The sequence below is a fragment of the Bufo bufo genome, chromosome 1, assembly GCF_905171765.1.
Source record: "Bufo bufo chromosome 1, aBufBuf1.1, whole genome shotgun sequence".
Lineage (NCBI taxonomy): Eukaryota > Metazoa > Chordata > Amphibia > Anura > Bufonidae > Bufo > Bufo bufo.
Window position 1 is genome coordinate 194,606,297 of NC_053389.1, and position 144,179 is coordinate 194,750,475.

The window sequence follows — 144,179 nt, forward strand, 5'->3', positions numbered from 1 at the left end:
CTTAAGGAAAGCCAGGGTTTAGGCACGTGATCGGCGTACGGGTGAAAAACCCGTCTAGGGACGTCAGGGCAGTCAGGTGCCAGCCTCAAGGTGAGTTAGGGGTCACCATCTTTCCCTCTCCCTTAGACAGGGCCTTCCCTTTTCCCTCCCTTTGCGTCACGTATTGATCAGCACGCCGGTCGTGATAGCACAAGTACACAGCGGAGCAGTGTGGCAGAGAGAGTAAACCGCCATGTACTGACAGAGCGCTACCTAGTCCTGGTGGTCAGGGATGAGGACTGTGTTTCCCAAGGATCATTTTCTACTGGGAAATACAGGGCACAGTATAATACACTAGAATCTATATAATATAAAGATATTAGCCCTACCCCCAAATAATAATACAATTAGGTGGTCATGACCACAATCTGCATATTTTTCCTGCTCATGCCAGGTATAAAATAGGATGGCGTGGGTAGGGAAAGGGATACAGTTATGGCCATGTAGTTATTGGATACCACAGCCATACATTGACTGGATAACACCGCCATACCGTGAGAGGATAAAAGAGTATAAGAGGGCACAGTATAGGGAATGACTAGGGGCACTGCACAGGGTGTGGTAAGATGGTACAATGCAGGGTATTAGGGGGCACAGTACAGGGTGAGGGGCACAGTACGGGGTGGGGGGCACAGTCACATGACCCTGTGACATTAGAAGGTCCTTATGGTGAACGTGGTTCATACCCCACCATAATGAGAGGCAGAGGAGTGAGACAGGGGTGTGATTATGTGGCTAGAGATAAAAAAAAATTACTGTTGGCCAGTACAGGCCCCAAAAATTAGCCAATAGGCATTCACCTGACAGCAAAGAACTTTGGATTCTGTGGCTGGAGGTACAGTAGGCGGTCACAGGATAAATATGTAACTGTTGGCCAGCACAGGCCCCAAAAATTAGCCAATAGGTATTCACCTGACAGCAAAGAACTTTGGATTCTGTGGCTGGAGGTACATTAGGCGGTCACAGGATAAATATGTAACTGTCGGCCAGTACAGGTCCCAAAAATTAGCCAATAGGTATTGACCTGACAGCAAAGAACTTTGGATTCTGTGGCTGAAGGTATATTAGGCAGTCACAGGATAAATATTTAACTGTCGGCCAGTACAGGCCCCAAAAATTAGGCATTCACCTGACAGAAAAGGCCTTTTATGCCGCTGTATATACATAAGGCAAGGACCATTCTTTGTTCTGGGTGATGGCGGATATGTGTGGGCTGGCATGAGGAAATTCAATAACACGTGGTCATCACAGATGTTGAATTCCTCCAAGATCCATGCCTCATTCATTTTTTAAAATGTAAGGTAGTCCACACTGTCGTGAGCTATGCGAGTGCGCTTATCGGTCATGATCCTCCCTGCTGCGCTGAACGTCCTTTCGGACAGGACACTCGACCAGGGGCAAGCCAAGAGTTCCATGGCAAATTGTGCCAGCTCTGGCCACAGTTCAAGCCTGTACAACCAGTATTCAAGGGGTTCCTCGCTTCTAGGAGCGTTCACATCGGCTGCCTGTCGGTCTAGGCGTTCCCTGAGGCTGGATCCGTAGGGCGGCTGTCGATGGGTTGGCTGCAAGAATGATCTCATATCCGAAGTGACCAACACATCTTCAAACCGCCCTCTTTTTGCAGGCGCAATAGGATTGGTACCCGCACCTGTTTTGCTGTTGGTGGAAATTCCTCTGCCAGTGCCCGCAACAGCAGAATGCAGCATCTCTCGCAGCAAGGCCTGGAAATGCAACACACTGACAGCCCTCTGTGATGCTCCTAACATGTCCACCATTTTGTGTTTGTACCGGGGGTCTAAGTACGTTGCCACCCAGAACAGGTCCTTGACCTTTATGCTTTTGATACGGGGGTCCCTCTTCAAACACTGAAGAATGAAGACCCCCATTTGCACTAAATTGGAAGTGGTGGGGCACCCTAGATCCTGCTCATCACCCAGCCACGGATAACACCAGGAATCCGGGAAAAGTTTAAAGCCTGCTCTTCTTGCTCCTCCTCCTCCTCCCCCCAGCCACCATCCTCCACTGACTCCTCTTTAGACTCCTGCTGACTTGTCTCAGATGGAGTAGCCCCCCTAGGAATTCATTCAGCATTGCGACTTCCTCATCTTCCAGCTCCTGCTCCTCGACGGCTTGATCAATGACACAAAGCAACACACCTCTGGTCAATGGCGGTCGATATTCGGTAATCAGTCCTTCCGTGCAGCAAAAGTGGGGGATGTAGCACCAGACGCGTTTCGGGGTCCCAATGTTCACCCCTTCCTCCACTGAGTGCTCTGTCTATACTTATCATTTGTTCCCTTTTTCTTAATCGAGTGAGTGTTCTCGATTTGACGGGTGCACCTATCTGGTGGCCGGGTTTTCCTAGTGCGACATTTATATTGTATACTAAGATCTAAAATGGCCAGAAATTTTCCTGGCCTGCTGCAAGACGTCCTGGACCCTGGGGTATTGGGCAACGAATCGCTGCACGACTAAGTTCAGGACGTGTGCCATGCACAGCATGTGTGTCATTTTGCCCTGTTTCAGCGCTCTCAGCAGATTGGCACCGTTGTGGCACATTACCTTACCAACTGTCAAATTGAGCGGGGTTAGCAACTGATTGGCCTGTGACCGCAGAGCTGAAAGTAGTGCAGGACTGCTGTGGCTCTTGGCTTCTAGGCACAACAGCCGCAGCACAGCATGGCAACGTCTCACCTGGCACTTCGAATAGGTTCTGGGGAGCTTGGGGGGTGCAGTGGAAGAGGCGGTAGCAGTGGGAAAAGAGGAGTCAGCCGAGGAGAAGATGTAGGAAGGAGGAGGAGAAGAAGAGGCGGGCCTGCATGCAATCCGTGACGATAACACCAAATCCACACGGTTGCGACGGTTACATGCTCGACAGCTGTCAGTAGGTTCACCCAGTGGGCAGTAAAAGTTATGTACCTTCCCTACCCGTGTTTGCTAGACCACGTGTCTGTGGTCAGATGTATCTTGGCACCGACACTGTGTGCCAGAGATATATTAACTTGCCGCTGAACATATAGTTCAGGGATGCCCTTCTGGGAGAAATATTTCCTTCCGGAGACCTTCCATTGTTGTGTGCCAATAGCCACAAATTTTCTAAAGGCCTACGAGTCCACCAATTTATATGGCAGTAGATGGCGGGCTAGCAGTTCCGACAAGCTAGCGGTCAACCGTTGGGCAAGAAGATTATCCAGCGTCATCATTTTTCGAACATTTGGGCCACGGAAGCCTGCCTTGTGCCAAATGAACGCGACGATGGCATGGTGGAAGGTGGAGTGAAGGACAAATGGGAGGAGAGAGGAAAAGGAGAAGAAGCAGGACGTGGAGCGCCGGGAGTGTGGCTTTGTGGGTTCTGATGGCGTTTCTCCCACTGGGCTCGGAGATAGGAGACCAGGTGCCTTCTTAAGGCGGTCGTCCCTAAGTGAGTGTTGGGCTTACTGCACAGGCTGCAGATGGCAACACTATTATCAGCAGCTGACACGTTACAAAAAAAGCCCATGTGCCGGCGTCCTGGGAGTGCAAGATGTGACCTTGCATGGTGGATGGCTCGCTCCAGATACATTTGAAGTCTGCTTTTTGCCTCCTGTGCACTGCGAGTTCTGCCTGCTTCTCCTCCTTCTCCTCCCTATCTGCTGCTCTGTCTCTCCCTCTGAACTCCCCTCCTCTTCCTCTCTTGTGGGCACCCACGTGACGTCCATCGACACGTCATCATCGTCATCTTCACCACCACTGACATTAGAGATCTCGGAGTAGGCAGCAACAGCGGGGACCATCCTCCTTGGGCTGAACTGGGTACTGTCGTCAGACCGCTGGGTGGCGGCCGTTGCTAGTTCCTCTTCTCCATCCGATGACGAGAATGGGTGCACATCGGTAAGGTCTGGGAATGGATACGAAAATAATTCCTCTGACTCGAGTGGAGGGGCTATAGTGGTGGTGGTGGTGTCTTTGGGTGTGCACACAGCAGAGAGTGAGAAGGGTGCAAATACAGAGGATGAGGAGTGTGTAAAAGCGGAAGACTGTGTGAGCCACTCAACCAACACTGGTGTGCCCTTTGAAGTTATCTCATGCGCTTTCTCCAACTTCCCACTTAGGCCCCGGCCTGGTGCACCTGCCCAACCCCACCATCCCGAAGGAACGGTCTGCCTCTTCCTCTGCCTGTCATTTTCTAAATGACGATTTGCCTAAGTCCGTAGAGAAGAGCAATATTTGTGGAAGCAGGTATATCGCGCCCCTCAATCAGTATTTTGTGGAAGCAGGTGTATCGCAGCCCTCAATTATTATTTGGTGGAAGAAGGTATATAGCAATAGCACCCCTCAATCAGTATTTTGTGGAAGAAGGTATATAGCACCCCTCGATCAGTATTTGGCGGAAACAGCTATATAGCACCCCTCAATCAGTATTTTGTGGAAGAAGGTATATAGCACCCCTCAATCAGTATTTTAGCGGAAACAGGTATATGGCACCCCTCAATCAGTATTTTGTGGAAGCAGGTGTATCGCAGCCCTCAATCAGTATTTAGTGGCAGAAGGTATATAGCAATAGCACCCCTCAATCAGTATTTAGTGGAAGATATATGGCACCCCTCAATCAGTATTTGGCGGAAACAGGTATATAGCACACCTTAATCAGTATTTTGTGGAAGCAGGTGTATCGCAGCCCTCAATCAGCATTTGAGGGCAGAAGGTATATAACAAAAGCCCCCCTCAATCAGTATTTTGTGGAAGAAAGTATATGGCACCCCTCAATCAGTATTTGGCAGAAACAGGTATATGGCACCCCTCAATCAGTATTTTGTGGAAGCAGGTGTATCGCAGCCCTCAATCAGTATTTGGTGGAATAAGGTATATAGCAATAGCACCCCTCAATCAGTATTTAGTGGAAGAAGGTATATGGCACCCCTCAATCAGTATTTGGCGGAAACAGGTATATAGCACTCCTCAATCAGTATTTGGTGGAAACAGGTATATGGCACCCCTCAATCAGTATTTGGTGGAAGAAGGTATATAACAATAGCACCCCTCAATCATAATTTTGTGGAAGAAGGTGTATAGCACCCCTCAATCAGTATTTGGCAGAAACTGGTATATAGCACCCCTCAATCAGGATTTTGTGGAAACAGGTATATGGCACCCCTTGATCAGTATTTTGTGGAAGCAGGTGTATCGCAGCCCTCAATCAGTATTTGGTGGAAGAAGGTATATAGCAATAGCACCCCTCAATCAGTATTTTGTGGAAGAAGGTATATGGCACCCCTCAATCAGTATTTGGCGGAAACAGGTATATAGCACTCCTCAATCAGTATTTGGTGGAAACAGGTATATGGCACCCCTCAATCAGTATTTTGTGGAAGCAGGTGTATCGCAGCCCTCAATCAGTATTTTGTGGAAGCAGGTGTATCGCAGCCCTCAATCAGTATTTGGTGGAAGAAGGTATATAGCAATAGCACCCCTTAATCAGTATTTTGTGGAAGAAGGTATATGGCACCCCTCAATCAGTATTTGGCAGAAACAGGTATATAGCACCCCTCAATCAGTATTTGGCGGAAACCGGTATATAGCACCCCTCAATCAGTAATTGCCGGAAACAGGTATATGGTACCCCTTGATCAGTATTTTGTGGAAGCAGGTGTATCGCAGTCCTCAATCAGTATTTGGTGGAAGAATGTATATAGCAATAGCACCCCTCAATCTGTATTTTGTGGAAGAAGGTATATGCCACCCCTCAATCAGTATTTGGCGGAAACAGGTATATAGCACCCCTCAATCAGTATTTGGCAGAAACAGGTATATGGCACCTCTTGATCAGTATTTGGTGGAAGCAGGTGTATCGCAGTCCTCAATCAGTATTTGGTGGAAGAAGGTATATAGCAATAGCACCCCTCAATAAGTATTTAGTGTAAGAAGGTAAATGGCACCCCTCAATCAGTATTTGGCGGAAAACAGGTATATAGCACCCCTCAATCAGTATTTGGCGGAAACAGGTATATGGCACCCCTCAATCAGTATGTTGTGGAAGCAGGTGTATCGCAGCCCTCAATCAGTAAGTATTTGGTGGAAGAAGATATTTAGCAATAGCACCCCTCAATCAGTATTTTGTGGCAGGCGCAGCACTATGAAGTGCCTTTTGTGCTGTGGCATTAGAAGAATTTAGATATCTCTGACTTTTAGTCTAACCTGACTGTCTAGACAAAAAAATCACAGAAAAAAACTAAGATAAAAACATCCTGCACGGTATGATATACAAATGTGCGGATGTCCCTGGCCATATTATTGAAGAAAATCACAGAAATAAGATAATAATGCACTTAGTAAAGTAGATGCAAGCATTATATATGGACAAAGTCCTCACTCTGATATGATAATATCTGAGACACTCAGCAAATATATTTTGATCAAAACACATCTGAGCCCGCCTACCAAGCGCCAAGGTGGTCTCAGGTCAGGTGGGTCCTACGCTAAACCTACCTAAGCCATTGGCCTTCTATGTTCAGGAGCGCAGACGCCGCACATATGGTGTGCTGCTCCTAGTCACCTCCATGTGCATCAAGCAACCAATGGGAGGAGGAGCAAGCACCCCCATATGTACCACCTAATCAAGGCGCTCTATTGGATAGGAAGGGCAAAAGTGCAGAGGAATGCTACTCCCAAGATAAAATAGGTGTGCATTCACACTTGAAGGTGCCACTCCCTCAAGCAAACACTACTGCTTGCTCCTCCTCCCATTGGTTGCTTGATGCACATGGAGGTGACTAGGAGCAGCACACCATATGTGCGGCATCTGCGCTCCTGAACATAGAAGCCCAATGGCTTAGGTAGGTTTAGCGTAGGACCCGCCTGACCTGAGACCACCTTGGCGCTTGGTAGGTGGGCTCAGATGTGTTTTGATCAAAATATATTGGCTAAGTGTCTCAGATATTATCATATCAGAGTGTGGACTTTGTCCATATATAATGCTTGCATCTACTTTACTAAGTGCATTATTATCTTATTTCTGTGATTTTCTTCAATAACCTGACTGTCTATTACTCTGTAATTCCTCTACCGCCATTCTATTGAAACAATAGGTTTAAAGAGCACACCAAATGCTTGAAATAACTTCTTTATTAACTTCAACTTTTCTTCATATAACACTGCCGTCTCCGTAGCAGATAGTCCATGTACAAAACACGTGTTGAATAAAGTATCACAAAATGGGGGTATGCATAAGATGGTGGTTCAACTGTTCAATCTTGTCATTCAACATAAAATGGTGGATATATTTCTCTCTTGAGTATCTGTACTCTCACTTTAAGTTATTTAAGCACTTTATGATCTCTCTGAGAGGTATATCTGAGGTCTAACTAATAGTTCACTTGCTGAATTTGGTCACAATTTGCAGTATGCAGATAGCAGTAACTATTTGCAGATTGGTTGAGTATGATCTGGTATGATTGTATGCAATTTGGATTGCAATATGGAATTTGAATTTGGATTGTGAACTTTGTAGTTTGCAATTAGTGGAACTCTAAGTAAACACATACTGTATATAACTAGTTCAGTATACAGTACTAATCACTATATTAACAGTATATCTGTAAAGCATAAATCAAGGCAACTGGACTGTAGATTTCTTGAAAACATTTCACTCGTTCTTCCAATGAGCTTTCTCAATTCTGAGCGACTGTACAAGAATTCTCTGGGAATAAATATGTAACTGAATCAACATCTGGTAATTATACCAGAATTGAGTCACTCAGAATTGAGAAAGCTCGTTGGAAGAACGAGTGAAACGTTTTAAAGAAATCTACAGTAAGTCCAGTTGCCTTGATTTATGCTTTACAGATATACCATGACCTGGATAAATGAGAACCTTCACAGACATATATTAACAGTAGGAACATTATATAACTGTTTTAAATACCTATTTTGGCCTCTCTGTTTCTATAAAACCCAGCTCTTAGTGGAGTGAATGTCTGTTCAGCTTCTCTCCTCTGGTGTAATGATTCTAGCAGCTCCTGCTAGGGGAATTTCCCACACAGGCTATGTGTGAGGCTGGCTGTGATTGGTCAAAACTCTTGCTGTGTGTGAGGCTAGCTGTGATTGGTCGAGACTCCTGCCTATCAACAACAGTTTAACTCTATGCTTTCTGTTGTTTCTGCTGTGTCATTGAGCTTACCTTACATTATATAATGAATCTTAAAGGCATATTATCTTTTCTGCTTCTGTGAATACAATATATATAACAGTTATATGACATCCAAACATAAAGTCACTGTAAATAACTCTGCTTTTGTCTTTAACACACAAACATAGGAACTGTATTAAGGTTATAGGCAGGTTTATCTGTATAAACATATAAGCTATATTAGCAACCTAGGACAGGTCTTAGCTGGCCAGCTACACTCCCACCAAAATTACCTATAATTCTATGTTCTTAGTGGTAGGTCTTGAACATGAATTTGAGGAATTTCCCATCAGGTTCTCAACTTCAAAGTGTCTTTTTTCACTCTCAAGTAGAACAACTAACTTCTGTATAGGACGTTCCAACTTGAGTGGAGTAGTGAGACGTTTTCCCTTTTTGTCAAGTTTTGAGTTTCCTATTTGTAACAACACTCTTGTTACTAGTTTATCTTCATCCTTTTGAACTTCTAGAACTTTAGCCAATTTTTATTGACTTCTAGGTAAATCTTCTTCTTTCACTAACACTATGTCACCAACTTGGACATTTCTTCTGGATTTTTTCCATTTACTTCTTAGCACCAGATTGGCTAAGTACTCTTTTCTCCATCTATTCTAAAACTGTTCTGATAGATATTGAACTCTTCGCCATTTCCTTTTAGCATATACACTCACCTAAAGAATTATTAGGAACACCTGTTCTATTTCTCATTAATGCAATTATCTAGTCAACCAATCACATGGCAGTTGCTTCAATGCATTTAGGGGTGTGGTCCTGGTCAAGACAATCTCCTGAACTCCAAACTGAATGTCAGAAGGGGAAAGAAAGGTGATTTAAGCAATTTTGAGCGTGGCATGGTTGTTGGTGCCAGACGGGCCAGTCTGAGTATTTCACAATCTGCTCAGTTACTGGGATTTTCACGCACAACCATTTCTAGGGTTTACAAAGAATGGTGTGAAAAGGGAAAAACATCCAGTATGCGGCAGTCCTGTGGGCAAAAATGCATTGTGGATGCTAGAGGTCAGAGGAGAATGGGCCGACTGATTCAAGCTGATAGAAGAGCAACGTTGACTGAAATAACCACTCGTTACAACCGAGGTATGCAGCAAAGCATTTGTGAAGCCACAACACGCACAACCTTGAGGCGGATGGGCTACAACAGCAGAAGACCCCACCGGGTACCATTCATCTCCACTACAAATAGGAAAAAGAGGCTACAATTTGCACGAGCTCACCAAAATTCGGACTGTTGAAGACTGGAAAAATGTTGCCTGGTCTGATGAGTCCAGATTTCTGTTGAGACATTCAAATGGTAGAGTCTGAATTTGGCGTAAACAGAATGAGAACATGTATCCATCCTCTGATGGCTACTTCCAGCAGGATAATGCACCATGTCACAAAGCTCGAATCATTTCAAATTGGTTTCTTGAACATGACAATGAGTTCACTGTACTAAAATGTCCCCCACAGTCACCAGATCTCAACCCAATAGAGCATCTTTGGGATGTGGTGGAATGGGAGCTTCGTGCCCTGGATGTGCATCCCTCAAATCTCCATCAACTGCAAGATGCTATCCTATCAATATGGGCCAACATTTCTAAAGAATGCTATCAGCACCTTGTTGAATCAATGCCACGTAGAATTAAGGCAGTTCTGAAGGCAAAAGGGGGTCCAACACCGTATTAGTATGGTGTTCCTAATAATTCTTTAGGTGAGTGTATATCCTCTTTGGTGAACTTGCCAGGTGGTGGCTGTATGTAATCAGATTTAAGGTGAAGTAGATGGTTGGGAGTTAAAGGGTCCAAACTTGTTGGATCGTGGATGTTATCAACTGTAACTGGACGACTGTTAATAATAGACATTACTTCATAGAATATGGTCCTAAGTGAAGTATCATCTATTCTTCCGACGTTCTTTTTCAACACTGAACTTAATACATTTCTTACAGTTCTGATTTGTCTTTCCCAAACTCCTCCTGTTTGGCTTGCATGTGGAGCATTCATATGAAAATTACACCGTTTCTCTAACAAATACTCAGTTAATTTTTCTTTATCGATCTCTTTTAGGGCTTTCTTCAATTCATTCTTCGCTCTGACAAAATTAGATCCTTGGTCAGATCTAAGCTCTCTGACAGTACCTCTAATGGCTATGAAACATCTTAAGGTATTGATAAATGCGTCAGTTGACATATCTTCTAACATTTCCAGGTGAATTGCTCTGGAACTTAGACATGTAAATATTAGTCCATATCTCTTGTAATCCTTGCGGTTCTGTTTGGTGATGAATGGGCTAAAACAATCCATTCTGCTATAAAGAAAGGGTGGTGATGGTTTTACACGATCTGCCTGTAAATCTGCCATTCTTTGTTGTTCAAATTCTTTTATTAGTAAGAGCCAATATAAGAGCAGTACAATGAAAACAGCCCGATTACAAATCGAGGCTGTGTACAGTAGTTGTATACATTCAGACGATCACATTTAATGTACGCAAATACATTTTAGAGAAATGGATGCGAAAATTAAACTCGTGATCCCAGCTTCCATTGTAAAGGTATCACAAAATCCCAGTTACGGGTGGAGAGATATAGAAAGCTCCAACTTATACTACACAACAAAAGTAAACAAACAAAGACAAGACCACATAAGGAAAGGAGGGAAAAAGGAAGGGATTCCCTGACAATACAAGTAGAGGTTTAATGAGCAATGTGGAGTAATTCCCAAGTTGCACAGACCGTAGGTGGAATACTCCCTAGTAAATGCGCAACTATTGGTGCAGGCAAAGAAAGTGGAATTCTGCATGGAAGATGTAGTCTCCCTAGGAACTGGCAACATCTCTATTTAGCCACGTGATAAAATCAGGAGATCCCTTGAACAGGATCCAAGGAGTCCACATTTTTAAAAACTTAGTGGAGTTACCCATGTCCTCCGCCCAGAGCTCCTCCATTCTGTAGATTTTTTCAAAAGTGATAAGCCAGTCCCTAGGGAGAGGGGGGGAAGTGGATTTCCAGAATCTAGGGATAACCAGGCGTGCCGCTTGAACAAAGAATCTCAGGAGACCCTTTTTCAGAGCGGAGATTGAGCTAGGAAACATGGAAAGCAAAGCGCCCTCAGGGGTCCATCTGGAGGAGCTACCGCTGACCATGTCATACAGATCATTAATAGCTTCCCAAAAAGGAGTGATTTTGCTGCAGAACCACCAGATATGGGACATGTTGCCCTCCTCGCGACCACATCTCCAGCAAGAGCTAGGGCAGGAAGGAAAGAAAGAATGCAGTAGGACCGGGGTCCTATACCATCTGGACATAATGTTTAAAGAGGACCTTTCACCCGAATAAAGTATCTAAACTGACTATATAGACGTGTAGAGCGGCGCCCAGGGATCTCCCTGCACTTACTGTTATCCCCGGGCGCCGCTCCGTTCTCCGGTTATAGCCTCCGGTATGTTCGTAGTTAGGCTCCACCCAGGGGAACCTGCCGGCGTCTCTTTCTCCTATGCTGTAGCGCTGGCCAATCGCAGCGCTCAGCTAATAGCCAGGCTATGAGCTGAGCGCTGTGTTGTGCATTTTCATAAGTGTACAATGTATCTGATGATATATTCAATATGGATGATCATTGCCTTTAACAATATGTGATCAGCATGAACGTGGAAAAAACCAAGATGGGTTCATAGCAAGTTCAATGTGTTAAAAGTGAATATATAGAGAAGACTATACTTTTATTATTGTTTAGAGACATGGATTTATCTACACTGGTTTCTCTAAACTTGTCTGTCTGAGGAACAATGGGTGTTTCATGGCTAAACCATGATCTGATAAGAGACGTCCATAAAACACATCTGGTGTGGAACAGATATCTATCATATATTCACATATAGATATATATATATTCCTGTGTGCATTCATTTAGCGTTTGAACTTGTTAATGATTCATATATACTATGTGATATTGATGTATTATAACCAAATATTATTAATGTATCTTTATATGTCTGTATCTCACTGAGAGGATATATTCTAGTGGATATAGAGAATGTTTAAGTTGAATTTTCTTAAATAGGGTTTATTTTAGAGGAGCTGATGTTATTTCAAACATCATTACTCAATCGCTGAGACAGTTAAGATACACAATCCAGGAAAAACCATTATACTCTTATCTGCCCCATAAATTCAGGGATTAGGGAAACTTCTGATACCGCCAGTCAGTCTGAGCAAAGTGTCAGAAAGAGTCCCTCCTAATTGATTTAAGGTGGGAAAGGTCAAAGTTTTAGTGGTATAATAAAGCAATATAATATGTTAATTCTTAAAATATTTAAAATTGTTATATGATACAACAGTGCCATCAAGTGGTAGATGGGCAGAAGTTTCTAAGGAATGTCAATTAAATGACATCATCCCCATGTTTAACATACGTCACACCCACCTTATCTAATTGGAAATCCCTAATACAAGAGGGGATGGGCATAGATAAGGATTGGAATATCTGATCCAGTTTTGGGAGATCAGGACACACTTCACACACTTCACAAAAGAAAAACTTCACAAGGACTTCTTCACAAGGACTTCACAAAGATTCATTCATCAGCATCACTTCACACGTCAGAAACATACCACAGGACGGGACATATCTAAATCTTGGAAAGCTGGGTCCATTCTAAAAGCTCTTTATCCCAAAGCCAGGGGTAATGTATGATCTATTTCATTTGCAGTAATTATAAATCGCTCCAATTGGCATATAGTTGAGACCCCATTATTAGTGGGTCAATAGTGTTAAAACAATAATTTTATGGGAAATTTTAATGAACGTGCACATCATTAGAATTCCTGTAATATTGCTATCAGAGTGGAATCTCTGATCGGATTTTATTATCCGTAGTTAGGCCAATGGGCGTATTTATAAGGTGTCTCTTACTGCCATATTCTTTGATTGAGCATAAGGGATTTTCCACAGATTCATTTCTATTGTTTTGTTGTTGTTGTTGTTACATTATAATATTTTGATAATCAGTATACTAATTGGTAATAATTTGATAATAATTTGAATAACATTATATTGTACTTGGTGTACTAAATTAGGTGAGCCCGGCGTAAATGGCGGAGCATCATCTTGTGTTCAATTTTGATATTATCCTTGTATTCATTTGTATGCCATTTTTACTGCATGTATTTATTTGTAATAAATTATATTTTATATAATTAATTGCACCCTGTTTCATTATCTGCACAAATTAACTTTAGATCTCATCAATAAAAGAACTGGCGTTTAAATGTTTAATTTTTAATTTTTCATATTTCATAAAAATATGAAATCATAATTTTTATGATTTCATATCTTATATGAAATAAATACCCGACATATTTTGGAGGTCCCACCGAGATTGATTGAGATATTTCTATAACCAATTTGTGCAATTAGTGAAAATATTCCTTAATCCTTATTGGCAAGTCAAATTGTTGTTGTTATTGATTATTGATCAAAATCATGAGTGTAACAGGCAGCGACCCAGATAATGGCCAGGTTTTAGCAGATAGTCCATCTGACCCAGGAAAGATAATCCCTAAGGTTATCAAATATGTTTATTCCTGTTTGAAGTTAGATAAAAATATAGATGAATGGACTAATGAGCTACTGGAAAGAGCCTATGAAGAATGTGGAGATATATGGAAGTTAGGTGGCATGGTTGATAGATACCTGACATATATGGATTTGGCAAATGATAATACCAAGAGGGACCAACACCTCTTAAGTGCATTGCCACCTGTTTTGTATGCATTGTTGGCGGTCAGTACCCTTTCCAAAGATAGGTATGAATCTATAATGGCTACAAAAAAATATGTATTCAAGATAGAATCAGAACTACAATCCGCAGAAGCGAAGATCAAAGACTTAGAGTACAACCTTAGTCACAGCCATGATGCATACCAAAAGGCAAAAAGTGAGTTAGAGGATTTATATCTCCAGTATTCCAAAATTAAACAGGCAGATGGATCAGCCCATAATATAGTCAATGCTGAAAGGGATCCATCTAACGCTGTGGGATATCCTGACCCTCCATGTCTTACTCCCTACTATCCAGACATGCCATCACATGCTCTTAAAGCAGACCCCATCCAAGATACTCAGCAACCTGAAAGTGTTGGCATGATTACACGGGAGGCATTCACCCAATTGAGTCGGGCATTCCAAAATGCAATCGCCTTACTAGATGCCAATAACATGGAAGCCCCTAGAAGTTCCTCTCCACATGTTCCCCTGAGAAGAGATGTTAGGGTTAAATCACCTGTGCCGTATAAGTCTCATGAAAGTTGTGAAAGTGCATGTGAGTTTGACAGTGGTGTGGGGAAGCATGTGACTTATTCCTTGCCACAGGATCACAGGCGACCAACATATGCTGAGGTGGTTTCTAGGAATAAAAATTCCCAATATTCAGATAAGGATCAGAGCTCCTCCAGCATAATTAAGTTTTTGAATACCACAGTATCCAAATTTTCCAAGAAAGGTTCTTCTCAGATAGGCAATCACTTGGAACTGTATGAATCCACTATGGATTCTTTAAAATTATACTCTGATGCTGACAGGATCAGATTCCTTCCATGGGCATTTGATGATAAGTATCGTCATTACTTTACCTCATTTGGGGAGAGAGGCATTCAAGATTGGCCAAGTGTTTTGCATGAGGTTAAATTGGAATTCGGACCGTACCGAACCACCACTGCTGCAAAACGGGACATATATAGCCTTACGTGTAGACCCAATCAGAGTCCCCGTGAATTCCTCTCTGTCCTCAAAAATGCCTATAAGTTGGCATATAGATCCCCAAAATGGGAATCCGAAGAATTCAAACAGTTATTCTATGACGCTATGCCAACCCAGATCAAATTGAACTTAGCCAGAGATCTGGATATTGATGCCCCCTTGGATTGGTTGGTGACGGCTGCCACCACGCTGTATAATATCAGTGAGTGCCATGCAACAGAGGAGAGAAGGTTTAAAAAATCCCCAGAGCAAAAGGTATCTGAAGCTAAGGTAAACCCTAGCTTGGGATTTGAAAGCCAGCCACGAAGGTTCCCTCAGTCTACAGGACCTGCTCAACAAGCCCAGCAACAACAGGTAGGACCGCCCAAACAGACCAAACCCCAAAATACTAATGGATAAGAGGGGAATAATTCAGGTAATGGGAGGTCTAACTACCGTCCCTATTACAATAGGGGCCCCCAGGGATACGGGCCCTATAACTATAGGAATTATCAGGGTTACAGGCGCTGGGATAATAGACCCAGACAACAGAGGGAAGATAGGCAGGAATCCTCAAATTCACCCAGGAGTAGGTCACCTACCGATAACCAGGGTGCCCAGCAAAGCCAATATGTGCCCAGACCAAACAGGTTTGATCAGCTGGCAGAACAAGTGGCCCAGTTGAGTGATATTGTGAGAAAGTTGTCCCAGGTATCTCCAGGAAAACAGCCTGAGCCTTTTTTAGGGGCAACTCCAGGTCCCAGCTCAACATCATAAAACAAATTGTGCCGGGTCAGAACCCAGGCCACTGTAAGGATATTAAGTTGATTGTGGTAGAATCTGATGTGATTCATAATTCAATATTTCCTTGCAGTACCTCTGACCCTGAAATTAGGGCCAGGGGGGAAATGTCTAATATGTCATTTGTCTTGCAGTCTAATGATGTCAATTCATATGACCAGATGTCTGTTCCAGTGTGTAATCCCATCGTTCCAGCATCTAGCCGTGAGCCAGCTGTGACTTGTGGTGTCACACAGCTTGTCCCAAAGGGGGGGCTGACGCTGCTCCTCCAGCTTGTCCTTGGAGACTCAGGAATGCAGAGGTCACGGAGCTGCAAAGAGGTCAACCTCTCAGACAGCAGATGGGTAAACATCCTAACTTTCTCTGTGATTTGTTGCAGGTGGATGGCCGATACTTTGTGGAGATATATCTCCAAAATGAACTTATCGGACCAATCAAAGGATTAATAGACACTGGATCACAAGCCACCATTTTATCTATCAGTTATTTCCAAAAGATTTTGAATTTAACATCAAAGAAGCCACGATTAAGGTCATTTGATGGATCTTTGATAAGTGTAGGTGGAGATGCCTTACAGGTAAAAGGAACATCCTGGTTGACATTTAAGATTGGCAAGAAAACAATTAGACATCCCACATTGATTGTGGATCTTCCATATGATCGGATGATCATAGGAATCAATTTATTAAAAAGATTGAGTCCCATAATTGATTTCATTAATGAAGCAGTATGGACTCAGGTGAAGGCCCCCATTGCCTATGAATACTCTTGCAACACACAAGCACAACGCAGTTGTCATGTGATTGAAGAGAAACCTAGCTCTATTGAAGTGCATTTCAGGAACAATCAAACACCGGAGGTCACAATCCTGAAGAATGGTAAGCCCGAGGAAGATGTTAATGGTGCCGCTCACATCATTACCATCCAGAGGGATAAAATCAAAAAGGTAACTCTGGATGATGATATATTAACCATTTCTCTTGAAAGGGGTAATCACGAAGTCGCGGACCTGACAAGGCACATTCAATCGATGGTACGGATTAAAAGGGTCAATGACAATTTATTGATTCCCGTACAGGTAAACAATATAGCCCGGGTGAAATTTGCCAAGTTGGATTTGAAATCCGAAGCAAGTTACATAAGCCTAGGACTCTTGAAACAGATCACCAATCCTAAAATGATTAAAAGTTTCTCTCCACAGGACCAATGGGTTCATGATCTGGATGGAGATTCCCAAAGTCATAATGTGGTTGCAAGATGCGTTTTGTCTATCTCCATAGGAAATAAAACTACGGAGCACGTTTTCATCGTGATAAATGAACCACGGTATCAAATGCATATAGGTAATGACCTTCTGCACCGATTTGCCGTACAGATTGACCTGGTAAATAACACCTTATGGTCCAGATTGCCGGGAAACCCAGAGGGATTCCAGGATGTAGAACAAGCCTTACGATGGGGACAACAGATGCCCTATGCCGTAAGTATCATGGTTGCTGAGAAAGATGAAATTCCTGAAGGATGCAAACCATTTCTTCTACCCATTAAAATAAAGAAGGGACAGAAGCTGAAGAACACAGACGCGTTGATCTGTTTATCCAACAGAATACAGCAACTCGGCCTAAAGGTAAAGCCTACTCCCCTGATCAATATCCATCAGGATCCGTTACATATGGTAATTCATAACATGGTTTCCCATAGCATATCCCTACAAAAGGACACCGTAATTGGTTTGGCTATGGATTCGGAATACTACACATTTGGATTCCAAAATGATGTTATTGGAATAATTCCTGATGAATACCTGACAGAGGAACAAACAGTAGAACAACATTTTTCCTCAACCCCTGAGGGGTTATTTAACATCCACTCTGTTTATCCTTTCAGCTCTGAAGAAGGTACATGCCACATCGAAGAATCATCATTGGTTTTCAACCATGAGATCGATGAAAAAGAGTATGAATCGTACCAGCAAGGAAAGGATAAGGTATGCTACACCCAGAACGATTTAACTAGTGAGCTTGAAGAAGCTTACGAGTTAAGTCAGCCTGAGATTTTCCCAGAATTTCAGGAGCGGGTGGAAGAACAAATCTCCATGGCTGATGCATGCTCCGACGAGTCAAAGCGTCAACGGCTAAAGGAGCTCTTCACAGAGTTCCAGGAGATGTTCGCCAAGGATTCTTATGACTGTGGGGAAACAGACCTACACGTTACAAGAATCCAGACAGATCCCGATGCACCCCCTGTTTTTGTCAAACAGTACCGACTTCCACTGGCGGCTTACGAGTCACTATCGGAAATCATCAAAAACTTGGAGAAGAGGGGTATCATCCGTCCAGTACACAGTTCATTCAATCATCCGATACTTGGAGTCCTCAAACCTAACGGTCAATTTCGTCTCTGCTCGGACCTAAGACAGTTGAACAAACGTGTTTATATGTCCGGATGGCCCGTGCCATACATTGACCAGTGTTTGGCACAAATACAAGGATCCAAAATCTTCACTTCCCTTGACTGTGCACAAGGATATTGGACGATTAAGGTAGATGAAAGGGATCAGTACAAACTGGCCTTTACATTTGGCAAACGACAGTATGCATGGACCCGACTGCCCTTCGGGTACATAAATGCAGGCCATGAGTTTGCAGTGTTCATGCATAAGGCAATGCCTGATGCCACTGAACGAGGTACCTTATCCTATGTGGATGACATCCTGATAAAAAGTACAACTTTTGAGGAACATATTCAGGAGTTGAGGCATGTACTAACCCAGCTGAGGAAAGCAGGTGTAAAACTTTCTTTGCAAAAGGCTCAATGGTGCCGGACCAAGGTTAATTTCCTAGGTCATGAAGTCACTGCGGATGGAATTAACCCACAGAAAAAGAAGGTGGAAGCAGTGACCAAGACAAAATCTCCTACAAATCTCAAAGAGTTGAGATCATTCCTGGGCATGATGAACTACTCACGTAAGTTCATAGATAATTATGCCGAAATTACAAAACCTCTTTTACAGTTGCTAAGGAAAGGAGTAAAATGGGAATGGAGTGAGCGTCATGAGCAAGCTGTAACCGAGCTCAAGGCCAAACTTATCCAGGCTCCGTGCCTTGCTTATCCAGAAGGGGGAAAACCTTTCTTCGTGGAAACAGGTTTCACTGATAAAAGCATAAGTGCAGTTCTTTTCCAAAAACAGGAAAACCGAAACAAGATCATCGCCTATGCCAGCAAGTCCTTGTCACCGGTTGAGGTAAAATTCAATGATTGTGAGAAAGCATTATTGTCAACTGTGTGGGCTTTGCAATATTTTAGGAGTTTCATCCAAGGCGAAAGGATCATTGTGGAGACCGCACATCAGCCACTGCAATACTTGCAGAGTGATCGTATAAGAGATGGAAACTTGTCAAACAGCAGGATAACCGCCTGGACAATGTCCTTAATGGGATGGCCATTGGAAATCAGGTACAAACAAAATAATAAAAACCCAGTTGCTCAAGGATTAGCAGAACTCCATGACTGTACCCATACGGAACGTAAAAGTGAGTCAACGGAAAATGATTTCCTGGATGAACAATCATCATCACCATATAAATCTTATGAAGAGGAATATTGCAAATCGTTACCATGTGTGTACGTAGATGGCTGCTCCTTCCATGTCGATGAAGGATCCGAACGTACATTGGTTGCAGGTATTGGAGTCGTATGGAATAATACATTCCTGGATGTATCCGTTAGATACAAAATTGGTTCCAAAAGCAGCCAAGTTGCAGAACTTACTGCTGTGTACAAAGCCGTACAAATGGCTATCGAATATGATGTTAAGGAATTTGTAATCATCACAGATTCTGACTATATTCGTAACAGCTTTGTGGAGTACTTTCCCGGATGGAAAAGGTCCGACTGGATGAGAAGTAATAACAAGCCAGTAAAGCATGGTAAGATGTTTTGTAAAATTGATGAGATGGTTACCGCCCACAGTCTTACTATTTATTGGAAGAAGGTAAGAGGTCATTCAAAATATCCAGGCATGGATAAAGAGGGGAATGACCTAGCGGATTCCCTTGCCAAGCAAGCAGCCATTGATGGAGAAGTCTTTGACGTTGATGACCTCATGGGAACTATCCAAGTGGATGCTATGACAAGGAGTCAGGCCCAAAAGGGAGCTGAAGCCAATGTGGCGCAGTGGAGTCAAAATTCCCCTAGTGAGGATCTCATTGCAAGCCAAAAGGGGGATCCAATTATTGGTCTCTTTTATAAGCACATTGAGGATCCACACAACTTCCCCATAACCACGGAAGACTGTGTGGGTAAGGAGGAGTTACGAATTTTGATGAAAGGTAAGTCCCAATTCTCATTACAGGATGGACTGCTGGTAAAAACCTCTAAGAATGGTATCACGCAATGGGTAGTACCTGCAGCATACCGAGGCCTGATGTTACAACATGCACATGATGCCCCAACAGCTGGTCATCGAGGTGAGAAAATAACGTACGAGTTACTACGGGATTACGCTTACTGGCCACATATGCTGCAAGATGTGCGAACATATTGTCAGGGATGTCTAATCTGCCCTCAATTCCAGCCACAAGGACCCACTCATCGGGCACCATTGATGAAAAGGGGGATGTCCATGCCATGGTCAGACATCCAAATTGACTTCATTGGACCAGTAACAACCTCATCAAGAGGCAACAAGTATATGTTAACCGTAACTTGCCTGTTCACCAAATGGGTGGAATGTTTGCCGTGCAAAACATGCAGTTCAAGCGTATGTGCATCTCTGCTCATTAACCATGTATTTTCTAGATTTGGTCTTCCCCAGCGCATCGAATCCGATCGTGGAAGTCACTTCACCAGTGAGGTGATGACAAAGATGTGGGAAATCCTGGGGATAAAGAGGAAGCTACACATAGCTTATCGACCAGCTTCTAGTGGTGGAGTAGAACGTTACAACCAGTCCATTGTGAACATCCTGAAAAAGTTTGTCAATGAATCTGGTAAAGACTGGGATGTCAAGTTGCCTTTGGTGCTTATGGCCATCAGAGCCACCCCAAGCACAGCAACTAAACTTTCTCCCTTCGAGATGATCACGGGAAGGAAGATGGTGTTACCCCAGCATTTACTTTGCAGGACAACAGACCATAACTTGATCAATGCTACAACGTCGCATCAGTATGTGGAAAATTTACGCAAGCACCTTCAGCATGCTTTTGCGTTCGCCCAGAAGAATATAGAGAAAGCCGCCATGAGTGCTAAGACATACTATGATCTGAAGACTACACAGAAGGAGTATCAAATTTCCGATCAGGTGTATCTCTATAACTTCGCTCGGGATCAAGTGAAGGAGAGAAAATTTCTACCTTCCTGGAAAGGTCCCTATGTCATCACTGACAAGTTATCTCCAGTGGTCTACAAGATCAAAATCCCTAAGGGGGATGAGTTTATTGAAAAATGGGTGCACATTAATCAGCTACGTGTTTGTCATCCTAGTGCACGACTTCGAGAGATTGAAGGAGTTGGATGAAAAGAGGTGAAAAGACTTTATGGTTCCAGCTAAAGACGGAAATAAGGATTGGTATCGTATAAACGGAAAAGCGTTATCTGTTATTCTACATCTTTAACGCATACTAACCCATCCTGATGTATGTTTCCTTTGTAACAAAATGTCTCCTAACTCACCTCTGAAACCAGAACTTACTCTGTCCAAGAAAAGAACTTATGCCAATCAGAGGTATATGGTATTAGTAACTCTTTTCTTGCAGGATAAAGTTAAAAAAAATGTATATACTCATTTGTGTCATACAATATTTTGTAGGCGTAAGATGTCATCAAAGATGATTGCCATTATCTACGTCGTCCTGATCTTGGGGAAGGAGTTCCATGCTGAGCCGATTGCTGTGCCAGGTCCTTCGTCGGGGATCATGCTACAAGATACAGCGGGGTTCATCTTGACGAACAAGAGGATATTATCCCAGAAGGTCTACATCAGCCTGGATCCACGCGTTTTCGTCTAAAGACAATTCAACGTATCCAAGATCCAGTCATCGGAAATCCAAGCCTGGTACCAGATGCACATCGGATATTCCCAAGGACGGATTACACAAATCCTGGAGCAAGCAAGGAAAACCTTGACCGGAGAACAGTTTTCTACAGACCAAAGCGATTCATGTTTTTGCGATCATAGCCGCCATAATCTTTGGCATAGGGGGCGCTGTTATTACTACCGGTGTGACAGTTGCCGATTCCATCTCTATCAAGATATTGGAACTTGAAGTTGGTTCATTGAAAATGAACCTATTAAACATTCATGTGGAGATGGAGAATCAAAACAAACCTTTATCGAACTTATATCCCGTTTTGCAGGATCTATGGGATGGTTGAGTTTGTTGACCATCCAAGTCATGCGTTAGATAAGGTTCTCCAGAAGAACTTTAGTCAAGCTCTGGTTGGAACATTATAAGCCAAGTCTACGCATCGAAGAAGATATATGAAAAGCCCTTTTAAACATTCCAAATACATTCACATTTTATGGAATATTTTGGAATGAAGGGGGATTTGTTGTGCATTTTCATAAGTGTACAATGTATCTGATGATATTATATTCAATATGGATGATCATTGCCTTTAACAACATGTGATCAGCATGAACCTGGAAAAAACCAAGATGGGTTCATAGCAAGTTCAATGTGTTAAAAGTGAATATATAGAGAAGACTATACTTTTATTATTGTTTAGAGACATGGATTTATCTACACTGGTTTCTCTAAACTTGTCTGTCTGAGGAACAATGGGTGTTTCATGGCTAAACCATGATCTGATAAGAGACGTCCATAAAACACATCTGGTGTGGAACAGATATCTATCATATATTCACATATAGATATATATATATTCCTGTGTGCATTCATTTAGCGTTTGAACTTGTTAATGATTCATATATACTATGTGATATTGATGTATTATAACCAAATATTATTAATGTATCTTTATATGTCTGTATCTCACTGAGAGGATATATTCTAGTGGATATAGAGAATGTTTAAGTTGAATTTTCTTAAATAGGGTTTATTTTAGAGGAGCTGATGTTATTTCAAACATCATTACTCAATCGCTGAGACAGTTAAGATACACAATCCAGGAAAAAACATTATACTCTTATCTGCCCCATAAATTCAGGGATTAGGGAAACTTCTGATACCGCCAGTCAGTCTGAGCAAAGTGTCAGAAAGAGTCCCTCCTAATTGATTTAAGGTGGGAAAGGTCAAAGTTTTAGTGGTATAATAAAGCAATATAATATGTTAATTCTTAAAATATTTAAAATTGTTATATGATACAACAGTGCCATCAAGTGGTAGATGGGCAGAAGTTTCTAAGGAATGTCAATTAAATGACATCATCCCCATGTTTAACATACGTCACACCCACCTTATCTAATTGGAAATCCCTAATACAAGAGGGGATGGGCATAGATAAGGATTGGAATATCTGATCCAGTTTTGGGAGATCAGGACACACTTCACACACTTCACAAAAGAAAAACTTCACAAGGACTTCTTCACAAGGACTTCACAAAGATTCATTCATCAGCATCACTTCACACGTCAGGAACATACCACAGGACGGGACATATCTAAATCTTGGAAAGCTGGGTCCATTCTAAAAGCTCTTTATCCCAAAGCCAGGGGTAATGTATGATCTATTTCATTTGCAGTAATTATAAATCGCTCCAATTGGCATATAGTTGAGACCCCATTATTAGTGGGTCAATAGTGTTAAAACAATAATTTTATGGGAAATTTTAATGAACGTGCACATCATTAGAATTCCTGTAATATTGCTATCAGAGTGGAATCTCTGATCGGATTTTATTATCCGTAGTTAGGCCAACGGGCGTATTTATAAGGTGTCTCTTACTGCCATATTCTTTGATTGAGCATAAGGGATTTTCCACAGATTCATTTCTATTGTTTTGTTGTTGTTGTTACATTATAATATTTTGATAATCAGTATGCTAATTGGTAATAATTTGATAATAATTTGAATAACATTATATTGTACTTGGTGTACTAAATTAAGTGAGCCCGGCGTAAACGGCGGAGCATCATCTTGTGGTCAATTTTGATATTATCCTTGTATTCATTTGTATGCCATTTTTACTGCATGTATTTATTTGTAATAAATTATATTTTATATAATTAATTGCACCCTGTTTCATTATCTGCACAAATTAACTTTAGATCTCATCAATAAAAGAACTGGCGTTTATATGTCCGCCAATTTAATTTTTAATTTGAAATTTTTCATATTTCATAAAAATCTTTTTTATGATTTCATATCTTATATGAAATAAATACCCGACAGCTGCGATTGGCCAGCGCTACAGCATAGGAGAAGGAGACCGCGGCAGGTTCCCCTGGGTGGAGCCTAACTACGAACATACCGGAGGCTATAACCGGAGAACGGAGCGGCGCCCGGGGATAACAGTAAGTGCAGGGAGATCCCTGGGCGCCGCTCTACACGTCTATATAGTCAGTTTAGATACTTTATTCGGGTGAAAGGTCTTCTTTAAATTCTTCTCCTGGAGTCCACAGCTTATAGATGACTTATGAGATAACTCGAATGCCTTCTCCCATAGGTCAGAAGGAAAAGATTTCCCTAATTCTCTTTCCCAAACCCTTACAAAGGGTAAGTCAGAGATGGTATCATATTTCCCCTGGAGTAGCCCGTAAATCTGCCATTCTTTGTTCTTCGGTAGGTCTACGTGCCTTTCTGCAGACTACACATTTACTTAAATACTTTGCTATAACTTTGCTTCCTTTCACTATCCAGTAACCACCTTCTCTCAAACAGCTTTGGGTAAAGCTTCTTCCTTGATGCAAGGATTTGTTGTGGTAGTGATCAATAATCAATCTTGTGAAGGTAGAGTTTTTGGGTAGAATTGCTGGATGCTTCACTCTGCTAGGTAACGATGCATTTTCCAATCTCCCTCCCACCTTCAGTATACCATCCAGCAGAACAAGATTAAGCTTGTACAATGGGTGGTTGTTTGGAAGCCTTTTAGGTTCTTGACTAAGTCTCTTCAACTCTTCACTGTAGAATCTCTGTTGAATGAGACTTATGACTGTTTCTTCAGCTTTTATTCTTTCTTCTACATTCAACAATTCCTTCTTTCTGATTTTCTTTGCCAAACATTGAATTCGAGCTACTACATTTATGACCGTATTCAATTTTGAACATCTGGCTAGTCTTTCAAGTATGTCATCTTGACACTTGGCAGCAGTGCACAATGTTTGTACGACTTCTGTATCACCCATAGACAATTCTGTGTAACCTTTACTGGGCGTGATTTCCTTTTCCCAAAGGAACTCTGGGACTGTGAACCAATTAGAATTTTTCAATTCTGTTACATTCAGGCCTCTTGAAGCATGATCTGCTGAGTTATGCTTTGTGTCAATGTTCTGGATTTGTTATTTCTAAAATTTTCTCAACTGTGTTGGTGACAAAGATATGGAATCTTCGAGCTTCGTTGTTTATGTATCCTAGGACAACTTGTGATTCTGTGCAAAAATATTCTTCATCTTTTTTTAATTCCAATTCTTCTCTCAGAAACTTGCTTACTGATGCTGAAACTACAGCTGCTGTCAGTTCAAGTCTTGTCTGAATACTGGTAGGTGCAACTCTGGCCTTTCCCATAACCAGGGAACAGTGTATCTTTTTCTTCTATCACTCTGATGTAGGAGCACTGACCATAACCATAACTACTGGCATCTGAAAAGTGATGAAGTTCTATTTTCTTGTACTTTCCGAAATCATGAGTTACAAAACATCTGGGTATCCGAACCTCTCTCAAGTTTTGCAGGTCTCTTATCCAACTCTCCGACCTTGGCCTCAAATTTTCAGGTATGGGCTCATCCCATCCCAACTTCTGTCTGCATAATTCTTGTAGTATTTCTTTTGCTCTGAGAATTACTGGGGCTAAGAATCGCAATGGATCAAAATATAGAAGCCACTGCGGAAATAATGGTACATCTAGTTGCAATTTTCTCTTGAATAGATACTTCAAAGAAGAACTTGTCATTCTCTACATTCCATCCCAATCCAAGTACGTTCTGGACTGGAAGATGATCATAATTGAGATCTACATTCTTCATTGATGATGCACGTTCAGAGTCACGGATGGATTCCAGTACCTCTCTGTTGTTTGAGATGAATTTATGAAGGCGCAGGTTTCCTCTTGCACATAACTCTTGGCTTTCTTTCACTAGTTTGATTGCAGATTCTGTGGACTCTAGACTTATGAGAGCATCGTCTACATAAAAGTTTTTCTTCAGAAAATTTGCTGCTGATGGGCAATCCTTTTCATTCTGATTGGCCAGGTACTTCATGCCATAATTGACGCAACCTGGAGACGATGCTGCTTCAAACAAGTGTACTTTCATTCTGTATTCTGCTGGCTCTGTATCTGTATCTCCAACCTCCCACCATAGAAACCTCAGGAAGTCTCTATCTTCATTCTTCACATGAAACTGGTGAAACATCTATTCAACGTCACACATGAACGCTACAGGATACTTTCTGAATCTACAGAGTACTCCAGGCAGAGTGTTTGCAAGATCTGGTCCTTTTATTAGATGATCATTCAATGCAACACTATCGTACTTTGCTGAGCAATCAAATACTACTCTAATCTTATCTGGTTTCTTTGAGTGGTAAACACCTTGATGTGGGATATACCACACTTCTTCTTCTTTAGGTTGATTATTAACTTTCTCTGCATGTCCTTCGCGGATGCCTTCCATGAATTTCAAATGATCATTCTTGAGTTTGGGATATCTTCCCATCCTGTTCTTCAAACATTTAATCTTGCTAGGGCAAGATTTCTGTTATTTGGCAGATGAGGTCGCTCTCTAAAGGGTAAGGGTATTTCAAGATCACCTTGTTGATTCTGCTGAATACTTTCTTCTAGAGTGCGTACAAACTTTATGTCTTCTTGGGATACACTCTTTTCTTTAGAACTTATGGCTGCAAAGTCGGATTCAAGGATCTTGATTACTTTTGCTGGACTTACAGTTGGTAACTCTTGGACAGATATTCGATGACACAATCCTGTCACCTGTCTTGAGTTTGCGATCTGCTGTTTTCCTCAAACAACACCCCATCCTAGATCAGTTTGAACAGCGTAGGGTTCATCCTTTACTCCTGTGATTATCTTTCATGGTACCAAGACTTCGGGACAATCGTAGCCTATCAACAGTCCAACACCAAACTCCTTCAGCGGGGACATTTCATGAGATATGATATATAGGTGCTCCCATTTATTGGCTGTTTCACAGGTAGGTATGCGATCTTGATCTAGAGGTATATTGTCTTTTGTATAAGCTGGAGGTAGATCTAATGTGAAGTTTGAATGAAGTCCTCTAACTCTCAGTCCTTTGACCCTTTGACTGTTCACTAATGTGTCTCTCCCCGTCATTGTGGTGAGTTTGAGCTTCACTGGTTCTGTAGCCACTTGTAATTTCTTGCAGATTCCTTGATCAATGAAGGTGACATCACTCTGGACATCCAGTAGTGCATAGGTGTATACCTTCTTGCTCCTCCTTTTAGGATTTGAAATGCAAACTGGTACAACCATTGATGTGCCGTTGCTTTCTCCTTTCCTCACTCTGCAAGAGAATACCGATACTTTCTTTCCTTCCTCAGTATCTTTAGGTATTGAGGATTTATCTTTCTTTGGACGTTCTTCATGTAGTGGTGTAGGATGGTGTCCTTTGCAAATGCTGCATGTGGCCTTTTTCTTACACTCCTTAGTAACATGGCCTTTTCTTGTTGGCACTTGTGTATGGAGTGGTTCTCTCCACAGAACATACACTTGAAGGTAGTCTGAATATTTGTCGGTTCTGTCTTTTTACTTATCCCAGTACTGACTTTGAACTTGCTCTTGTAGGTATCTGGACCTTTAGCTGCTGCATTGGTTGCAAAGCTAGTTGCTCTTGCATGTCTTATCTCTCTTGCAGACCTTTCTTCTAAGGATTTTAAAACGTAAGATGATGTTACTGGATTACATGCTATCCGTGCTTCCTCATTGATGAACTCAGAGAACTCTTTAAAACTTGGGAAATTCTTACCTAGATCTAACTGTTTAGTCACATAGCGATTCCATCTAGAAGCCACTTCTTCAGGTAGCTTAGTTAGCATCCTGTGGTTTTCTAGATAATCGTTCAGTACTTCTAGTCCTCGTACATGTGGGATGGCATTTCTGCATGCTTGCAGGAAGAAATAATACTTTTGGAGTTTAAAGTATTCTTTAGGACCTATTTTAGGCCAGTTAGTCAGTTTCTCTGTAAAGGCTCTTTGTACTAAGAAAGGATGACCATATCTTGCATTCAATTTTTCCCAAGCTTGCTGGTAGGCTTCTTCGTCATTTCCTGTAGAGATAGAGGGTAAATCCACACGCCTTTTTCCTAACACTGGACTAGGCCTCTTAAGGATAATGACTTATTTCCTCACTAAGTGCTGGAGATTTCCTTCCATTCTCCTGGGAGTATGTAGGAAAGTAGGAGTCTGTTTCTTCACTTAGTACAGATTTGAACCTATGACTACTCTGATTCATATCCCCTTCGTGTACTCTGAGTCTGGCTTCTATGATCTTAACTTCTTTTTGCTTTTGCAGACTTTTCAATTCAGCTTCCATTTGATGGTGCTGTGCCTCCATTTCAGCTTCCATTTGATGGTGCTGTGTCTCCATTTCAGATTCCATCTGATGGCGCTGTGCCTCCATTTCAGCTTCCATCTGATGGCATTGTACATCTTTTTCAGCTTCCTTTTCAGCCATCAGTTGGCGCTGCGCCTCTTTGGCAGCTTCCATTTCAACTTCTGCTCTCTTGACAGCTAGTTGTTCAGCTAATTCCTTTCTTTTGGCTGAAGTATTTGAGGACTCTGATATATGGGTGGCACTTCTGCTAGCGAAGGAAGTCACATTTGAGATTGTGGTACTACCTAAGGATTTAGCATAGTCTCTCATAAAAAGTTTGTTCATTCTACTTCTTGCTTTAACTTCATCATAATTAGCTGCAGATTAAAAGTTCTCTCATGAGCTTTACAAAATCTTTAGTGACTGCAGTACATGTGTCCATGTTCCCTACAATATCCTGGGAAGGTGTTTTAAACGACCGCAGGTTGACATATGCTGCCATAAGCTCTGATTCAGATTCTTCTACTGTCTCTACCATATCACTCAAGTTCCCTTTTATACTTTCTTGCTTTAGCTTTTTACAAATGTCTTTAATGTATGATTTCAATGTATCATACATTCTGGTGAACTTTTTTCCTTTAAATGCTGCTTCTTGCTCCAAATTTTCCAGCATCTTTGAGGTCGGTTTTGTGGCACGTGATGAAGGTCTTAGTTCATCTGCTTGGGCTATATTTGTTTGAGGCAAGACTAATGCTGCATCAGACTCTTCTACCTCAGACAGGTTCCCTTGCTCTTCAACTTCTTCTCTATCCATCTATCTTTGTATCCTCTAACAGTGGCATGGTAATACTAGGCAATAAAAAATAAAAACATTTCTTTTGCCACATCTGCGGCAGAGAAAAGGAACTTGGCAGCAGTACAGGATCCCGCGCGCTGGACGGGCAAATACCAGCAAGACTATCTACAGTTGTTGTGGCTCATCACAACAACAAATGGTAAGCGCTTCTTATATATAGTGCGATTCAACTGTTATACAGCCACACACACACGAGGTGCAGCCTCCTATCTCCTATTTTCTTTTATATGTTAATACTAGGCTCAGACATTTGACTTTAAATACTATCACAATCAATACAAATAGTAAGATGCCGTTCACTTTAAATGCAATACTGACAAATGCAGAAATAAGTGACTTTCACTTTAAATGCAATACTGACAAAATGCAGAAATAAATGACTTTCACTTTAAATACTTTAGAGTCCATATACTACAAACTGTCCTTTGTTTTTTACTTTCAAGTCTCTTATTTCTGAACAAAAAAATATCTCTTTATACCAAAGCCTATATGCAATGATAAGTAATAAAAGGAAAGCTCTGACCTTATTCAGAAGAGCAGGAACAAATGTCAGTCTTAAAGGAGATGTCTTTTCTTTTTTCTTTTTTTTTCCATATTTTTTTCTTTCTTTATTACATTTTTTTCTTTTAAGCAATCATACATACATATATTAAATCTTTTCTGGTACAATTATGTAAATAAACATTTCTTTTACAATGAAAGTATCATGGTTACAGACCAATGTGTTAACATATGATCATCCATGCATTTTTCGTTCTTGTGCATCTTTATCCAGAACTATTAGAAAAACTTCAATAAACAAACAATACACGCTGTTTTTCAGAGTGCTTTCCTAACAATCAACGTCCATCTAATTGTTTGGTGTGAAAGATAAAAGATAATGCTTTCTTTTTTTTGTTTTTTTGTTAAATTAATTGACTAATTTGTAAACATTGAATGCCATGGATCCGATGTTCCCAGTTTCAAGAACCATTCAGTGTGTTGCAAGGGACTTACCGTTGCCAGAATTTCCTTTTTTGGGGGGAAGGCAGACATATATGGCCTCCATTTTCCAAAGAAGGACTTGTTAGCTTTGATTTATAATACTCTGTTTCTATTCGTTCTAACATCAGACATCTCGTGGTCATTCGCATTGTCTCTTTTGTTGATGGAATTTCTGAGCGTAACCAATAATTTAATAAGCTTCTTTTTGCTGGAATACTGGTGGGATTTTGACCTTATGCGCCTCACTCTTTGTATGGAATAATAAGATCAGTGGATCTAGTGGGATTTTTATCTGGCTTCTGGTTTCAATCATGGTTAAAAGATTGTGCCAGAAGTCCTTGACTTTAGGACAGGACCATAGACCATGGGTTATATCTGTGTTAGGTGTCTGACATTTAGGGCAGCGAGTTATCCTGCCATCTCTATTTAATGAAAGATCTCTAGGAGAATGGAAACCATATATCGCTCTATGAAGTATTTTAAATTGTGTCTCCCTCTAAACATGTTTTCAGATCAGAGCCCAGCCCTCTAGTAATTGATCTGGAATGATCAGGGATGAGAATTCTTTATGCCAAGATTTAAAAAAACCTGAGTCTCCTTTTTTAGACTTAAGCTCCCTAATAGAACTATAAATGGACGCAAAAAAGCTAGCTTTTCCCACCAATTTTAAAGGGATTGATGGCGAATTCTTTCGATAGGTCTCTCACTCTAGGCCTTAAGAATGACATGAGGTGTTGGTAAGCCAGGAAGTGAGAGCTTGGGATTTGATATGTAGTTTGAATTTCCTGACAGGTGAAATATCTCTTCTCCAATTGATTCCACATATGCCGAACTTATATTATACCCCACCCTGGCCACTGTATAAATTGTTTGTTTATCGAATGGGCTTTGAATTCTGGATGCTTCCATAGTGTCATTCGTTTAGATAGCAATGCTGGATGATCGTATAACTTCCTGATTGCTTTCCATGTTGCTAATGTGTCGCGTAGTAGAACGATAAGCTTAATTTTCCTAGGCAATAAGGAGTATTTTGTATGTAGAATGGCATTAAGGCTCCAAGGGCTAGCCAATTCCATTTCAATGGGTAAGACCGAAGTGGGAAGTCCCTTGTAATCAATCCAGGCAGTGCCTCATTAAACTTGCTAAATTATATTGTCTAATATCTGGAAATCCGATACCCCCTCTGTTTTTGGGCCTAGATAGAGTGACAAGGTATATTCTAGGTCTCTTGGACTTCCAAATAAATGAGCGGAAAACTTTTAAAAACATTTGTACATCTGTATGTTTCAGTAGAATTGGCAGGGTTTGCATTGGATATAACAGTTTACTAAAACTCATAATTTTCAATAGATGACAGCGACACATGAACGATATGGGCAAGTTTAACCATGATTTGAGTTCGGCCGTGATTTTCTTGAATAGTGGAGGGAAGTTCAAGGATTATAGGGATTCTGGGGCTTTGCCAATTTTTATCCCTAAGTATTTTATTGCGTGTGGTGCAATGGTGACTGGGGTATCGTGTAATTGGATTTTTCGTAGGGTTTGGGACAGAGATAAATCCAGTATTTCGCATTTTGTCATGTTTACTTTGAAGCCAGATATCGGCTCGAACTTTGAGAGAAGTTCAAAAACTGCTGGAAGTTTTTTTGTGTGGATGCGACAAGAATATTAGCAGATCATCTGCAAATAAAGCATGTTTGAGAGAGTGGTTTCCTATGCTGACTCTTTTTATAAGATCAGAAATTATTATTGCTCTTGAAAGTGGTTCCATGGCTAAGTTGAAAAGTAGAGGCGAGAGGGGGCAGCCTTGCCTAGTACCCTTTTGTAACTCAATGGGTTGTGAAAGGTGACCTGTTATAGAGATTCTAGCCAACGGGGAAGTGTAAAGAGATGAGATGTATGTTCGGAAGTATACAGTGAAACCCATGCCATCCAGCACCTCATTTAACCATGTCCAGCTAACGTTATCGAAGGCTTTCTCAGCATCGATGGTGAGTATAGCTGAGCATGGGTGTGAATGTGGATATATCTTTATAGCAACCAAGACTGCTAGTACTTTTCTTATGTTGTACACTGTTGATTTACTCTTGACAAAGCCTGTCTGATGACTGGATATAAGTTTAGGCAGAAAAGTGGACAACTTGTCAGCTAGAATCTTTGAGAGGTATTTGAGATCATTATCAATTAGGGATATCGAACGGTAAGATGATGGTAGTGTGCTGACTTTGCCTGGCTTTGGTAGAACCTTAATTTAGGCTGTATTCATATCTGGGGGTATTGGTTGTCCATGCATAATTTGATTATAAAGAAGTGTGAGAATCGGCGAAATCTTAGAGGATAGCAACTTGTAAAATTCATTTGTGTAACCATCTGGACCTGGAGCCTTGACATTTTTTGATTGCCTAATTCCTCTCTGGACTTCGTCCTCTGTGATGGGATGGTTTAACATTGCTAAATCTTCTGCAGAAACGCGTGACAACATAAGGGAGTTTAACCACGTCTTCCCCAAATTGAATTTACCATAAAATTCTTCTCTTTGTTTATACTAACTCTCATATTCTGCTTTCGTTGTCATCCATTTCTGCCTCGTTGAGTTGGATGGGAGTGTTTGGAACTGATTGTAGGCATCTCTCAGTGCATCAGTCAAATTCTTGCACTTTGACATTGATTTTTTCTTTTTAACCCTCTAGTGTAAGCTATTATTTTCCCCTCTCATAACTGACTTTCCCGCTCTCGAGATTAGTTGAGGGTCACAGTTGAGGGAGTTGGAGTCCCAATAGTCGACCCACTAGTGATTTAATATTTCAGCAAAGGTTTCATTCTGAGCTAAATCTGACTGGAATCTCCAGAGGAAGTCCAGACCTCTTGGGATAGATTCTAGAAGATCCATTATTACCGGAGAGTGGTCAGAAATAACTAATTCTCCTATGTCAACCAAGACTGTATTTTGCAGAGTACAATCTGACACTAAAAAATATTCAAGTCTAGACCATGAATCGTGAGCAGCTGAAAAATGGGTGTACTCCCTTCCCTCCGGGTAAAATCAACGCCAAGGGTCGTGTAGACCCAGACTTGACACTGATTTCGCCATTATTTTGTCTTTGTCTCTGTCTCTTTTTTTGTTTGTTCTCTTCCTTTATCCCCCCTTCATCCCCCCCTTCATACCCGACAGGAATTACCCTGCCATTCCCTGTGCATTCTATAGTAATATAGGATAACATATACTCCACCATGTATAATGTTTCAGAATTCACGTCCCTGATTTAGCTTTGAGTCTTTTCTTTGCTCCTTGGGTGCTTGATCTACCTCCTTTCCCGGTGCAGTTAATGGTCGAATGGTCCCCGATGTAGATCTGCGCTGACTACTTTCACGTGGCCAATGTTCTCCCAACAAGTGGACTCCATCTTGAAGCGCTGTCTTGGCCTCTTGCGAGAAGTGATAGGTGCTGTAGGAACCGTCTGTGGAGTAAATCCGCAGTATGGCGGGGTACAGTAGCGCAAATTTTACTTATGAGCGGTAGAGATCAGAGCAAATGCTAGAGAATTCCTTTCTCTTTTTGGACACTGCTGCAGAGAAGTCTTCGAAGAGCAATATTCGGTGACCCCGGATCTCCAGTGGTGTATGCAGCCTTTTGTAGGCTCTGAGAATGGCGGCCTTGGAGAAATCCAGGTACCAGGTAATTACTTGTCTAGATCGTTGCTTAAGCGTTTGGTGAGAAGTAGAGTCCGACATATCATGGGTGCTGTGTAAGCGATGGTGGACCGAGTCTATGTGTTCTCTCCACTCTGCACATGAAGGGTAAGTTTAGCGCTTTGGGGATATCCTGCTCACACATAAGCGCTAGGTCTTGCAGCGGGATTGATTCAGGTAAACCCACTACCCTTACATTGTTTTGACGGGAGCGGTTCTCTAAATCACCTAGCTTGTCGCTCATTCTTTTGTTTTCCCTGGTCAGGGTGTCATTAATAGCTTGAAGGCGGGAATGTTCATCTTCCAGCCTGCTTATCCTCTCTTCAACCTTGCTGAGGAGGCAACCATGGTCGGCTAATTCCTGCTGTAAATTAGACAATGAGTCCGATACTGTAGTCGTCAGGGATTCTTGAAGCTCAGGAAGTATTCTGGCCGCAACTTCCAGTGCTAGCCTTTTATAATCCACTTTTATTTCTTCATGGAAGTCATCTCCATCAGCCGAGTGTTTGTCAGGAGGTGTATGAGACATAGCCTCAGGCTCTGTAGGGGGGGACGGGGTCCGCCATATTGGATGACAGTGAGGTTGTTCTCGTCGTCTTCTGCTGGTTCTTTTGTTGCGTTTTGCTCCCCATGTGAACAATATACCGGTCCATATGACTTGGTACCTGTGATGGCTGTTGTTATGCCCAGTACTTGAATTATATCAAGACTGGTATGTCAAGGAGCAGAAGGTCTTTAGAGCCTACGATGCAGAGCTCTAGTAAGCATGGCCGCTCATGCTGGCACCGGAAAAGGAAGTTGATGTGTCTTTTCTTGATAATGCGATGCTCTGCGATGACTTGCGATGCTCTGTGCAGACTTGCAATGTTTAAAGTGATATGGCTGGAAAATCCTCTCACAGACCGATAAATTCGTTCATAAAGTTTTTATCGCATGGCCATGCTTAATGTGATTATCGGTTCTTCGAAAGCATCAGTATGCAGCACCAGACGCGTTTCAAGGTCTTGCTGACCTCTTCCTCAGTGGTTATACTCTATATGCTTAGACCCCATTATTTATACTCTAATTGTTAGTAAGTAAATCCTGGAACAGCGGATCTTAAAAGAGGACAGATTTGATCCATTGCGATTTAAATGCGTCTTTAATGCGTTTTTTTCCCCCCCCAATGAGTTTTTATAGCCAAGACTGCTGATTTAGAGTTATAATTCATTTCCATATCTCAAAAATGTTTAATAGTTTAAAAAATGAAAAAATTTATTAAAAACAACGACAGATATACACTCACCTAATGAATTATTAGGAACACCTGTTCTATTTCTCATTAATGCAATTATCTAGTCAACCAATCACATGGCAGTTGCTTCAATGCATTTAGGGGTGTGGTCCTGGTGAAGACAATCTCTGAACTCCAAACTGAATGTCAGAATGGGAAAGAAAGGTGATTTAAGCAATTTTGAGCGTGGCATGGTTGTTGCCAGACGGGCCGGTCTGAGTATTTCACAATCTGCTCAGTTACTGGGATTTTCACGCACAACCATTTCTAGGGTTTATAAAGAATGGTGTGAAAAGGGAAAAACATCCAGTATGCGGCAGTCCTGTGGGCAAAAATGCCTTGTGGATGCTAGAGGTCAGAGGAGAATGGGCCGACTGATTCAAGCTGATAGAAGAGCAATGTTGACTGATATAACCACTTGTTACAACCGAGGTATGCAGCAAAGCATTTGTGAAGCCACAACACGCACAACCTTGAGGCGGATGGGCTACAACAGCAGAAGACCCCACCGGGTACCACTCATCTCCACTACAAATAGGAAAAAGAGGCTACAATTTGCACGACTTACCAAAATTGGACTGTTGAAGACTGGAAAAACGTTGCCTGGACTACTGATGAGTCTCGATTTCTGTTGAGACATTCAAATGGTAGAGTCCGAATTTGGCGTAAACAGAATGAGAACATGTATCCATCCTCTGATGGCTACTTCCAGCAGGATAATGCACCATGTCACAAAGCTCGAATCATTTCAAATTGGTTTCTTGAACATGACAATGAGTTCACTGTACTAAAATGGCCCCCACAGTCACCAGATCTCAACCCAATAGAGCATCTTTGGGATGTGGTGGAATGGGAGCTTCGTGCCCTGGATGTGCATCCCTCAAATCTCCATCAACTGCAAGATGCTATCCTATCAATATGGGCCAACATTTCTAAAGAATGCTATCAGCACCTTGTTGAATCAATGCCACGTAGAATTAAGGCAGTTCTGAAGGCAAAAGGGGGTCCAACACCGTATTAGTATGGTGTTCCTAATAATTCTTTAGGTGAGTGTATATAAATATAAATATAAAAATAAAGTGCAAATATACGAACATGGGGGTATAGAATCTCTATTGAGTGGCTTAAAAGACAATCAGCTTGTGGGATACTTTGAAAATATCTTTCTCGATGTATTAGAATGGGGGCCCGTCTCCAAAGGGACGTCGCAGTGCCAATAAAATACCAGATCTGCGATCTCCCGTCGGAGACGGGCGCCCATCCCCCACTCACAAAAAGCCAAAGATCTCTAATTCGGCTTTGAGGCCTGCTGGAAGTAAACTACCAAATTCATAAATTCTTCTAGACTCAATCCTAGACATTCTGTGGATGTGATCGCCACACCTCCAGTGCCGATCTACCTTCTCCAGTGCCGCAAATGTCAATTTGGTGGGATCTTTGTTGTGGACCTCCCTGAAATGTCTCGACAGAGAATGTTTGTCGAACCCATTCTTAATTTTAGTCATGTGCTCAGATATTCTTGTTTTTAATGGTCGTTTGGTACGTCCAATATACTTCTTCTGACAAGGGCACTGGATGATGTAGATGACACTGGAGGAGTTGCAGGATAGGCTGTCCCTAATCTTCCAGGAAAATGAATTCTGTGTGGATGACACTTCTAACGTTCTTCTAGGAAATACTGTATTTTTGCAGCCAGTGCACCTGCCACACCTAAAGAAACCATTCATGTTTGTCCCACTTTGGAATATAGAAGTTTTTTTAACTTTTTTTGTTGTTTGATAGAAGGAGCTATCTTAAGGCCTAGATTAGGCACTTTCGTAAAGGGAACCAAAGGTGACCTAGGTAATTAGTGTCCTATTGTTTTTTCATCTAATATGTAATGCCAATGTTGTTTCAAAATATGTTGGACTTTCTTGTAGTGTGCATTAAATGGTAGGATGACTCTCAGTTCTGTTTCTTTTTGTATTGTATTTTTATTTTTATCCGAAGAATCGGAAAAAAAGGACTGTCTTTGTAGTCTTTTAACCCGATCGAGTGCACTATTAACAATTTCCTTGGGATATTCCTTATTTAAAAATTGATCTTTCATTTTTGTAGACTCTTCTTCAAATTTACTGTTTTCAGTACAGTTCCTTTTAATCCGGTGGAATTGTCCAACCGGAATATTAATTATGTGGTATATCACCCAAGGGTGATGTAATACAGAAAGCGCTGGAATACACAATCAAAGCAACTAATCCTTAAATGTGGTAATATCAGTCAGTGCTAGCCAAAGTAACTTGGCGGCTGGCTCCGAAATTCAGTGTTTGGATGATCGGTTTGTATAATTATTAATATCTAGACATATGAGAAACAAGACTGGTATTAGTAGTAATGTTATTGTAACTACCTTGTTGTTCATCCAGAATGGACCTTTAATTGATGGTCTGATGTGGCATTCACGGTGGGTTGGTTGCCTCGAATAAATGTTCTTCTGATGATACTGTTCCTTTAAATCGCGGCGTCCTCCTCGCTCACCTACCAGCAGCAGCGCGGCCCCGGCCGGAAGCGCGCGCAGCGCGAGGGAGCTTGTTGGTGTGTTGCCCGGGAAACCGCTTGTGGTGACGTCACCGTTCAGAGTATAGGGGCCTCCGTAGGACAAAAAGCTACCTACGCGTTTCGGGGCCTATCGGGCTCCTTCGACGAAGGATTAGTTGCTTTGATTGTGTATTCCAGCGCTTTCTGTCTTACATCACCCTTAGGTGATATACCACATTTTCTATATCTATCTAAGGAGAACAATAGCCCCTTACCAGATAGCAAGCAGCGGGATCTTCCTAGCAGGATAGATCTACACATCAGAACAAAAGGAGCGCAGGGGTGGCCTTTTACCTTCTCTTTACCGGAATATTAATTAGCCACCTCGGGAGGTGGCAGCTAGAAAAAAGTATAAAGCTATTTTTGGACGTTGGTTTCTGGAAGGTGCTGCAGACGTATTTTCTGTCCTGTCTAGAGATTTGTAAATCCAAAAATTCTGTGTGCGTCTTATTAACATTCGGTGTAAAGGCCAAGTTCCGTGTATTGTTATTCATTTCTTTCAAAAACTCCCACAATTTGTCCTCTGTGCCTCTCCAGATGAATATTACATCGTCAATATAATGCCGCCATAGGGCCAGGTCCGCCTCCAGCCTGGTCCCCATGGTGGTGCCCCGTTTCTGGAGAAAAAATTCCCCCTCAAAGAAAAATAATTGTGGTTTAAAATATAACCTATACCTTCAACTAAAAAGTTAATATGTAATAAATCCAATTAACCATCTTGTATCAAATGGGATTTGATCGCCTCCATCTATTGTCGATGGTCAATCCAGTGTCCCCATAATCCAGTCAGATTGGATTTCTAGACTCTCTAGATAGCGACTCAAGTAGATAATACTATATAGGATTCGATAAAACATACAAACCTACGGAATAAATCTACCAAATTCCCAAGAAACGAAATTAGCTATGAAATAGCCACATTTCAAAAGAGTGTTAAAAGTGATCTACAGAAAATAAAGGATGGGCACACCCATAAAAATAATTTAAATAATAGAGAAATACAGGCTATTTTTTTTTTTATTATTGTATATTTATTAAAGAGTATATAAATGACAATGCACATTTACAATAGATTCATGCACAATAGTACAAGGTAAAAAATGAAACATGTAAAGCATCCCATTCATGTTGATTGAGCATGTATAACACTCGATAATATGCGATGATGGAAAATGAAAAACCGAGCAGTAATATAACAATAAAGTGAACTAAGAGAAACTGTGTCTATCTTTATTCAGTCCAAGATAGGACTACTGAGCAGCAAATCCTAGAAGCAATAAGACAGCGCTGGCCAACCTGTGGCTCTCCAGCTGTTGTAAAACTACAACTCCCACCATGCTTTGCTGTAGGCTGATAACTGTAGGCAGTCTGGGCATGCTGGGAGTTGTAGTTTTGCAACAGCTGGAGAGCCTCAGGTTGGCCATCCCTGCAATAAGACATCAAGTAGTAGTTAAGGTGTCTTAGAGGTCCGAGAGCCCAGAGCTTCTCAATAAGTAATGCTTCATCAAACTAATATCCAAAAGACAAGACAAATAAGAAGACAATGACACAAGGGGGGGGGACACATCTTTCTCACAAGGTCGTTAAGGTTGCCTCGTGGCCCAGTAGTTATCCCACAGGTCCCATATGGCGTTAAAGAGTACAATTTTGTCCTGAAACATAGCCGTGGAGTATTCCATTGTTCGGACCTCCATCACCCTAGCATACAAATCAGAAATCCGTGGTGGATCAGGGCTTTTCCAAGATCGGGAGATTAAACAACGGGCTGCTGTTAGTATTAATAGTAATAACTTAAGTGAGTGTTTTTTAACTTGAATGGGGACCACATTAAGCAGGAAGGACATAGGGTCAGGTCGGATTTCCAGTGCAAAAATATCACTCAAGGAGGGTGCCTACTCCAGTCCAATAGGGGCGTATTTTGGGGCAGTCCCAGAAAATATGAGGCAATGTACCCCTATGCAACCCACACCTCCAGCAATCTCTCGGGACTACTGGGTTCATTCTATGGAGGAGGTCAGGAGTGTGGTACCAGTACATTAAAATTTTATATTGGTTCTCCTGGTGTAGTACCGACAGAAGATTTCGCCTCCTTCCCTAGGTACTCCTCCCACCGTACCATGTAGGTGTGCCTTTAAACCAGATCAGGGAAGGGAGTCAGCAATATGGAGTAGATCTCAGAAATTAGACCCTTCGCATGTACTCCTTCCCTGCAAAGGCGTTCAAAGGGAGTCGGGAGGGAGACTGTGACCCCTGAAAAAATGGACTGTGCAAAGTGACTGATCTGGATATAAAAGTAATTGGAGGAGGAGGGGTGTGGAGGGTAGAAAACGGCATGAGGTCCCTAGTGAAGGGGTCCACAATATCTGCAAACCGAAACACTCCCCGCTGAAACCATGGTCTCGTCGTGAACGTGGTAAGACTAATAAGGAGCATAGGGTGATACAAAAAGGAGGTCATAGCAGATTGGCTAGAAACTAGAGGGAACCTACCACTACACAGTTGCCATATGAGTCTAGTGTAAGCCATGGGCCCTAAAAGGTCCCTAACTGGTAGGGTCTTGTGAGAACCGGACCATAGCATACAGTTAGGATGTGTAGGAGCTAGCTAGAGTCTTTCTATCTTCATCCAGACAGAGTACGGATGCAAGGAAGCCCAAGCCGTGACAGAACGTAGTTGGGCCAGCCAGTAATATTTGGACAGATCTGGTACCCCCAGTCCACCCTGACGCTTACTGGATAGAAGGACGTCTCCCCGCCCATATGAATCTAAGGAGGTGAGATTGAATGGACCTCAGAATCTTGAGGGAAACTACAATCCCTCTATGTAACGTCTCAAAAAGATACAGAAGCTTGGGCAAGATCGTCATTTTAGTCGCGCCAATAAGTCCCATGAGAGAGAGTGGGAGAGCGTGCCACTTGTCCAGGAGACCCCTGATTTCTGCATATATGCATGGGAAGTTAGCTTTGTAAAGGTCCCCATATCGGGGCGTAAGGTCAACACCCAGATATTGCAGGGAATCCGTCTTCCAGTGGAAAGGGAAGTTAACTCTAAGAGAGCTCAGTGCCGCCTGAGAAATATTAAGAGGGAGGGCCTCAGTTTTATGAGTGTTGACCCTATACCCCGAGAGCCGACCAAATTCCTGCAAGATAGAGTGGAGCTTTGGTAGGGAAATATGAAGTTTAGTGAGGGTAAGAAGGATGTCGTCTGCATATAGCGATAGATTAAACTCCTTGTCCCTGACCATAATACCTCTGATGTCTGGACATGCCCTGACTTTGGCCGCCAGGGGTTCAATACACATGGCAAATAATAGAAGAGATAGGGGGCACCCCTGTCTCGTCACATTAGCAATGCGTATGGGTCGAGATTGAGCATGAGGTAGTTTGATTGTCGCTGTGGGGGAGGAGTATAGGCTATGAATGGCCCTAACAAAGGCACCAGAAAGGCCAAAAGCCTGCAAGGTAGCAAAAAGGAAAGGCCAACCTAAACGGTCGAACGCCTTTTCTGCGTCTAAACTAAGAAGTAGCGCCTCCTCACCCGAGCGAGATATGACATCTATCAAGTCAATGCTTCTTCGTGTGTTATCGGCCCCCTGACGGCCTGGGACGGCAATGGGCCTGTAATTTTGGCACTCGTGGGGGTCTTTCCCAGGTTTCGGAATCATCGTGAGATAAGAGTGAGACATTGGGGCAGGTACTGCGTTGCCAGCTAGAAAATGATTAAAAAGGGTTACTAAGTGAGGGAATAGTTCGGTCTTGAAAGTCTTATAATATTTATACGAGAACCCATCAGGTCCTGGGGATTTACCCTCAGGTAGGTGGTCCACCACTTCCCCTATCTCTTCCGGTGTTATCGGACTATTAAGGGCGGCAAGATCAGAAGCCGATATGGTAGGGAGGTGACAGGAGGCCAAATATGACTGGAGTGTACTATCTCTAAGCCTCTCATCCGAGGGAAGAGCGGAGGGTAGAATGTACAGGGAAGAGTAGTAGGTCGAGAACCTCTCTGCTATCAGTCTGGGGTCATAGTGGATCGTTCCATCATTCCCTCTAATAGCACTCGGACCCGTTTGGGGATTGCGGTTCTTGAGTTGTCTGGCCAGCAAAGTATAAGGTTTGTTCCCCCAGGCTTAGTAACGCTGTAGTGTGTAAAGTAGTAACTTATTGACACGACCTAAAGCTAGACTCTTCAATTGGGCCCTAGTGTCAACAATTCGTCTCAGTGTGCAGCGTGATGGGTGAGCAGCCATCTTGTCTTCTAGAATTCGCAAACGAGAGGTAAGGGTCTTGACCAAAGCAGTCGAGTCCTTCTTTAGTTTTGAGCTTATTGCAATACAATGTCCCCTCATGACCGCCTTATGTGCTTCCCACAAAGGACGGACATCCCCTACCGATCCCTCATTCAGTTCAAAGTACGTTTTCAGGTGCTCACAGAGTTCCTCCCTAGTAATGGGCTGCTTCAGGAGGGAGTCATTAAGTCTCCAGTGGCTTTGGCGAACATGGCCCGAACCGCTACTAATGTCAACCAGTACAGGAGCATGGTCAGACCAGTTGATTTGGCCCATGTCCGCTCCCTCCAATAACCTGAGGGTCGAAATGGTACCAAAGATATAATCAATATGGGTGTGGGAACCATGTGGGGCAGAGTAAAAGGAGAAGGACCTATCAGTGGGGTAAGTGAGGCACCAGAGGTCGTATAGGGAGTATTTCCGTACCAGGTTACGAAAGTCCCTAGCTAAGCGCTGCTGTGTCGAATGTACTGGTCTGCCCGGTAGCGCCAGGCGATCCATTGATTCAGAAAACACATCATTAAAGTCCCCACCCAAAAGGACCAGGGGCTCTGAAGAGTCCACTCCCTCAACAAAAACCTTGCGGAAGATTCCGCCAAGAAAGCGGTTCTGTGAAGTATTTGGGGCATAGATGTTACATAAGGTAACGGTTTTATCTGCTAAGTGGCCACGGAGAACAATATAATGCCCATGCGGGTCTAGAATTGAGGATTTAATTTTGACACTGTGCAGACACCAAGATGGCAACCCCTGCCCTCCGTTGGCTATGAGTAGCCGAATAAGCAATAGGGTACAGATGAGAGGCAAAACGGAAGGAAGAGCTGCCATTAAAATGTGTCTCTTGTAGGAACACAATGTCCGCTTTAAGGGATTTCAGTTCCAAAAGCAAGAGTTTCCTCTTGGCGTTGGATTTGAACCCTTTGACATTAAAGATTATGCACCGCACCATGAGGGTATGTGATGATATATAATATGTGCAGGGTACAGCTCACCAAGGGAATCCACACGTGTCGGTGACTTTACACTAGTGGAACAACGGACCAAATGCAAGACTGAGGTACACGATCCCCACAGGCAAGAAAGTTCAGGCACCTACAACAGGAGAAAAAACACAAGAGGGGGGGAGAGACAGGACGAGACAACACAAAGTCAGACAAACAGGCAGCAGTAAACAACTATTCCCAGGGATGCAATCCCTGCTAGGGGCAAATAAGAAGCCCCTCTGGGGGTGTAAGTGTCGGAGACCAACAAGTTGAGGTCGGCCAAAGAGCTAACCGCAGGTATCTGCAAAAACAATTAACAACGGGGTGGGCCCTTCAGATAGCCCGCACCGTAATGTAGCAACATGGTATCAACAACTGGCTAAACAGTAATAATCAAGAATAAATATGTAGAGAGGGCTCACCTGTATAATCAAGAGTGGAAAAGGGTGCACCTACCAAGAGGATTCACCCAATCCTCTAAAAGTAATGGTAGAATCAAGGAGAAAAAATGGTAGGGCACACCAATATTAGGTACCACACGGATGATTGATAGACCGATATTTTGTTTTATTAGTGATATACTATTAAATAATCATTCAATAACCATTCATAAAAATGTCATAAAAAATCCATAAAAGCAGTGCTTGAAGTGGGCCGGAACGCGGCGGTACTCAGTACCGCCACTTCCAAAAATTGCCCTGGAGAGTACCAGCACCTCTCCGTGCGCCCAGTACGTGGGTTTCCGGTACCGGAGCGCAGGGCCGGCCTTTGGGGTGTGCGGGCTGTGCGGCCGCACAGGGCGCCATAGTAACAGGGGCGCTGGGCGGCCGACAGCTCGCAATGTAATATGCGGCAGGCGAGGCTGTACTTGTGTTCTCCCCCGAGCGCCCCCTCCATCGCCCCCTCCCCTGTCTGACCTGCCTGCTGCCCCCGCCGCTGCCAATAAGAAGAGAGACGGGAGGAGGAGGGGAGGGGCTGTGGCCACTGCGCCACCAATGAAGATAACTGACCTGAATACAAAAACAGGAGGCGGGTGCCGGAATCAAATAGCCGACAGCCAACCTCTGTGACAGGGAGCTGCGATCAGCTGCAGTTGAGTTAACCCTTCAGGTGCGGTACTGGAGGGGTTAATTGTAGCTGATCGCAGCTCCCTGTCACAGAGGTCGGGTGCCGGCTATTTGATTCCAGCACCCGCCTCCTGTTTTTGTATAAGAAACGTTTGTGGCACAGTGCGCCCCCCCCCCCCCCCCCCAGTATAAGAAACGTTGGTAGGCAGTGCGCCCCCACCCCCCCCTCAGTATAAGAAACGTTTGTGGCACAGTGCGCCCCCCCCCCCCCCCCCAACACCCCAGTATAAGAAACGTTGGTAGGCAGTGCGCTTTCCCCCCCAAACACCCCAGTATAAGAAACATTGGTGGCTCAGTGGGAAGTGCCAGTGAGGGTTAAAAAATAATAAAAATTTTTTAACTCACCTCCTCCAGATGATCGCGTAGCTGCCGTTCTCCTGTTTTCTTCAAGACCTGTGGTGACGTCACTGAGCTCATCACATGACCCATTACCATGGTGATGGATCATGTGATGCTAACAGTGATGTCACCACAGGTCCTTTGACAGGTCATGAAGAAAGAACAGAAGACGATCAATTGGAGGAGGTGAGTTAATTATTATTTTTATTTTTTAACCCTCATTGGCACTGCCCACTGCGCCACCAATGATTATTATATTGAGGGGGGGCGCACTGCGCCACCAATGTTTATTATATTGAGGGGGGGCCCACTGCGCCACCAATGTTTATTATATTGAGGGGGGGCGCACTGCGCCACCAATGTTTATTATACTGGGGTGATGGGGGGGCGCACTGCGCCACCAATGTTTATTATACTGGGGTGTTGGGGGGGCGCACTGCGCCACCAATGTTTATTATACTGGGGTGATGGGGGGGCGCACTGCGCCACCAATGTTTATTATACTGGGGTGTTCGGGGGGCGCACTGCGACACCAATGTTTATTATATTGGGGGGGCGCACTGCGCCAATGTTTATTATATTGGGGGGGGCGCACTGCGCCACCAATGTTTATTATACTGGGGTGATGGGGGGGCGCACTGCGCCACCAATGTTTATTATACTGGGGTGTTGGGGGGGCGCACTGCGCCACCAATGTTTATTATATTGGGGGGGCGCACTGCGCCAATGTTTATTATATTGGGGGGGGCGCACTGCGCCACCAATGTTTATTATACTGGGGTGTTGGGGGGGCGCACTGCGCCACCAATGTTTATTATACTGGAGTGTTGGGAGGGGCGCACTGCGCCACCAATGTTTATTATATTGGGGGGGCGCACTGCGCACAATGACGGGTTAGGGAAATTTCACAGCAGAGTGCGCATGCGCTGGGAGCCTCGCCGGCGGTTAGGGTAGGGAAAAATTATGGGCCAGTGCACAGGTGCGGTGATCGGATGGATGTTCTCAGCAGGACACCGGCCGACACTGCGCATGCGCTGGGAGCCTCACCAGCGGTTAGGGTAGGGAAAAAGCACTGACCCGTACATAATTTTTCCCTTCCCTAACCGCTGGTGAGGCTCCCGGTGCATGCGCAGTGTCGGCCGGTGTCCAGCTGAGAACATCCATCCGATCACTGCGCCTGCGCACTGGCCCATAGTTTTTCCCTACCCTAACCGCCGGCGAGACTCCTGGCGCATGCGCACTCTGCTGTGAAACTTCCCTAACCTGTCATTGTGCGCCTGCGCGGCGCTGCACACCTCCTCACGTCATGTCCGGTGCGACCGGAAGTGACGAAGGTAGGGAAATCTCACGAAGTAGGGAAGTATAACATTACACCGGCCTTTGGGGTGTGCGGGCTGGTAACTACTTGGTTGGATAGTCAGCCAGCCTATGCCATGATGCCAGCAACAAGCAGTGTTTTTTTTTTTTTTTTTTGGGGGGGGGGGGCGCCACAAGGTTAGCTCGCACAGGGCGCCTGGACACCTAAGGCCGGCCCTGCCGGAGCGCAGCGGAGAGCTGGCAGTATCTCCTCCCTAATGTCGTTGGCTGGGCAGCTAGTGGAGGGGGGCGGGTCGTTGCAGAGTACGGCTCAGGCTGGCGCAGGCAGGGAGTTGACCTCACGTTAGGTGACGTCAACTCCTTCCCGCGCGCCTGTGACTGAGGAGCGATCAGTGCGGCGACCAGTGACTGGTCCTCCTTGGAGTCAGGAGTCGGACGGTGCAGCAAAGAACATCGACTTTGCTTTGGAATCCAACTTCTGAAGAGTACTGGTGAGTGACAGGCACCCCCCCTCCCCCCACACACATTAGTTCCTCTCTGTACCAGTACCCCCCCCCCCCCCTGGCAGGGGGGTACTGGTACAGAGAGGAATTAATGTGTGTGATGAGGGGGGGGGGGGGGTCTGATGTGCAGGGGGGTACTGGTACAGAGAGGAACGAATGTGCGATGGTGGGGGGGGGGGGGTACTGGTACATAGAGGAACTAATATATATGTGTCTGATGGGTGGGTCTGATGTGTAGGGGGCCCCTGCACATCAGACCCCCCCATCACACACACATATATATTAGTTCCTCTATGTACCAGGACCCACCCCCCCCCACCACCGCACATTCGTTCCTCTCTGTACCAGTACCCCCCTGCACATCAGACCCCCCCCCCCCCTCATCACACACATTAGTTCCTCTCTTTACCAGAACCCCCCCCCCCCCCCACCACCGCACATTCGTTCCTCTCTGAACCAGTACCCCCCTGCACATCAGACCCCCCCCTCATCACACACACACACACATTAATTCCTCTCTGTACCAGTACCCCCCTGGCAGGGGGGGTACTGGTACAGAGAGGAATTAATGTGTGTGTGTGTGTGATGAGGGGGGGGTCTGATGTGCAGGGGGGTACTGGTTCAGAGAGGAACGAATGTTCGGTGGTGGGGGGGGGGGGGGGGTACTGGTACATAGAGGAACTAATATATATGTGTGTGATGGGGGGTCTGATGTGCAGAGGGGTACTGGTACAGAGAGGCACTAATGTGTGGTGGGGGGGGGGGGGGGTACTGGTAAAGAGAGGAACTAATGTGTGTGATGAGGGGGGGGGGGGTCTGATGTGCAGGGGGGTACTGGTACAGAGAGGAACGAATGTGCGGTGGTGGGGGGGGTACTGTACTGGTACATAGAGGAACTAATATATATGTGTGTGATGGGGGGGGTCTGATGTGCAGGGGGGGGGAGCACCGGCGCCTAATAGAGTACCGGCACCTCTTTTGGCCCACTTAAAGCACTGCATAAAAGATTCATAAAAATACACTCTTAAAAATACAATATAAACATAGTAAATAGTAAAACTATCATAAATAGATCTGCAATAATATATAAATGTATACAGTATTGAATAGATAGCTTCTACACTTTATGCCTAAAAGTTTCGATAGTTCTACTAAATATATACCAAGGTGCGTTAAGGAGGTGAATGCTGTCCTTCCAAATGGGTTAAATAACCCAATCGATGCTCCAATACATGAAGTGAGGAGTAAGTTCGTTATTTAAATAGAGTCTTTTTGTATAGTCACCAATGTCTTTGCGACTGTTGCGACTCAATAGTCGCTATCCGTATTAAAGTGTTACACTGTTGCTGCCTGTTAATAGAGAAGAGCCGAAGCTATTTGTACTCACAGTTTATGATGTAGTGATGTCGGCTTTTACTGCGTCACAGGTGGCGTCCCACGTGTGGTAAGCAGTTATTACACAGGTACCAGCATGTAAAGATGATGCGACTTTCAGGATCCTCAGTGTTCTTATATGGCCGTACTGTGTTGGAGATCAGTCGGTTATTCAGCAGGAGTGGACTTAGCCACAGGGCCGACTCTCCAGACGAACAGGTATCCGGCTTGTCTTTGCTTATTCACAATGGAAAATCACCGATCCTTTGCTTCTTTATTTTCTTTTTCTTTAAGCGCTTTCGGTCCTCCGGTACTGTACTTTATTCCATGGGATAGTTACCAAACGCGTTTCGGAGTTGGCTACGACTTCTTCATCAGTGGCTAAAATCTCCATGGAAATGACTAGCTTTTATATACCTGAACCAGGTGCGGATTAAATTAATCAGCTTGAAATCGGAAGTGACATACATTCCTTCTCAGGTCTAAAGTGCAGATATATCCCTTACTAATTCAATGTGAAACCAATAAAAATAAATTAAATATATAGACTAAGTATATCACTTTCACACTACAAATTATAGTAATACAAGTTTAAAAGATTCACATATGTCTATATAAACACAGATACGCATATAAATACAACCGCAACACCTTCGTAGAATATAATACATTCTTATAAAAGTTATAGCTTTTTATTTCTTATTTAATATTTTTTATTTTTTATTTATTTTATTTTCTATTTTCCATCTTCACTTTGCATATACCAGTCTATTTCATACTATTCGTTCATGCTGGTGAAGATATAGAATAATAGATGCAAATAGTATCAAAATATCAAAAACCGCACAGTATTTGTGCAGTTTGATACTGCAATTTTTTTATGAGTTGCGGTTTTAATGCGTTTTTTGTTTTAACTCAATATTATTTCGATATCAATCATTATCAAGCTTATATAGGCAGTTCAATTCCATAGAATCACTTAAATATAGAACAAATATGTAAAACAAGTATGTTATGTTAAAAATATAAAAATAAAAATATTTTTTATATGTAAATAAAATGCTCAATAGTTATATATATCACTAAAATAGGACAAATAGATATTTTATTAGTAATTTTTCGTAATTTTTCATTCTTTATTTTAATTTATTTGCACGGGGGAGCTTCAACATTTGTGGATATTCAACAAATGTTGAAGCTCCCCCGTGCAAATAAATTAAAATGAAGAATGAAAAATTACTAATAAAATATCTATTTGTCCTATTTTAGTGATATATATAACTATTGAGCATTTTATTTACATATAAAAAATATTTTTATTTTTATATTTTTAACATAACATACTTGTTTTACATATTTGTTCTATATTTAAGTGATTCTATGGAATTGAACTGCCTATATAAGCTTGATAATGATTGATATCGAAATAATATTGAGTTAAAACAAAAAACGCATTAAAACCGCAACTCATAAAAAAATTGCAGTATCAAACTGCACAAATACTGTGCGGTTTTTGATATTTTGATACTATTTGCATCTATTATTCTATATCTTCACCAGCATGAACGAATAGTATGAAATAGACTGGTATATGCAAAGTGAAGATGGAAAATAGAAAATAAAATAAATAAAAAATAAGAAATAAAAAGCTATAACTTTTATAAGAATGTATTATATTCTACGAAGGTGTTGCGGTTGTATTTATATGCGTATCTGTGTTTATATAGACATATGTGAATCTTTTAAACTTGTATTACTATAATTTGTAGTGTGAAAGTGATATACTTAGTCTATATATTTAATTTATTTTTATTGGTTTCACATTGAATTAGTAAGGGATATATCTGCACTTTAGACCTGAGAAGGAATGTATGTCACTTCCGATTTCAAGCTGATTAATTTAATCCGCACCTGGTTCAGGTATATAAAAGCTAGTCATTTCCATGGAGATTTTAGCCACTGATGAAGGAGTCGTAGCCAACTCCGAAACGCGTTTGGTAACTATCCCATGGAATAAAGTACAGTACCGGAGGACCGAAAGTGCTTAAAGAAAAAGAAAATAAAGAAGCAAAGGATCAGTGATTTTCCATTGTGAATAAGCAAAGACAAGCCGGATACCTGTTTGTCTGGAGAGTCGGCCCTGTGGCTAGGTCCACTCCTGCTGAATAACCGACTGATCTCCAACACAGTACGGCCATATAAGAACACCGAGGATCCTGAAAGTCGCATCATCTTTACATGCTGGTACCTGTGTAATAACTGCTTACCACACGTGGGACGCCACCTGTGACGCAGTAAAAGCCGACATCACTACATCATAAACTGTGAGTACAAATAGCTTCGGCTCTTCTCTATTAACAGGCAGCAACAGTGTAACACTTTAATACGGATAGCGACTATTGAGTCGCAACAGTCGCAAAGACATTGGTGACTATACAAAAAGACTCTATTTAAATAACGAACTTACTCCTCACTTCATGTATTGGAGCATCGATTGGGTTATTTAACCCATTTGGAAGGACAGTATTCACCTCCTTAACGCACCTTGGTATATATTTAGTAGAACTATCGAAACTTTTAGGCATAAAGTGTAGAAGCTATCTATTCAATACTGTATACATTTATATATTATTGCAGATCTATTTATGATAGTTTTACTATTTACTATGTTTATATTGTATTTTTAAGAGTGTATTTTTATAAATCTTTTATGGATTTTTTATGACATTTTTATGAATGGTTATTGAATGATTATTTAATAGTATATCACTAATAAAACAAATCATCGGTCTATCAATCATCCGTGTGGTACCTAATATTGGTGTGCCCTACCATTTTTTCTCCTTGATTTTAAACAGTAATAATGTCAGGGTCAAAGACATATATTCCGTCAGGGGGTTTATTGATCTTAAAGACTTAGGGCATCTCATACCTAACTCACCCGGACGATGGTTTCACTACCTCCAATTGCGCAGCTTCACTGGATCTCTGGCACCCGGTTCGCAACTCCAATCCTCCTTATCTGATTTTGAGAAACTATGTCTAGCTGCCTCTGCTCCTGGGCATTCTATATCCCTCATATAGGCCATTCTGAATTCGGGAGAGATCGGGGATGACACGGGGGAGTTCCCTGCTCCGGCTAAGAAAATTATGCAATCATGGGAAACTGACATGGGATACTCTCTTACGCCTGATCAGTGGAAGAGATCTCTTTTATTCACCCATAAATCCTCGGTATCTTGTAAGATTCAGGAACTCAATTATAAGATCTGTTCTAGGTGGTATAGGACCCCGGTTAAGCTTAGCCAGTTTTACCCCTCTGTCCCGGACACATGCTGGAGGTGCCTGAACTCTAGGGGCACCATGATACACATTTGGTGGGACTGTCCAGGAGTAGCCACACTATGGAGTGAAATTTTCACGCTATATGATCATCTTTACAAAACCCATACACCTCCATCTCCCCAGTTGGCTCTTCTCTCAGTTTACCCGGGTAGAATTAATTTGGTCAAGAAAGGCATCCTTAGATTCTTTATCATAGCAATGCGCCAAATCATAACCCGGGTTTGGCGCTCAACAGAAAGCCTTCTCAGAGTTACTTGGGTTGGGGATTTAGATTGTCTGGCTCGCCTGGAGGAGTTGGGTGCCGAAGACCAGGGATCTGGCGTGGCACATTCTAGACAATGGGAAGCCTGGTACCAGTTCCGAGTGTTGGCAAATTTCTCAGGTTGGTTGACCTCAGGTACTATTACTTAATGTTCTCATGTTAGTTTTACTGCTATAAAATCTTGTCTGGATTACTAGTACACTACCTCTCCCCTCCCTTCCTTCCCGCTTCTTCCCCTTGTCCCTCTGTCTTGTCTTACCCCCCCCCCCCCCCCCCCTCTCCATTCATCTTGAATTGATGATTGCTGACTTTATATTTGTATGGAGCTATGATACTTGAATACGTAATTTTCCTGTGATTCATTATGTCTATGCTTACTATGGTTTTCAATAAAAACTAATTGAACCATAAACAGTAATAATGAACAACTTATATGGGGGTCCATCAGAGTCGAACGCCCCAGGGAGTGTGAAGGATTAAGGGCAGAGTTCAGGAAAAGCAAGTCCTCCAGGCCAGTGGCGGTCAGGCAGGAGGTGACCGTGGAGAAGAGGATGCACTTGGGCCAGGTCTTCTTTTCCTGGTTACAGGGGGCCATATGCGTGGTGGCGGGAGCGCTGGGGACTCAAACTCCCAATCAGAAATGTCTGGTATAGGAATTCCGAGCGATTTGCAAAAAGGGTGGAGATCCGAGAAGGAACGGAGAGTCTCTGTTCTTCCGTGATGACGGACCACTAGGGCAAAGGGGAATCCCCAGCGATAGGCAATCTGGCGGTCCCTGAGTGATGTGAGGAGAGGTTGAAGATGTCTCCTTTTCTGAAGTGTGAACCAGGATAGGTCAGGAAACAATTACACAGGAGCGCCATCAAAATCAAAGTTGCGTAGCGATCTCGCCTTAGCCATGATAGCTTCTTTAAGGGTGAAGTCGTGCACACAACAAATTACGTCCCTAGGACGTGCAGCAGAGCATTTGGGCTTGAGTGCTCTGTGAGCTCTGTCCAGCTTGATCTTATGCGATGATGGCTGTCCCAAGATCATATTAAATATGGCTTCCAGTGTGGCAAAGAGGTCCTCATCTCCAGTGGCCTCTGGAAGACACCGTACCCGGATATTATTCTGGCGGCCTCGGTTATCCAAGTCCTCTAAGTGCCGCCCCATGCCCCTTAGTACAGCCGTTTGGGCAGTAATGGATTCATGAAGAGTGGATATATACTGCCTGGTGTCATCATGGGCATTTTCCAGGGAGTCCACCCGGTCCACTACGTGTTTGATATCAGTGCGGACTGCCGCAATCTCAGCTCTGCAGGCTTCTGTAACTTCAGAAATAAGAGCCTGAAAGTCCTCCTATGTAGGAAAACGGCTAAAATAACTTGCCCAGGGCTGCAGGGGTTCAGACAGGGCTGGGGAGTTCATAACAGCAAGTGATGGGGGGCTTGGTGATCCGGCCCATATATCAGAAGGGAGAGGAGAGATGCTGTCCCCTTGATTCAGCAAGGGGAGGCTGGGGACTGCTTACTTTGCCAGGGCTCATGCAGGGGGGCCTTAGGAAGGCTAGGTGCAGGGGCCACAGGGTTAGCATCACGTCCCCTAGTAGGAGCCACAGTACCTCTGCGCGGCGTCTCCCTCTGAGGGGTAAATCCAGGAGTCGCCATGGTGGGATCCCTCCTTTCAGCGGCGGCTGGTATAAACTCCATGGCAGCCAGTGAGAGCCCCCGTTCCGAAGCTCCGTTCCCAGATGCCGGCAGCGAGGATCCGGTCCCTTAGTGAGCACCAGCAGGAGTTTTCAGCGCTGGATTTCGCTCACTGTTCAGAGCGCAGGAGTCAGGCGGGGGAAGGGAGGAATGGCTGGAGGCCCTCTGTGTTTTAGAGCTGCGCGGCGGGAGCGCTGAACCTGAAGCCTGGTCCCAGCACTGTTCGAGGGTCCTGGAAGGTGAGGGGGACCGAGGAGGAAGAGGGGTCTTCCTGGAGGCCAATTTTTCCCCATAGGAGCCGAAACAGGCGTGTAGCTGGCTAGAAAGCTGCGGTGCAGGCAGGAGCTGTTCTTTCAGGCGGCCATCTCAGTCGGCATCCGGACACGCCCCTAAATACAGGCTATTAAACAGCTTCAGAAGCAAGCGAATATCACAATATGCCCGGGGGACAAAGGAGGGGCTGTTGTGATTCTTGACACAGCTTATTATAACAATGAATGTTATAAACAACTGTCTGACAGTAAGACATACTTAAAATTAAAAAAGGATCCTTTGGAGGATTTCCATAGGACTCTGAAGGAATACTGTCAGAAAAGTTTGGATACAAACATATTAATGAAATAAAAATATGATTTTATTTTGGGCACGCAGCAAAGACTTCCCATCTTCTACTGCCTGCCCAAGATTCACAAGGATTTGAAAGAACCTCCCGGCCGCCCTATAATATCAGGGATAGGATCGCTAACGTCCAATCTTTCAAAATACATCGATACTCCTTTACAACCTTTAGTTAAAAAGATGAGTTCCTATATTAGGGACACAACACATATAATACAAACTCTAGAGAGTCTAGAAATCCAATCTGACTGGATTATGGGGACACTGGATATTCAGTCCCTGAACAAGATAGTTCATTGGATTTATTACAAATTTACTTTTTAGTTGAAGGTATAGGTTATATTTTAAACCACAATTATTTTTTCTTTGAGGGGGAATTTTTTCTCCAGAAACGGGGCACCGCCATGGGCACCGCCACTTTGTTCCTGGCTGATTGGGAGCAGACCTTCTTGAGCCCAGGCTGGGGGAGGACCTGGCCCTATGGCGGCGGTATATTGAAGATGTAATATTCATCTGGTGAGGCACAGAGCACAAATTGTGGGAATTTTTGAAAGAAATGAATAACAATACACGGAACTTGGCCTTTACACCGAATGTCAATAAGATGCACACAGAATTTTTGGATTTACAAATCTCTAGACAGGACAGAAAATACATCTGCAGCACCTTCCAGAAACCAACGTCCCAAAATAGCTTTATACTTTTTTCTAGCTGCCACCTCCCGAGGTGGCTAATTAATATTCCGGTTGGACAATTCCACCGGATTAAAAGGAACTGTACTGAAAACAGTAAATTTGAAGAAGAGTCTACAAAAATGAAAGATCAATTTTTAAATAAGGAATATCCAGAGGAAATTGTTAATAGTGCACTAGATCGGGTTAAAAGACTAGAAAGACATTCCTTCTTTTCCGATTCTTCGGATAAAAATAAAAATACAATACAAAAAGAAGCAGAACTGAGAGTCATCCTACCATTTAATGCACACTACAAGAAAGTCCAACATATTTTAAAACAAAATTGGCATTACATATTAGATGACAAAACAATAGGACACTTATTACCTATGGTAAGTCACCTTTGGTTCCCTTTACGAAAGTGCCTAATCTAGGCCTTAAGATAGCTCCTTCTATCAAACAACAAAAAAGTAAAAAACTTCTATGTTCCAAAGTTGGACAACCATGAATGTTTTCTTTAGGTGTGGCAGGTGCACTGGCTGCAAAAATACAGTATTTCCTAGAAGAACGTTAGAAGTGTCATCCACACAGAATTCATTTTCCTGGAAGATTAGGGACAGCCTATCCTGCAACTCCTCCAGTGTCATCTACATCATCCAGTGCCCTTGTCAGAAGCAGTATATTGGATGTACCAAACGACCATTAAAAACAAGAATATCTGAGCACATGACTAAAATTAAGAATGGGTTCGACAAACATTCTCTGTCGAGACATTTCAGGGAGGTCCACAACAAAGATCCCACCAAATTGACATTTGCGGCACTGGAGAAGGTAGATCAGCACTGGAGGGGTGGCAATCACATCCACAGAATGTCTAGGATTGAGTCTAGATGAATTTATGAATTCGGTAGTTTACTTTCAGCAGGCCTCAATGCCGAATTAGAGATCTTTGGCTTTTTGTGAGTTGGGGATGGGCAGATCTGGAATTTTGCTGGCACTGCGGAGACGGGCCCCCATTCTAATACATCGAGAAAGATATCTTCAAAGTATCCCACAAGCTGATTGTCTTTTAAGCCACTCAATAGAGATTCTATACCCCCATGTTCGTATATTTGCACTTTATTTTTATTTTTATATTCATATATATGTGTCGTTGTTTTTAATCTATTTTTTCATTTTTTAATCTATTTTTTTAAATTTCTGAGATATAGAAATGAATTCAAAATTTTTGAGATATAGAAATGAATTATAACTCTAAATCAGCAGTCTTGGCTATAAAAACGCATCTGGGGGGGAAAAAACGCATCAAAGACGCATTTAAATCGCAATGGATCGAATCTGTCCTCTTTTGAGATCCGCTGTTCCAGGATTTACTTATTAACAATTAGAGTATAAATAATGGGGTCTAAGCATATAGAGTATAACCACTGAGGAAGAGGTCAGCAAGACCTCGAAACACGTCTGGTGCTGCATACTGATGCTTTCGAAGAACCGATAATCACATTAAGCATGGCCATGCGATAAAAACTTTATGAACAATTTATTGGTCTGTGAGACGATTTTCCAGCCATATCACATTAAACATCGCGAGAAGAGGTAATGAATGCCCTTGACTTTGCATCCAGGTTCCCGCGAGAACCACACACGGAGCCACATACAGAGGATATCGAACAGCCACATGAGATTCGGACCCCATTCTACTCTACCGATTCGCTGAAAGAGTGCACACAAAAGCGCACATCAACCAGTGTGAAGACTATCCATCATTAGGTGGGGTGAGTGCTCAGTGAGCAAGTTTCCATTATCCGCATGGTATATTTTTAGTGCAGTTACAAACCCTCTTATCTTGAAATTCGATATAGACTGCATGCAAGATGCAAACGCTACACAAGAGCGTTTGCTAGCAGCTGTATATTGTCTGGCACATTAATCCTGGAAAACCCAGCGGCAATACTGTCATATCCATTTGATGCGGTAAATAAAGGGCACCATCTGGAACAACCATTTCTTTCCCTGTAGGAACTTTTTCCTTGCAAAATCAAAGTGAATACAAACATTCCTCCAAAGTGACCATTTTCTGATATTTTATGTATTTTATTTTTATGCATTTTAATGTTGTAATGAAGTGTTAATGCACCTATTAAATTACTGTTTTCCGCGCGATCCACAATGTTTTGAGTGCTTGCCCATCCAGGTCAATTGCATTATTTTGTATCATTTTGAATAGGGTGATTCAACTTCTGGGTTTTAGCACCTATCCACGGCCATTTGGGGTGAGCCACCCTAATGTTTAAATATAGCAATAGCACCCCATAATCAGTATTTTGTGGAAGAAGGTATATGGCACCCCTCAATTAGTATTTTGTGGAAGAAGGTATATGGCACCCCTCATTCAGTATTTGGCAGAAACAGGTATATAGCACCCCTCAATCAGTATTTTGTAGAAGCAGGTGTATCGCAGCCCTCAATCAGTATTTGGTGGAGAAAGGTATATAGCAATAGCACTCCTCAATCAGCAGTGGCGACTCTAGGATCAATATATAGGGGGGGCACAGAAGATACACAGTCAAAAATGGGGGGGCACTAATAATTTTCACCAGCTAATCATACTACTGAAAAATACTAAAGCAGCCGCTTTCCCTGCAGCTACGCCCCTGGCCCCGGGGTAATATAATTAAGGGGTATCAGGGTACATTGGGTGTAATATAACTGAGGAGGGCTATCAGACATTTTAAAGGGGTAATATAGCTTACATTACCCCTGTGATACGTCCCTGATAGGATAGAACTCCTTAGTTATGTTACCCCTGTATAATGCACCCTGATACCCCTTACCGTAGTTATATTATATAACTAAGTGATATCAGGGTACATTACACAGGGGTAATATAACTGAGGGGTATCAGGGTACATTATACAAGGGTAATATAACTGAGGGGTATCAGGGTACATTATACAAGGGTAATATAACTGAGGAGGGCTATCATGGGACATTATACGGGGTAATTTAAGCTATATTACCACTGTATAATGCCTGATAGACCTCCTGAGTTATATTACCCCTGTATAATAATGTACCCTGATACCCCTTAGTTATATGACCCTGCCGGGATCATATAACTAAGGGGTATCCGGGTACATAATTATACAAGGGTAATATAAGTTACTCAGGAGGCCTATCAGGCATTATACGGTGGTAATATAAGTTATATTCCCCCCTGTATAATGTACCCTGATACCCCTTGGTTATATTACCCCCTGTATAATGTACCCTGATTACCCTCAGTTATATAACTGAGGGGTATCAGGGGACATTATGGGTAATATTATAACTAAGGGGTATCAGGGGACATTATACAGGGGTAATGTAAGCTATATTACCACCGTATAATGCCCGATAGGCCTCCTGAGTTATATTACCCCTGTATAATAATGTACCCTGATACCCCTTAGTTATATGACCCCACCGAGATCATATAACTAAGGGGTATCCGGGTACATAATTATACAAGGGTAATATAACTGAGGAGGGCTATCATGGGACATTATACAGGGGTAATGTAAGCTATATTACCACCGTATAATGCCCGATAGGCCTCCTGAGTTATATTACCCATGTATAATAATGTACCCTGATACCCCTTAGTTATATGACCCCGCCGAGATCATATAACTAAGGGGTATCCGGGTACATAATTATACAAGGGTAAAATAACTTAGGAGGCCTATCAGGCATTATACGGTGGTAATATAAGTTATATTACCCCCTGTATAATGTACCCTGATACCCCTTGGTTATATTACCCCCTGTATAATGTACCCTGATTACCCTCAGTTATATAACTGAGGGGTATCAGGGGACATTATGGGTAATATTATAACTAAGGGGTATCAGGGTACATTATACAAGGGTAATATAACTGAGGAGGACTCAGTGCCATCAGGGGAGTGGGGACATTATACAGGGGTCCTTAGTTATATTACCCCTGTATAATGTACCAATTATACCCTAAGTTATAGGGGTAACCGTATCATCCGGGACAGGTTGAGGAGGGGCTGGGTGCAAACCAAGCAGGAGGGAGGGCAGGCCATGAGGCGAGGTACTAGGTAGTGGGGGTATAGGGGTACATACTTTTTTAAAAACTTTTTAGCAGGAGCAGAGAGAACTCAGAACATGAAGGCAAGGCACTCACTGGCAGGTGGCAGCAATTTGCAAAGTCCGTTCGCGCGGTCGGGCAGGCACGCAGCTTTACGTGTTGACGACCGTGACGTCAAGTCGTCAACTCGTCTCTGCGGCTGCCACACTCCCAGCCTGCACCCGCCCTGCACGAGTCCGCTGGGTCCGAATGCCGCCCCCACCACGGCACCACCCCATCTGTCATGTGACTCTCAGACGACGGACTGACTGTATATATCCATCTGTGTGTTCTCTTCTCTGTCAGTGGTGTGTACTTTCTCTAACTTTAATCACTGACACTGAGTCAGTAGTGCGGGCGGCCGGCTCAGCAGCAGCGCAGCAGGCAGCAGCGATTAGCGAATCAGCGCTTGCCCCCCTGTAGCGACGCCACTGTCAATTAGTATTTGGCGGAAACTGGTATATCGCACCCCTCAATCAGTATTTGGCGGAAACAGGTATATAGCATCCCTCAATCAGGATTTTGTGGAAGAAGGTATATCTCAGCCTTTAAGCAGTTTTTTTGGGGGGCAACAGGTATATCACACCCGTTGCAATTAGTTAGTCCAATAGCGTTTGTCCCTCTATCTAGCTGCGGTATCGCAGCAGAACAGCACACAGCTGCTGCACAATACAAATGCACTATAATATAATTTCTATGTTAGAAAGTATATATATAAGTATATCACACCCCTCTATATCACACCTATCAATAGCACACCTATACCATTCCATAAAAGAACTTTTGTGGCTAGCGTTTGGTGTCCCTAACTGTCCCTTTTTCAAAATGCAACCTCTCCCTACACTGGCAAGACACATAATGTAAAACGGCTGCCAGATCGGGTTCTGTTATAGGGTTGGAGGGGTGTCCATGTGCTGAAACATCTCAATTGGCTGTCCTGTCCCACCTGATGGATGTGTCATGGGTCAAAGTTCGGTGCTATGCAAAAAAATATGGCGTGTGCGAATATCGCCATATGTTGACATGTTCGGCAAATCGCGAACAAGCAAAGTTCACCGCAAAACGACTGCCGGGCGAACCGCAAAGCCATCTCTACTCACCAGAGCACAAAGGCCTCTTCAAACAGCTGATCACCAAAGGGTCCTGGGTGTTGGACCCCCACCAATCAGGATAAGATGTATAGGTCATCAGTATTGTACTCCTGGGAAACCCCTTTCAAGGGGTTTTCTGAGAATTTTTAACTGATGACCTATCCTATTACCTGCATGAGCTTACCTGCATGAGCTTACATGAGCTTACATGCGGCAGACATGCTTACATGCGGCAGACCTGGATTCAATATGTCAGACACATGCTTAGAATGACATAAATGAGATTTGATGGAGAATGCAGATTTGTACGAAATCTGAGAGAAAAATACTGTATGCCTCCATGTGAAAGTGCTCATGCAGCGTACTCAAGTTAGGTTTAGAAATGTTCCTGGGTGTTGTAGTGCAATAGACACTAACCTGAGACGGCTGACTCTCTGCAAGGGCAGGTGATGATGAGAAATGTTCGTGACGCCAGTGCCAATTAAACGGTGGCACGCCGTTTGCTGATAGCAGGAATAACTGAGGAACCACGTGATGTTAAAACAGAATTCAAACTTTAGTAGTCATCATTTAGGGACATTGACGGAAGCACAGTTCCTTTGAAGACAGTTGATTTTCAATACAGTTGATGCAGGCAATACAGGGAGTGCAGAATTATTAGGCAAGTTGTATTTTTGAGGATGAATTTTATTATTGAACAACAACCATGTTCTCAATGAACCCAAAAAACTCATTAATATCAAAGCTAAATATTTTTGGAAGTAGTTTTTAGTTTGTTTTTAGTTTTAGCTATTTTAGGGGGATATCTGTGTGTGCAGGTGACTATTACTGTGCATAATTATTAGGCAACTTAACAAAAAACAAATATATACCCATTTCAATTATTTATTTTTACCAGTGAAACCAATATAACATCTCAACATTCACAAATATACATTTCTGACATTCAAAAACAAAACAAAAACAAATCAGTGACCAATATAGCCACCTTTCTTTGCAAGGACACTCAAAAGCCTGCCATCCATGGATTATGTCAGTGTTTTGATCTGTTCACCATCAACATTGCGTGCAGCAGCAACCACAGCCTCCCAGACACTGTTCAGAGAGGTGTACTGTTTTCCCTCCTTGTAAATCTCACATTTGATGATGGACCACAGGTTCTCAATGGGGTTCAGATCAGGTGAACAAGGAGGCCATGTCATTAGATTTTCTTCTTTTATACCCTTTCTTGCCAGCCACGCTGTGGAGTACTTGGACGCGTGTGATGGAGCATTGTCCTGCATGAAAATCATGTTTTTCTTGAAGGATGCAGACTTCTTCCTGTACCACTGCTTGAAGAAGGTGTCTTCCATAAACTGGCAGTAGGACTGGGAGTTGATCTTGACTCCATCCTCAACCCGAAAAGGCCCCACAAGCTCATCTTTGATGATACCAGCCCAAACCAGTACTCCACCTCCACCTTGCTGGCGTCTGAGTCGGACTGGAGCTCTCTGCCCTTTACCAATCCAGCCACGGGCCCATCCATCTGGCCCATCAAGACTCACTCTCATTTCATCAGTCCATAAACCCTTAGAAAAATCAGTCTTGAGATATTTCTTGGTCCAGTCTTGACGTTTCAGCTTGTGTGTCTTGTTCAGTGGTGGTCGTCTTTCAGCCTTTCTTACCTTGGCCATGTCTCTGAGTATTGCACACCTTGTGCTTTTGGGCACTCCAGTGATGGTGCAGCTCTGAAATATGGCCAAACTGGTGGCAAGTGGCATCTTGGCAGCTGCACGCTTGACTTTTCTCAGTTCATGGGCAGTTATTTTGCGCCTTGGTTTTTCCACACGCTTCTTGCGACCCTGTTGACTATTTTGAATGAAACGCTTGATTGTTCGATGATCACGCTTCAGAAGCTTTGCAATTTTAAGAGTGCTGCATCCCTCTGCAAGATATCTCACTATTTTTGACTTTTCTGAGCCTGTCAAGTCCTTCTTTTGACCCATTTTGCCAAAGGAAAGGAAGTTGCCTAATAATTATGCACACCTGATATAGGGTGTTGATGTCATTAGACCACACCCCTTCTCATTACAGAGATGAACATCACCTAATATGCTTAATTAGTAGTAGGCTTTCGAGCCTATACAGCTTGGAGTAAGACAACATGCATAAAGAGGATGATGTGGTCAAAATACTCATTTGCCTAATAATTCTGCACACAGTGTATATATATATATAGCAAGGTGACTTTAGAGTGTTAAACACAGGACTTGCAGTACAGGCAGCTTGCACTCTATTCCTGACTGATCCCGGAACATAGAAACTCTTCTCCAAGGTCCAATGCCCTAGCTCTGGCGTATATCCTTGGTTTTATCTCTATCAAGTACCTCCTCTGTTGTCTTGAGTACCTCTTGCTTTTCTTGACTTGCCTCTGTCTCTCTCTCAGTTTCCTCAGGCTCTAGAAACTTCAGAACTCCTGCTTCTGCGTATATGAATTCAGGAGGGGAACCTTCTCCTTGGATTTGGAACCCGGTTACAGGGACTGCATTACCCTCTCCTAGTCTGCAGGCTTCAGGCCTGGACTTGACTCTGACATTGTCTAATCTCTGGTTAGACTAGACTATCAACCCTAGACTGACTTTCCCTTCCCTGACTGGGCCTTATATAGACTAGGGCTCCCTAGCTCCCTCTAGTGACTAAGAGCTGGAATGACACCCCTAGCAAGCCTGCACATGCAAATTTCACAGTAACAGGGAAGTACATAGCATTACATTACATTACATTTTATAAAGACGACTTATACCAACTTCCCCATAAATAAGGGGGACGACAGCACACAAGTGACCCTTCCGTAGTGACGGGCATTACAGTCCCCGTACACTACATACCCCACTGCTTTAAGCTGAGTACGACCTCGTACTCCATCAGGGCCCGCCCAACTGGAATTTCTACCTGAAACAGAAAAAGAGACATGCAGGCATACATATATGTAATTCATCTGCATTTACATTCATATCAGGTCCAATTGGCAAAGGTGAAGGGTGGTGACAAGGGGCGTCGTTCTCTTCTCTCAGGATAGTGAATGGAACTGGGGCGCTGACCTGGCACAGCGTGACATTAATACCAGGATAGTCCATATGTGCAAATTGTCCTTAATAGAACAGCAAGAAACGGTAAAACAGTATAAAAGTTCTTGGAGGCTCAAAGAACAAATATGAGTCCGTACCCAGGTTACTTTCCTATAAATCACAGAGGCTCTCATGCGGTGGAGTCCATCTCTGGGCACATTTCCTTTAAAAAAGAGTAAGAATCTCAGAGGCTCAGGTTCTTTTGAGTCTATCTCCGGGCACAGTTCCTTGGTATCAAGTTGCACAATATAAAACAAGTGCTGTAATACCCCTGATCAACCTGAAAAGGGGGTTAAGGGTAAAAGGTGCAACAAAGGAACAGGCACAACTTGGCGTGGGATAGCAAAAGCAGGCAGGAGGTCCTGGAAACAAACTTGGCTTTGTTGACTTTAATACTTCAGTGGTTAACACCTACCACTGAGCCGTGGATAAACTGGCAGCAGAAACAAACGACCAAGAAACATAGGACTCCTGTCCTGGAAGGGTTAAGCTTTCAACATCATTCTTTAGCAAAATAAATCAAAGGCCTAGCAGGCTGATTCACAGTGGCATGTCATAATCACCCGGCTCTGCTGGCAAATATGGCCTGTAGTAGTCCTCTACAGGAGGATGTGCCCACATCACGGTGTCAGGGGGCAGCTGCAAGGTGAAGGAGCCCCTGATAGGTATTGGCCCCATAGGCCTAGGGGTAAACACTCTTGTGGACCGTACCGGTCCCGGCATAACTACTGTAGGCTGTAGTGGACTTGGTACCGCCGCCGCAAGCGGTCCGGTGGGCTCTGGGCAGCAATTCACAGCAATAGGGGGTCTTCTTTGGGACCTTGCCGGAGCAACATTAGTAAAAGGTGGTTTACGGGTGGTGACAGGTACCCTTACCTCGTCTCCTTTAGGCGGCGTCTGGATCCTGGCGGTGGCAATCTTGCGCAGCTCCCGCAACTTTTCCTCCAGCCGGACAATCTGGTCACCGATGCTTTCCGTGTCGGAATCGATGTCCTCTGCTGGCGCCGCCGGCGCAGGTACAGTACACGATGCGTCGGACGCGGCCGCTGCAGGCTCCGGTGGCGCATCTGGTCTCCGACCTTTACGGATATTTTCCAGGGTAACGCTGAGTCCTTTTAAATTTTCTAAGTCCTGGATTGTCTTCTCCCGTCGAGGCAGCTCGGGGGAAGGATAGGGGCTCACCCATTTTTCCAACACGGTTGGCTGCCAGAAGACATTAGGCCCAATGAAGGAGCCCCGCTCCTGGAAGGCGTGGTGGGCCTGTTCTGGAGAGCGTTCAGGTTCCCGCTCGCAGCCAGAGTAGTCTTCTTCTGTCTCCCAGTCCTCAGGTTCTCGCTTGGGACGGGTCACAGCAGTCGCATATGGGCCTCTCAGGCTCTCGGCAGGGGTGAACTCCACCTCCTCTCCCTCGCGGAGGCTATGCTGATACGAAGGGAGGTAGTCTCTCTTAACAGATCTCCTGTTGACGTATAAGTCTCTGCCAGTTAGGTAGTCTTGTATGAACCCGTAGCCACGGGTTTTGTCAAAGGACACCACCAACCCCTTTCTCCTTTCCAGGCGGGGTTGGGTACTGGTGTGGCGCTCGTGAATAGTCTTGGTTAATTCCTCATAGTAAATTTTAGTTTTTGTGTTCCTCTTTATAGCAGCCTCCCGGATTTCTGCCATCAATGAGGACCACTTGAAAGAGGGCTGAAAGAAGTCTCTCAAAGAGCCATAATGGAGCTCCGGTTCTTTCCCCAGTGGCGGGCAGGCGGGTCTCTCCGGTCCGGAGAGTAGGCCGGTGGAGCCTCCTCTGGCTCGACACCAACGACATCCGTCTTCAATAGCTCAGGCGCAGACATAGTAGCAGAGCAGTCCTCACTCTCCAACATGCTCATCCTTCTCTGGAGAGCGACAGGGTGGCGCCAATAAGATCAGCCAGATCCTCCCATTGCACTGGGAGGCCGCCCCCCAGGTATTCCAGTATGGGGAAGGCGGAGTCCATGCTGGCAGACATGCAAATGTCCAGATAAGCAGTGGCGCCTGACCTTGAACCTTTTCCCGCTTTTTCATCAAAAAGGCGCCAACTTTTCCCGCATTTTCGGGATGAAGATGACGCAGCAGCAAATTCAGCAAGCTCAGCGGCCATCTTTAGCAAAATCCTCTGTCTATTCACTGACAGCAAGAAGGATGATAAAAAGTCCATAAAAGCACACTCCGGTGTGGCGATTTTCTTCCTCTTGATAGTGCAACACTGCACAGCGCTTTTTGGAGGTTTTAGGGACACTTTGGGTATGTTTTTCAGTCCACAAAGTCCACTTTAATAAAACAGGCAATTTGTCACTTTGGTCACAGGGCAACTGTATAAGGCACAAAGTTCACGCTTCTTGCACTGGAAAGCATGCGCATCCTGTTCGTGACGCCAAAAGAGAGGTGCAGAGTACTCAAGTTAAGTTTAGAAATGTTCCTGGGTGTTGTAGTGCAATAGACACTAACCTGAGACGGCTGACTCTCTGCAAGGGCAGGTGATGATGAGAAATGTTCGTGACGCCAGTGCCAATTAAACGGTGGCACGCCGTTTGCTGATAGCAGGAATAACTGAGGAACCACGTGATGTTAAAACAGAATTCAAACTTTAGTAGTCATCATTTAGGGACATTGACGGAAGCGCAGTTCCTTTGAAGACAGTTGATTTTCAATACAGTTGATGCAGGCAATATATATATATATAGCAAGGTGACTTTAGAGTGTTAAACACAGGACTTGCAGTACAGGCAGCTTGCACTCTATTCCTGACTGATCCCGGAACATAGAAACTCTTCTCCAAGGTCCAATGCCCTAGCTCTGGCGTATATCCTTGGTTTTATCTCTATCAAGTACCTCCTCTGTTGTCTTGAGTTCCTCTTGCTTTTCCTGACTTGCCTCTGTCTCTCTCTCAGTTTCCTCAGGCTCTAGAAACTTCAGAACTCCTGCTTCTGCGTATATGAATTCAGGAGGGGAACCTTCTCCTTGGATTTGGAACCCGGTTACAGGGACTGCATTACCCTCTCCTAGTCTGCAGGCTTCAGGCCTGGACTTGACTCTGACATTGTCTAATCTCTGGTTAGACTAGACTATCAACCTTAGACTGCCTTTCCCTTCCCTGACTGGGCCTTATATAGACTAGGGCTCCCTAGCTCCCTCTAGTGACTAAGAGCTGGAATGACACCCCTAGCAGGCCTGCACATGCAAATTTCACAGTAACAGGGAAGTACACAGCATTACATTACATTACATTTTATAAAGACGACTTATACCAACTTCCCCATAAATAAGGGGGACGACAGCACACAAGTGACCCTTCCGTAGTGACGGGCATTACAGTCCCCGTACACTACACTCACATGAACTTCTTTGGGTGCCTTGCTGCAACCCCATACCTCTGTGTGCATGAAGCCTTAGGGTGCTGTCACACATACGTTTTTACTGGTGTTTTTTCTGCACTTTTGTGGCATTTTTTTATGCATTTTTGTGCAGTTAAAAATGCCAGCTCTAGATTTGAGCTGAGGGTCTATAGGGCGATGTAGGGACCCATATAAAGGATGGGCCACATAAAAACATCACCCTGTTTCCCTTCTGTGGTTTGTACAGGGTAATGCATATCAGGCCTCGTTCATCAGTAAAACTGTCTTTGTTGCCCATAGCAACTGATCAGAGCTCAGATTAAATTTTACCACAGCAGGCCAATTGTACCCATCCATCCCAGTCCAGTGATGCTGTAGGGGAGGCAGTAGTGTTGTGTGCGTGTGTATCCTATATGCCAGACTCTATTCAACAAGTAATTGTAATATCAGAATCCTATGTACGCACATGCTCATTCACAGTAACACAGGCCTGTTTTACTAGTCAACATCCAGACCTTCCCGATGCAGCAACTAGCATTATACGTGGTCTGGTATAGAAGCGGCATGACACAGGATCAGGTTCAGAGAGCCATCTTTGCAGAGGATTAGGAGAAACCCAGGGAAATTTAAATGAAAATTATCCCAGAAGGTGCACATCACCAGAACTGCATGTCAACGTGTAGTCAAATTGCTTCACCTAAAGCCAAACTAAGTGTCAGCTGTGCATGGTAACACAGGTCACATAATTCCTCAAATAGAAATGTTAAATAAGAGACCACACACTTCATTTTTTTGATAAAAATAGGCCGTGTTGCTTTATTCAAGGTTACCCAAATGTAATAAATATTTAATAAATAATCAATAAATAACCATCAATAAACAATTTAAACAATAACCAATAAAATATCGACCAATAAGTCCACCCAGCATAGCTGGGGGACAATATCTCCCTAATAAGAGCAACACGACTATATAAAGGGAGGGTGGGTGGGGCGCTGGTCCAGGTCTTCTTAAAACTGCAGATAGCTAATGTGTCACGATCAGTGTGGGGGAAAAACTCCACACTAAACACAGGAGGGAAGGGGAACAGTAACTGGGCCTGGAAACTAGGGAAGGAACAGGTCACCTCCTAAACAACCCTAATCCGGGCCCTAACTACCTATCAATATGAATAGACTTTCATCGTAGGAATATTCATATGCTGTATACCTAGGCCCTTATATTCCTATAATGCCCTGGAATGAGGTTAGGACCAGAGACAACCCATTCCTCCCCAGATGGACGAATGGAAGTATCTGTCTTAGGCCCAGATACAAACAACAGGGAATATAACAAACACAAAACAAAAGGAAAAGACAAGACTTATCTGAAAGTAGAAAACTGGCAACTCCATAAGCACCACAGAGTACAACCGACCAGCTAGTTAGAAGGCAGGAAGAAAATCTATAACCCGCGGCTACTTATGGGAAAAGTAAATTACCAACAAGCAACACCTGAAGCAAGGGGTGTGGCATTCACCAAAACCTAGACACAAAAAGATCCACAGTGAACTTGTCAATTTAACCCACGAGTTGCCAGTCTCTCCGATCTCCTGGTACCTGCCACGGGAACGTCGTGACATAATGGCAATGTCCTTTCTTTTAAACTGACAGGTTTTCCGCCGCAGAAGACTTCATCCAATCAGCTGATGAACATCTTCCCGCTGCTGGACAACTGGACCAATGGACAGCTGACCCAAGAGAACTTGTTGCCAGGCAGAAGAAGCACCTGAACCACCTAAAACTGGATTTACCTCAGGTAAGCCCTTTAGAAAACAAGGGCGGGGGGGAGAATACCACACAGCACCACATACACCCAAAACAATAAAACCACCAATAAAGGATAATCCAAATCAAGTGACCGTGTCACCATGCGTCCCCCAAGCTATACACTCTGGGGGGCCTTCACATGGTAACACAGGTCACATAATTCCTCAAATAGAAATGTTAAATAAGAGACCACACACTTAATTTTTTGGATAAAAATAGCCCGTGTTGCTTTATTCGGGGTTAGCCAGATTAAATAAATAAATATTTAATAAATAATCCATAAATAAGCATCAATAAATAATTTTACCAATAAAATATAGACCAATAAGTTCACCCTGCATACAGTCATGTGAAAAAATTAGGACACCCTTTGAAAGCATGTGGTTTTTTGTAACATTTTTAATAAATGGTTATTTCATCTCCGTTTCAACAATACAGAGAGATTAAAGTAATCCGACTAAACAAAGAAAACTGAAGAAAAGTCTTTTCAAGATCTTCTGTAAATGTCATTCTACAAAAATGCCTATTCTAACTGAGGAAAAAGATAGGACACCCTTGCCCCTAATAGCGAGTGTTACCTCCTTTGGCTGAAATAACTGCAGTGAGACGGTTCTTGTAGCCATCTACCAGTCTTCGACATCGGTCTGAGGAAATTTTACCCCACTCCTCAATGCAGAACTTTTTCAGCTGTGAGATGTTTGAGGGGTTTCTTGCACGTACAGCCCTTTTCAAGTCACCCCACAGCATCTCAATGGGATTCAAATCTGGACTTTGACTTGGCCATTCCAGGACTCTCCATTTCTTCTTTTTCAGCCAATCTTTGGTTGATTTACTAGTATGTTTTGGGTCATTGTCATGTTGCATGGTCCAGTTCCGCTTCAGCTTTAATTTTCTAACTGATGGTCTCACATGTTCTTCAAGCACCTTCTGATACACAGTAGAATTCATCGTGGATTCTATGATGGTGAGCTGACCAGGTCCTGCTGCAGCAAAGCAGCCCCAAACCATGACACTTCCACCTCCATGCTTCACAGTTGGTATGAGGTTCTTTTCTTGGAATGCTGTGTTTGGTTTACGCCAAACATGTCCTCTGCTGTTGTGTCCAAATAATTCAATTTTGGACTCATCTGTCCAAAGAACATTATTCCAGAAGTCCTGGTCTTTGTCAACTTTATCGCTGGCAAATGTCAGTCTGGCCTCGATGTTTCTCTTGGAAAGCAAAGGTTTCCTCCTTGCACACCTCCCATGCAAGTTAAACTTGTACAGTCTCTTTCTGATTGTAGAGGCATGTACTTCTACATCAACAGTAGCCAGAGCCTGCTGTAGTTCTCGAGATGACACTTTAGGGTTTTTGGATACCTCTTTTAGCATCTTGCGGTCTGCTCTTGGGGTGAACTTGCTGGGGCGACCAGTCCTGGGCATGTTGGCAGTTGTTTTGAAAGCCCTCCACTTGTAGACTATCTTCCGGACAGTGGAATGGCTGATTTCAAAATCTTTTGAGATCTTTTTAAATCCCTTCCCAGACTCATAGGCTGCTACAATCTTTTTTCTGAAGTCCTCTGACAGCTCTTTTGCTCTCACCATGGTGCTCACTCTCACTTCAACAGTCAGGAGCACACCAAACTAAATGTCTGAGGTTTAAATAGGGCAAGCCTCATTCAACATGCAGAGTAACGATCTACTAATTATGTGCACCTGGTGTGATATACCTGTGTGAGATCTGAGCCAATTTAAGAGGGAATACATGTGAGGGTGTCCTATCTTTTTCCTCAGTTAGAATAGGCATTTTTGTAGAATGACATTTACAGAAGATCTTGAAAAGACTTTTCTTCAGTTTTCTTTGTTTAGTTGGATTACTTTAATCTCTCTGTATTGTTGAAACGGAGATGAAATAACCATTTATTAAAAATGTTACAAAAAACCACATGCTTTCAAAGGGTGTCCTAATTTTTTCACATGACTGTAGCTGGACGACAATATCCCACCAGCCATGACTCTACAGAGGCATGGCCACCCCAAACAAGCAACACAGACATCTCTCCAGGGCATTTTGCAAACCTAAATTAAAAATATCCAACCCGACATCCGATAGATGTACATTATCAGATCTATACAATCCATGAACAAAGCCTTCAAGGTCAATATGTCTATAACGAATACCTCCTAGAACTGGCATGAATTTAAACATTTAATCTCTTTCTAATTTTCTCAAATAACCGGCCTTCGTCAGAGGACCAAATCAGCCTCTGCACAATTTCAGAATAAACCAGAACAGTATCTGGAAATGAACACTTTAACAGGGACATGTCTCTTTTCATTTTCCATAACATATCTAAGGTCTTAACCTTACTATGTCATTTCCACCAGCATGAATAATTAGCACGTTCGGTGAAGGCCATTTAAGCACCAACTTCTTAACCTCATTTAAGAGATCCTTCCATTTTAAACCCCTGACCCTAAACCAAAATACTGTATATGGACTTTATTAGACTCGAAGGATAAGTTTGCCGAGTAATTTCTCTACATGGTTCTCTTCTGGGCCCAATAAACAAAGGAATGCCCAATAACCCAAATTATATATTGGACACCTGAAAAACATAAGAATCATTCTACCAATAGATCTTGTCTGGCGTATAATTTAAATCTATTAGAAGACCAACGACCTATCCTTTTAATGATTGAATCCTCCAAACCCACCCCCGCTGCTTTAATAGCTGTACCTATTCGGAATTAATGGGAGGATATCCGAAGATGACTCATTTGCAACACACTTAAACATTTTTTGAGCAAGAAATGAAATTGATATCTTGTTAACCCCTTAATACAAAACGCCATGCATATAAGGCGGGGGAGGCATTGCCAGAATGCATTCCGCCGTACATGCACGGCAGGCTGATCGGGCGGGCCCAAATACTGCAGGGGTCCAGCAGTCCCTGGTAGCCGGGCCCCTGCTGTATCAACCCCTTCTATGCTTCGGTCCGCGCTGACCGCGACATAGAAGGGGTTTGTGTCGGGTGAGGGAGCCCATCAAGTCCTCGCACTGCTGTGGCGGGGACCCAATGGGTGAGAAGGCAGCCCGATGCCGTGCAGAGGCTGCCCAATGCCTTGCACAGTATTGGACCTGCCTTCTATGGGTGCCCAGGAGATCCAGCCTCAGACTGGGTCTCCTAGGCAACCTGTTAGTGTATTACTCTGTGTATTCAAATCCTCACTCGCTGATGCAAAACAGGCCTACTTCTCATCTCTCATATCTTCTCTGGCTCACAGCCCTAAACAACTTTTTAACACTTTTAACTCCCTTCTCCGTCCCCCAGCGCCCCCACCCTTTCCTCTCATCTCAGCTAAGGACTTTGCCAAATACTTCAAACAAAAGATAGTCAACATCAGAGAAAGCTTCAGTACACAGTCCCCACAGACCCTTTACACAACTGCTCGGTCCTCTTCACCTAAAACCTGCTTCTCCACCATTACAGAAGAAAAACTCTCCACTCTACTCTCCAGATCTCATCTGACCACCTGTGCACTTGACCCAATCCCATCCCACCTCATCCCTAACCTCACCACAGTGTTTATCCCAGCCCTAACTCATCTCTTCAACCTATCACTAACCTTACCAAAGTCACCAATGACCTACTAACAGCCAAAACCAAGAAAAAATACTCTGTCCTCCTTCTCCTTGACCTGTCCTCTGCCTTCGACACTGTTGACCACTCCCTTCTGTTGCAGACTCTCTCATCTCTTGGCATCACTGACCTGGCCCTCTCCTGGATCACATCATACCTCACAGACCGTACGTTTAGCATCTCCCACTCCCACACCACCTCCTCGTCTCATTCCCTCTCTGTTGGTGTCCCTCAAGGCTCTGTCCTAGGACCCCTGCTCTTCTCTATCTATACTTTTGGCCTGGGACAGCTCATAGAGTCCCATGGTTTTCAGTATCACTCTTAGGCCTCATGCACACGACCGTTGTGTGCATCCGCGTCCGTTCCGTCATTTTTCACAGTTTAGCGGAGGTCCCATTCATTTCTATGGAGCTGTGAAAAAAAACTGATAGTCCTCCGTTTTTTCTCCGCGTCCGTGATGCGTGATTCCAGTCCGTCAAAAAAATATAACCTGTCCTATTCTTGTCAGTGGAAAATGGAGGACGGACCCATTCAATCAATAGGTCCATCAAAAAAAACAGATGCACAACTGGTATGTCATCCGTGTCCGCGTCCGTGTCCGTTTTTTTCTACAAGACCTTGGTGCAATAAAATTACACTTTTCATTAACCTTCCTTTTTTTTCCCCTGTCAGACAAAAAAAAAGGAGGACACAAGGAAACACAACTGAAGGAAAATCGGACACGGACCACTGAAGCCAAATCACTGACAGTGAAAAAACACTGTCGTGTGCATGAGGCCTTTTGCTGACGACACACAAATCTACCTCTCTGGTCCAGACATCACCACCTTACTATCAAGAATCCCACAATGTCTATCTTCTATATCATCCTTCTTCGCCTTTCGCTTTCTAAAACTCAACATGGATAAAACAGAATTCATCATCTTTCCCCCTTGGAGTGACCTTGGATTCTGCCCTTTCCTTCCGACCGCATATCCAAGCCCTTTCCACCACCTGCCGCCTCCAACTCAAAAAAATCTCCCGCATCCGCGATTTCCTTAACTTTGAATCTGCGAAAATGCTTGTACATGCCCTCATCATCTCCCACCTAGACTACTGCAACACTCTCCTCTGTGGCCTTCCATCTAACACTCTCGCACCCCTCCAATCTATCGTCAACTCTGCTGCCCGACTAATCCACCTCTCACCCTATTACTCCTCTGCCTCTCCCCTCTGCCAATCCCTTCACTGGCTCCCCATTGCCCAGCGAATTCACTTCAAAGTACTAACAAATACATATATGGCCGTCCATAACCTGTCCTCTCACTACATCTCTGAGCTACTTTTCCGATACATCCCCACACGCACTCTCCTCTTATCACCTCTTTCCACAATCGCCTCCAAGATTTCTCCCGTGCATCCACCATACTCTGGAACTCGCTACCCCAAAATATCAGACTCTCACCTACAGTGGAATCCTTCAAAAGAAACCTGAAACCTCACCTCTTCAGACAAGCCTACAACCAGTGACCCTGCTGCCTCTATACCGCCATGACCAGCTTCACCCTCACCTACTGTGTCCTTCTCCCATACCATGCAGATTGTAAGCCCTCACGGGCAGGGCCCATTCTCCTTCTGTACCAGTTTGTAACTCGTCTTTTAATGATTAGTGCAATTGTCTGTAATATGTATGTATACCCCTTTATACCTCTTCTCATATGTACAGCGCTATGGAATGAATGGCGCTTTAATAATAAATAATAATAATAACAGGCAATGCATTACAATACAGATGTATTGCAATGCATTGCAGAGGGGATCAGACCCCCAAGAGTTAAAGTCCCAGAGTGGGACAGAAATAAAGTTTAAAAAAGTAAGAAAATTGTTTTCAATAAAAAAAAAAAAAAGTTTTAAGTGACAAAAAGAAAAAAACGCCCCTTTCCCCTGATTTTATAATAAAAAATTGAAAAAACCCCACACATATTAGGTATCACCGCGTCCGTAATGACCGGTTCTTTAAATATATCACATGATCCACCCCGTCCGATAGACACCATAAAAATAAAAACTGTGTCAAAAAAAGCAATTTTTGTCATCTTACATCACTAACAGTGCAACACCAAGCGATCAAAAAGGCATATGCCCCCAAAAATAGTACAAATCTAACAGTCACCTCATCCCACAAAAAATGAGCCCCTACATAGGACAATCACCCAAAAAAAAAAAAAAAAAATATGTCTCTCAGACTATGGAGACACTAAAACATTTTTTTTGTTTCAAAAATGCTTTTATTGTGTAAAATGTAAAAAAAATATAAAAGTATCCATATTAAGTATCACCACGTATACCCTACCTAAGAGAATCTCCCAAAAAATAAAAAGATTTTGGCTCTTAGACTGGTGACATTAAAACATGATTTTTTTTTGTTTCGAAAATGATATTAGTGTATAAAACTTAAATAAATAAATAAAAAGTATACATATTAGGTATCGCCACGTCCGTAACAACCTTCTCTATAAAAATAAAACATGATTTAACCCCTCGGGTGAACACCGTAAAAAAAAAATTTGTATCAAAAAGCCATTTTGTCACTTTACATCACAAAAAGTGTAATAGCAAGCGTTCAAACAGTCATACGCAACCCAAAATAGTACCAATCAAACCGTCATCTGAAAATAATTAGCCTCTACATAAGACAGTCGCCCAAAAAATAAAAAAAAACTATGGCTTTCAGAATATGGAGACACTAAAAAATCTTTTTTTTCAAAAATGCTTTATTATGTAAAACTGAAACAAACAACCAAAATAAGTAGTCATATTTGGTATTGTCGTGTCCATAACAACCTGCTCTATAAAAATAGCTCATGATCTAACTTTTTAGATGAATATTGTAAACAACTAAAAATTTTAAACAGTGCCAAAACAGCTATTTTTTGTTACCTTGCCTCAAAAATTTGTAATATAGAGCAACCAAAAATCATCTGTACCCTAAAATAGTACCAACAAAACTGCCACCTTATCCCCTAGTTTCCAAAATGGGGTCACTTTTTTGTAGTTTCTACTCTAGGGGTGCATCAATGGGGCTTCAAATGGGACATGGTGTAAAAAAAACAGTCCATCAAAATCTGCCTTCCAAAAACCATATGGCGTTCCTATCCTTCTGTGCCATGCCGTGTGGACATACAGTAGTTTACGACCACATATGGGGTGTTTCTGTAAACTACAGAATCAGGGCAATAAATATGGAGTTTAGTTTGGCTGTTAATCCCTGCTTTGTTAGCGAAAAAAAATATTAAAATGGAAAATCTGCCAAAAAAAGTTCTGAAATTTCATATCCGTTTTCAATTAATTCTTGTGGAACACCTAAAGGGTTAACAAATTTTGTAAAATCAGTTTTGAATACCTTGAGGGTGTAGTTTTTAAAATGGGGTCAGTTTTGTGGATTTTCTACTCTAGGGGTGCATCAGGGTGGCTTCAAATGGGACATGGTGTCAAAAAACCAGTCCATCAAAATATGCATTCTAAAAACCGCATGGTGTTCCTTTCCTTCTGAGCACTGCCATGTGGCCATACAGCAGTTTTTGACCACATCTGTGCAGCATCGCGGCGGCGGTGTATCAGTCTAAATTGCAGCATTCACCCCATAAGACACACTGCCATTTTGCCCCCACTTTTGAGGGGGTGGAATTGCGTCTTATAGGGCGAAAAATACGGTACTTTGCTTTTAACCAGATGTTTAACGACATGCAACAGAAAAAAGCCGAACTGTCCTTTCACATTTTGATGATAAAGTATTAATAGCAAAAACTACTCCTTTATTGTCTGTAAACAGCCGAATTCTCTTCTTTCTGAAATACGAACCCCAGATTACAATTGCCACCAAAACTGGAAAAACCTCCAAAAGAACAATATTAGTAGTATATTTATTCTCCACCCAAAAAGACTCCCAGAACACCCTTTATTGTTCCAAAACAGGGCCGTAGATAAAAAATTTTCCTGGGGGGGTTCAGCTTTCTCAAATTACACTAGTGCGGGGCTGGCAGGCGGCAGTGCAGGAAGCGGAGCACAGGGGTGTGATTAGGGTGTGCCCAGGCACACCCGGCACACCCCGTGCACACGCCTATGCTGCCCAGGGGCGGAATAAGTGCATGATAGGCCCGGGGCTGTCTACCCAACTTGGGCCCCCCCCCCCCCCTCCATTTTAGTTTAGTTTTTTTTTGTATGAAGAGGCTGCGGTGCTTCATGAGCGCCACAGTCTCTTCTTAGGCCATATGACATCTTCAGACTAAAAAAAAATACCCCAAATTGGGTCCTAAACTGAAAAATTTTAAATACATATAATTGTAATAAAAAAGACATAGAGGAAAATACAGCACCACATACCTCTTACATCCAGTGACATCTCCTGTCATGTAGACCTTCTCTTTCCTCTTCTCCTCCATTTGACCCAGACCGCCATGGCAAATTCTTTCAGCCGCATCTCGTCTCTACAGTTTGTAACACAGACACGTTAGATTTCTCAATTTTTCCATCAACCTCCTCATCCTGGTGTCCCCACAGTGTCATCCTGCTGCCACCCCCAATACTGTGCCCGTTGTGCTTCCCAATGCCCCAGGTACTATACTGCTGAAAAAATAGTGACCCTAATAGACATAATTGGGGTAATTTATCAAACTGGTGTAAAGTAGAACTGAATTTCTAAAAGAGCTGTCAAATATGAAAGGTGGAATCTGATTGGATGCTATGGGCAACTAAGCCAGTTCTACTTTACACCAGTTTGATAAATTACCCCAAATGTTCCTATAGTGTCTACAGCAGTTATAATGTCCCCTAGAGACCCCCAGTAATAATAACACCCTATATTGTGCTCCAGGCAATAATCCCTGTATAGTGTCCCCAGAAATAATAGAATTGCCCCTACAGTGCCTCCCCAATAGCAACACCCCCATATAGTAATTTCCACCACACTGCCCCCACATAGTAATCCCACCATAGTAATTTGCCCCCACACAGTAATTTTCCCCAAACTGCCCCCATATAGTAGTTTGCCCCCACACAGTAATTTGCCCCACACTGCCCCCACATAGTAATTTGCCCCCACACTGCCCCACATAGTAATTTGCCCCCACACTGCCCCACATAGTAATTTGCCCCCACACTGGCCCCACATAGTAATTTGCCCCCACATAGCAATTTCCCCACACTGTTTCCACATAGCAATTTCCCCACACTGCCCCCACATAGTAATTTGCCCCCACATAGCAATTTCCCAACACTGTCCCCACATAGAAATTACCCCACACTGTCCCCACATAGCAATTACCCCCACACAATAGTTTCTCCCACACTGCCCCCATATAGAAATTTGCCCCCACATAGTAGTCCCTCCCATAATAATTTTCCCCCACACTGCCCCCACATAGCAATTTTCCCCTACACTGCCCCATCTAGTAATTTGCCCCCACATAGTAGTCCCTCTCATAGTAATTTGCCCCCACATAGTAATTTGTCCCCACATAGTATTCCCTCCCATAATAATTTGGCCCCATACAGCCCCCACATTCCCCCCCCCATCATGTACTCAATTTATCTTCCCTAATATGTCCTCCTGTGTGTCCCCTTCCCCCAAAGTAGGCACATGAAATAAAAAAAATAAAAAATTAACAAAAAATGTAAAGCTAAATACTCACCTATGTCCAGGGCCGGGCGCTAGCTCGCAGAGGAAGGCGGGATGAGTCAGGCGCGTCACAGTGCTGCGTCCCGGCACAGGCGCGCGATGATGTCATCACGCACGCCTGCGCCGGGATTTCACTACCGCATAGGCCTCAGGCCTACAAGGCCTGAAGCCTATGGCGGTGATAAGCGACGGGAGAGGGAGCTATGCGCTCCCGTGCCCCGCCGCAGTTATTCAGTATGTGGGTGTTCGGGTCAGCGGCACGCCTGGGGGGGTTTGAACCCCCCTATCCCCCCCCCCTTATCTACGCCCCTGTTCCAAAAGGCTCCAAAACCACAACTAGCTGCTGCATCAGTAAACAATTGCAACGCATCACAATCTTGAAAATCCTCCTGCCAAACATTTCTGCCATTGAATTTACTCAGAAACTCAAGCCACATAGCCATGTCTTCTTTAAGAGGTCTCGTTAATCTAATATGAGCCTTAAGCGACTGCAAACCTCTTGTAGCAAAATACAACCTTTTTGAAAAAACAAACAAGGGTAAACCGTTTTTTCATTTGCAATAGGAATACCAAACTGACAAGCCATATTAAGAAAACACTGTAATAACTGAGAACACAAACTAGAATCAACAAAACCTATAAACAAAAAAATCATCTAAATAATGTAAAAGGCCACCTTACGGAATATTAACTTGGACAACCCAATGTAAAAACGAGGAAAAAGATTCAAAGTACAAGCATGACTTTGAAAAACCCATAGGGAGGCATTTATCAAAATAAAACTTACCATCAAAACTAAAACCCAAAGAGTTAAAAGCCTGAGGTCCAACTAACAAAAGCCTGTAGGTTGATTTAATATCGGCCATTGCCAGCAAGGCCTCACGGCCAAAATGTCTTAATAAATCTAATACTTGATCAAAAGATACATACTGTAAGAAACAGTAGCCTCCTCCTTAGCAATTTCATCATTAAGTGAATTATCAGCAGGAAATGACAAATAATGAATTAACCTATACTCGCCCGGCTCCTTTTTTGGAACAATGCCCAAAGGTGATACACGGAAATTCACAAAAGGTGGGGAATCAAAGGGGCCTGCAATTCTACCACTATCCAACTCTTTTTTAATCTTAACCCTTACAACATTTGCAAATCTCAATACCGATTTTAAATTATCTGCCATAAAAAAGCCAACACCCTTGAATTCAGGAACAAAAAAACCTTCTGAAAACCCATCAAAAATTAACTTAGCCTTCGCCTGGTCTGGATAGCATTTTAACCAAGGCAGCAGTTCTGTTAACTTTATTGGAGTCCAAGCTTTTTGAAAGCTGCTCCTTAACTGACTGTAATTGAAAATTCCCTTGACCACTCCGTTTAAAGCACCTTGATAAGGAATGAGTGCCCCCACAAAAGGAGCACTCATGCCTATAATGGCAATTGGTTGACCATTTGCATGTATTCTCATTAAAGGCAAAGCAAACTCCCTTTCTCAAACTTTAAGGAGAAGGAGACTGCTTTGGCGGAGCAGTGCTTTGTGGGAGCATTAGATTAATCCACAAGCCAATATCCTTAGCACCCCATTCCAAAGAAGGGTGAACAGACAACTTTTGTCTGAACAGTTCATCATACTGGAACCAAGCAATACCTCCAAAGTTACGGTATGCCTCCAGAATTATGTCCAAGTGCTGAAAAAGACCACAGCATTTACCCGGAAACCTTTCACCTAGCACTGCTGCATAAATACAAAAAGCCTGTAGCCAGTTGTTAAAAGAACGCGGCTGACTACGCTTTCTGCCTTCATCCAGCTTCTCATCTTTTTTGTCATTACTTACAATAAGTTCCCTATTCAGGGGCGTAACGATCGCGGTCGCAGGGGGTGCGACCGGGCCCGGCGGGGGGAGGGGGCCCGCTGTACTAACATGTAATGAAGTGCTGTGACGGGGCTCGGCATGAAGTACAGTGACAATGCCGGGCCCCGTCAGGGCGCTCCATAACATTTTTAATATGAGGCAAGGTGGGGAGGTTTGCACAGAGGGGGGGGAGGAGGAAGAGGGGGGACACGCGCACTCACTCACATACACTCGGCCCGGCAGTTCTTGTCACTGCCGGGCTGTCTCCAGATCATCAGTGAAGCAGGAGCTCTAGCACTCCCTCTGCTGGCCGCACATTGCGCTGCTGGCTGTGGGAGGAGCTCTGAAGGCCCGGGAAGCTGCCTTCAGTACAGCCAGCAGCGCGATGTGACATCAGGGAAGAGGGTAAGTATGTTTTTTTTTTTCCTAACACTGCAGACTGGGGGCAAAGGGGAAGGGGGGATTGATGGGCACAACTAGAATGAGGGGACATAAAAGTGGGCATCTCTACTGAGGGGGCACCTAATCTGCCATAACTACTGTGAGGGGGGCACATATAAAGGCATAACTATGAGGGGGCACATATATCAACTACTGTGAGGGGGGCACATAATCTGGCATAACCACTGTGAGGGGCACATATGTGGGCATATTTAATGTGAGGGGCACATAATCTGGCATAACCACTGTAGGGGGCACATATCTGGTCATAACTACTGTGAGGGGCACATAATCTGGCATAACTACTGTGAGGGGGCACATATCTGGCCATAACTACTGTGAGGGGGAACATATCTGGCCATAACTACTGTGAAGGGGAACATATCTGGCCATATCCACTGTGAGGGGCACATATCTGGGCATAACTACTGTGAGCGGGCACATATCTGGACATAACCACTGTGAGCAGGCACATATCCGGGCATATCCACTGTGAGGGGCACATATCTGGGCATAACTACTGTGAGGGGGCACATATCTGGCATAAATACCGTGAGGGGGCACATATTTGGCAAAACTACTGTTAGGGGGCACATATTTGGCATAACTACTGTGAGGGGCACATATCTGGGCATAACTACTGTGACAGGAACAAAGGTGGGCATAACTGCTGTGAGGGGCCACAAGAAGGACATAACTTTTGTGAAGGGACCACAAGGTGGGCTTAATTTCTGTGAAAAGCCACAAGGTGGGCATTAGTATTGTGAGGGGCCACAATGTGGACATTAGTACTGTGTGGTGGCACTTAGGGGAAATGTCCTAAATTACCCTGCTATACATTGTCATAGCTCAGTCTACCAGGCCAGCACAGCGCCCCCTGCTGGTAGTTTCATAGGGGCAGTCACCATCCCTTCCTTATGTGATTATAATTTCTTTCTCTATCACCACAGGGACCTTGTTCTGGATCCAGCGGACATCACGCCGACGCCAGCGACACCCTGGATGAGTTAGGACCAGATTTTATTAGGACTGGGTGAGTGTAGCCATGCATTGGGCTTAGGGCTCTTTAACACGAGCAGATCCTCTGTCGCTAATCTGCTGTGTGAAAGAGAGCCAAGCCCCATTCTGGACAGCAGAGACACGGAGCAGTAACATGATTGATAATGCTCTTTGCCTCTCTTTGATCGTTTTGCTACAAAATCACGGTGACAACTTTATCTCACTGTGATTTTGTAGTAAAAAGGTCACAGAGAGGCACGGAGCATTATCAATCATGTTACTGCTCAGTGTCTCTGCTGTCCGAAATGGGGCTTGGCCCTCATTCACGCAGCGGACTAGCCGCACGGGAAAGAGCCCTTAGTAAGAAAATCTGCCGCTTCTTTGTAAAAATAGGGGGGGGCTGATCCAAAGTTTGCACTGGGGCCCATAACTCTCTAGTTACGCTACTGTCCCTATTAGAAGGTAATAAAGGCATTAAATTGATAAACTCTAAACGCCAAATGCGCTCCATAATGTTTGGAGGTAAATGAAAACCCAGAGGTGAAACCTCACATGGTAACGCCTCTTTAATGCAGGCTTCAGATACCCCCACACCCCTATCAAGTACAGGCATGCTAGAAACTAATTGATTTTTGCTTAATGCCACTGGTTGGTTAACCCAGACTCCATACGGCGAAGCAATATTCCCTTTCTGAATAAAATCTGAAAAAAGGGAATATAAACCTGAAACAAATTTTTGATTAGACAATAATTTAGACATGGACTGCACATTGAATTTCTCACCACTAGATGGCACCTCCTGTCCAGTATCCGAGGACTAAGGGACTTTCAGAGCTTCAGCTTCCCAGGATATTCACCGCTGACTTCAGGTAAGCTTGATGCAGATGCCGGCATGTTGACTTCTCCCTTGCTGCTTCCGGGTATGCTGTAAATCCATTGCGGGTCAGCTTCAATAATCTAGTCCTCTTCATGCTGTAATACTGAAGCGGCATCCTTGCCGCTTACCGTCGCTGCTGGCCACCGCTGCCCACTGACATCCGATGCTCTCTGAGTTGATTGCCGGTGACGTCTACTTCTGGAGCTCGCTGCTGTCGCCAACTCTTCTACCAGACTCTCCCCAGGTCGGACTCTCCTACTGCCGGCCTCAGGAGGCGGAGTATAAGCACGCCTTGCCCTACGTGCTCTTTTGCTGGGCAGCGCTTCTAACGCCGCCTCCATAAGCAGCTCATTCTCCGACGCTGCTTCCTGTTCCTCCTCCGCTGGTAAGCGATTTTTCTCCAGCAGGGTTTTTACTAAGACTGGTGTTTGAAATGCTAGTCTTTAGTAAATGACCCCAATTTCCTGGTGCCATACTCCCTTTAAGGGTCCATTCACACGTCTGTAGGGTATTGTGGATCCACAAATTGCAGATCCGCAATACATCCGGCCGGCAATTGTGGACAAGAATAGGACATGTTCTATTTTTTTGCGGAGCCACGGCCCAGAAGTTCGGAGCCGAAGCCCGGAAGCTCGCTGCCGCACTCCGGAAATGCGGATGCGGAGAGCACATAGTGTGCTCTCCGCATTCATTCCATCCCCATAGAGAATCAATGGGTCCGCACCCGTTCCGCAATTTGTGGAACGGATGCGGACCCATTATTACGGATGTGTGAATGGAGCCTGACTCTTGCACAACTGACACTCGTTGACATGTTGTGCTGGGATAGTTTTCACATCAATTTCATGGGCTTCTCATAATCTGCTCCTGGATGTCTACAGCAACAGCTGTCTGAACACATGGATGTCCCTTTGAAGGGAACTTGTCACCATGAAAATGCCGTCCATGAATGGTGTTATCACCGATCACAGACTTTACCTCTGGGTGTCTGTAAAACAGCATGCCGGAGCACCGTACATTGCTTTTGCAGCCTGTGAAACTGTAAAAACCCTGGAAATTGCAACTAGTGTAAGATCTACCGATTAATGCATGTTGAGAACTATGACTACTTTGCTTGAGCTTTGTTTGCCAGTAAACAGCTGGGAGTGCCCCAAGGAAAGAAAGGGTGCACCCTTCTATCACTACACTGCTCTTGGGAGTGCCAGAGTGAGGACTGCCACCATGAGTAACTACTACCACCCTTCTTGTTCTTCACTCCTCTTCCTTCCCGGGTCTGTTGCACAACTTCCGGTGACAGAGCTAGCTGTTTTTTTTTCTCCTCAGTAAAATGTATTCAATCTGACATGGTTAAATGCTTTCATTATAATGCTTAGGCAGGGTGCTGATTCTCCTTTAACAGACCGTCCTGTTGGCTACGGATGGATATCTGGTCTAGCTATATTCCCTTGTTAAGAGTTATTGGAAAGTCAGATCTTGACTCACCCTTTTCCAATAGGATATTTGCATATGCGTTTCCAATGAAGCATTGCTGTTTTTGTTGTTTGCTGTCTAGGTTGTTTGTGTGTCGTCTGTCCCCTCCAGGTTCTGAGGGAGCAGGCTGCCCCTATTCCCCTTTTACCATCTCAGGGATTCTAGGGTATTTTCAGCCCAGGCACGAGGACACATTATTCCTACCTTCAAGGTCTGAATGTGGGCTTAGCAGTGTAGGGAGAGAAGTCAGGGATTTGCTAGGAGGTGACCTTTCCCCAGCTTCTCGCCTAGAAACTTGTTTGTTGGTTTATCTGTGTATCTAAGATCCCGTCCGCCGTGACATTATAACCCGCCAATACTTTGACTGTCACTGCTCAGCGGTTTTGTGATGGCGTCAATTGATGTGTTAGTTGACCGCATGCAGAGGCTATCCCTAGAGGTTGCGGAGCTACGTAATTCGGTCACACGGTGTCAGAATGCTCTGGCATCAGGTGCAGGTCAAATTTGTGGGGAGCCTAAAGTCGCTCTTCCTGATAGATTTCCAGGGGGTACGGATGACTTTATCCGTTTTAGAGAGTCATGCAAATTGTATTTTCGGCTGCGTCCATTGTCGTCAGGTGATGAAAGTCAGAGGATAGGTATAATCATTTCTCTGCTTAAAGGGGACGCACAATCCTGGGCCTTTTCTCTGCCGCCCGGTTCTCGGGCCCTCCGGTCAGTGGAAGAATTTTTTAAGGCCCTGGGATTAATCTACGATGACCCAGATCGGGTCTCGATGGCGGAATCGAAATTATGTAATTTATTACAGGGTGAAAATACTGCAGAGGCTTACTGTGTTGAGTTTAGGAGATGGGCTACCGAGTCAGAGTGGAATGATCCCGCTTTACGTAGTCAGTTTTGTCAGGGGTTATCTGAGAGATTGAAAGATGCCCTTGCTTTTCATGAGTACCCAGATTCTTTGGAGAATGCAATGTCTTTGGCAGTACGGTTAGATAGACGTATTAGAGAAAGGTGTAGGGCTCCCTCCGTGCAAGGGATCCCTTCTGTGAGTGGTTTTGTCTCTACTGCTTCCCAGGGTGATGTTACAGGTAACTCTGGGGTAGGGGAGGAACCCATGCAGCTGGGTCAGGTTTCTTTCCATTCTGGTAGTAGAGACTTTAGGAAATTGCACAAACTATGTTACTACTGTGGGAAAAGTGGTCATTTTATTTTTGCTTGTCCTTTTGTTAAACCGCATGTGGAAGAGAAAAATAAAAAAAAAACTTTCCTGACTCTTGGTAGCATGAATGGTGTGGTGGAGCAGGCAGGTATGCAAGCTCCCTGTAATACCCGTTTTCTCCTTCCAGCTATGGTGGCGCTAGACTCAAGAGAATTTTTTGTTGAAGTATTCCTTGACTTATTGACTTTCTTTTTCTTCAAAATCTGGGTCTAAGTACTTGCACTTTAGAAAGAGAGCTTCCAGGTTTTTGCAATTGATTCTTCCCCTCTTTCTCAAAGGAGACTCACTCATATTGCTCATGGTATTCACTTAAGGGTGGGTGATTCACATGTTGAGATTATGTCTTGTTTTGTCATGAAGGATTTGCTAGCTCCTATAGTTTTGGGGTTACCATGGTTGACTAAACATAACCCAATTATAGATTAGCAAGCGAGATCTATCTCTGGTGTGTCCACTACGGCTTTACCTCAGTGTCTCTCAGATTTTGCGGATGTCTTTTCGGAGGGTGGGGCTCAGGAATTGCCCCCTCATTATGACTACGATTGTCCAGTTAATCTCATCCCAGGGGCTAAGTTGCCAAAGTCTCGGCTTTAAAATCTTTCTCAACCCGAAAGAGAGGTCATGTGAAAGTATGTCGCCGAGAGTTTGGCAAAAGGTCATATTAGGCCATCTAAGTCTCCGGTGGCAGTAGGTTTGTTCTTTGTAAAAAAGAAGGATGGATCGCTGAGACCTTGTTTGGATTTCCGGGAATTGAACCGTATTACGGTCCGGGATCCATATCCCCTGCCTTTGATCTCTGCCCTTTTTGATCAGATTGTTGGAGCCAAGGTGTTCTCCAAGTTGGATTTGAGAGGGGCCTACAATCTGATCAGAATCAAGGAGGGGGATGAGTGGAAAACGGCCTTTAATACGCACGAGGGTCATTTTGAGAATCTGGTTATGCCTTTTGGGTTGACGAACGCGCCAGCGGTATTTCAGCGATTCGTCAATGACATTTTCCAGAATCAAGGAGGTTCGTGGTGGTTTACTTGGATGATATTTTAATTTACTCTCCTGATCTGAAGACCCATCAGGATCATGTGAGACAGGTTTTGACGATCCTTCGGGAGAATAAATTATATGCCAAATTGGAGAAATGTGTGTTTTCGGTGCAGGAGCTTTCGTTTTTGGGATATCTGCTTTCTGACTCCGGGCGGTTCTGGGATGGGACCGACCAGAGAATCCGAAAGCTTTGATGCGGTTTTTGGGGTTTACTAATTATTATAGAAAATTTATTTCGAACTATTCTACCATTGTAAGACCTCTCACTGATATGACTAAGAAGGGCGCCGACGTCTCTGTCTGGTTGGATGAGGCATTGCAGGCCTTTTCGGCTATTAAGGAGTGTTTTGCGTCTGCTCCCATTCTGGTGCAGCCCGATGTGTCTCAGCCATTCGTGGTGGAGGTTGATGCATCAGAAGTGGGGGTTGGAGCGGTGCTGTCGCAGGGTTCATCTCCTGGCAAATGGGTCCCGTGTGCTTTTTTCTCCAAGAAGCTCTCGGTCGCCGAGAAGAATTATGATGTTGGAGATAGAGAGTTGCTGGCCATCAAGTTGGCCTTTGAGGAATGGCGTCACTGGTTGGAGGGGGCGTCTCACCCCGTTACAGATCATAAGAATTTGGCTGCAATCTGCCAAGCGTCTGAACCCTAGACAGGCCAGATGGTCATTATTTTTTACCAGGTTCAATTTTGTGGTTACCTTTCGCCCGGGAGTTAAGAACGTCAAGGCAGATGCCTTGTCTCGCAGCTTTCCTGGGGGAGGTGATTCAGAGGATCCTGCTCCGATTTTGGCTGATGGGGTGGTGGTCTCCGCTCTGTACCCCGAATTGGAGATGGAGGTGTTGGGAGCCCAGGAGGGGGCTCCTGGTTCTTGTCCCCCAGGGAGGTTGTTTGTTCCTGAAGGTCTGCGATATAAGGTTTTCAAGGAACATCACGATACTGTCCTTGCTGGACATCCTGGTGGTAAGTCCACCTGTGACCTGGTGTCCCGGAGGTTCTGGTGGCCAGGGTTACGTAAGAGCATTGAGGATTACGTGGCAGCTTGTGAAACCTGTGCTCGGTCAAAGGTTGCTCATACTCGACCGGCTGGTTCACTTCTTCCATTGTCTATTCCGTCTCGTCCTTGGACGCACTTGTCTATGGACTTTATTACGATATGCAGAGTTCCTCCGGGAGAACAGTAATTTTGGTGGTAGTTGACCGTTTCAGTAAAATGGCTCACTTTATATCATTAACTAGTCTGCCTAACGCCAAGACTATTGTGCAGATTTTTGTTGATAATATTGTGAAATTGCATGGTATTCCTTTGGATGTGGTCTCTGATAGGGGCACTCAGTTTGTCTCCAGGTTTTGGAGGGCGTTCTGTTCTCGGCTTGGCATTCAACTTTCGTTCTCTTCGGCTTTTCATACGCAGTCGAATGGACAGACAGAGCGTACTAATCAAAACCTGGAGACCTACTTGAGGTGCTTTGTGGCTGAGAATCAGGAGGACTGGTCCTCATTCTTGTCCCTAGCAGAATTTGCTTTGAATAACCGTAGGCAGGAGTCCACGGGTAAGTCGCCATTTTTTGGCGCATACGGTTTTCATCCTCAGTTTGGTACCTTTTCTGGGACTAGTTCCTCTGGGATGCCAGAGGAGGAGAGATTTTCTTCTGCCTTGTCTTCTATCTGGCGGAGGATCCAAGTGAATTTGGAGAAGATGGGTGAGAGGTATAAGCGAATGGCTGACAAGAGACGTGTGACTGGTCCGGACCTGTGTGTGGGTGATCTGGTGTGGTTGTCTACTAAAAATATTAAACTGAGAGTGCCATATTGGAAACTGGGTCCAAGATTTATTGGTCCGTACAAAATATCTGCGGTGATCAATCCAGTAGCGTTTCGGCTGGATCTTCCGCAGACTTGGAGGATCCATGATGTGTTCCACAGGTCTTTACTGAAAAAATGTGTGAAACCGGTGGAACCATCGCCATTGCCTCCTCCTCCTGTTCTGGTCAATGTAAATTTGGAGTTCGAGATCTCCAGGGGTCTCGACTCTAGAGTTTTTCGGGGTTCCCTTCAGTACCTGGTACACTGGAGAGGATACGGCCCTGAGGAGAGGATGTGGGTTTCCGGCGCTGGATGTCAGTGCCAGCCGACTGGTGAGGGCTTTTCATAGATCCCATCCGGATAAGGTTGGCCCGGGGTGTCCGGAGGTCACCCGTAGAAGGGGGGGTACTATCATGCCCTGCTCTGACTGTGCGGAGGTCGGCCAGAATAGCAGCACGTGTTTAGTTTTTTGTTTTGTTTTGTAGTCGTGCTAGATCCGCCTCCCTTCAGGTGCACTGGATGGGGTCATTGGTTTAAATCTCACTCATTCCCAGTGTTCTGTGCGGGTTATAGAAATCAGTCTGGCCTTGGAAGCAAGGAAGGAAGGATTGTCTGTTCCAGCTCAGATAAGATAAGTTTGGTTTCTGTTTTTGTTGTTTGCTGTCTAGGTTGTTTGTGTGTCGTCTGTCCCCTCCAGGTTCTGAGGTTCTAGGGTATTTTCAGCCCAGGCACGAGGACACATTATTCCTACCTTCAAGGTCTGAATATGGGCTTAGCAGTGTAGGGAGAGAAGTCAGGGATTTGCTAGGAGGTGACCTTTCCCCAGCTTCTCGCCTAGAAACTTGTTTGTTGGTTTATCTGTGTATCTGAGATCCCGTCCGCCGTGACAACTACTTACACACAACAGCGAATAGACTTGTCATAACACTATGCAACTAATAGAGGGCGCTGTTCATGAGTCATGATTCACATGAGTCATGAATCATGTCTCGTGAACAGCGCCCTCTATTAGTTGCATACTGTTATGACAAGACTATTCGCTGAGATCATAATCGCTATATTGCTATATATTCGTTTTTTAGAATATTCGTAATATTCTAAAAAACTAATATAGAGCAATATAGCGAATATTATGTAATAATTATGTAGTAAGTCAGTGATAATATCTGACACTGGAAAAGCTGGGTTCACCCCGTATCACTTCATAGGTATCAATATCCCTAAGAAGAAGCACTACCAGAGGGTTCGCGGTTTCGTGGCAAAGGGTTTCCTGGGCGATAACATGGTCGATAAACTTATACCCACATTCCCCTCCAAACCCTGTTGGTACTTCCTTCACAAGATCCATAAGTCACTGAGCCAACCCCCGGGGCGTCCTATCGTCTCTGGGGTTGGCTCGGTGACTGAGCCTTTATCGAAATACGTTGATTGGCTCCTCAGGCCGCTACTTTCTAGCGCTCCTGCCTATCTCAGGGACACCAATGATTTTTTGTTGTCCCTGGATGAAGTACATTGGCAAGCGGACTACCAATTGGTGTCCTTGGATGTGGAGAGCCTCTACACCCGCATTCCCCATGTTGCGGGTGTGGAGGCGATCCGAGCCATCTTACGGAATGTGGGGAAGAGTGATCTCTTCAGTGATTTCGTCTGTGGGGCCTTAGGCTTCATATTTGCAAACAATGTTTTTAGATTTGGCAATGAATGGTTTAGACAAAAGCTAGGAACGGCAATGGGGACTCCAGTCTCATGCACATTTGCTAATATGTACCTCGCGAGACTGGAAAATAGATTTGTGTTCTCTGTGTTGAATCCCTTTTTGCAGTATCTTAAAGTTTTTTCACGCTTTGTTGACGACGTCTTCATTGTGTGGTCCGGAACTAAGGAACAGTGTGAGGAGTTTGTCCAGTACTTGAATAAGAATGACATGGGAATGAGGTTTACCCTCAATTTTGGGGGGGAAAAGGTTGGAGTTCCTGGATGTGGTTGTCCTGGCGAAGGGCGACGGGTTGGCCACAGAGGGCTTTCGCAAGCCCACGGCGACCAACTCCTTGCTCCGCCACAACAGCTTCCATCCAGAAACAGTTAAGAAATCGCTGCCGTACGGGCAATTTATTAGGTTACGCAGGGTCAACAGTCAGTTAGAGGGTTATCGACGACAGGCGATAGAGCTGAAACAACGATTGATAGCAAGAGGGTATCCAGAAAGAGAGGACATGGAGAGGGTTGAGAGGACTTTCTCTCAGAGAGATTTGTTACAAAAGAGCAATAAAACAAGGAGAAAATTTACGAAAGCATCTGGGACAGACCAAGATGGGTCAAATGTGGGTAGATTTGCCTTCTCCTTTAAGTTCAGCCCAATGGCGGATCAGATTTGTTCCGCCATTTTTAGGAATGGGATTTACTAAAAAGGGACAGTACCCTGAATTAAATAACTGAACAGAAACCTCTAGTTTCCTTCAGGAGAAGCCACACGCTAAGGGATAAGCTTGTTAGGAGTAGATTAGCTCCATTGCGTTCTAGTCAATGGCTAACAATTAACAGACTGGATGGTAATTTTAGATGCGGGAATTGCTCCCAATGTAAGTACAATGCGTGTAAAAAATTCATTGATGTTGCAGGGGTGCACCACAGGGTACTGAGTTTCATTAATTGCAGAAGCATGTTTGTGGTGTATCTCTTAAGTTGTAAATGTGGCCGATTTTATATCGGCAAAACAATTAGATGTTTAAATGAGCGTGTAAGAGAACACCTAAACTCCATAACTACTGGTAAAGGGTGCCCCAGAGTGGTAGAACACTTTAGAAAGGTGCATGGAGGTGACACTAGTTACCTGTCTTTTTCAGGGCTAGAGGTGGTACAGGCCCCGCCGCATGGGGGTGATAGACACCGGCTCCTGTTACAACGGGAGGCCAGGTGGATTCTCCGCACCCAGGCGGCAGAAGAATTGGGCCTTAACGATAGAATCGACCTCAGCATGTTTTTGTAAGCACCTCCGTAACCTACCTGGTTATTATGTATTAATGTTCTGTATATTTATTTTCCTTGTCTGTACAGGGAGTGCAGAATTATTAGGCAAGTTGTATTTTTGAGGATTAATTTTATTATTGAACAACAACCATGTTCTCAATGAACCCAAAAAACTTATTAATATCAAAGCTGAATATTTTTGGAAGTAGTTTTTAGTTTGTTTTTAGTTTTAGCTATTTTAGGGGGATATCTGTGTGTGCAGGTGACTATTACTGTGCATAATTATTAGGCAACTTAACAAAAAACTAATATATACCCATTTCAATTATTTATTTTTACCAGTGAAACCAATATAACATCTCAACATTCACAAATATACATTTCTGACATTCAAAAACAAAACAAAAACAGATCAGTGACCAATATAGCCACCTTTCTTTGCAAGGACACTCAAAAGCCTGCCATCCATGGATTCTGTCAGTGTTTTGATCTGTTCACCATCAACATTGCGTGCAGCAGCAACCACAGCCTCCCAGACACTGTTCAGAGAGGTGTACTGTTTTCCCTCCTTGTAAATCTCACATTTGATGATGGACCACAGGTTCTCAATGGGGTTCAGATCAGGTGAACAAGGAGGCCATGTCATTAGATTTTCTTCTTTTATACCCTTTCTTGCCAGCCACGCTGTGGAGTACTTGGACGCGTGTGATGGAGCATTGTCCTGCATGAAAATCATGTTTTTCTTGAAGGATGCAGACTTCTTCCTGTACCACTGCTTGAAGAAGGTGTCTTCCAGAAACTGGCAGTAGGACTGGGAATTGAGCTTGACTCCATCCTCAACCCGAAAAGGCCCCACAAGCTCATCTTTGATGATACCAGCCCAAACCAGTACTCCACCTCCACCTTGCTGGCGTCTGAGTCGGACTGGAGCTCTCTGCCCTTTACCAATCCAGCCACGGGCCCATCCATCTGGCCCATCAAGACTCACTCTCATTTCATCAGTCCATAAAACCTTAGAAAAATCAGTCTTGAGATATTTCTTGGCCCAGTCTTGACGTTTCAGCTTGTGTGTCTTGTTCAGTGGTGGTCGTCTTTCAGCCTTTCTTACCTTGGCCATGTCTCTGAGTATTGCACACCTTGTGCTTTTGGGCACTCCAGTGATGTTGCAGCTCTGAAATATGGCCAAACTGGTGGCAAGTGGCATCTTGGCAGCTGCACGCTTGACTTTTCTCAGTTCATGGGCAGTTATTTTGCGCCTTGGTTTTTCCACACGCTTCTTGCGACCCTGTTGACTATTTTGAATGAAACGCTTGATTGTTCGATGATCACGCTTCAGAAGCTTTGCAATTTTAAGAGTGCTGCATCCCTCTGCAAGATATCTCACTATTTTTGACTTTTCTGAGCCTGTCAATTCCTTCTTTTGACCCATTTTGCCAAAGGAAAGGAAGTTGCCTAATAAGTATGCACACCTAATATAGGGTGTTGATGTCATTAGACCACACCCCTTCTCATTACAGAGATGCACATCACCTAATATGCTTAATTGGTAGTAGGCTTTCGAGCCTATACAGCTTGGAGTAAGACAACATGCATAAAGAGGATGATGTAGTCAAAATACTCATTTGCCTAATAATTCTGCACGCAGTGTATATACTATTTTGAAAAGCATCAGGGCAGCGTCATTGGTCACCTAGGTGATGCATCGGCTCTGAGCTTAAAGGTGGAGCGCATTTGCGCCCTGACGTAACAGCCTGACGAAGTGCGTTCAGCGCGAAACGGCTGTCGCTTGTTCACCTGTGTGAAGCTCTTGGAGTCCTGCCCGATGCCGTCCTCCGCGATTGTGGAAAAAAGGCATTATTGAAGTACGCTGGTGAGTGCCGCCCGATTTCATTTCTTCATATGGTCTGAATTGTGATATCTCATCTTTGGAGGGCTGAGCACCGCTGACAGTGTTTCTAAGAGACTGAACGGTGATCAATTCCCATGTGCCGTGGCTTGCGGTGGATTCTGAGTGCCGCTCCTCATCTTATTATTGAGTGTTATTGAATATTATGTTAGGACAATCAGAAAACTTTTTGTCGCCCTAATGATATTGATCTAGGTGTGCAGGTCCACCCAAGCCATCCAACAGATACAAAACAACTTTGAGGTTTACTGGTTCTCAGTCAGATGAGAGCTGGTTTGGAATACCTCATAGTGTACAAAACTGCCATTGTAAGGTATGCTGGCTGTTATCTGTCTTATGGATAGATTGATGGCTTGCACATACCTGGTTTTTGGCATATAGCCTTTGTTTTGTTGTCTACTGTTTCGTACATAATAGGAGTCTAAGATGCATCCAGCTATCCTCTTAATGCTGTTATCAAACCATTTTGATGGGGTTTCTATCAACTTCTAACCTTTTTTATAAACCAGACACCCTCTTCTCTTCTGAACAGGGGGTGCCTGGTTGTCTCCCATTGACTACTATTATACTTGGGTGCTTGGCCAAGCACACAAATATAGCAATGTGTTCGGGCTGAACACTTGAATACTTTGGTGCTTGATCATCACTAGAGATGGCCTTGCAGTTCGCCCGGCGGTCGTTTTGTGGTGAACTCTGCCTGTTTGCCGAACATGCGAACATATAGCGATATTTGTGCCCGCCATATTCTTTTACATTGTGAAGAACTTTGACCCATGACACATCCATCAGGTGGTACAGGACAGCCAATTAAGATGTTTCAGCATGTAGACACACCCCCACCCTCGAAAAAAAAAAAAGCTGGCAGACATTTTACATTCAGTCTATTGCCAGTGTAGGGAGAGGTTGCTGTGTGGAGCAGGGCCAGACTGTTAGGGACACCAAACACTAGCTAATAGGGCCACAAAATTCCTTTTAAGGACTGCTATGGTTGTTCTATCAATAGGTGTGACTGAGGGGTGTAATATACTTATAATATACTTTCTAACATAGAAAGTATATTATAGTGCATTTGTTTGCGGTTTAGTTTCGTTACCTCAGCTACAGAGTGACAAACGCTATTGGAACAAATAATTTCTACTGGTGTGATTTACCAGTTGCCCCCCAAAAAAACTGATTGAGGCAGGGGTGTTATATACCAATTATATACTTTCTATATAGTGCATTTAGGTAATGCAGCATTTGTTTGCGGTTTTGCTGCGTTACTGATGTAAGGGCACACAGCAGGGCGCAGAGGAAAAGGAGCGCCGTATGGTTTTTGGAAGGCAGATTTACCTGAACTGGTTTTTAGATGCCATGTCCCATTTGAAGCCCCCCTGATGCACCCTTACAGTAGAAACTTCCAAAAAGTGACCCCACTTTGGAAACTAGGGGATAAGGTGCCAATTTTATTGATACTTTTTTGAAGGAAGAGTTGACGTTTTTATTGGTACATATGATGTTTTGATCATTCATTATTTCACTTTGTGGGGCAAGGTGACCAAAAAATTGGTTGTTTTAGCACAGTTTTTATTTATTTATTTTCACAGCGTTCATCTGAGGGGTTAGGTCATGTGACATTTTTATAGAGCAGATCGTTACGGACGTGGCAATACCTAATATGTATACTTTTTCTTATTTATTTAAGTTTTACGCAATAATAGCATTTTTAAAACCAAAAAAATGATGTTTTAGTGTCTCCATAGTCTGAGAGCTCTTAGCTTTTTTATTTTTTGACCGATTGTCTTAGTTAGGGTGTAATTTTTTGCAGGATGAGGTGACGGTTTAATTGCTACTATTTTGGGGGGCATACACCTTTTTGATTGCTTGGTGTTGCACTTTATGTGGGGTTAGGTCATATGATATTTTTATAGAGCTGCTTTTTACGAATGCAGCGATACCTAATATGTCTACTTTTATTTTATTTATTTCACTTTAACACAATAATAGCTGTTTTGAAGAAAAAAAACATATTTTAGTGTCTCCATTGTCTGAAATCAAAGTAAAAATCAGTCGGCATCCGACTAAAACTTAGTCCGCACGAGAAGGAGATATATCCAGTTTGCATGTAATATATCTCAGCGGACGTTCTCTTCTTATTTCAATATGCTTGTTTTAATTCCATCAACTCAAAGGATATAATATTAGGACGCGTTGCGGCTCATATAGCCTTCATCAGCTGATGAAGGCTATATGAGCCGCAACGTATCCTTATATTATATCCTTTGAGTTGATGGAATTAAAACAAGCATATTGAAATAAGAAGAGAACGTCCGCTGAGATTTATTACATCCATTGTCTGAGAGTCATATATATATTTTTTTTTTGACCGATTGTCTTAGGTAGTGTCTAATTTTTTACAGGATGAGATGACTGTTTGATTGGTACTATTTTGGGGGCATACGTGTTTTTGATCGCTTGGTGTTGCAATTTTTGTGATGTAAGGTGACCAAAAATTGCTTTTTTTGGCCCTGTTTTTTTTTTTGTTACGGACGGGGCAATACCTAATATGTATACTTTTTTTATTTATTTCACTTAAACATAATAATAGCATTTTTGAAACAAAAAATTATGTTTTAATGTCTCCATATTCTAGAGTTATAGTTTTTTTATTTTTTGAAAGATTTTCTTATGTAGGGGCTTGCTTTTTTTTACACCTTTTTTATATTTTTTATGGTGTTTATTGGATGAGGTGTATTATGTGATATATTTATAGAGACAGTCGTTACAGACGTGGCAATACCAAATATGTGTATTTTATTTATCTATTTTTAAATTTTTAACACTTTTCTTACTTAATTGTGAAAAAAAATAATTTGTACATGTGAAACTTTATTATTTTTTTTTAAACACTTTATTGTTTAATTTTGTTTATTTTTTATTTTACACTTTGCATCCCCCATAAGGTCATACAAGACCTCTGGGGGACATTTACCTTCACTTTTTTTTTTTTTTCACCATTGATTTTTCCTGTAACTGGGGCTGACATAGTAGCCCCAGTTACAGGGGAAATACACCCCCCAGAAAGGCTGTACAGCAGAAAACAGTGCTGTACAGCCTCAATTCAGGGCTGATCGAGGTCTGTGGAAGACCCAACAGCTCCTGCACTCATCCGGCCCCGCCAGTCACATTACCACCAGGCCAGGTCAGGAAGCGCATAGCGCTGTGTATATAGTGATCTAGAAGGCAGGGACACCTGGGAACTGTCCCTGCCTTTCTCTCTGGGTTGCCTTGCTGTCACTGACAGCGGGCCCCCTGCTCGGCAGCTGCATGATTAGCGTGCAGCTGCCATCTCTGAATGGATGTTCCAGAACGTCCATTCAGAGATAAACATCCACCCATAGAACGTTTATATCCTATGGGCGGATGTAAAGTGGTTAAGGAGATTCAGAACCCTGCCTAAGCCAGTTCCAAGGCATTGCACTGAACCAGACAGAATCCTACTCTATACTGATGAGGGGCAACCACCTGGAAACAGCTGTCTACAAATGGATATCTGGCTTGGTTATGTTCCCTTGTCAAATTTCAAAGCTTGCTGGAAAGTCAGATCTTGACTCATAATAGGCCACTTCCAATATTTGCGCTGGTGAGATGGTTCTCTTTCTTGGGAAGATACCGGTACCTCTTTTCATTATAATCCAAAAAGGCAAAAAAGCACCATATTCGATGAATTTCCAATGGGTAATATAGTTTGTAGTGTAGGAAATATATTTTCGTGTCTGCCCCTTTCCCAACAAGTTTCCCAATAGCAAAAAGTAGGGGCGGAACGGGAACTAAAAGTGTGCTCATGTTGTAGGCAGGTCCAAGTTGATAGAAGGTCGGACAACACAAGTACCAGCAGTACCGTAGTGCAGAACAAAACACCACCCCAGCAGAACCCGATACCACAGTGCAGTGCAAAATACAGCCCCAGCAGATCCAAATACCACAGTGCAGCGCAAAATAATGCCCCCCGCCCTACAGTATGAAGCTGTATCCTCATCGTCCAGAGGACTGCAATATCATTGAATTCGGGAGAGCACCTGCGGCCCTTGGCCAGGTGCATTACTGCCTGATACTCCTACATTAATTAATGCAGGGAGCATCAGGTTGTTATGTACTTTGCTGATGACTAAGAGCAGGGATTAGGCTACTTTCACACTAGCATTTTAGTTTTTCTGTATTTAGATCCGTCATAGGGGCTCAATACCGGAAAAAAAAACGCTTCAGTTTTTTCCCCATTCATTGTCAATAGGGACAAAACTGAACAGAACGGAATGCTCAAAAATGCATTCTGTTCCGTTTAGTTGCGTTCCCAGACCGGAGAGCAAACCGCAACATGTTGTAGTTTGCTTTCCATCCTGGGATGCGGAGCAAGACGGATCCGGCATGACCCCCAATGCAAGTCAATGGGGACGGATCCATCCTCCATTGACTTTCAATGGAGTTCATGACGGATCCATCTTGGCAATGTTAAAGATAATACAACCAGATCCGTTCATGACCGAGGCAGGGGAGGCATAACGCATCCAGTAAAAACGCTAGTGTGAAAGTAGCCTTAAGTGACCCCCTGTCATGAGTGGACTGGGGACTTAAAGTGGCCATGGGAAAAAATTAAATAAAAGTTGCCCCATGTTGTAGAGATGGGGGGGGGGGCACAACACAAGTAAGCAGGGTTAGCATCAGCATCAGCCCACCGGGAAATTTCCTATTGCCAATCCGCCTATGGCAAAAAGTATGAGAGCATTCATACATTTGGATTGTCATATGTACAGCCAGCCTAAAGGGGTTGTCAGAGTTATGAAAAAAATATATATAGCACTGTAAATCTGATGGGCAGCAATATATAACTGAGCTAAGCAAATTTTAGGTAAAAAAAAATTAAAAATTTCCTAATTTCCCTGGTTCTCTTCTGGCCCTTTGTTTACCTGCAATAACCAGGGCGTCTTTAACAAGGGGCAAAAGGGGCAGCTGTCCCGGACCCAGTTGCTCCTGGGGGGCCCAAGGCAGCTGCCTCTTGAGCCCTGCTAGCCACTGCCCGGGTGTCAGGCTGTCAGATACACAGGGGGTGCTGCCATGCCATGCCTGCTGGCACTCCAGGCAGCGTACTGTGAGAGCTGTGATTCTCTAGGACCTTAGATGACATCATCACCATGTGACCAGTAACCTAGCAATATTACTGGTCACATGGCTATGAGGTCATCAAGGTCCTACCAGGAGTGTTGCAGGAGAAGTTTGCCTTAACTGTGGAGCTTTTTTGTGTGAAGATTACATCAGAAAAAGGTGACAGGGGCTGTTATGCTAATATACTGTAAACTACTGTATAGTGGGGTGCTGTATAGTGTGGGGGCCTGTATACTGTGGGGGGCTGTATACTGTGGGGGGCTGTATACTGTGGGTGCTGTATATTGTGGAGTGCTATACTGCTGTACTGTATAGTGTGGGGGGCTGTATAGTGTGGGGTGCTGTATCGTGTATAGTTTGGGGTTCTGTATATGGTGAGGTGCTATACTGCTCTACTGTATACTGTGAGGTGTTGTATACTGTGGGGTGCTGTATACTGTGGGCTGCTATACTGCTCTACTATATACTGTGGGGTACTGTATAGTGTGGGGTGCTATACTGCATACTGTGTGTTGCTGTAAACTATAGGGTGCTATACTGCATACTGTGGGTTGCTGTATACTATAGGGTGCTATACTGCACACTGTGGGGTGCTGGGGTGCACTGTAACACTAGGGTGAGCCGAGCCCTGGTCTCCTTCCTGCAGAGCGGTGCCCACTTCCAGCCTGAGCCCAGCTGCCCAGAGCACTGATCCTGAGCCACTGGAGTCTTCAGAACTGGAAGTATTTACAGTCATTCACTGTACTCTACCAGATGTGTGGATTTTTTGTGTGTGTGTTGTGGTGGAGGGCGTGATTGCCTGCTAAGGTGTGGGAAGGCGGGATCCAGGGGGCCCAAGTAAATTTTTGCCCAGGGTCCAATCAATATTAAAGACGGCCCTGGCAATAACAACAATCTCTTCCCCTCCCCCTGCTCTGCAAATGGAGTGAATAAGTCTGCCCTGAGTGACATGTCTGCCTGCTGGGATACTCAGCAGCATGTTGTATGTGTAGGAATACAGGTCCCAGCTGTACAATGACACTGCTGATACACACAGGATCTTTCCCCTACCTGTTGTGCAACACTCTGCAGAAATCTTCTGTCAGCTCCTGTGCCCAGCATTTGTCTCCTCACTGCCTGCAGCTACTCAGTAAAGCCTTCAGCCCTGAGTCTGTGCTGCCGAAGGAGTTAAGCATCCAGGGAGAGAGCAATAAGCAGCAGCCGGCAGTGCACTGTGACGTCTTGTGTACAGACTCATATCTGCTCTCTCAGTCTTGTGCACGAATCATTATCAGAGCAGGTAGAGAAGCTGACATCATGTGACCCTCAGTGAAATCTGAGAAAAGAGCAACTACAGATGCAGTAAGTGCATGGTAAAGCTGTTACATTTGATTAGTTACTCGGACAATCCCTTTAAGGCAACTGGGTATATGGGGAGCTAAAGGGGTCATCCATATGCTCTGACAGACCATATGGTCAGTGGTGGCCTTTGTGAGAAAAACCCTTCAGTCAAATACGGTATGCTTTCTACGTCAGTCTTGATATCCCCTGTGCTGCCAGAGGATGCTCCTAATTTATGACAGGGCGCAGTCCGTGCGCCTAAACGCTGGCGCAAATGATGATAAATTTGTCATGGCTAGCCATGCTGCAGTGTCACACCCCCCTTTCAGAAAAGTGGGCGGCGTAAAAAAATGCTATTTGCGACTATTTAAAAAAAAAAGTCTTGTATAGAAAGTCACAAACACAGTTTGCCACTTTTTAATACAATTTTTCTTGCACAAACGAAATGATATGTTCCTTCTAGACTACAAAAAGCTACCCCACAGCTTTTCCAGAAACCTAAGGCTCTTGCATAATGAATGGCTATGGTTCCATATCTCAGACCTTTGGACACTATACATGCTTCTGTATGGCATAAAGCACCACGTTTTCTCCTAGGTACAGCAGGAAAAAAAAATCTCCGTAAGGGTCCTTATACACAAGATTTGGCTTTTTGCTGCTTTTCTTACCTATACAAAATGCCAGAACACGTCGTGTTTTTTGGCACCTATTTTTTTTGCCGTTTTATGGCTGTTTATGTGGCATTTTTGCACATAGTGGGGGAGATTTATCAAGACTGGCGTTAACATACATCAGGCTTGATCTCTCTGTGCCCGAGTGAAATGTGCCAAATTTATTAAGAGGCAGATGCCACCTAATAAATGAGGTGCATCTCTGGCAGTCCATGCATCAGAAATTGAAGTCTACGCCAGCTATGGGTTGGATTATACTTCAGCCATAACTTACACCAGAAACTGGCGTAAATTATAGTAAATCCGTCAGATTGCATAAAGATCCACCACCTCCCATTAAGCCCCCCACCCCCTTTCTGTCCATTTTCGAAAAGTGGTGGGAAGCTTAAAAAGTCGCAAACGATGGTGCACGTATGGGGTGGCATAATATGCAAGTTATTTATGCCACAATAGTGACGTAAATGCCTTAAATGTCCCTCAATGTGCCTTACTGCTAGCATTTTCTTTATGCCATTTTTCTCCTATAGAGAAGCTGCTGTCAAAACACCTGAAAAAAATATGCCAAGCGTAAGACAGACAAAAAAAGCCCCCTAATGTCCTGTGTTTTATATTTCCTTTAGACCTTCAACCAACATCTGGAGCTGGAGTTTTTAATGCAAAAAAAAACCGCATAAAATTAAAAAGTGCAAAAAAAGTCACTAAAAACTATGGCCCTGACTTTTCTGTCATTTTACTTGAAAGACACATTTATCAATAGTCTGTGACAGGCCAAAGTTATTTTTTGCTCCTGCTAAATCAACTTCAGAAATCCAACTGTTTTGTGGTCATTTCTGTGAATTACGTTGTTTTTTTTTTTCTTCAATTATCAAAGGAATTTGTCTCAAAAAATTGTCTGAACTGCACTCCACTCCTGACCTGCTGTAGCTGTGGCCAGTAAAAAAAAGTCCCAATGTGATAGTATGGCATTTGCACAATTTAACAAATAAATCAGCATCTATGTGAGAGCACCCTAGTACAAAAAGAGATGGAGCATGGTCTTTATTGGTACGATTTTACCCCATAAAAGTCCTAGGGTTGTATTTAAAAATATAGCATGTTCCCTGTTCATACCTGTAAAATTTATATAGTTAATGTTATACCAACAAAAAACTGTTAATATGGAATGGGAAAAATGGACAATTCAGAACAATGTGGAAACAACAATGGAACACATTGGCCTCGATTTACTAATGTGTCTGCACCTAAAATCATTCTAAAAAGTGATGCAAATCGGTGCAATTTTGGCACATCTAGGGTTTCTGCATACTTTTCCAACTTGCTTGAAAAGGGGACAGGGCTTTTTGGAAATAGGTGGAGCTTCACAGGTAAGGGGTGTGGCTTACGTTTGCGCCATTGTGCACCACAGTTGTGCCACAATTCTGGTGTACAACAATAGTTGGTGTAGAGTCAGAGAAAAGTCTTTCCCTGCACCAGATGTATCATCCAGCCTAAGCCCCTGTGATAATAAATCTGGTGCAGGTCTAGACGGCCGGTCTAAGCTTACACTGTCAATAGGGTTAGTAAATCTGGGCCAGTATTTATAAAAAGATCCATATTGCTCAATTGCATTTATTTCAAGGCTGTATTAGACAGCTAGATCAGGGAGGGAAGCATTCCTTCCTGGCATTTGCCTGCGTGTCAGCAGAGGAGACTGCTGCTATTACATGCAGCGATCTCCTCCACAGTATAAGGAGGAGCGATCGTTATCCCATAACTCTTCCCTGAACAGCACGATCTGCCGCCGACAAACAATGATTTTTAATCTTGTTAAAATATTTGGATTTCCCGATGATCAAGCGTTTACATGTTTTTCATTTATATTATTATTAATATTGAATTGCAATTTCTGGATGACCTATTCAGGGATGAATGGGGGAAGCGTCATCTTTGCACATTGCACCTGCACTGTACCAGCCTACGTCCCTATCATCATATCCTGTGTCATGTCATGAGCCAATCACAGGGAACAGGCACCGAGACTACACAGAGCCGGTAGCATCACAGCCTCAAACTGCATCCACCGACTGTACCATTCTTCACTGACAGAAGGGGAGAAGCCTCCAAAACCCAAGGCATCACTAAATGTCTGCACAATTACCTTGGAGGTCCAGGTCAGTGAATCGCTTGCATGCTCTGGATTTTATTTAGCCCCTTATCCAACCCCGATCCTTATTTCTAAGTCATGCATCTTGGTTAATAATTGATGGCAGTGGAGAGGCCCAGTGTAACTGCACCCCAGCAGCTGATATACAAGAGGCAAATGAAAGAGCAGAGCTTTCTTAGTGCATATGGCATCCTTTAACCCTTTCTGTCCTCACTGACGCTGTTCCTGGTGCTGGAACCAGACAGGTCAGTCATATGTTGAATGCAGAACCTGATCTGAGTTACGCTCTGGCACTGACAGACAGCTATTCACCCTCGCGGTTATGTGATATGAGATGCCAGTGCTGTACGGATACATAAGAACCTACAGCTTGTTTGCTATGCAAGTACATTATCATTTAAAATATTGTTTTTCTGTAACGACTATCAGGGCATGCTGGGAGTTGTAGTTTCACAAGAGCTGAAGGATCACAGTTTGAAGACTACTGTGATAGCTTAGGCGACTTTCACACTGGAGTTTTGGCTTTCCGTTTGTGAGATCCGTTCAGGGCTCTCACAAGCGGTCCAAAACGGATCAGTTTTGCCCTAATGAATTCTGAATGGATAAGGATCCGCTCAGAATGCATCAGTTTGCCTCCGGATCAGTCTCCATTCCGCTCTGCTTGCAGCGTTTTGCTGTCCGCCTGACGATGCAGAGGCAAACGGTCCTGACACACAATGTAAGTCAATGGGGACGGATCCGTTTTCATTGACACAATGCAAAATGGATCCGGCCCCCATTGACTTTCAATGGTGTTCAAGACGGATCCCTTTTGGCAATGTAAAAGATAATACAAACGGATCCGTTCTGAACTGATGCAGACGGTTGTATTATCTGAACGGATCCGTCTGTGCAGATCCATGACTGATCCGCACCAATCGCGAGTGTGAAAGTAGCCTTATAGTCCACACTATAGTCTTCCACTTTGTATTACTCTAATTGTTGTTAGAAATGGAGTATCACTGTCAAACCAGGTAATGAAATATAGGTTTAATACCACATGGGTGTGTTTAAATGTTTTCTTTAGTTATGTGGAATAAGTTGAGAATGGTTAATAGAAAGAAATGGGAGTTTTCAAAAAGAAACATTCTTTAAAAAAATAAAAAATAATGTTTTAATACTAGTAGCAGTGGATTGAGATATTTCTGTTTTTGGGTTAAAAATTTAGTTGATTTCCATTCTGGAGAAACTGTAAATTAATATTTGTATAATTATTCAGGATTTATGGAGAACTATAATACCAAATGCAACCTATAGACAAGAGGGGCGCTGTTTCTGCAAAGATATACTGCTAGACAGGGCAGATTTATAAGGCAAGTTGCACACTAACGGCGGCGATCCGGGAGGGAACAGCCCGCCAGATCGCTCTGCATTCCGGCAAATATGCCAAGAATTTGCCAGCAGAGGTCCGCTACGTGGTATGATGATTCTCGGCATATTTGCCGGAATGCAGACAGATCTCCGCCAGTCCCCATTATAATGAATGGGGCCAGGCAGAGGTGTACATACCTCCTGCCATGCAGATGCAGCCTGCCGGATTGCTGCCGCTATTGTGCGACTAGCTTAAGTGGCTGACCTGTTGCATGTGACCTGTGTTGGTCCCATGTTCATACACTCACCTAAAGAATTATTAGGAACACCTGTTCTATTTCTCATTAATGCAATTATCTAGTCAACCAATCACATGGCAGTTGCTGCAATGCATTTAGGGGTGTGGTCCTAGTCAAGACAATCTCCTGAACTCCAAACTGAATGTCAGAATGGGAAAGAAAGGTGATTTAAGCAATTTTTAGCGTGGCATGGTTGTTGGTGCCAGACGGGTCGGTCTGAGTATTTCACAATCTGCTCAGTTACTGGGATTTTAACGCACAACCATTTCTAGGGTTTACAAAGAATGGTGTGAAAAGGGAAAAACATCCAGTATGCGGCAGTCCTGTGGGCAAAAATGCCTTGTGGATGCTAGAGGTCAGAGGAGAATGGGCCGACTGATTCAAGCTGATAGAAGAGCAACGTTGACTGAAATAACCACTCGTTACAACCGAGGTATGCAGCAAAGCATTTGTGAAGCCACAACACGCACAACTTTGAGGCGGATGGGCTACAACCGCAGAAGACCCCACCGGGTACCACTCATCTCCACTGCAAATAGGAAAAAGAGGCTACAATTTGCACGAGCTCACCAAAATTGGACTGTTGAAGACTGGAAAAATGTTGCCTGGTCTGATGAGTCTCGATTTCTGTTGAGACATTCAAATGGTAGAATCCGAATTTGGCGTAAACAGAATGAGAACATGTATCCATCCTCTGATGGCTACTTCCAGCAGGATAATGCACCATGTCACAAAGCTCGAATCATTTCAAATTGGTTTCTTGAACATGACAATGAGTTCACTGTACTAAAATGGCCCCCACAGTCACCAGATCTCAACCCAATAGAGCATCTTTGGGATGTGGTGGAACGGGAGCTTTGTGCCCTGGATGTGCATCCCTCAAATCTCCATCAACTGCAAGATGCTATCCTATCAATATGGGCCAACATTTCTAAAGAATGCTATCAGCACCTTGTGGAATCAATGCCACGTAGAATTAAGGCAGTTCTGAGGGCAAAAGGGGGTCCAACACCATATTAGTATGGTGTTCCTAATAATTCTTTAGGTGAGTGTATGTGCTTGTACTGCTGAGAAAAATGATGTTTTAATATTTGCAAATGAGCCTCTAGAAGCAACGGGGGCATTGCCCTAGAGGCTCTGCTGTGTGTGCTACTGCCATGCCCTCTTGCACTTTGATTAACAGGACCAGGAAGACGTTGATCACGCTTGGCCCTGTCAATCAAAGTGGAAAGGGTTCAACAGTTGCAGAGAAAGTAGAACCTCTAGTTATAACGGCAATGCCCCCATTGCTCCTAGAGGCTCATTTTTATATATTTAAACATAATTTTTCTCAGCAACGCGGGCACATACGAACATGTGATCAACAAAGATGGCATCAGCTGCCAAACGCATATCCAGTAGGTCAGCCAGTTTCATAGGTACAAATCTGTTGACAGATGCCCTTTAAAGGTTTTTTGTCTGCTTTGGGCAATTCCTACTTGTTAGAAGGACTCTTTGACAATAAGCAGATCATAAAGTGTTCCTCTGATGGAACTTTTAGCAATCGCTGCGGGGAGGCCTGACAGTGAGTGTTCCCTGAGGCACCACCATACAGGAAATTAGATATTACAAAGTGTCCGTTTAAATCAGCTGAATTGTCTATGTAATACGGGGAAGGGCAGGTCCTCCAGAGCAAGAGACATCTCCTCATTCTGGCCAAGAGATGAGGAAGGTGAATAGGAGTTATCCTCCTTTATTAACTTTAGAATTACATAATAGAGTTATGACAATGGGTTTTCTAAACCAAACTTTTCTTATGGAGATGGGCCAACTTCCACAATCCCAAGTGTTCCTGAATTTCTATGACTGCATGGCAGAGAAGGAGTTTGAAGCTGGGAATCTTTAGGACTGAGGACTAAAATAGGGAAGTATATGATATTTGGTTATCCAAGTGCATTATATAAATGTTAGTTCGAAATAGCTGTTTAAACCGGCAGTAATCAATACGCTTGTATGTTTTATCTGGCTTATGAAATGGAATGAAACCCTAGCAGATGTCAGATTGTCCTTCATGGTGTACTGCACAAGTGCTTCTTTAGATAAGTTGGGAACTAGGCTTTTTGCTCTTTGTACCAGGCACCTGGGAGATATTTATAATACAATGAATCTTTCTTTTTGCAGATGAACTGCCACTTCTCAATAAGTTAATACAATTTCTTGCACTGTACAAACATGCTCGCTCGAAAGGGGGTGATCCATGACGAATACTTGATAACTCGACTTGCAGAAGATAAAGCTAATCAACCTCAATACACGAGCAAACTCAGAAAAGCACGGTTTGTATCCAAAAATGGTGCCTGCAATGTGGCCCATAAGAATATTCGAGAGCAAGGACGTTTCCTCCAGGATGTGTTCACCACCATGGTGGACCTGAAATGGCAGCATAGCTTATTTATCTTCACAATGACATTCATCTGCAGCTGGATGCTGTTTGCTATGGCCTGGTGGCTTATTGCTTTCGCCCATGGTGATCTTGATCCCAAACGTAGCAACTCTACACCATGTGTCACTAACATCCAGTCTTTCACCTCTGCCTTCCTTTTCTCTATTGAAGTCCAGGTGACCATTGGCTTTGGAGGGCGTATGGTTACAGAGCAGTGCCCCCTAGCAATAACGGTCCTCATCATCCAGAACATATCTGGATTAATCATCAATGCTGTCATGCTGGGGTGCATCTTCATGAAGACTGCTCAAGCAAACCGTAGAGCGGAGACTCTAATCTTCAGTAAGCATGCTGTCATAGCCTGCCGGGATGGCAAATATCGCTTTATGTTCCGAGTGGGTGACCTACGCAAAAGTATGATTATCAGTGCTACAATAACAATCCAAGTAGTCAAAAAGGCTACAACAGATGAGGGAGAGGTCGTTCCAATTTCCCAGGTAGACATCCAGGTGGAGAACCCAGTGGGGACAAATTCTATTTTCTTAGTGTCACCTCTTATTATAAGCCATACAATTGATGAGAAAAGCCCACTTTTTCATTATTCTGCCTATAACCTCGGCGACCAAGATCTTGAGGTGGTGGTAATCCTTGAAGGGGTGGTAGAGACCACTGGGATAACTACTCAGGCAAGGACATCTTACTTGCCTGATGAAATCCTCTGGGGCCATCGCTTTGTCCCAATTGTAACAGAAGAAGAAGGTCGGTATTCTGTGGACTACTCCAAATTTGGAAACACAGTTAAAGTACATGGACCTCTATGCAGCGCTAAAGACCTGAAGGAAGGCAGGTATAATCCACTTACTAGTGGTCACTCTTCTAGAACAGTGAAGAAAAGGAAAGGTGACAGCCAGCAAGCTTCACTGCTAGAAAATAAAATGGCAGCATATAGACAATCCCATGGTTCTTCATCTGATTTCTAGTGTTTGCCTTTTTACTGCTGAGCAAATTACATTTATTTTGATCTCTTATATCAGAATGGAGAGTGAAAAGGGAATATTTTTGTAATTAAGGTGCTTTCATACAGTAGGGAAAGCCATTTTGTAGGCTACATTAATGGTCCTGGGAATGCAAATCATCAGGTCAAAATTCTAAAACTTTCAATCAATATTTAGGTGTCATTGAGCTTTAAAACATTTTTCATATCATAACATCAAAGGTTTTGATTGGTGGGGATCCAAGCACTGAGACCACAACTGATCGCTAAAACAAGGAGAATAAAGTGCTACCATAGTGTGCTTTCTCTCCCCACTGTAGGAAGTGGAATCAACATTGGCCGATAGACTTTCTATTGATCCCATCTCCTGCAGGCAGACTTGGACTGGCCCACAGGGGAGCAGTTAAATCCCCCGGTGGGCCCCTGACACAGGTGGGCCCCTAGTCTCCCCACCCCCTACATAAGTGGCACATGGCACAACATACTGACTGCACTACATACTACTACATAGTAATTGTACAGCATCTCAACCTGCCTATGTGGTCATATAAAAAACTGGGTAGATTATTTAAAAAACTGCCCAGTTAATTATATTATAGATGCATCGGGTGTCTGAGATGACTCTCAAGCACAGAGACAGGGAGGGACCTTTATCAAGACTGGTGTATCCATATGACAGTCTTGATCTCCCTTCACTAGAGTGAGATGCACCTAATTTATTAAAAGGCAGATGCCTCTTAATAAATTAGGTGCATCTCTGCCCTGCCGTGCACCAGATACTGAAGTCTACGCCAGCTACAGTCTGGGGTAGACTTCAGCTATAACTTCCGCCACTTTCTGGCAAAAGTTATAGTAAATGCGTAAATGTGGTGCAAAGCCCAGCCCTCACTAAGCCATGCCCCTTTTCTTGACACTTTAGGAATATGCTGAGAAGCTTAAAAAGTTGGAAATTACGTTGCACATAAGTGCAAGGGGGGATGAACAGTTTGAGGCACAGGCGAGGCAGCAGGCGACTACTGAAAATAAATGATGGTGCAGTTTTAGAGATTTGTGAAGGGGGAATCAGGTGATATTGTCAAATATGGACTTCAGAATTAATTTTACTAGAGGGCCCTAGGCACTCGATCCGACACTGTCTGCAGGTGTCATGGTGTAGTCAAGCCCACAACATGGCCTCTTCCACTGATCCTAGTCGCAGGTGCTTGTTAAGCACCGATCCGGTGTGGACATTTACTGTAAATGGACAAGCTTCTCTCTTCACAATGTTTTTATAGCTCCTGCAGACATGTCTGTTCTTTACGGCTGCTTATGATATAGACATTCACACAAAATCAGGACAAATCATCTGTAGGAGGAAACGTTTTCAGTAAAAAAAAAATATAATAATCACTGAACGTAATTGATACATCTATTGTTTCCATCATTGTATTTCCTCCAGATTTCAAGGTAAATGTTAGCAGTACAATTCAAAACCAAGTGAGATTAGCTGGTTTCTTAGGGATCTGTAATGCAGTTTTTTCAGGTCATTAGACCCGTGTTCAGTGCTGAATATGCAGTCGTAATTGCGGGTGCTTGTAACCAGCCAATGAAGTGATGCAGTATTTTATGGCAGAAATCTATGTGGCTAAATGCTCTTTAGTTTTGTTTTTTTTGTGTGTTTTCTCTTTATATAACTGCACCATTTAAAGGGGTTTTACAGCAGTTTTATAGTGATGGCCTATCCTCACCGATCAGCTGCTGATGAACTGTCCTGAGAAGAGGTCATCTATGTGGCACTCCTTGTTGTCTCACTTAAGCAAATGGCACTTATCATGTAGAAAAAGTTAATACAAGGCACTTCCTCAGGGGCTCATTGGCCCTGGTGCAAGAGTTCAGCTTAAGCCCCCTACTTTGTGGCAAGGGACAGGGAAACACATAGCCTTCGTGCCACCTGAGGCAAAAATTGAAACAGCACCCCCCCCTCAATCCAAATTCTTGACCTAACCCCTTCCCTTCAGCCAGAGGTGTAACTTGACCAGCATGTACTTTTTATAATACCAGTGTCCTCTTATATGGCACAAGGGACTTTGGGCCCTCTCAGGCTCCTGGGCCCGGTAGCGACTGCTACCTCTGCACCCCCTGTAGCTACGCCCCTGCACTTCCTAATGTATTGCGATTGTCCATATTGCCCCCTTCTCTGGCTTAATTAATTTTCCCATCGCATTTTTCGTATCAAGGAGTTACGTCCACCACTGCAGTGCAGAAACGAGGTGGCCGGGACAGCAGCTGCTGCACATGAGTTGCTGCATATGTGATGCATGCATGCTTATGTGCCTATGTGGGCTCCCACGGTCCCGGTCATCAGAGAGGTCGGAGCTTTTTCCCATAGTGTGCAAGCATAGCCACCACTGCTGGATTGCAGAGTGGTCATAACCATGGAAACGAGCAGTGTATAATGTGATGGAGAAATGACAAGCCAGCAAAGGAAGCAATATGGACAATCACAATACATTAGTAATTGTCTTGTATTAACTTTCTCTACATAATAAATGCCATGGGCTAAAGTGAAACAACCCCTTTAAGGGTTCTACACTTACAAAGTTTACACCTAGGATACACAGATGATTGTAGCATGGTCACATAGCAATAATTACTAGTGATTAATCATGATTTTCTAGCTGTATCTTGCAGCCAGCCTGTTATCTAGCCTGAATCTGAAAGAGAGCACTACTAAAATAATTGTGGGTGATAGGGTAAGACTGTCTCGAGTCTACTGGGTGGAACTTGACACGGGGATTCACAGAACAAATAGAGAATCGCACACTGCCCCCTTATCCGCTGCAGTAGCCGTAACAGGGCATTGGTTTTGTGCAGCGTTCAGATTTAGCTCTGAAGTCTTGCTATTAGTTCTCAGCATCTCAGCTTGTTGCCTCTGTCTATGTTGCACTCTATACAAAATTACGACTTGTATAAAGAGTTTCTGGCCCTAAATTTATTTTTGTGAAACCCAACTTAAAAGGATTTCCATATTCATAAGCCTGTGTTTGTGGAGGGGGGCAATGGTAGAGTTGTAGGTAGGAGAGCAGAGCCTAGGTATCTCATCCAAGATATATCCTCTTACATGCAGTAGTGTCTACGTTAGATCGATTTTTTGCAACTATTCACAGCTAAAATAAAATTCAGTATTGACTAGCTGTAAATACTTTGCTCTACTTGTCTTATAGTGATTTTGAGTAATTGAGAAAGTCAGTGTAAAGATTACTACAGTTAGCAACCAATATATGTATATTTCCCTTTTGCAGCAAAGACCAGTCTAAATTTGTCCAGAAGCCCCAGTTTTAAAGCAAATTAGTAAGTAGAATAATTTTCCTGCCCCATTGACAGTCTCTTTTGGCAGATATGTATATAGGGGTGTTCCCGTTTAAAGCTAAGTTAACACTGGTAAAGTTATCATGTCACTTGACATAAGACCAAAGGACTTGTTGACCATATAATTTTTCCAATGCAATAAAAAAAAATGTAAGCTAAACCCACTTTAATGCATTAATGCAATAATTTTCTTTTCTACAATGCGGTATGCATTGCATAGGTCTGATGCAGACTGGGTTTAGGTAACTGTGGTTTGGATAGACCGCCAACCTGTTCTAGGCCTTTCAGTTATTTCACAGCTCTACCACTGCAGTACATTTGTATGCAATAAAATCAACATATGCAAATAGAGTGCTGGGGTAGATGTGTAATGGTAGTGAATTCATTGCATACCAACTTGATATGCCATCAGTATCTGCTCAGTGGGAGTTTGACCACTGGAACTCATTGATGACCAGACCAAAGGAGTCACAAACCCCTTTAACCTTCGCATCTTCATACAAAACAGCTACATTACAGGTCAGGTGCATTAGCAGGAATTGCACCACAGCCCCATCAAAAAAAATGCTTAAAGAGTTTATTCATCCCTAGGGGGCCTCTCGGACAGACCCGCCAGCTTGGCCAGGCCTGTGGAGGGAATCCTGACCTTACCTGATCCCCCGCTGGGTTCCAGTTTCTTTGCTCCCCTTGGACCGCTGCAGTTCTCACGTCTCCCCGTGTCAACATCTGATTTGACTTGGAGAGACCTGAGAGCTGCAGTGGCCTGGGGGAAGCAAAAGAGACAGAATCCACCGGCTAGGATCAGGTAGATATGATCGCCTCTGCAGGTCTGGCCACAATGGGGGAGTCTGTCCGAGAGGCCCTCAAGGGCGAACAACCCCTTTAAACTAATATATAAATTAATAACATAACATGCAAAATGATGCCCCCGTAGTGGCTGTAATAACCACATGTCCACAGTTATCCTCCCAGCTTGCCCTGTGTGAACAAGGCTTTCACATAGTTAAAGAATATGCTGAATATCTGCCATTGCTCAATCAATGTCATTTGTCTCAAAACCATAGTAACCAATAGGCAATTGTCCTGCACAAATGAGACACGAACTGCAAACGTCTAATTGGTTGTCATGGCTTTACTGCGGGTTTGTCCCGAAATTCAATGAGGGAACATTGCTCCTTAGTGTTTTACATTTATATTCCTTTCTTAAAGGGAGTCTGTCACATATTAAACTGTGTGATATAAACAGTTAATAGATCATACCTTTCTTTCTGTTTTCTGTGTATCTGATGTTGAAAAAATGAAGTTTGATGATATATACTAAATGACTTGCAAGTGCCCAGGGGCGTTCCCCACTGGTGCAAGTGCCCATGCCTTCTGGACACTGCTGTTGAGCTCTCCTCCTATGTTTCACTGTAGCCCAGTGACCTTACATCGCTGACTCTGCTCGCTTCACTGCTGAGACCATGCGCCGTACCCTGCTCACTGTGCGCAGCTGCATCAGTCAACTGACTGCGCATGTCTGGGCCCTAGGGGCAGACTGGGAACTTAAAGTGGATAAAAAAAACTAAAAGTGGCCCCATGTTGTAGGTGGGTCCAAAGTGACAGAAAGAAGTTGACTACCATATTGTGGCAGAAAATACCACCCTAGCAGAGCCAAAGACCACAGTGCAGCACAAAATAATGCCCCAGGAGCACAAAATCCTCCTCGGAAGATGTCCCTTTGTGGTGGCCAACGCCAGCTGCCACATTCTATGATCCTACTCCAGTTTCCTCAGGATGGCAATACAGAATTAGGAATCAGGAATCAGATGAGCATCTGTTGTCGCCGGCCAGGTACACAACTATTTGCCCCCCCCCTAGCGTTAATTAACTCTGGGAGGGACAGATCATTAATTACCTGGCTAGAAGCTGCGAGGAGGGCCCAGGGGGCCTCATGGGCATCGGTCCACCAGGGACATTTCCCTGTAAAGTCTATGGCCAATCCGCCTTTGCTGGGCCCGGCAGTTAAGCGAGGATTTCAGGGAGCAGAGTCAGTGACATAAGGACACTGGGCTGTCTTACAGTGAAACATGGGAGGAGAGAACAATTCCAGTCTATGGAGGGCATGGGCACTTGCATCAGTGGGGAACGCCCCATGGCACTTGCAAGGCATTAGCATATATCATCAAACTTCATTTTTTCAACATCAGATGCATAGAAAAAAAAGGTACGATCTGTTAACTGTTTATATCAGCTACAGGGCAATAATGACAGTTTAATATGTGCAAAGTAGGTGAGAGACTCCCTTTAACTCGCCTCGACAGGCAAGAGGTTTTATTATAGGTTGTAAGTGCTTTTATTGTTTCCCAGTCGTTTTATACAATAATATTTTATCATTGAAAGGAAACAGGTCCAAAGACCTGCCATATCAGTAACTACCTCATGTGCTTTGCCAGCTTGTATGCCTTCTTTTCCAGCTTTGATTATGCTTTGGATACAATTTTTATATGGATGTATGTTTAAAAAAATTGCATGGTGATCATCGAATGTGGACATGCTTTCAGCAACCAAATAAAGTGACCCATGGTAGAAGAATTACTGTTTGATTTTCCTTTACCTTAAAAATATGATATTCTAGGAAAGTACAAATAAAAGGTTGGAGTTTAGTCGTGTGTGTGTGGGGGGGGGGGGGGTCTAAATTAAGGTAAGAATGAACATTTTGGTTCTGAGATGGCAGAAAGAAGGGGGCCTGTCACATGACGGACGAACAAACCATTTTTTAATGACCGTCACATATACGTTTTAAGAAAAATGGTAGACTTTGAGGTTATTCACACTGCAGTTTTTTTGCTGCCCAGTAAATAGCAGACTTAAAAAAATAGAACGTTTTATTTTGTCCATTTTCACTGAGCAACATCTCTAAACATTTTTAATGTCCGTGAAATAACAGACATTAAAAACAGACCGTTTCGCCATTTTTAACGTACTTTTTTTCACGTCATGTAAATGTAGCCTTAGAGGGATATTCCAGTCACAGCAGGTAGCAATATATCATTAGGATGCAGCATTGCATGCCAGCCCCTGAAGTGAATAGCCGGCCATGTATAGCATATGTTACGCACCTGTCCTAGATCCAGTGCCATGCGCTGCCTTGCTCCTTCCTCTGCCCATCTCTGCTCCTGTGTTGCTATGGCAGTGATGACATCATCCTGCCAGGCTATCTGAGCCCAGCATAGGTTTCCGCCTGATTATTCAGGTAGTCGCCGCCATTCCTGCTTATCAATGTGCTTGGCTGCTACAGTCAACTTAGCTACATCAGTGTACGTGGACCACATCAACTCAGCTATTCTACTCTGCTACATCAGCTCTGCCATTCAATTCAGCCACATCAACTTAGTTATTCCACTCTACTACATCCGCACTGCCATTCAGCTCAGCTACATCAACTCTGATATACCGGTCTCTCGACCACTGCTATGACTTCGTTACATGTCTCTGCTTCACTGGTCTTCAGTCATCACTGCTACATTAGCTCTGCTACCCATCCTCTGTTCAACCCCTCTGCGTCAGGTCTGCAGTCCTGCTTCAGCCGCTCTCCACCTCTGCTGTAGCAGCAATGACTATCCGTGAGGCTAAAGAACTGCTCTTTCGAGCAAATGCTTAGAGGATCAACTTCACCTGAAAACCTAAAAGCATGGACGTTCTGGGTCCTCCAGAGCAGGAGCCAGGCTTACAGAGAAGCTCTTTCTTCTATGTGTCCTAATATAGCATATACAGTAGATGGGGGTTGTTGTAATGGCAAAGACTAGGATTGGTATTCTTACTTTTAAGTAAGTGGTAACAAAATTAGCAGATGTAGATTTTATTTTCGGACTATAGGACTGTCCAAAATGTGACAAATTTTTAAAGAGAAATGTGGCAGCTATTTTTTTAAATTGGTATATAAAGTGCAAGTGACTCATAAATATACATATTTTACCTATGAGCACCCTGGTGCCTGAAGGGTCTAGAAGTCCCTCTGTTATATAAGAATATGGCAGCATTATACATGGAACATGGTAGGTGGGGAGCACTGATACAGATTTTACTTTAGGGCTCAGGAGCTTCAAATTTCTCCTCTGCACAAAAGTCAGTTGGAGGAATTTTGGAAGACTGGAGTTATGCCAGTCTTCATAAAAGGTGTGTGTGCCAGAAAGGCAAATCTGCCCCAGCTAGTTGTTGGCGTAGATTTCTGGTGGAATTTATGCCAGTTTTCTGGCACTAGTGATGCATACATTTTTGTTAACATGTCCCTAATGCCCTAATAACAGTTTTTGTAATATACTTTATTAATGTTTTTTGTATTTTAATACACTTTTCCCTCCTAAAAGTGCACATTTCGCTGTGCGCTCAAAATCTACTTCTCTGTACGGAGAACACATTTTATCAATGGGGCTGCAGCACCAGAGGTTTACCCTGTAACAATGTGCTATGCCAGGATTAGCTGGGCAGAGCGGGGCTGCTGCCTATGCCTGCTTCGCTAAGCTAAAAGTCATGCAAGTCAGCTTTTAGCTTAGCGAAGCAGGCACAGGCAGGAGCCCGCTCTGCTCAGCTAATGCTGGCATAGCACATTCTTACAGGGTACCCATGTGCTATGCCAGAATTTAGTAATAGTTCCAGTAACACGGACAGGAGCAGCAATATGCGCTCCTGCCCGTACTCACTGCGCTGCGGCCTCATTTATAAAGTGTACAACCGTACACTGCTGAGAGGTCAACAGAGTACAGAGAAGTAGAAATGTGCACTTTAGGGAATACACTTCCCTAAAAATAAAATATAAAAAACATTAAAAGGGAACCTGTCAGCGGCAAAAACCACCCCAAACCACCAGCAGTACCCTCAAGTAGCCGGCAGTGAGTTTCGACTGATGATTTGGCAAATAGCGCGGACGGAGGATAAAAGATAGTTTTTCATACTTCTGCCTCATCAGAATGCAGTAAGAAAATCATCATTAGAAACTCACCGCCGGCTACTTGAAGGTACTGCTGGCGGTTTGGGATGGTTTTTGCCGCTGACAGGTTCCCTTTAATAAAGTATATTACAAAAACAGTTATTAGGGCATTAGGGACATGTTAACAAAAAATTATACAAAAGTTTAGTTACTCTTTAAATGTGTTGGCCCATATATGCAAGCACAGAATAATAAGTGAAAAAGTCACACATTTTTGGGCAAAATGGGGCTTGTGCAAATATTTGCGCCTTTTCTAAATGCCTTATAAATTCCCCCTAATGTATTCATATAAACATTTTTCTCAGAGAAGGGACACTTCCCCCATGACTGCATATTAGCACAGGCCTACTAGGCCTATAGGTAAATCCTGGCTTGGGTGCTGTATTTCACCACATAATCCATATATTCTGTTCCATATATTCCTGGTTAGTTTCATATTACCGGTATATCTTTTCGATCGTGTGAGCTCAATTTTCTGAATTGTGCCGGAGTTATATACGACAGGCCTCTTAAGAAATTTGTTGCATCTATTGCCTGTCCATGCATCAGAAAATTTTATAGATTTACGGTTTAATTTTTTGCCAGTTTTTGGCATAAATCATAGTAAATCTGCTGGGCTGTGAGAGTCATACGAAGTCATGCCCACTTTTGGAAAAGTGTAAAGAATGCCAGTAAATGGCCTGAAGTAGCAAAATTTTGCATAACGTATGCTTACTTAAAACATTTTAGGCTTTCATATGCCTGTTTCTGGTGTAAGGCCAATAATAATTGATTGATAAAGCCTAAGCATGGCTAATTAGATCTACAGGAGTCCCATGGTGGTGACTTTGTCATTGTCCCCTTTATATGAGCACTAACCCACACCCTACAAACATTCTATATACATATACACCCTATATACATTCTCCTATCTGTTGTGAACATACCTCCCAATGGTCCATTGTGTGAAAGATCAATTTTTCCTACATATCTATACCTTCAATAGTTTTCTTTTACACAATAGCGCAACAATTATCTGAATATAGAAATTTCTAAATGTGAATGAAATAATGCAAACCTATACCTCAGATCAAAAAGAGTGACATTTAAGGGGACTTGGGTCAAAAGTAGGGACCGTCCCTTCAAAACAGGAACACTTGGGAGGTCTGTGTGACATGCACAGCTGTTACGGTCTGGTCCCCAAGGCTATGTTCTAAACTAATAGTTCAAATTTTTTCTTTAAGGGTTGATGCTAAAAACCATGAAACAGCATTTTTTCACTTTCTGTACTTAAATTGCAGATGACTATTACTACAAGTACATATGATGTGTTCCTAGAGTGGTGCTGTTAGTACAAATGATCAGCAGGTGGCAGCAGCTAGTCTAAGATCCTTACATGTGAGTGGGGATACACCCTGCAGGCAGATGGTTGTGAAGTGCTGGCTCATGCATTTTCCTGTAGGTTTCGTGACCAGTCCTGTCAAGTACCCAAAGGGGACAGAGTAACAATGTATTTTCTTATGTGTTAGGGTCTAAGGGCAATTCACCTATCGGTACGTTTTGGAATGTGGGACAAAACCCATGTGCCCAGAATAAACTAACATAAAGATAATGAGTATATAAACTACATGCAGATGTCGTTCTGATCATATTTAAACCTAGCACCACAGATTATAGTGCTACACAGTTAACCATCTTGCTGCCCTCTTACAGGAAATCCACCAACACAGAACCGACCCATAGTGTAGATTTTGTACTTATCTGACATCAGGCAGCCAAGATTTTATTCTACTCAAGGATCTTGCTTCTAAAATTTGGCATCTTTCCTGGGGTCAGTAAAAACTGTGCAAAACATGGAGTTACTCCCCAGTCATATAGTCCTTGTAAGGTCCAGGTATATCCAACAATATTCCACAACTTCAACTTTCTCCTCAAACCCTTGAAGACAGGTAATTTGTCATAACCCACCACATCCAGTCATAGATCTTCTTGGTTCTGTCCTGCTCCATCTGGTCCATTGAAGTAGAATATAGAGTGAGCCTCTCCAAAAAAAACATCTCTTTGTGAAGACTACCCTTGATGTAGACCATATTTTCCAGTGAGGTATACTCAATTCCCTTATATATGCTATGTATATTGGCCATCTTTTGTACAGACCCTCTTCTGTGTCTTCCTATAGGAGACTATTTTTCACTTGGTTGTCTCAAAAGAGGTGTATTTTCTTAAAAACTGATTGTAGTTAGTCCTGATAGGTCACCTATCAACATGTCCTTGCGCTGGGGAGAGGGTATGCCAAGTGTTGTGTGGTGCAATAGAGAAGGTAAGTGGTATTGTTGTACACCTGTAATTATGATGACTACACCAGACAGAGGAGATGCTGGAACAAGGACTTTAAGGCCAGATTCAGACGTCTGCCTGCAAAATACAGACTTGTTGATATACTTATGGTGTCTGGGTGCGCCCATCTTGTTTCTGTACCCGTTCATGTGAGTTAAAGAGTATAGGAAGGAAAACAAACATGACTGATGCATGCTGACAGTTTTTTTGTATGGACCAATGGTCTCTGCAGAAAAACTGATGTATGAATTTGCACATGTATAGAAAAAACTGTCTTCTGAATAAGATCTTACTATGTGGTTCACAGTGAATCCAGTGCGGATTCTGATTAAAGGGGTCTTATTCTGTTATGCAATACCTCTTGGCTTGGCTTGTTACACATCATGCATGTAATGATTTATGTACATGATTGCAGTGTTGCATAATTTCCATGCATTCATAACCTACGTATCAGTGTTTTTGAACAGCAGTAATTACTCCAAAATGAGAGGAGTGGGGGGAGGGGTCTACAGAATAAATTCAGACGTGGGCAGGTCAGATATTCAATTCAATCCTTTGTCCCTTGCCAATGTGTCCATGCACTGAAATTGGTTTGATCACTGTGAGGGATTAGCTCTTTTGGGGGTCACTCTCACAATTATCTCCACAAACAGCCGGGTTAGGCTACTTTCACACTAGCGTTCAGAGCGGGTCCGTCTGATGTCTGCTCAGACGGATCCGCTCCTATAATGCAGACGTTTGGATCCGTTCAGAACGGATCCGTCTGCATTATAGTTTAAAAAAAATTCTAAGTGTGAAAGTAGCCTGAACGGATCTGTCCAGACTTTACATTGAAAGTCAATGGGGGACGGATCCGTTTGAAGATTGAGCCATATTGTGTCATCTTCAAACGGATCCGTCACCATTGACTTACATTGTAAGTCTGGACGGATCCGCTTGCCTCCGCACGGCCAGGCGGACACCCGAACGCTGCAAGCAGCGTTCAGGTGTCCGCTTGCTGAGCGGGGGGAGGCTGAACGCTGAATGCATTATGGCAGTACGGATGCGTTCGGGGCCGCTTGTGAGCCCCTTCAAACGGAGCTCACAAGCAGACACCCGAACGCAGGTGTGAAAGTAGCCTTACAGGGCCAAACTTGTGCTTTAATCTCGCTCCAGAAAAACATAAATAATACAAAACAAACACCTGCCCGGCTGGGCTCTAACTAAACATATGATACAATCCCTGACTCACCTATACAGTGCTGTTCAGATACAGGGTTAGGTCTGGCTTCCTCAGCCAAGCGTATACCCCCCCCCCCCCCCAGGCTGTAAAACGGTCAGTTTAGGCTCTGTTCCAGCCTCGTCGTTTCTCAGCCTAGCCCGGCTGAGACCGCACACCCAGAGCCTGACCTGTCCTCTGTTTGCAACCACTGACAGTCTGGAATTGGCTTTTACTCCCCAGTAATGATACCAGGTGATTACACCTGGGGACCCTCATGCTAGGGAAAACCTGCCCTGAAATGGGAGGGGGGGATTGGGAGATCCCACTACCAACCTAGCTCCCAATCCAAGTAAAATCCAGCCCTTAAATACTAAACAAAATAGCTCCAGCAACTATGCCTTGCTGAAGCCAGCACCACTCTGGAACTTACTTATCTCACCCAATTGAGGAACCTGGCATAGATTTATTTTCCTGATGCACGGAACTCCTGTTCATGTGCCATAATTATTACCTCTCAATAATTCTGGAGCGTTGTATGTCAGCGGGTTTGCTATTAAAAGTGACTGTTTTGGTAAAACATTTGATATGTCAAAAGTTTTGATCAGTTGAGGTCTGAGCACTGAGACCCTTACTGATTGCTAAAATGGGGAGAGAGAAATGCATACAAATCACGTTCTCTCTCCTTGCTGCAGGAGATGGGCTCCGTAGAAGTCCATGGGCCCATCTTGATTCCCTCCTCTGAGTGAAGAAAGACAAAGCGATATGCGTGTGCTTCTCTCTTCTCATTGTAGGGATAGTGGGGGTCTCAGCGCTCAGACGCCCATCTCACGCCCATCTCTATGACATATCAAATGTTTTACCAAAATTCAGTGACCCTTTAAGGCCTCTTTCAAATGTCATTGAATCCCAGACATATGCAATCCATGTTCTCCATGGACAGCTCTCGTGTCCATTTATTTTAATGTGTTTTCCCACATCCTATGGAGACATGCACTACTTTGGTCTGTGATGTGGACCAAACATGTCCATTGAAGTCTATTAATCAGTGAAAACCACTGACAGAAGGAACACGGATGGCATCCATTGGAAGATGTGTAACATCCCAGAGTTATGTTACCAAACTATTTTACCCCGCTACAACCTGTTAAGTGTATCTGCATTGTCATCCTGTGTAATTTAACATAATATTCCTCACAAATGTGCATTTTCTAAGCCTGTTACATGTATTTGCTGTGATTTCCATGTACACTAGCAGGTGTGAGCAATGTGTTCAGCAGGACCTTAGTTCAGTTTAGCATATCTAGACTGGAATAGTACATTCCAGTTTAGCTCCCCCCTCTTTGAGGAGGTGTGGAATGTTCCCACATCCTGCCTCATGGGGAGGAAAGGAAGTTACAGTTAGTGTGCCAGCCACCCCCGCTAGGGGAATGCTGTGCTGGTAGAAGCTCCCAGTTCTAGGGATCCCAACGCAGGATTGAGTCTCGGCTGAGACCAAAAATCTTCATGCCCAGTTTGAGCCTTCGGCCTCAACTGGTGACGAGCAAGCAGCACCTCCAGAACTCCAGGACGAACCATTCCCTGTGAGCTAACTGTGAGTAACTATCCAGAGACCAGGAGAAGCCAAGTTCCTCCTCAGCTAGTCAGTCCCATACACAGCAGAAGATAGACAGAACAGAAGACAGATTCCTGCCATATTCTCCAGGCATATGATAGAAGCAATTGTAATATAGAAAGAATGGGCACTCTTATAACTGGACCACAAAGTTAGTAAAGCGACACTGATTTATTAGTAACAGTATATAAACAATGGTCACCATACATAAAAGTTATATGCCCTAAGTAGAACTTGACTCTTAAAATAAATGATAAAAGTTGGTAAAAATTTATAAAAGTTGGTAGTACAATATAATTATCAGTGAAAGAAACAATAATATTTGTATTATTGAAATTAAGTGCAAATGTGTGCAGATATCTAAGAGTAGATATATAAAATATGTGAAAAATAGCAGTGCTGAGATCATTCGATATTCAATACCCGTGTAAAATTATAAAGTGTCTCTGGAGACTCGGCATTAGCAATGGACAGTCCGTCTCACTGGTTAATAATAATTCTAGAGCTCAGTCTTTCTGCTATATTGTAGCAGCTTTCCTAGAGGACAGTTTAATGTTTCAATGTTAGGTCCACACAGTTCCTAGGAGTGAACTGGGTATCGCAGAGTTGTAGTCCAACAGATTTCAGCGGAGACAGTGCAGTATAAGTGCGGTAAGGTAGTTTTGCAACAGTCAATGCAATTACAGCAGTATTAGTTATAGTTTCTTACTCGCGTTCAGTCCTGCTGTCCACCGTGGCGTCCCACCTGGTGTAGGTTCAGGGTAAGCTTACCTTACTGCTGAATAGAAAGACTGTACAATCCGGTCTTAAAACTTTATAAGTTCAGCTGTGAATGCAGGCGCTAGCTCTATCACGCTGTAAATGCACATTGGATTTCCTTAATTGGAATGGGTTTCACCTGTGGTTCAGTCACACCCGTAGGTAGCTGCACTATATCCAAAAGGCCACGGTTCCTTTTCTTTAAAAGCGCTTTCTTAGTCCAGCCAGTATCAGCAAGTTATTATAGTTGAAAATTGGCCGGTTTTAGTCAGCTCCAATTCCTCCACTCCAGACGCGTTTCGAAGGTTATCCTCCTTCTTCCTCAGTGGCTATGTTGGATCTGACTCGCTTGCCGGCTATTTATACATATTAGCTTCCAAAAGGACTCTATAGTAAACCCGAGATGGATCTGAGAAGTCTGGATTTCACAGATATAGTTTTCTATGTGTTGCGATATTGGTGCGGTTCATCTGCGGTTTTCTGTGCATTCATGCGTTTTTTGTACTATGTGATTTTGGGTTCATCAGAAACATTACTTATATATAATTTTTGTTATAGCTGGTTGCATTCTCATCTTATATAGATAATTAGATCATATGACATAAGAACTCGCTCAATGTCACATATTCTCAGACGCACATTTATGCGTAATATCTAGAGTGTATAAACATATAATAAACTAGTCTATAGGATATAATAAAGACTATAAAATATAAAATAGAAAAAATAAGAATAAAAATAAGAAAAAATAGGATAAGTCTCATGACGTCATATTCCTATTGTCATTGATATTGGACAAATATAGTCTGCTTTCTCCATCAGCAAATATATATATGTATTGTAATAATATATTAAATTAAATAATAATATTAAGATTACTTATTAAAATTTATTAAGTATATTTATTAGTATTTTAAAAATTCATTAAATGTATAGGGCATCTGTGATGTGTCTAAAAATATAAAAATATATAAAAAATATAAAAATAAAAGTATATAGAAAATATATCATTAGATGTTCTGGAATGTTTATGCTACCTCCATTGAGGGGTATAAATCCACATCTGCATATACATAATATAGTTGGAAAGTATCACAGAGGTGTTTCAGACACAGGAGAACTAGAGGTCAAAGATCTTGGCTCCCGATACACACTTAATAGAGTATATACAACATTCTAGGTCCAATGGGGGTCATTGTCTAAAAATGGTTCGGGCAAAGGTAGAAGGTATGGGTTGATAGGTGGAATGGGGGTGGAGACCTCCAGCACAGGAGGGGTCATAGTGCTGCTAAACAGCCCGACTAGTACCCCTCATGAGCCGCAGGCGTCCACCCCACTACAAGAACCCAAATATTTCCAATTCGGCATTTAGCCCTGCTGGAGCCAAACTGCCAAATTCGAAGATCCTTCTTGACTCAGCCCTAGACATTCGTGCAATGTGGTTGCCTCCCCTCCAATGGCGTTCTATCTGTTCGAAAGCTGCAAAAGTTAAAGTCTTAGGATCTTGGTTGTGGATCAATTTAAAATGTTTGGATAGCACATGTTTTTCGTAGCCCTTCTTAATATTATTTATATGTTCCGCTATCCTGATTTTTAAAGGTCTTTTAGTCCTGCCAATGTATTGTTTAGCACATGAGCATTCAATAATATAGATGACATTTGAACTATTGCATGTAAGGAGATTCTTTATCTCAACCGAAAAGGTGTTTTGTGTTGAGCTCACTCGTGTAGTTTTTTTCGCAAAGGACGTATTCTTACAATTGATGCAGCACCCGCATCTATGAAACCCACTTCTTTTTAGCCATTTATTAATGGACCCGGTTTCTCTTATCTGATTTTTAATAGATGGTGCTATTTTCAAACCCAGATTAGGGGCCTTCGTGTACACTATCTCCGGTATTAGTGGGACCAAAGGGCCTATAATTTTATCCTTCTGGATTAGGTGCCAATGGTTTTTGATGCTTTGTTCAATTTTCTTATGTTGTGCATTATAGGGCAATATTATGCAGAATTTATTATCATTATGGATTATGGTTTTATCAGCTTTCTTTTGATTGGCCTCAAAAAACTTTTTCCTATCCATCTTTCTAACTTTTTGAAGGGCATTTTCGACCACTGTCTCTGGATATTTCTTCGCCAAAAAATTTTCTTTCATGTTTATAGCTTCTTCCTCAAATCCTGCCTGGCTTGTGCAGTTCCTTTTAATTCTGCGGAACTGACCAGTGGGTATATTCAATAGCCAGGAGGGTAAATGGCAGCTAGAGAAGAGGATGAAGCTATTTTTAGCTACCTTTTTCTGAAAAGTAGTACATATATATTGGTTCATTTGGGTAGTGATCCGTATGTCCAGAAACTCTGTGTAATCCTGATTAATATTAGAGGAGAAATTAAGATTATATTCGTTCTTATTGATTTCTTCTAAGAAGGTGTGGAGGCTAGATACATCTCCCTGCCAAATAAAAATTACATCATCGATGTAGCGCTGCCAGACCAAAAATCTTCATGCCCAGTCTGAGCCTTCGGCCTCAACTGGTGACAAGCAAGCACCTCCAGAACTCCAGGATGAACCATTCCCTGTGAGCTAACTGTGAGTAACTATCCAGAGACCAGGAGAAGCCAAGTTCCTCCTCAGCTAGTCAGTCCCATACACAGCAGAAGATAGACAGAGCAGAAGACAGATTCCTGCCATATTCTCCAGGCATATGATAGAAGCAGAAGAGATAGTAATCCCTGCCATACATTGCCAATACCTGCTGGGACTCAAAGACTATTGCTGTAACTCATATGGATTAATGCTGCCTTCAGTAAAGACAAGTTGAATTATATTACAAGTCTGGATCTCATTTACTGCTACTAAAAACCTCAATTACTCCTACTAGCAACACTCATTTATTGCAAGTGAGCCAGGATCCAGGAGTCCAGCCGTACCAAGGTAGGAGACACCATTGACACTATACCTACTGCTACACAGAGACATTACACCACTCTGGCATTCCTAACCTGGTACGTGCTTTGCAACACCTTAAAGGGCCCTGAGACTGTACCCTGCGCACGCTGCAATTGGCGTCACGAACAAAAACTATAGACTTCTATATCCATATCAAGACCCACTGCGTAATTTTGGCGTCCGCCTAACCGTACCACGGTCCTGCTCATTGCAGATGATGCTCTGAAAATGCTCTGCCAAGCAGTGTACGGACATACTGAAGGCATAGAATGGACACATCCATTACAAGGGATGCAGGTACCAACATGCATGCCGAGCCCACCCCATACCTTTCCTTGTGCCAGACAGCTTCCAATGAATGTAGTGAGAGCAGGCCACAGCTTTATACTGAAACTAATTAAAATCAGCCTATGGGGCAGACAGGCTAATCAGGAGTGCACGAGTCGCTGGAGTGCCACACCTCCAGCGCTGTAAATCTGCAAAGAAAAGGTGGTTAGTCAGCATCTCCCAATGCCCAGGTGCACACTGCCATGGCTGAAAACAGAGAAAAACGACATTTGAGATTTGTCTTTTTTTCTCAGAGTGGACCCAGCATGCATGTGGATCCAACACTTCCTGAACTTTATGGCGGCCATTATGGCGCATAACAGGTAGTATTTAGTGTTAGGACCCGTCTTACGGCGATCGCCTTGACGTTCGGCAGACGGGCTCAAATGGTTTTGTACAAAATGTAATGAGCGAGCACTCATACACTTGGCAACCAAATTGACATGTGCAGAAAATATTTATTATATCCCCATAAAATACAAGTAATAAAATTTATAAGAACAATGTAGCAATAATATACAACATTACAATCACATATATTGTGGTAGATATGATCGACACTATATTCATATGACTCAATAGTGTCGATAAATTCAATAATATATATCACACCAAGAAACTTCAAGTATATGCTGTTATTTGGGAAAGAGGGGGTATTATCTTCTAGCGCTCTATCCCAATTTGGGAAACTGAATGTCACTGAAAATGTTGTAGGTGTATTCACTGGGAGCGCAACATGTTCATAATGTGTCCACAGGAATCCTGACAATGTGAAAAGTCTCTTATAGCATATCCTTTTAAGCTCGATATGAGCTTTGGATTGAAGAAAACTTTAAATCGATATTTGGCTTACCGTCAAGCGTCTGCTGTCTCCCTATTGCTTCAATGGAGCTTTAAATATTTGCCGGCTTATTCAGTCGCTCCATACAGCAAGCTGGTTTAAATTTCGCGGGAGTTCCAAAGATCGCAGGAGTTGCCACTCTGTTCCGCAATTTCCTTTGGTGCAGCTTTCGACGATAAGAATAGTTAATCCTTTACTGTAGAGATTTTCTTCTGTATGGCCATACAGTATTATCGGAGGCTTTTCAATGCAGGTACATCACTTGTTTCACCAGGGGGGATATAATAAATATTTTCTGCACATGTCAATTTGGTTGCCAAGTGTATGAGTGCTCGCTCATTACTCTATTACTACATTTGCCTTTAAGAGAGGGTGGGGTGATTCCCTCTATATGAGCTTGCAGCACCATACCTTAACTACTTGCTAGTGAGCCACCACAACCTACCACTATTTTTTGTACAAAATGTATTTGCCAAGCATCTAACTTTATAAATAAGCGTATCATTGGTACTATAATTTTTGGACTATATCCTTATTGTACTTTATCTGGTTTGCAGGGTGCTGCTGCATTGTCTGTTTTTCTCTGTTTTCAGCCGTGGCAGCGTGCACCTGCGCATTGGGAGGTGCTGACTAAACCCCTTTTCTTTGCAGAGTCGTGTGAACTGGCCTTAAGGCCTCATGCACACGAATGTGTGTCATCCGTGCCTGTGCTGCGGACCACAAATTGTGGTCCACAATACACGGACACTGACCACGTGCCCGCCGTCTGTGGATCTATTCACTTGAATGGAGTCCGCAATTCGCACAGCAAAAAAGTAGTGCATGCACAACTTTTTTGCGGTGTGGAGGCGCGGAGAGAAAACCCACAGAAGCGCTACGTGGTGCTTCCATAAGCTTCCGATCCGTGCCTCCGTTCCACACCACGCCATATGTTCTGGATTGCGGGCCCATTTTAAGTGAATGGGTCAACATCCGTAATATGGCATTCACACGGCTGGTGCCCATATATTGCAGACCCGCTGTTTGCGGGCCACAATATGGGCACGGGCCTGCTACAGTCGTGTGAATGAGGCCTAAGGAAGACGATGTGGACTCTTGGGATATTCCCATACACATTAAAATGCCAACACTGTTAATATCGTGCAGCTTGCCTCTAAAAGCTGTAGCATCCTTTCAGCATCCTATTTTTCTCTCAGTCTTGTGCATCAGTTAATTTGCAGCAATGAAAGTTTATAAAGTCAGACAGCTAATTAATTTTGATTTCCTAAGAGCTAACATATTACATCACTGGGACGGAATTTATGACAAGATTACTTTTATTATTGTAATAGAAAACAGGCACTGGGTATTGTTATGTAGAGACAGATGTACAATAGGAAATAGACACAGTTCACGTTACACTTACACTTAATTCTTATTGTAATTTGACTAATTATTCAAAATCACATGATGTATAATTTGCATCTTTAAAAGGGGTTGCACACGTTGGAATATTTTCAAACCTAAAACCCATCTCAAATATGTTAAGGAATTGTGAGGTGATAGTAAAAAAAATCCCCCGTCCAGGGCGTACAGCATCTAACCGTAGAGTTGAAAGAAATTTATGTAATGCCTCTTTTCTCCTGTGGGGGCACTACAGTGGAATTGAACACTTACTGTTCCGTGCCCCTGATTACAGATGAAAATGAAATCAAGTAGTGTCCTCTGCACTCGTCCTAGTAGCTTTTTTGGGTGCACTTCCCCAAGTTGATCCCTCTCCACCTGAGGATCTGATGAAAATAAAGGGGGAAGGTCCCTGCGATGGCTCACCCTTCTGTCGAAAAGAGATTATGAAGACCTTTAATCACATGTAGTTTCAATAGAAGTCAGCTGCCAAGGATTCCTCATTCGAGAATCTCTGGTGGGACAAAGGATTGGGCATAATAAAATTTAACACACCAATCCTTCTTCCCCCTGACAGGTAATGTCAGGGATCCACAGGTACATAAGATAATTTAGCCGAAATTGGCAGTTTGACCATACTTGCCAACTCTCATGGAATGTCTTGGAGGATCCCAGAAAAAGCGGAGAACTCCTGAAATCGCTGATGAGCTGGTAGTGAATCTCCCAGGTAGTGAATGGAGAAAATATCCGTCCATAAACGCCAATTGTATGTGGTGCCAGGATGCTTGTCATCAGCCCCAGTGCCAAAACGTGCATTGACGGGGAAGGGTGCGTAAAAAAAGGGAGTGGTCTATGATAAAGAGGGTGTGGTCTGGGGGTTTGTTAATACCCCCTAAAAAAGCACTCTCAGCCTTCCGGACCAGAGATGTGAAAAGTTAGTAATTATACTGAAGTAACCTGGCATCTCCCATATGCTACCCTCTCTGAAGTGCAGTGTAGTGACAGACCTGCTGATTTTATAACAAGACACGGAGGCTTCGTATTGCATATCTCCTTCTTTACTGAAAATCCACAGCAGCAAAGAATTAACATAAAAAATCAAGGACAACCCCAAACAACCCCTCCCAATAGATAGTCCATAAATAGGCCCTCCTCTGTCATCTCTTCCTCTTTCTTTGCTGCTGCCCACAGCAGATAAGTGCCTCTCGGTTTTTACTTGGATTTATTCTTAACCCGTATTATTATGAATGTTTGATTACTTATAAATGTTTATCCGTTTATCTTTTGACTACATCCCTATGTATTTACCAGTTTTCTTGTGAAATTACGTTTGGTTTGTTTTGTTTTTTGTCCTATATTCTTTATTCTACCTAAGATTTAATTCCTTCCCTTTTGCTGCGCGGGTTCTTCCTGCGAACCTTATCGTCTCATATCGTGCCCTCCGTTCCGTTCCCCCCCTTCTCTACTTACTTTTCAGGCGCCATTCTTCTCTATTCGGCTAGCCGTTCGCGCTTCTTGCCGCCCGAAGTCTCGCGTCTCGCGGGATTCGGCGGCAGTCGCGGGGGGGGGGGGCGGGTCGCACGTAGAACGAGATTCTCGGGCGCCATCTTACTACTCCCTTGTATGCCTTGCGGCGCCGAGATTGGTCATCTCGGCAGCCATCTTAGTGCCCCCTTTTTCTTCTTGGGTGTAGAGGGGCGTGTCGGATTCCTCCCCCTTCACCTTCTTCCTTGTTCCGACGGCGCCATCTCACCGCACGTTCGGACATCGGTGACTGCTCCTGCCTGCCCTGAACATAGTTAGGTTCTTATTACATTATTGTTTTCTCTGTTCTCCTCAGGAGTGACTAACTCCTATATCATGTCCCTGCCTAGCGATTTTCCTTCTGTGCCCTCTGCTCTAGTGGGTCCCACTACTACCTCTGCCCTGCTCCCTGCAAGATCAAATCTGATCCATACTGAGCCCCATGTTGTAGATTTACAACAATCTATATCTTCAGCAATTGCTAATGCCATGGGCAATGTTTCTTCTATTATTTCTCAGTCTATTTCCCAGGCGCTTAGAGCGCAAAACCCTGTCACCAACCCGTCTGTTGCTATTACCCCGGTTACCTCCAGAATTGATTGCAATGATGGCTTAGCTCCATCAAAAGAAAGCATGCATAGGTCACGTAAGAGAGCCTGCCCGCGACAGGCGGAAAAAGCGCGCCCCTGGAAGTCTGCTCGGGCTCGTCCCGAACTCAGTTCTGACTCTGAAATTGAGTCTGATGAGGAGGTTTTGAGTGAGGATCATTATACCTCTGATGTAGACCTTGAAGGGGTCCGGGTGGCTGACGAATTGGAAGGGTTTTCCCCTCCGCTTCATCCCCCTTCTAGTGTGGGTCCAGATGCTAATCCTCCGGGATCTAGTTCCCTTATTGATCCGCAGGGCGAACCCCTGTTTGATCCAGACAGCCTCCACCATCCAAGGTCGGCCGAATGGTTGCCCATTCCACATGTGGCTCAATATCTGGAGAATAGGGTGAGGAAACCTCTTTCCAAAGAAACCCGGAATAAATTAAAGGCTGAATGCCCCCGTCCCTAAGTCCCGAATAAGGTGTGTGAGACGCCTAATGTGGATCCTAAGATGATCCAGTTCCTTTCAAAATCAGGATTTAATCCCCGCAAAGGCCTAGACTCCGCTCTTCGGGCTTGTCAAGACAAGCTCTTGGACAGTCTAGGACCCATGACAAAAATATTTGAATTGGCTGAAACTGCCAGAATTGAGGGTACGGCCATAGACCCAGAAGAACTCAGTGGCTGGGCGCAACGCGCCATTTGTTTAATAGGAAACGTTAATTCCTCGCTATCCATTGAACGAAGGAAAGCGTTGCTCATGAAGATTGAGCCCAAACTCTCTAACATGGCTCTAACGGAGACGGGTAAGGAGGCTCAGGGGCTCCTTTTTGGCCATAGCTTTATTAAGGACTTAGGTAAATTTGTGGGAGCTTTTACTGCGCTTGATAAAGCTCAGAGCTCCATGCGTAGGGTGTTCCACGGGCGTGTCTCTAATAGGGCCGGCAGTTTCAGGGGCCGACTGTCCGCCGTGTCCACTTCCAGACGCGTGGAAACGCTTGAGGTCCCTATAATCAACGACCATCGTTCCAAGATCAGAGGCAACAGTCCTCCTTCTTCCCATCCAGGGGTCAGCCGTTTCGCTCCAGAGGATTCAGAGGCAACCTTGGATCAAGTCGTCCACTTGGTAAGTCCTCAAAACCTATGTTTTTCTTCCAACTCTTGTATCGGGGGCAGACTCCAACATTTTTTACCCGCTTGGAACCGGGTTACCTCCGATCCGTGGGTACTAGCCACGGTCCAGGGATTTCAAATACATCTTGTGGTTTCTCATCTGTCACTCCCAGATCCTCATCCACTAGTACTATCAGAACCGGCCTGGTCTTGCATGGACCAAGAGCTCTGTTCCCTTTTGGACAAAGGAGCAATAGAGAGAGCTCCTCCTCACTCCGTTGGGGTGGTCAGCAATATGTTTTTAGTGGAAAAGAAGGGAGGCCAATTCCGACCAGTAATAAATTTACGGAATCTGAACAGATTTGTATGTTACCGCCATTTCAAAATGGAAGGGATTTATTTACTCAGAGACCTTTTACTTCCAGGGGACTGGATGGTGAAGTTGGACCTGAAAGATGCCTATCTGACAGTTCCTGTGTCTCCTCAGTCCAGAACGCTCCTCCAATTTCGCTGGCACGACCTCCTCTGGCAATTCACGTGCCTTCCGTTTGGCCTCTCGTCAGCCCCTTGGTGTTTCACCAAATTGATGAGACCAGTGGTGGCTTGGCTTCGCAGCCAGGGTATTCGTCTTGTGATTTACCTGGACGATATCCTCTTCATGGCTCAATCCCCATCGGAGCTTTTAACTCACCTACAGTCTGCGATGTCTCTTATTACAGGTCTTGGATTCGTCATCAACACCGAGAAGTCCTGCCTACATCCTTCCAGATCAATGGAATTTCTGGGTTTTGTGGTGAACTCCAGCGAACAGACCCTATGCCTCCCTGGGCCCAAAATCAGGTCTATACGCAAGGAACTACGTCACGTCCTGAAACTTCCTCAGATGTCACTGCGTCACCTGGCACGCATTATCAGTCTTCTATCCTGTTCTATCCAGGCGATTTTTCCAGAACCTCTTCATTATCGAGCGTTGCAACGACTGAAGATCGCCCACCTACAAGCGGGAGCATCCTATGCGGACATGGTGACCCTGGATCGCGAGACGAGGGACGAACTCATGTGGTGGATCTCCAATCTCGACGCGTGGAATGGCAAGGCCATCGTGGGACCTCAACCGGATCTGATCGTGGAGTCGGATGCCAGTCTCCTCGGCTGGGGTGCATACTGCAATGGGGTTTCCACCAGAGGACCCTGGTCAGGCAACGAATCTCATCTCCACATAAACGCTCTGGAACTGTTGGCGGGTTCCTTCGCCATTCGCAGCTTCACCAACGACAGGATCTCGGCATGTATCAGACTCAGGATGGACAACGTGTCGGCCGTGCGTTATGTCAATGCCATGGGGGGCACCCATTCATCAATCCTAACCCATCTGGCGAAAGAATTTTGGTCCTTTTGCCTAGACAAAGGCTTTACGGTGGTCGCGGAATATATCCCTGGGCTACACAATACTTTTGCGGACTGGAGTTCTCGTCACTCATCGGACTTCAGCGATTGGAGATTAGATCCAGCGGTATTCTCCTCCATCATGTCGATTTGGGGACCTCTCTCTATGGATCTCTTTGCCTCACGTTGGAACGCCCAGCTCCCGCACTTCTACAGTTGGAGACCGGACCCTCTGTCGGTGGCTGTGGACGCCCTTCTACAGGATTGGTCGGGTCAACTGGCTTACGCTTTTCCCCCATTTGCGCTCATCCCGCGAGTGCTTTCACAGGTCCGTCGTCAACTGGCGGACTTGGTGCTGATAGTTCCCTTTTGGCAAGCCCAATCATGGTTCCCATAACTCCTGGAACATCTAGTGGAGGACCCCCGTCTTCTTCCATCGTTTCCAGATCTTCTTCGCGGACCTCTGGACCAACTTCATCCGCTGGTGGCAGACGGCTCTCTTCGCCTACTTGTGTGCAGAATCTCAGGGAACATTGGGGCGTCACAGGCTTATCGGGAACGGCTCGTACCCTTCTGGAGAGCGCGTGGGCCCCCGGCACCCGACGCGCTTATCAGTCAGCCTGGAAACGTTGGTCTGACTGGTGCGTGGGGCGGAGTCTGGATCCCTTTTCGGCTCCTGTGACTGACATGCTCGAGTTTTTGACGTCTCTTTATGAGGAGGGTAAAGCTTATAGGTTCATTAACCTTTTCCGTTCAGCCATTTCTTCTCGACACCAAGGCTTTGCGGGTTGCCCGGCGGGTCAACACCCTTTGGTGTGTCGGCTTCTGAAGGGATCACGGTTATCTCGTCCTCCTAGACCCCGTTTCACTAGTTCTTGGGATGTTACGTTGGTTCTTCAATTTTTCTCTGGTTGGCCCCTCAATTCTTCTTTGACTCTACGCCAACTTTTGGCAAAACTGGTCACCCTGCTGTGTTTGATCTCCTGCAAAAGGGTTTCAGATGTGCGAGCTCTGGATTTCGATGCTCTGTCTTTTACTCCAAGTGGTGTCTCCTTTAATATATCTCGCCGCACAAAGACTAATATTCGGTCGGTATCTTACCCGGCTTTTCCTGATAACCAAGCTCTTTGCCCGGTGCAATGTTTGAAAGAGTACTTAGACCGCACGACTTCCTTACGTATTCCTTCTACCCCGCAATTGTTCATTTCTTTCCGCAGACCGTTTCTCCCGGTTGCTAGTGTCACCTTATCCCGCTGGGTTAAGTGGATTCTTTCTCAAGCTGGAGTTGATACGTCGGTATTCACGGCTCATTCGGTTAGGGGAGCTTCGGCTACCTCCATGACCGTTGCAGGTGCCCGTCTGGAGGATGTTCTGCGTTTAGCTGATTGGTCTAGAGCTTTTACGTTTAGGGAATTCTATTTCAGACCACCTCCACATGCTTTTTCTGCGGTGATTTCGTCGCTTTAAACTTGCAATACGAAGCCTCCGTGTCTTGTTATAAAATTGCATGATTTTCCTATTTTATGACATAAAGTCATGATTTTATTAAAGACACGGAGGCGAGTATTGCCCACCCTAATTGTTTCCCTCCCTTTCTGGTGTTGCTTATATGTTATTTATAGCTGATAACCAGATGATTGTATTATGTTATTTATGATTGACGCTTGTCTCCCACATGCTTGGAAAAACTTTAAATTCTGAGAATTACCTCGTATTATCCTGTTTTTTCTTTCCGTAGGTTGATTCCCGATACATACCTAGTGAGGTTTCCAGGAAGTTCTTGAGGCCAGTTGGCCGATGTTCCGGTTGAGCTCTGGTTCCAGTTTCTCGGTTCATGGTTTCCGGTTGGAGTTTCTGTTACAAGATGTTCGGTCCAGTATTCAAGTGGTCCACATCAAAGAAAGAGGAAGAGATGACAGAGGAGGACTATCTATTGGGAGGGGGTTGTTTGGGGTTGTCCTTGATTTTTTATGTTAATTCTTTGCTGCTGTGGATTTTCAGTAAAGAAGGAGATATGCAATACTCGCCTCCGTGTCTTTAATAAAATCATGACTTTACGTCATAAAATAGGAAAATCATGCAATTTCTGCGGCCGGTCACTCCTGTGATGGCATTTAGTACATTTAGATTACTGCCTCAGCCTGCAGCACATGACAGCGCTGCAAGAGAGATGAGTCTGATGCAGCGCGCTGCTCCTGCCCTCCCCACCTCCAAGCAATGATTGACATTTTTCTTTCCCTTGCACGACAGGAAAGGAAACTGTCAATCATCGTCTGGAGTTGGGAGGAGTACTGAATGCTATGTGAAAGACTGCTGAAATCAACGGGACTTTTACTACATTATGCTACCCTCAGTAAGGTTCTCTTTAACTCTTTCACTCCCGGAGGGTTTTTCGTTTTCGCGTTTTTCAGTCCCTGCGTTTCTAGGGCCATAACTTTTAAAATTTTCCATTCACATAGCCATGCAGGAGCTTCTTTTTGAAGGATAAGTATTAATTTCTAATGGCACCATTTAATATTGCATACGATGTAGTGAGAAACTGGAAAAAAATTCCAAATGGGGTGGAATTGGAAAAAAAAAAGGAAATTTCCACCACTACGGAGTGCTTCCATGGGGTTTCTATCCGTGCCTCCACACCACAAAAAATAGAACTTGATGAAATCGTGGTCCCCAATGCATGGAACGGCCGTGTGCATGAGCCCTTATAACTGTTTTGTGGTTATAAAACCAAAACAGGCCTCAATATACCAACATTAAATCAGGGCATAAATGCAATAACCATCATATACCTACAATGTTGTTCACTCATAAACAACGACACATGCCCAAAATAGTCAAAAAATGTTATCCATTTTATTGCATAAAAAGTCCATATACATAGAATATCACAATATAAAAATAAGAATGAGGGGGGGGTGTGGCCTGGCTATGGAGGAGTAGAGACGCACGTTACCTCGGCTCCTGCTCTTGGATCTCTGGAGAGACCTAAATACAGCTGATTCATCACAAAATTTTACTGGAATGGGACCTAAAAGAACAAAGAAAAGTGGGTCCGCTCCTTCCAGCCAACCTGAACACCTTACCCCACAGGGGATTGAGAAGTTCCTAACCTCCGGACCACAGCGCGATTCACCGGCGCCATCTTCCTGGGATCCCCAACAGGATAGACAAGCGGGGACGTGCAGAGCTGAACGGTCGGCGATCCGGGAGTCTGGTGAAGTGGAGACGTCGCCTCGATACAGCACAACGATGGCTACAGAGGTAATGGGAGGAAGCAAGAAGTGGGAATCACCCACCGCACTATCCCGCCATCAGCGCCAGCCTCAGGAAGAGCGGGAAACCGCCATAACGGCGGAGCTGTCTGATACATGGGGAGAGGGAGAATGGGACAATGTTGCAGCGCAGGGAAATTTTATCTCCAACCCTTCATCCCCTAAGGTGCCTTCTGCTCCTCCTATGTCTGGGGATTTTAATGTGTCACTGGCAGCTTCCCAACCCATCCAGGGCTCTCCTACCCTGGCTGAATTGAGAAACCTCCTCATCCGAGTTTCCTCCATTCCCACAAAGGACGACATGGAAACTTACGTTTCCAGATTAGAAGCAGGATATAAACATGAGGTCAATACCGTCACTGGGGGAAAGAGTGACCTGTGTGGAACAGGATATGGGGGCAGTGACCGTTAGACAAGATCAACAGGATGCCAAGATGGAGTCCCACACATACCAGCTGCAATACCTAGCAGACTTACTTGATGATATTGAGATAAGAGGGCGCCGCAACAACATAAGAGTGAGGGGTCTACCTGAATCTGTGGCCTCTAAAGATTTAGACACTACCCTGCGTCTCATTTTTAACGATATTCTGCAAGAACCACCTGATAATCCGCTGGAATTGGATAGGGCCCATAGAGCTCTAGGGCCTAAACCAGATAGTGCGGATAGGGCCAGAGACGTTATATGTCACGTTCATCGATACCAGCTGAAAGCAGCTATTATGAATAAGGCTAGACAGGCTGGTCAAGTGCTTTATAATGACACGCCAATTCAAATACTGGTGGACTTATCCAGGATCACTCTGTTGAAGAGGAAAGCCCTACGTCCTCTCTTGGATGTGCTGCAGCAGCACAAGATTGCATATACATGGGGGTTCCCTTTCTGCCTGCAAGTCCGCCTGAATGGCAAAATGGTGACACTGCGTCACCCGAGAGATATACCATCTTTTGCGGCTTCATTGGCTATTACCCCGAGGAGGGTACTTGAATGGCCATCTTTACCAACTGGCCCCACGAGGGAATCAGGTACACTTCCCCAGAGAGCGTCCAGATCTCCTCGTCAGAAGAAGCACCGCACACCCAGAAGCCTGGATGCAGATGACAGATCGCCCACAGAATAGATCCGCGCCATACCTGATCTATCAACTAATTCAAGACCCACTGGTCCTGCACAGCATGACCCAAAACCCCTAACTTTGGGACGCGATCATACAGGCATGATACTTTAGAGTGATAGCTTTTCTGTAATAGTTCAGGCTAAAAGCAGTCAGCTGTATGTTTTCTTATTCTTTCTGGTTTTGTGGACATATTCCACCTGTGACCACATGTTAGCTAAAGTACCACCTATAGGACTGCTCCAAATATCTAAAGGGACTCTTCATGGGATCGCGTAGTCCTGAAAGGACATACAGGAGATTTGGCGGCCAGGCCATAGTTTCCTGGGTTTATTTCATTATACAGATATATGTTTGCCTTGTCTATGATGGTCTAGGTGTAACCTACAGATGAATCAGTCGCTCATATCTGATAGCACATACACCCAATATATTAGCTGTAGATGTTAGCAGATGAATTGTATATGCTATGTAGTCCAGAGACTAGCTCCATACCACTATATCATGAGACGTTAGAATTTCTGCTCAATACATATCAATAGCCATGTAACTGGCTTGCCTTTTCGCGCGAGGTCACCTTTCAAAGATAAAAATCTCCTCGAGGGCACCAGGAGGTGTGGCATAGGTTCACCATCTCTGACCGCCTTGCGGGGATCTGTTCCTTGGGGTCTCTTCAGATTAACCTTTGGGGGGACTGCTGGGGGATGGTTTCCCGTGATCGTGGTTAGGGGTGGAATATTAGACAGAGGGGATCTCAGATATAATATACTCAACGTGTATTATCCTAGTTTGTATATCAGTCCCAGACATGTTAGTCTGTACATGCTATCTCATGCTGTGCCAAAGTAGACCTATTTAGCCTAGGATCTCAAGATACGTGGGTCTAGTTACTTATCAGTAAGTTGGTTATCCTTCTTCCTGCACTATTGTTAGAGCAGTACAGGTCCGTTACGTTCAATTATTACATCTCATGTGATGTTTTTGTTATTATATATAATATGTTCAGACTACTTGTTTTTGGTCTCTCCATGATGATCAGAGGGGAGTAGCTCCTCTGTTGAAAGTCCGTCCCCACCTAGGGATCACGTCGCATAGTAGCGGGGTCACACCTCTCTTTGTGTCCTCACTAGGTCACACCCCTCTTTGTGTTTAGTACCCTATCTTATCTTATTTCTACTGCCCCTCCTTTTTTTCTAATTCTTCCTACTTTAAATCTCTATCCCTACTCGCCCTTCCCCATTCCTTTTCCTGCCCCAATACTGAAGAGTGATAGCTACCTTAAAATTAGGGTCCCTAAACGTCAGGGGATTTAGTAATCCGCAAAAGCGGTCGCAGATTCTTTACCATATGCACAAGCAGAGAGTTCAGGTTTTATTATTGCAGGAAACCCATTTTAAAAAAGGTCACATACCATCTATCCGTGATAGATATTATTCTCAATGGTTTCACAGTCCAAGCTTGGACTCTAGGTCCAAAGGTGTCTCAATAGCAGTGCACAAATCCGTGCAGGGGTCGTTGGAGGATGTTAAGGTGGATGGAGAGGGGCTCTACATCTTCATCAAACTGAGGATACACTCTAACTTATTTACTGTAGTCAATTGGTACTTGCCTAACCAAAAGCAGCTTTCTATTTGTAGATCTTTTTTGGATCAGATGTCTGAGTTTGCAGAGGGACAGGTGTTGATCGGCGGTGATTTTAACTTCACACTAGATCCAGCTGTGGATTCAAGTACGGGTCAGGGCTCCTCTTCCAGACGACAGCTAAGATCTTTACTTTCACAGCTTCATTCTCTACAACTCGTGGATATATGGAGAATCCTATACCCACAAGGTAAAGATTACACATTTTACTCACCTCCTCACAAATCATATAGCCATATTGACCTTTTCCTCATCAGCCATCATACACTGGCGTGGAAGCCTAAAGCTTCCATTGGAGATATTCTCTTCTCAGACCATGCCCCCATTTATGTCTCTATGGAACTTCCTGACTCTGCCCATAAACCGTGGAATTGGAGATTGAATGATAATCTTCTCAAAGATACAGTTTGTGTTGCAGATATTCAAAAAACTGTAGATGACTTCTTCCAGGTACACTCCACAGATGACACTTCTTTACCGATACAGTGGGAGGCATTAAAATGTGTCCTGAGAGGAACATTTATCAAACATGGTGCCAGATTAAACAAAGAAAGGGCCCACAAATTAACCACATTACTAACACCGGCTCATGATCTAGAAATGCAACATAAAAGAACCTTATCACCTACAACACATGTAGAACTACTTAAAGCCAGAGATTCCATTAAGTCTCTAATCGACCAAAAATATAAAAGATATACAGATAAAGGGAAGGGCTTCTTTTATGAATACTCCAATAAATGCGGCAGACCGCTAGCACGATTCATACACCCTAGGACGACTCAAACTTTTATCCCCTTTATCAAAAAAAACAATGGCCATAAAACTCACAGTCCCACAAAAATTCTGGAAGTGTTCCATTCATATTATTCCCAATTATACAATATAAAAGGACAATTCGCAGATTTACCTGCTGCGGCCTTAAACACCCGTATTAATGAATACGTAAAGGAAACTGCACTCCCTACAATACAGACTCAGGATAAAGAGGCCATTGACTCGGATTTTACAATTACGGAAGTCACAAATACCATTTCCGCATCACCCACAGGGAAAAGCCCTGGCCCCGATGGTTTCACACCAGCATTTTACAAGCACTTTAAAGACCTCGTGTCTCCTTTTTTGACGAAGGTCTTTAATAGCATTGATGCAAACTCAACATTCGTCTCTCAATCTTTAGAAGCTCACATTAGCATCTTACCTAAACCTGGTAAAGACCACTCCATTCCCTCAAACTACAGACCCATATCTTTAATTAACATAGATATAAAAATATACTCCAAAATTCTTGCGGATAGACTATTTCCCTTACTTCCATCAATAATACACTCGGATCAAGTAGGCTTTGTAAGGGGCAGGGAACCACGAGATAACACAATCAATACTTTACTACTAACCAATGTGGCAAAATGTAATTCCTCTCCTCTATGCCTACTATCGATCGACGCCGAAAAGGCATTCGACCGCGTCCATTGGAGTTTCATGGATGCCTCACTGAGACAAATAGGGCTAGGTTCTAAATTTATGAGTAGAATTTGTGCGTTGTATTCTACCCCTACGTCAAGGGTAAAGGTAAATGGACTATTGTCACCTTCAATAAAGATACACAATGGCATTAGACAGGGATGCCCGTTATCCCCCCTCTTGTATGTTATTGTAATGGAACACTTGGCCAAAGCTATTCGCATGAATCCCTCAATACATGGAACCACAATAAAAGGATCGCAATATAAGGCAGCCCTATATGCAGATGATCTAATGCTATATGTTTCTCAACCACATATCTCCCTCCCTTCAATCTTAAAGGAATTTGAACGCTTTGGACACTTAAGCAATTTCAAGGTCAATTATTCAAAATCAGATATCCTTAACATATCCATCCCACAACAAGAATTTAGCAATTTACTCCCATCATTCCAATTTAAACATCAACCTTCATCGATAAAGTATCTGGGAGTGCAGATTCCAGCAGATTCAGACTCATTGTACACATTAAATTATCTCCCACCATTAGACCGGACGATAAAGGAACTATCCAACTATAATAAATGGTTTGGAAGAATGAATGTCTTAAAAATGGACGTCTTGCCGAAATTCTTATACATCTTCCAAACAGTACCGTTAACACCTCCTCCTTTATTTTTTCGCTCTATGCAGGCCACAATTACCAAATTTATATGGGTCTCTTCAAGTCCCAGAATCGCACTCACCACATTAAATAGACCTAAACCCTCTGGAGGGGCGGGCTTACCAGATTTTAAACTATATCATGCAGCTTCCTCTTTTCTCAGACTCCTTGACTGGCAACACCACAGTAGATCTAAACAGTGGGTCCAACTAGAGCCGTCCCTTTACTCTTCTCCCCTTAATCACGCTCCATGGATTGAAATGGAGACTCGTCCCCAGTTCAAAAAACATAGCAAAATGGCACAACAAACCCTGAAATTATGGGACTCATTCGTACGGAAAGGCATTTGCTCCAGAAAATTTTGTCCCCTGACTCCACTTTTCCACAATCCAGCCTTCCCAGCTAGTACCAACAGAGATTCCTTTCTGGGGTTGCAGGCTTCTATCACCTCTTATCAGGAGCTCCTTTGCAGTCTTTTCATGACCTGTCCGCAAAAAACCCAAATGCTCGCATATCTTGGTTGGAATATGAGCAAGTCAAATCCTATATTTCCTCAAAGGGAGAGAAATGTTCCTTTGGGACATCCTTATCTGAAACGGAAAAACTATTTGTGTTGTCATCGCAGCCGACTCACCTGATCTCTTCGCTATATAGGAATCTATATATATAGAAGACACACATAAGGGCAAACCAAGTTTTATCCCGGGTTGGAAACAGGAACTAGGCACCTCTATAACAAAAGAGGACCAACAGAAAGCGTTCATATTCTCTCACAAGTTATCAATGGCCTGTTCAGCGCAGGAAAAAAAACTACAAGATTATGGCTCGATGGTACAGGTATCAAGCCAGACTACATAGGATATTTCCTTCGGTCCCAGAATCCTGTTGGAGATGTGGTACAGAGAAAGGAACTATGCTACATATCTGGTGGGGTTGTAGTAAGGTAAAACCTTTCTGGGATAAAGTCTTCAACATATATAGAAAGATGACTGAGAAGCCGATAGAAAACACACCTCAAGTGGCGCTCCTCTCCATCTTACCAGGCTCCATTGCATCGTAACATATTGAGATTTTATATTTCTGCAGCTAGGTCTGTGATCCCTAGACATTGGCGCACCACACATGCGCCTAACATTAGAGAATGGTATCAAGAAATGTTGCATATAAATAGAATGGAGGAGATCTCTGCTGAGGCTTCCGGCCAATCAAGCAAATTTCATAAGGTATGGTCGCAATGGATCGACTTTCAGGAATCTCCAGAATTCTTATCAATACTCACAACGTAAGTGACTAGCACTCTCGCCATGTACTCCCCCTTGCTGTCTTGTTCCTTCCCCTCCCTCCTTTATTCCTACTCTCTTTTTCTCTTTATTTTCACATTTTCCTCCCTCTCTTGTTAGTTCTTTTCTTATATGTTTAGTGTTATCTTTTCAAAAAAGAGTTGGGGTTAGCAGAGATATTTTTGCTGACATGTATTCATGTTGATATATATGTAAACTATGTATACCAATAGATGAAACGTGGACATGTTTAATGTATGAAAAATGGAAATTAACTGAATAAAAACTGTTTAAACATAAAAATAACAATGAAGAGGAAACAACAGACGTATAAAGGCGCCAGAATCACCTAACCTATGCTGCTACTATCCTCAAACAGATGTTACACATGTCCAGCGTAGTCAAAATATAGATATGTGCACTATAAAGTATAAATAACACACAGTGGCCAGCCTCTTATACCCGCTGGGTATATCCCACAATATAGGTATATACCCGCACAGACTACATAGCTAGGGAGTGTATAATGACACTAATAGGTAATGCTAACCTGATGCAATTGTACAGCAGGGGCAAAAATATGTATACAGTAATGGGGTGAGGAGGATGAAAGAAAAAGAACAAAGAATGAGACACCAGACACCAGAAAAACATCAAAAACAAGTGAAAACAGAAAACAAAGAAAAAAGAGAAAAGAAAAGAAAATCCCCCCACAACCAAATCAGGGAGGCCACTAATAATATAATTAAATATATCACAAAGAGCCTGTACACATGTAGGCAGTACATACCACAAAACATGATTGGGGGTAGAAAAAGCGGCACAGGTCAGCCAGAAAACCTTGACGCGCATTTCGCCTCAGCTTCGTCAGGAGGTAATAAAATGTAGCCCTCAGCCCAAGGGAGAGGAAAAAAAAGATCAGAACCACTATAATAAAGTGGAATCTGATCCGATCAATTATTAGCGCTATTCAGCTATATCATAGTGATATGGGACATACCGGTACTCTTGCGCTTACATAAATACAGCGCCAGTTATATATGATATTAAAATAGTGACATATTAGTGAATACTGAATCAATAAAGTGACATAGTTCAAGGCCTCACTACTCGTGATATACACATGATTCATAGTCCTAGTGCAAATATAAAAATAGAAATAAATATCTGTGAAAAAGAAGAGATAATGGGACCATATTCTATTAAAGAAATGGACAGTATTAATAATAATATCTACACATAAGATATTCAATACTAAAAAGTGACAAAGTGCAAACATGATATCGAAGTGCAATAAATATAATATAATACAATAAAATAACTACAAGTGCCAAAATTCATGTGAAAAAGAAAAAATACTAAAAAATATATCACAATTTCATATCACTTCGCTAGTATGTCTTGATAATTCATATAGTAGTATCTCCCATGAACAAATGATGGAGTCTTCTCCCACTTCCCCTTCCATTCAACCCGTCCTAATGGTCACATAAGAGATATTATGATTCCAATATTTGAGGCTACAAGAAGAAAAGAAGAAAAAAATATAAATATCTATAAAATATCATAAAAACATTAGAGAAAGTCAGGGCCTCATTAAGTCCATGAGGGGTCACCGTATTAAGCAGAACCATCCATTTTGTTTATTTTTGAAGGAGGCATCGTTTAATGTCTCCTCCTCTAATTCCCAGTCTTACCTGGTCTATCCCCCTGAAAGAAATACCCCTGGGGTTGCTGTTATGAATCTCCCGAAAATGTTTTGCAATCGGTTTCAGCTTCTTGAGTTTCTCTTGTTCAGTAATCTCACCTGCTGCCCTAAGGTCTTGAATGTGTTCGAGTACCCTGATTTTGAACGCCCTAGTGGTCATCCCTATATAGATGAGACCACATGGACACTCTGCATAATAGATAACCGCCTCTGTTTTGCAAGGAATGTGATGTACAATTTTGTATTCTCTGCCCCCACCGGAATCAACAAACTTATCTGTTCTGTCCATGTACCGACAATCGGTACAACTTCCACACAGGAAAAATCCCCATTGTGGGCCCTTATCATCAAAGAGACCTCCTCTCACCGGGGCCACATAGTGACTTCTTGTCCCCATGTGCCTTAAGGTTTTGGCTCTTTTCCATGTGATTAATGGTCTCTCATAGATCACTCTCTTCAGATCTTCATCCGTCAGGAGCACCTGCCAATGTTTCTGGAGGATAGCTTGTAGTTGTCTCCAATGGGCATTAAAATTTGTAACAAATCTGGGATACTCAGTACCTGCTCCTTTTTGTCTGGCACAGCCCAAAAGATTATCCCTAGAGAGATTTGTTGCTTTTACATAACCCCTGGCTTTACAGAACTGGCCAACTGGTATTGCTCTAGAGACCTGCAGATGGTGAGAAGAGGAGGAATGCAGCAGGGAATTAGTGGAGGTAGGCTTCCTGTACATATCTGTACCCAGGAAACCTCCATCTTCAACTATAATCACAAGATCAAGGAACTCAACCCGATCCGCACTGTACTGCCAAGTGAGCTTAGCATTAAGATCATTGTTATTAAGGTCCTGTAAGAACTCCTCCAAGTGCGACGCCGAGCCCTGTTAGATGAACAGAACATCATCAATATACCTCAACAACGAGACCACGGCATAATGACTCCCTGCGTTCATAATGATCTCCCTTTCCCACAGCCCCAGGAAGAGGTTAGCATATAAGGACGCACAAGTCGCCCCCATAGCTGTCCCCCGGCACTGTAGGAAAAAACGGTCCTCAAATGTAAATGCATTGTGTGTCAGTGCAAACTCTAATAGCAACATGATGAGATCAATAAGGTCCCCATCAAGACTGGTCATTTCCAGGAAGAATCTTGACGCTCGCAGCCCGTGGTCGTGGTACATGGACGTATACAGGGACTCAACGTCGTACATAACAAGGAGCATATCCCTATCCAGATGTACCCCATTCAATCTCCTGAGGAGATCTGTGGTGTCACGAACAAATTAAGACAACGTTTCTACACACCTCTGCAGATAAAAATCTACAAAGCGGCAGACAGTCTCACACAAACCCCCAGTTCCGAATACTATAGATCTTCCCGGTGGTAACCTAGGATCTTTGTGTACTTTGGGAAGTAGATAAAATGTAGGAAGGACTGGGAAATCCGTCACCAAGCCCTCCCATATTTTAGTGCTAACAATGCCGGCTTCATATGCTCTTTTGAGTATCCTGTCATGTTCTAACTTGTACTGTACCATGGGGTTCTGATCAAGTTTACAGTAGCAGGACTTGTCTCCTAGTTGGCGAAAAAGCCTCCTTTTCATACATCTGCACTGGCCAGATCACAACATAGCTATGTAGTCTATACGGGTATATACCTATATTGTGGGATATACCCAGGGATATAAGAGGCTGGCCAGTGTGTTATTTATGCTTTATAGTGCACATATCTATATTTTGACTACTCTGGACATGTGTAACATCTGTTTGAGGGTAGTAGAAGCATAGGTTAGGTGATTCTGGCACCTTTATACGTCTGTTGTTTCCTCTTCATTGTTATTTTTATATTGTGATATGCTATGTATATGGACTTTTTATGCAATAAAATGGATTTATATTTTTGGACCATTTTGGGCATGCGTCGTCAGTGGCGTAGCTATAGGGGTCGCAGCGGTCGCAATTGCGACCGGGCCCCTGAGTCAGGGGGGCCCACAGGGCCCCCTCAAGCCAGGAGAACGCAGCCCCAGCTGAATAACTAAAATACGATTTACAGGGGGCGGAGCGGAGGCCGAGAGGAGAGGCCCTGCGTGACGCGCACTGTGCAGGGCAGCTGGGCAGGCGAAGTGAGGAGGAGGGGCCGGGGGAGCGGCTTCAATTGAGGTGCGACGCAGGACTTAGTCACGTACCTCACTGTGACCTCCTGCGTCGGATCTCGCGAGATGACGCGGCGCGGGAAGGCACAGTGAGCGAGGCATTGGTGACCGCCTGTACCAGGATGCCACAAGCTGTGAAGGAGAGAGAGGTAAGTATTAATTTTTTTTTTTTTTTATGTACCCTACGTTCTACCCTTATTGCAGAGGCACTGGGGGCACGAGAGGAGGACCACTGACAGTACTCAGTCAGTGGACATCATAGTATTAATAAGAGTGGAGACTGGAGAGACTACCATTATATTAATAATAAAGAGGGGGCTATTATATTAATAACGAGGGGGACATTATATTATTAATAAAGAGGGGGCTATTATATTAACAACGAGGGGGCCATTATATTAATAATAAAGAGGGGGCTATTATATTAATAACGAGGGGGACATTATATTATTAATAAAGAGGGGGCTATTATATTAACAACGAGGGGGCCATTATATTAATAATAAAGAGGGGCCATTATATTAATAATAAAGAGGGGGCCATTATATTAATAATAAAGAGGGGG

General features: G+C 43.5%; 1 protein-coding gene across 1 annotated transcript; it reads left to right on the forward strand.

Annotated features, from left to right (window-relative positions):
- Positions 1 to 104,797: 104,797 nt before the first annotated feature.
- Positions 104,798 to 105,988, forward strand: LOC120999251 (ATP-sensitive inward rectifier potassium channel 11-like). The gene has a single exon (XM_040430144.1). The coding sequence runs from the start codon at positions 104,798 to 104,800 to the stop codon at positions 105,986 to 105,988; it is 1,191 nt and encodes a 396-aa protein (XP_040286078.1).
- Positions 105,989 to 144,179: the final 38,191 nt, after the last annotated feature.

What these genes read in the sequence shown, in the direction of transcription:
- LOC120999251 (XM_040430144.1), top strand. Translation starts at nt 104,798, where the DNA reads ATGCTCGCTCGAAAGGGGGTGATCCATGACGAATACTTGATAACTCGA.